We start from the raw sequence: 142,730 nt of genomic DNA on the forward strand, positions 1-142,730 counted from the left end.
GACATTGAGTATAGGAACGGTATTTCAGACAGAGGGAGCATCAAGTTGTATGCATAGAGGTTGTGTGATAAGGGGACTCAGGTTCCTTTAAAATTTCAGCTCCTCAGGAGGCAGAGGCAGTAGGATCACAATTTCAAGCAAGGCCTGCCTAAGCTGCAATGTGAGGCTGAGGCCAGCTTGGGCAATTTAGTGATGAAAGCCTCAAGTGTTCTCTTTTAAGGATTTATTCGTATTTTTAATGAGGTGTAAATGTGTGTATTTATGTTTACCAGTGAGTGTATATACGATTGGAGTTCAGAAGTGTTGGATCCCCTTGAGCTCAAGTTATAGGCTCTTGTGAACCATGTGACATGGATGCTGAGAACTGAACTTGGGTCCACTAGAAGAGCAGGAAGCTCTCTTAACCACTGAGCTATTTTCCTAGCCCCCACCTCAGAATTACAAAAATAAAAATAAAGCCAGGCATCGGTGGTTAACACCTTTAGTCCCAGGACTCAGGAGGTAGAGACAGGTGGATCTCTGAGTTTGAGGCCAGCCTTCTTTACCAGAACAACTACACAGAGAAACCCTGGGGGGGGAGGCTGGGGATGTAGATCAGTGGTAGAGTGCTTACTTAGCATGTGAGAGACTTTGGATTCAATCCTCAGTGCTATAAAAAACAAGCAAACAAGACCAGCTGCTGGATGGACAGACAGGGTTTGGGGATCAGAAATTCCATACTTAAAAAAAAAAACAAAACAAAGAATGGGCCAGGCGGTGGTGGTGCACACCTTTAGTCCCAGCCCTTGGGAGGCAGGCAGATCTCTGTGAGTTCGAGACCAGCTCGGTCTATAAGAGCTAGTTCGAGGGCAGGCTCCAAAGCTACACAGAGAAACCCTGTCTCAAAAACCCAAACCAAACCAAACAAACAAACAAACAAACAAAAATGAATGTATGCAAGTGGTACGCCTTTAATCCCAGCACTCAGGAGGCAGAAACAGGTGGATCTCTGTGAGTTCAAGGCCAGCCTGGTCTACAAAGAGAGTTCCAGGACAGCCTCCAAAACAATACAGGGAAACCCTGTCCGAAAAAAAAATCAAAGGAAAAAAAAACCCTCATAAGCATCAAAAAACCAGGAAAGGACTAGAAAAATGCTAGTAGAGCCAGGGATGCAGAGCCACCAAAAGACATGAGGATGGAGCTTTGAAAGCCTTATATATATATACATCCATATTTGACAGGAATAGTTGAAAATATCCAACTAGTAATAAGAACAAGTCTCCTAGGGCTGAATGCTCAGAGGTGTGCTGGTTGGTTTTTTGCCAATTTGACACAAACTTAGACACATCTGGGAAGGACTCTTAGTTGAGAAAACGCCTTCCTAATATTGACCTGTAGGCAAGCCTGTAGAATATTTTCTTGATTAATCATTGATATGGAAGGGCCTAGTTTATGGTGGGTAGTGACTTTCCTAGGCAGGTCCTGGATGATATAAGAAACTTGACTAAGCAAGATATGAGAAGCCAGCCAGCAAGCACAACTCCTCTGTGGCTTCTGACTTGTTCCCATCTCCAGGTTCCTTCGATGCGATGTCAAATACCCCTTTTCTTCCCAAGTTGCTGTTTTTTTCCAAGACAGGGTTTCTCTGTGTAACAGCCTTAGCTGTCCTGGGACTCACTTTGTAGACCAGGCTGAACTCGAACTCACAGGGATCCACCTGCCTCCTGAGTGCTGGGATCAAAGGCATATGCCGCCACTGTCCGGCACCAGGTTGCTTTTCATCATGGTATTTTTTTTTTTTTACAGCAATAGAAAGCAAACTAAGACCAGAGGTTAAGAGCTCATAATGCTGCTGAGTGAACCAAAATTTGGTTCCCTGCAGCCCTGTAGGGAGGCAAACAAGGACCTGTAATCGTAATTCCAGCTCCAGCCTCTGACCTCTGAGAGCACCTGAACTCATGTACACCTACCTCACCCCAAGCACATACACACAAATAAAATAAACCTAATTTAAAACAAACAAGGCTCTCATTTTCTATTTCCCTCCCCACAGTGGTTTATCTTTGTCTTTATAATTCACAGGGTTGGGAGGGAGGTGGGGTTGAGAGGAACTGAGCACTGCTCACCACTCCTGGGACTCTCAAGTGGTGGTCCTCAACACTGGGTATCCATGAGAATGCCCTGGGGAAGGGGCTGAGAAGACAGCTCAATGGGTACGAGCACTTGCTCTGAAAGTATGGTCTAAATTCAAATCCCTAATCCCAGCACTTGGGAGGCAGAGGCAGGCAGATCTCTGTGAGTTCAAGGCCAGCCTGGTGTACAGAGCGAGTTCCAGGACAGCCTCCCAAACAATACAGAGAAACCCTGTCTCGAAAAACCAAAAAAAAAAAAAAAAAAAAAAAGAACTTATCAGTCAGGCAGGCAAAGGTGGAGCATGCCTTTATCCTAGCACTCGGGAGGCCGTGGCAGGTGGATCTTTGTGAGTCCAAGTCCAGCCTGGTCTACAGAGCTAGTTCTAGGACAGCCACTGCTACACAGAGAAACTCTGTCTGAAAAAAAAAAAACAAAAAACAACAACAAAAAAGAATTGATAAACAGGATATAATTTCTGCCAACCATCTTTTATTTTTTTAAACCCTTTCTAATCTCAAATAGCCACATGCTTCAGAAAAACTGAAGATCTGATTTTTTTTTTTTTTTGGTTTTTTTCAAGACAGGGTTTCTCTGTATTGTTTTGGAGGCTGTCCTGGAACTCGCTTGGTAGACCAGGCTGGCCTCGAACTCACAGAGATCTGCCTGCCTCTGCCTCCCCAGTGCTGGGATTAAAGGCATGCGCCACCAACGCCCGGCCTGAAGATCTGATTTTTAAAGTGTATTTTATTTATTTATTTATTGTGCATGTGCATCTGTATACACACACTGTAATACACATGGAAGCCAGAGGACAACTTGCAGGTGTTGGTTCTCTCTCTTTTTTTAATGTTTTTTAAATTTAAATTAGAAACAAGCTTGCTTCACATGTCAATCCCAGCTCCCTGTCCCTCCCCTCCTCCTCTGTGCCCCCCCCATCCTCCCCAGCCCCCTACCCAATCCTCACTCCATTCCCCAGGGAAGATGAGGCCCTCCATGGGGGAATCTCCAGAGTCTGTCATTTCATCCAGGGCAGGGTCTAGGCCCTCCCCCCAAGTGTCCAGGCTGGGACAGCATCCTTCATTGTGGGATGGGCACCCAAAGTTCACTTGTATGCCAGGGATAAATACTGATCTACTACCCAAGGCCCCATAGATTGCCTATGCCTCCTTACTGACACCCACATTCAGGATCAGTCCCATGCTGACATCTCAGTCATCAGTCTGGGGTCCAAGAGCTCCCCCTTGTTCAGGTCAGCTGTTTCTGTGGGTTTCACCAGCCCAGTGTTGACCCTATGCTCATCACTCCTCCCTCTCTGTCACTGGGTTCCAGACACTTATTGCATCTGGTCACAGACACAGTAGAGGTCTTATCCAGAAAGTAGAGATATGGCAGGACCAGCTGCTGGGAGAACTAAGAAAGAGGAAGGAGCCGGGCGTTGGTGGCGCACGCCTTTAATCCCAGCACTTGGGAGGCAGAGGATCTCTGTGAGTTCGAGGCCAGCCTGGTCTACAAGAGCTAGTTCCAGGACAGCCTCCAAAACAATACAGAGAAACCCTGTCTCAAAAAACCAAAAATAAATAAATAAATAAATCGAATGCTATGGTTATTCTGCTATTAATTGATTTGGGAGTCTAATAATTGACACACTATACTCACTACATCACCATTTGCATCAACTACTTAAGACAGACAAAGAGTTTAATAGGGCATATTAGTTTAGGGGGTCCCAAAGAGAAAGAGGCAGGATCAATTCACCCAAAGCATAAAAAGCAAAGAATCTAAGAGAAAGGACTAGGGACATAGCTAAGTTGATAGAGTACTTGCCTAGTATGCATGAGATCTTGGGTTTGAACCCTAGTAACACATAAAATTGGTCCAGCATGGAACTCTAGCAAAAAAACAAAACAAACCAAAAGCTGGAAGGGACAACCCATTATCAGGACCCCTCCCTGCTGCAGGCAGCTGTTACTCTACTTCTCAACAAGCCTTGCTTGCCCTTAAGAGGAAAAAAACTGAGAGAAACAATCTAAAAACCAGAAATAGCATTGGATAAAAGGCATCTGCAGCCACACTGAGAGCCAGGCTGGCAGGGTAGGAGAGGAGACATGAGCAAATATAAGTATTCCAGACAGCTCTTTTAAAGGTCCAGCCCCTTAGTGCCTTCTGCCTAAGTTTCTTGAGGCCCGGGTGTTGATGGCTGTATATATTCTCATTATGTAGTCCTGGCTGGCCTGGAAGTCTCTGTATAAACTAGATTCGCCTTGAACTTACAGAAATCTCCCTGCATCTGCTCTGAGTGCTGGGCTTAAAGGCATGCTTTACCATACAGGGCTCAAGAACATGTACTGCTCTTACAGAGGACCTGAGTTTGATTCCCAGCATCCACACCAGGTGGCTCAAAACTGCCTATAACTCCAGTTCCAGGAGTCCTGGTATCCTCTTTTGGACTCAAAGGGTAGCTGTACTTATATGTGTTACCCACCACCCCCATAATTAAAAATAAAATAATAAAAAATACCAGACTATGTATTTATCATTGCTTGTGTAATTAAACATACATTACAAATAACAAGACAAGAATACCGTTTTGGCTGTAATCCCAGATTTCTAGAGGTTGATGCAGGAGAGGTGTGAGTTGCAGCCTAGCTGTGCTTTGTAATTTAAGCACCTGGTAGAACCCTTCTTTGTATTTACTCTTCAATGAGAAGGAAATGGGCATTTGTGAGGATACCCAGAGTAATTTCAGTGTGAAATGTGTGCACTTTGGGATTTATCTGTTCTGATGAAAGAATCTTATTGAAGTAATCATCATTATTATTTGTAGTGCTGGGGATTGAACCTGGCAGCCTCAAACATGGTAGTCGACTAAAATTCTCTAATACTGAACTCAGCTCCACTAAATTATTTATTCATTTATTTTTACAGTAGGTTGGTGACCAGGCTTGGGGATGGCCAATTCCTTGTGGAAATTTATGTGATGAGCCAAAGATCATCTTTTCAGAAGATCCTCCCCGCTTCTTCAATGATAGGCCAAGTGGCTGGCAGGGAGAGGAAGAGGGAGAGGAAGAGAGAGAGGAAGAAAATTCATTTGTCTTTTGGAGGGATCCTCTTTTAGTGAGGGGTTTGAGGGCATATTCGAGGACCAGAAGGTGGGAAAATGGAAGGGATATACTTATAGGAAGACAATCTTATAATTAAGTACTTTTAGTAATAATTTTCTTTTTGGGGGCGTGGGTGTGGTTAGGGTCTCAGGTTAGTCTGGAACTTACTATGTAGCGAAAGGTGATCCTGAGCAATTTCCTGTTTCTATTTCCTGAGTGTTGGGGTTACAGACAGGTCATCATGCTGTGTTTTTGGGATGCTGGGGAAGGAACTCAGTGCTTCATGCACACCATTGGTAACAAATTTTAATTACATAGGTAATGTATACTTGGAATGCAAAATGATGGCCTAGAACTTTAGGCAGAAAAAGGTTTAAATGCTTGCTTGATGAGCATCTGGATCACTTTTTAAGACGGGCCTGCGGCTAGGGAGATAGTTCTGTCGTTAAAGCGCTTGCCTTGCAAGCAGGAGACCCCACCAGAAAAAGTCAGATATGGTGCCACCGGTTGTAATACCAGCGTTAAGCAGCAGGTAGACAGGTCCCTGGGGCTTAGAAAGCCAGCCAATGAGGGTTCCAATGAGCGACCCTGTCTCAAAATACAAGGTAGCTGGAGGCTTAGGAGCAACACCCGAGGTTGCCTTTTGCACTCCACGTGTGTAGATACCGCACACAAAGAAGTATATCGCGTTCACACAATGTGCCCGACATTTCAGCGAATTCTCTCTGGAGTGTGTGGGTTACTAGCCTCTTTATGCTGGAAGGAACCAGAGGGTTACAAAGTACATACAGTTCACGTGGCAGGAAGCAGGAGTTGGTGGTCTTGGTTTTCATATTTGGAAAAAGGAAGAAGGTATCAGGACTGCATGACATTTCAGGTGCGGGCAGAAAAGATGTCGGTTTGGCTTGCTCTATTATTTTACTATTCTCATTTTTTTTTTCTCTAGGAGGATGGCAGGCAGGTGGGCGCATGCAAGCGGCAAGGGTATGTCTGTGTGGGCGCGAGAGTGCGCGGCTCGCAAGGGCACGCCCCACCTCTCGTCCTCCATTGGACGTCTTTTCACACCTGACCGCCCGTCCTCGAAGTGTATGGGAGAGCGTGTATGGCCCGGCGATGGAGATTCCCCTCTCCCATGATGCCCCGCGGCGGAGCCACAGCTGTCTCCACTATCCGCAGTCCCAGTCGCAACCCGAGACGCCCAGGGAAGTCGCTTTCGTCCCCGCGCCTCACGTAGTTCCCACCCAGTCTTCAAAGCCCCACCCCTTTCGGCTACGTGAGCAAAGCCCAGCCCAGATGCCTAAAGTCCCAAGGCTCTGACACCTCTCTATCAAGTTGCGCCTCTGGCTTTAACCCCTCCCCTCCCCAGGTTCAGCACAGACCCCGCCCCCAGAAGCTCCGCCCTTCCCCCCCTCAGGCTAGGAGAGCGCCGGCACCGCCCCTCGTAGGTGACCCTACCCCTGTCATAAGCTCCGCCCCGCCATAGTTTGCGAGCAATGGCCCCGCCCCTCGCCCTGCGCCCCGCCCCTCCCCGGACTCCAAGGGCGCCGGCACCGCCCCTTGCTCCCAGCATGCCGTGCGGCAGCGGCGGCGCGGCGGGCGGAGCCGGGAGGCGGGGAAGCTGTGGCCGTGTGAGCGTGAGGAGCCGCCGCCACCGCCTCCTCGCTGTCCTCGTCCTCCTGGGCCCCAGCGTCGCGGGCCGCGCGCTGCCCTGGAAGAGACGTCTCCTCGCCTGCCTCCGCCTCCCTCTCGCCGCGCCGCTCCCGCCTCCTGCTCCTGCGTTGCGGGCTCCAGCGGAACCCGGAACGGCCGTCCGCCTCCCCCGCCCTCCGCCGCCCCCTCCGCGGCTTCCTCCTCAGCCCCGGGCCAGAGTGCAGTGTCGGCGGCGGCCGGTTCAGGCGGCGACTCGCGCTTCTTCGGGCGGCGGCGCTTGGCCATGTCGTGTCGGGGAAGGTAATGAGCCGCAGAGCCCCGGGGTCTCGGCTGAGCAGCGGCGGCGGCGGCGGCACCAAGTACCCGCGGAGCTGGAATGACTGGCAACCCAGGTGGGTGACCGCGTCGAGCCTCGCCTGGAACTGGCTGAGGCCTAGGCCCGTGGGACTGGGAGGCGCGGCCTAGGCCCGCCGCCCGTGGAGCCGGGCGCGGCTTCCTGGGTGTCCTCCGGGTCCTGGCCGGGCAGGAAGGCCGCGGCCAGCCGAGGCCTCTGTGCCCGGCTGCCTACCTCTGCCCGAGGGCTGGAGCAGTGGCTCCGGGCTTGGGTCGTGGAGGGTGGTGGAGGAGGTTGTGCTGCCATCTCCCTCCGTTTTGAGATTTGAGGTCCAGGAACTCTCCCTGTTAGCCATTAACTTCCTCCGCTTCTTCTCGTCTAGTCCCCACGCGAAAAGACCACCTTAACTCTGCTCCTTTCTGCTCTCCCACGTGTTAATTAATGTGTTTCAAAAGCCCCGAACTCCAATCGAGGCCTTCCTCTGACTTTAGGCAGGACGTTAGTCAGCCAAAAGATGAGATTCTAGGACTGTGAATGGAATCGACCCAATCTAGCACTGGGGAATTTTAAGTTTTCCCCAACTGCGGAAAGTTACTCTGGTGAACAGCAATTTACCTAGACACTTGGAAGTGAATTTGGACACGCAGGAGTAAAGTTTTCTCTTGCATGGAGGAGTTGGGATCTGATTGGACTTTAAAATATTAGGAGCATTAGAGCTCGAAAGAAAGTTATTTCCAGTCAGGTCTTTCTGATTATGAACCGGTTGTGCTTCACTTAGGTTCTATTCTTTGCTGAATAAATACTTCCAAGTATTCAGTGACTATTTGAGTTTGAATACGGTGCCTAGAACTTCCTAAATGTTTAAGTCTGTATTTCGGTGGTGGTTGATGCATTCTTGGGAGTACACTCCATTGTAATTGTTCAGAAATTGGCCCCATGAATGGAAAGCACACACGTTTTAGGGGTTGGACTTGCTTACTAGAACGGTTTGGACATGAAGGATTTTTATGAGAGATTAGAATGTAACATTCTAAGAATTGGTAGAGAAATTAAAATGATCTTTGGTTAGTAGGGGTACACGTAGTTTTCTCTACTGTGCATTCCTAAACATTGTGTCTGTTGAGAACTGATGCTTGTGACTAATTGATTTTAAAAATGAATGCTTGCATCTGGAATTGAGATATGAAGCAGTTAAAAGTGTTTGCAAAATCATAGTTTTGTCTTGCCCTGTTTGAGAGTTTGTGCAGTGTGTTAAAATAAGTTGACTAATGCTTTGATATTTTTACTTATATTGAAATGTTTGAAAATTGTTTTAGGCTGCTAACATATTAGATGATAAATGAACTTTAACTTGATTTTTGATAGAGCTCTCATTTAAAAATGGATTGTATAGCTAAGCATGGTGGTACACTCCTTTAATCCCTGCAACTGGGAGGCAGAGGCAGGTGGGTTGCTTCAGTTTTGAGGCCAGTCTGGTCCACAAGAGTTTCAGGACAGCCAAGGCTGTTACACAGAGAAACCCTGTCTTAAAAAAAAATGTATTCTACGGTACATCATGACTTGTATATTTAAGAGGACTTAATAATTCTTTAGAAAGGGGCTGGAGAGATGGCTCAGAGGTTAAGAGCACTGACTCTTCCAGAGGTCTTGAGTTCAATTCCCAGCAACCACATGGTGGCTGACAACCATCTACAATTCAATCTGGTATATATGTAATAAATAAATCTTTAAAAAAATAATTCTTTAGAAGAATAAAATGCCCTTCTCAAATATAGCTTTTGGAAAATAACAGCTTACAGTTCTAAAGAAATAAATCAAAAAGTTACAGCTACATGATGGGGTCGCCTGACTCCTTAGCTTGACAGATGCAAAGCTGAATGGTTTATATAGTTAATGAATATGTAAATAGGTTTTTAATGTTGCCAATGTTTCAGGTGCACTTTTTTTTTTTTTTTGGCTGAGTGAGAGTGTATGGGGAAAGGGTGAAAACTTTATACGAGCTCTGATTGGGTAGGGGGTACTATGAGACGCACACTTGGCTCAATGGAGTAGCAGTTTATAAGGCTGGAAATGTTTTTGTTTTTGTTTTTGTTTTTCAAGACAGGGTTTCATGTGCAGCCCTGGCTGTCCTGGAACTTGCTCTGTAGACCAGACTGGCCTTGAACTCAGAGGTCTGCCTGCCTCTGCCTCATGAGTGCTAGGATTAAAGGTGTCACCGTGCCCGGGTGCTTTTCTTATAGAGAAAACAGGAATATAGACATACTCCATAACATAACTTGATTTATTAGTAAGATGGCCATGATTGAATTGTTAAATAGCCAGTGGGGGGGGAGCTCATGTTTCTAGGTTATAATTTTCATAGTAAAATTAGAGGTCATTCTCTTTCCTTTACAGAAAGATGGTGCAGCGACTAATGACACCATGGAGGTTATCTTCTCACGTGCCAAGTGGAAGATACTTAACCATATATTTTCTTTTCTGTCTTTTTTTTTTTTTTTCTTTTTTGGTTTTTCCAGACAGGATTTCTCTGTGGATTTAGAGGCTGTCCTGGAACTAGCTTTTGTAGACCATGCTGGTCTCGAACTCACAGAGATTTGCCTGCCTCTGCCTCCCGAGTGCTGGGTTAACCATGTATTTTTCAAGAGCAAAAAGACTGTAGTTCATTCAGTTAATTTTTTTGTGTGGGCATTTCTCTGCAATGAGTATATCAGTGAGTGGACATCAGGAGTCTGTTCTCCTTTTTGACCATGTGGATTTTGTTTATTTAACATACATCATCAAGGTTGGCAGCAAGTGCCTTTACTTGGGGAGGCATCTTGCTGGCCCTTGAATCTTAAAAAAATCACTTATTTTATGTGTATTTAGATGTGCCTGTGGTCTGTGCACCAGGAGAGCCAGGAGAAGTCAGATGAGGGAGTCAGATCCTCTGGACTGAAGTTTCAGGCAGTTATGAGTCATGTGGGTGCTGGGAACCAAACTCTGGTGCTCTACAAGATCAGCAAATGCTCATAGCTTCTGACTTCTCTCTTCAGCGACCATCCCCTCCCTAGGGTCTTCTGTAGCAGAGTATGACCTTGCACTCCTGATCCTGTTTCTACTTCCAGATGCTGGCATTATCGCCAGGTCTATTTTCATTCAAATAATTATCTTTTCTGTACCATTTTTTTTTCCTCTGATTTTTATGGAGGGCAGGTGAGGAGGATTCAGGCAGTTGAGAAAGCAATTCTTGGGTTGGGAATTTGGGAAGCAGCCCTGAGTTTGATCTCCAGCTACATAACCAGGGTGTGGCAATACATACCAGTAATTCCAGCAGTGATGTGGAGTTAGAAAGATCAGAAATTCAAGGTCATCTTGTGCTACATAGTGAGTTCCCGGCCGGTCTGAGTTACACATACTCTGCCTCAAAACAACAGAAAAAGAACAATTCTTGTCAGCTTCTTTTAGTATTAGCTTGCCCGTTTGTCCTGTCAGTCATAGTAAAAGTAACCCTTTACATATATTCACAGGAAGTGTCTCTGGTGGCTGAATAGGCTACTATGGTAAGGCAATAGAGCAAGTTTACCAAGACCACTGGAAGTAATTTTAAGAGTGTTTACTTAATGGCCTTGTAGTCCCTTCTATGGTCCCCTAACCCATCCCTCCAATAGGGTTTTTCTATGTAGCTCTGACAGTCCTTGCTCTGTAGACCAGGCCGACCTTGAACTCAGAGATCTGCTTGCCTCTGCCTCCTGAGTGCTGGGATTAAGGGCATGCTCCACCACTGCCTGGCTGTAGTCTTTTTATTTTTTTCGAGACAGAGTTTCTCTGTGGCTTTGGAGGCTGTCCTGGAACTCACTTTGTAGACCAGGCTGGCCTCGAACTCACAGAGATCCGCCTGCCTCTGCCTCCGGAGTGCTGGGATTAAAGGCGTGCGCCACCAACGCCCGACTTTTTTTTTTTTTTTAATTTACTCACTGTACTCGACATTTTAGAATGGTTAGGCAAGAGCTCTGTGCCACATATCTGTCTGAAATCTCAGTACTTGGGAGGGAGTGTTAGGAGGAGCATAAATTTTAGGATTATAGTTAGACTCTGTTTTTCAAAGAAAAATGAGTGGTGTTAGTCTTTTACTTACTTGCAACCTGTGAATATCTCAGACAAAAAGTTGGAAAGATTTTGGGATTTTCCTGGGTATCTTTTTTTTTTAACTCCACACAGAAAAACAGGAATAGTATTTTTTTTGCTGAAAAAAGACCTTTCATTGCCACTTGCCAGAATCTATCATTTTCTGGATTTTACCTATTTGGGAAATACCTAGCTGTACTCAAAGAGATCAGAATGCTTCAAAAGTTTTTTGAGCTGGGTATAGTGGTACACACTTTTAATCCTGGCACTCCAGAGCAGAGGCAGATGGATCTCTGTGAGTTCATGGCCAGCCAAGACTACATTGTGTGACTATGTCTCGAACAAACAAAATTTTCTTTTTTGGGAGGGGATGGGTCAGTGGGTAAGAAACACTTAGCATCAGCTCTGTGACCTGAGTTTGATATTCAGAAACTACATGGTGGAAAGTGAGAACCAACCCCTGTCCCTGTAGGCAACTTCCACATAAGCACAGAAGTGCACATGCACGCATGCACGCACGCACGCACACACACACACACACACACACACACACACACACACAGACACACAGACAGACACGTATGCATGCATGCATGCACGCACGCGCGTGTGCACACGGGGAGGAATAAATAATGTAAAAAATAGCTAAAATTTTTTTTGACATAGGGTCTCATGTAGCCTTTCTGACCCTGAGAACCAACCTTAAACCTCTTGTCTTCACTCCTTGAGGGCTAGGGGTTACAGGCATGTGCCTCATGTTCTGCCAGAATTCTTTGTTTTAAAGTTAAATGTGTAGTTAATTATTGTACTTTTTTTTTTTTTTTTTTTTTTTGGTTTTTCGAGGCAGGGTTTCTCTGTGGCTTTGGAGGCTGTCCTGGAACTAGCTATTGTAGACCAGGCTGGTCTTTTAACTCAGAGAGATCCGCCTGCCTCTGCCTCCCGAGTGCTGGGATTAAAGGTGTGCGCAATTATTGTACATTTTAATATTCTAGATTGACAGTGACTAATTTGACGTAGAAGTTAAACATAGGTTAACTCATTAAAAAAAAAAGTGGGCTGGAGAGATGGTTCATTGGTAAGAATGCTTCCTGTTCACTGATCCAGACCTCCTGAATGTGAGAGTCAGTGGAGGCCTGGGCAACCTATGGGGCCCTGAGCAGTGGATCAGTGTTTATCCCTGGAATACAAACAGACATCGTGTGTCCATAACACAAAGAGGGATGCTCTCTCAGCCTGGACTCTTAGGGGAGTGCCTGGACCCTACCCTGAGTGAAATGACAGACTCTAGATATCCCCTATGTGGAAGGAATTGCAATAGGGTGGGAGGATGGGGGGGATGATGGGGGGTGCGGGAGGAGGGGAGGGAGAGGGAACTGGGATTGACATGTAAAACAAGCTATTTAAAATTAAAATAATTTAAAAAAAAAGAAAAAAAAAGAATGCTTCCTGTTCTTTCACAGGGCCTTAAGATCAGTTCCCAACACTCAACTTTTTTTTCCCTCTCTGGTTTTTGAGGACAGGACAGGGTTTCTATTGTGTAGCCCTGCCTGTTCTTGAACTTGCTCTGTAGACCAGGCTGGCCTCAAACTCACAGAGATTTGCCTTCTTCTCCCTCCTGAGCCCAGCACTTACTTTTGGTAGTTCACAACTATCTGTAAATTTGGCTCCACTGGATCTGAACACACACATAATAAATAAAAAATACAATAAATATTGGAAAAAGAAGAATGCATGCAATGGATCTTATTCTAATACTTGGAAGTCAGTTTATTTAATACACACACACACACTCTCTTGTGTAACTTCAGGTGTTTCTCCCTCAACCTTGAGTAGTCGGAGTTACTGGTATGTGTCATATGACCCTTATATTTTTAGGCTTGTAAATGGGTAAAACAGTATTAGAAGTAGTTACCATTTTTAGTAGGCATATCAAAGTTCTCAGGAATACAAAACTCCCATGTGAAAGATAAAGATCAAAAGATAGAAATCAGCCGGGCAGTGGTAGCCCACACTTGGGAGGCAGAGACAGGCAGATCTGAGTTCGGAAAGCTAGTTCCAGGACAGGCTCCAAAGCTACAGAAAAACCCTGTCTCGAAAAACCAAAAAAAAAAAAAAAAAAAAGAAAAAAGAAAAAGAAAAAAGAAAAAAAAGTGAAAAGTGTTGTGAAATTAGAGTTAGATATTTATGTGTGATTAAAAATGGGTTTTAAGATGGGCAGTGATGCCTTTAACCCCAACTCTTGAGAGGCAGAGACAGACAGATCTGAGAATTTGAGGCCAGCCTGTTTTTTTTTTTCCTGAGACAGGGTTTCTCTGTGGCTTTGGGGGCTGTCCTGGAACTCGCTTGGTAGTCCAGGCTGGTCTCGAACTCTCAGAGATCCGCCTGCCTCTGCCTCCCGAGTGCTGGGATTAAAGGTGTGCGCCACCAACGCCAGGCTGAGGCCAGCCTGTTCTACAGAACTAGTTTCAGGACAGCTAGGGCTATACAAAGAAACTCTCAAAAAACAAAGCAAACAGAAGTTGGACTTTTACTTTGGAGACAGGGTTCTCACTATTATAGCCCAGGATGACCTTTTTTATTTCCTACCAAGACAGGTTTTTTTTTGTGTGTGTATAGTCCTGGTTGTCCTGGAACTCACTCTATAGACCAGATCCTCTGCCTCCTGAGTGCTGGGATTAAACATATGCTCCACCATAGATACCATCAACACTTGACTTCCCAGGCTGGTTTTAATGCTCCTTGCTCAGTCAGCTTTTGGAGTGCCAGGATTACAACACAGGTGGGCAGGGTCTCTGCATAGCCCTGGTTGGTCTCTGAATAACCCTGGTAGTCCTTTGTAGAATATACTAGTCTGCAATTCTGCCTGCCTCTGCCTCCTAAGTGCTGTGATTAAAGGCTAAAGGCATGTGCCAGCTAAACTGGTTTAGATAGGATTTTTGAGACCAGAGTTGTTTTTTTCTACTTTTTGTTAGTCGGTACTAAGTTTGGTGTTCATAGATACATACTGAAAAAAATCATGAAATTCTCAAAAAACAACAAAAAAAATCATGAAATTGAACAAAGCCACATATCTTATTGCTGTGAATGGGACTTTTAAGTAGAATTTAATAAGTATGTATGAATTTGTGTCTCAACTGTGTTGCCCTCAAGTTTTTGTATTGTCTGTATTGTTTACCAGGCTTAAGAGATCCTTCTGTCTCAGCCTCCAAGTATCAGGAAACACAGCTTCAGGCTACCATACCCCACTGATTATCATTTCTACCAGTTCTGTGTTGCAGATTTCTGAATGCATTGAGAGTTTCCAGCTAATTGTATGAGTGCCTTTTCAATGGAAGTTAATATTTTCATTACCAGATAATCTTTTTTTTTTTTAATTTTGGTTTTTCGGGACAGGGTTTCTCTGTATTGTTTTGGAGGCTGTCCTGGAACTTGCTCTGTAGACCAGGCTGGCTTCGAACTCACAGAGATCCGCCTGCTTCTGCCTCCCAAGTGCTGGGACTAAAGGTGTAAGCCACCAACGCCTGGCTTCAAATAAACCTTCTTTATAAAAAACACTTGACAATTATAACTTTAGTCATCAGGCTTGTTGGTAGCAAGTTCCTTAACCTATTGAACTTGTTGGTCCTTCATCTCTCTCTCTCTCTCTCTCTCTCTCTCTCTCTCTCTCTCTCTCTCTCTCTCTCTCTCTCTCTCTCTCTCTCTCTCTGTCTCTCTCTCTGTCTCTCTCTCTCTCTCTCTGTCTCTCTCTCTGTCTCTGTCTCTGTCTCTGTCTCTGTCTCTGTCTCTGTCTTTCTCTGCCTCTCTCTCTCTCTCTCTCTCTCTCTCTCTCTCTCTCTCTCTCTCTCTCTCTCTCTCTCTCTCTCTCTCTCTCTCGTTTTTAGACAGGGTTTTTTTTGGCTTTGGAGGCTCTCCTGGAACTAGCTCTTGTAGACCAGGCTGGTTTTGAACTCACAGAGATCCTCTTGCCTCTGCTTCCCAAGTGCTGGGACTAAAGGCATGCACCACCACTGCCAGGCTACCTTGTTGAACATTAATAATTAACGTATCATATCCTCCCCTCCCCCGCCCCAGCACACAGGGTTTCTCTTGGTTGTCCTGGAGCTCCCATAGATAAGACTGGCTTCGAACTCAAGAGACTCACCTGCCTTTGCCTACCAGGTGCTGGAATTAATCCACCATTTCCTGGATTAATATTTAAACTTATTTTTCTTAATTTTTATTTAAAAATGGGTATAGGTGCTTGCATGTTTGGGAAACGTGAAGGCAGTGTCCTCAGAGGCTAAAAGAGGGCATTGGATCCCTTGGGACTGTAGTTACAGATAATTGTGGGTCCTAGGAATTGAACCCGAGTCCTCTGCAAAAGCAGTCTTACTGCTGAGCCATCTTTCCAATCCCTACTTTAAATTTTTAGAGATAATAAGATAATTTTAACTGTGTGAAAATGTTCTCACCAGTACTTATTGATACTTTTTGGGGATATTTTTGACTTGCAAGTGAGAAATCATCAGAAAGGCCTTAAAATGGCAGCACACACTGTATGATAAGACCTTATCTACATGGGTTTGATCAGAAAAATTACTGAACTGTTCTTTAAGTAATGAAAAATGGCAAAGCATGTGGATTGACTGTTACAGTGTTAGTGTATCTATTTCTGTATTCGATTTGTGGAGTTTCAGACTTGGGGACTTACGATGGAAGACTATACAGTTGAGTGGAACATTCTGGCCTCTGATGACACTGCATGTATATCAGTGGTGTGATGAAATTGGTCTCTACAGTTTCCACAGTAAGCTTGGAGAAAATGTGAATCAGGCAGAAAGACTGCTGTAAAATTCAAGCTCTCCTGATGAATTCTCTCAGTTTAGTTAGAAGCAGGATGCCTGTGAGGAGTAAGACAAGTAAATGGTGAAGCTAAAGAGCTGGACTGGAACTGTACTGTTGGTTTTGGTCATAGTTCAAGTGTAATTGGAATGACTTGAGGAGCTGTTGAAATTTACCAACAGCAGAATGCCTTCATTTAGGAAGATTCAATCTGTTGGGAAGGCCTAGACATGAGGCTGCTGAGGACCTAAGTCATGTATTACATATTTTGTTTATAGTGCATGATTGAAGTTCAGACAAAACTGTTCCCAATATGTGGGAACTTGGGCTAGCAGAAACCCTTCATTTGTTGTCTTGTGTTGGTTAAGAGTGATCATTTAGCTGAGTCTTTCCCCTTTTCCATACTTGTCACCTTAGTAAACATGACATGTCATACCTATAAAACAGATGTGACCACAGTACCTTTTTAAGGAACATTCTCACATTGATAAGGGTTTTCTATTTTCCCTATCCTAATTACCAAAACCAGATCTGTGGAGTTCCTGTCATTGAATTGTCCTTGATGGAGTCACGAAAACTGTTTCAGGTCATTTCACACTGTCATTATTTTGATTACTTGGAATTGGCTTCATTTTCACAGTACTTGTTGTATTTTGGGGACTACAAAATAAAATAGACTTTTTTTGTATAAAGACCTAAAAGCAGAATTTGTACGTTTTTAAAGATAGTTTAATTCCTATACACAATAGTCCAGCTTACTATATTTTGCTTTGTTTTGTTTTGTCTTTAGAGTGAAACCAACTTGCTTACTCAGAACTGTTTGGCTTTAGAAAGTTCTGCTCCCTTTTCTGTTTATTGAGTGAACATCCATCATATATGTATGGTTCTTTTTTCTTTTCTCTTTTTGGGGGGGTTGGAGGGTGAGAGATTGGGTTTCTCTGTGTAACAGTCCTGTCTTGTAACTTGCTTTGTAGACCAGGTTGGGCTTCACTCAGAGAGATTCACCTGCCACTGCTTCCCAAGAGTTGTGATCATAGGAGTGTGTGGCACCATGCCCAACTATGGTTCATTCTTGAGTTAGTGATTTTTTTTTTTATGGAAGTACATACCTCTGTAACTACCATTTCCAAAGAGACAGATTTTTCTGTTGGATTATCACCACCACCTGACCTTGCCAGCAGCAGCATATGGTGAGAGCATGAATTGAGTTTCTTTTTTTTTTTTTTTGTTTTTCGAGACAGGGTTTCTCTGTGGCTTTGGAGGCTGTGCTGGAACTCGCTCTGTAGACCAGGCTGGCCTCGAACTCACAGAGATCCGCCTGCCTCTGCCTCCCGAGTGCTGGGATTAATTGACTTTCTTAAAAAAACATTTTTAATTTCTGTGTGTGTGTGCGTGCGTGTGTACGTGTGTATACTTCATCTCAGTGTTGGAAGTCAAAAGACCCCTCTTTGAGACTGTCACATATGGCATTAAGTACCTTTACCAAATGTGCCATCTTTCTGGCCCTACTTTGAAATTTTTGCAGAGAGAACATCTTTATCTGTTGTGGCAGGATTTATTATCAGTTTAGTCTTTATTAGATTTTTGGACCTTACATATTCAATGTATTTGTTAATTATTGCTATAAACATTGCTTGTTTAATTGGCCTATCTAAAGTTTTGAAAAGTTTCAGGTGGTAGACCCATTTTCTGGTGTGTGAGTACTGGAAAGCATAGGAGGTCCTCATTTGGTTAGTCTTATTCTAGGAGCTTCAGATTCCTGGCCCTCTAGCCACACAAGATCTTGCTTTTTTCTTTTTCTTAGCTTCCTTTGACTCCTAACTTAGACCCTTCTGTCTCTGATCTGCCATCTTTCCAAAGTTTGTAGCTCGTCCAGTGAAAGCCAACACATGCTTATCACATCAATAACCTATTTTGTTATCCCTCCCTCTTGTAAACAGGATATCTGTAGCTTTGGGGACGGTCCTGGAACTTGCTCTGTGGAGCAGGCTGGCCTCACAGAAATCTGACTACTGCCTCTGCCTCCTGAGTGCCAGGATTAAAGGTGTGCACCACCACCGCTGTAATTAGTGTTCAGGTTGAAGAGAACAGATTCAGTACAAACCACCCCCATGTACATGCATGTCTGTATGTCTTATTTGCCTCGAGGCACTTCCTCATCCCAGCCCCTTGTTACCATAGGAAGTTTGCAGCTCTTGCTGCAAAGTGGTAGCTGCAGTCGCTGTGAATTTTTGAGACACGGTTTCTCTGTAGCTTTGGAGGTTGTCCTGGAACTCTCTCTTGTAGACCAGGCTGGCCTCGAAACTCTCAGAGATCCACCTGCCTCTGCCTCCGAGTGCTGGGATTAAAGGCGTGGGCCACCAGTGCCCAACTTGTTTCTATTTTTACATAGTTCCTGAATTTGTAAACCTGTTGTCCTAGGCAGCATTGGGAGGGGACTTGTTCCTCTTAAAGCAGGCAGTTAGCCTAAGGCAGCAAATTACACAGCTAATCAAGCAACTTTGAGGAGTCATTGTTTTAATGGTCTTTGGTAGCCAGGTCTTAAATAGAAGGAGGGATATGGTAATTAAGATTCTTAGGTCTTATTAGTCTTGATAAACACCTTGCTTATGTTTGGAAATTCTTTTACACATTGGCCTCTTACCCCACATCTGCTATATCTGTACATACTAGTTACTTAAACAGTCCATTTACTAAAATATTAAATACTGGGTTGAAGTTGCTGATGTCCCTTTAGAATGCCTGGGGGAATTTTAGTTCTGCACTTGAATTGGAGGAATAAAACCCTGATTTTCCAGAACCAGCAGTTCTGCATTCATTTTAATGTGTGTATCCTTTCAAAAAGTGAAATTGTATTCTGGTTAGAAATGATTTCTTGCAAGCTAGTATTTATGTTGTTGTTCAGCATATAGCTAGGACCTTTCCTTTTTTTTCTGACTAGAATACAGGTGTCACAGAATTAATACCAATATTTAGTTGAAAAGAAAGCATCCTAGAGTTGTAAAAAGATGAGTTGTATTTCTTGCCTGTCTTTACTGCTCTTAGGGTACCAGAAGAAAAATGAAAACTGAGTAGGCTCTCAGTATCATCAGGCCCATGGAAATTGAGACAAGAGTGCTTACTCAGAAGCTGGATTTAAATGGACCCACAGATAGTATTTTACTAAGAATAATTATGTCATTGTTTGGAATAGTAGCAGTGCCGTAATAGTATTGTGTTCCATTTTGAAAATACCGAAGTTATAAATGAACTTATGGATAGTAATTAAGGGTATGTGTAGTAACCATCTCACTGTAAAACCAAGTTCTCTCTCTCTCTCTCTCTCTCTCTCTCTCTCTCTCTCTCTCTCTCTCTCTCTCTCTCTCTCTCTCTCTCTCTCTCTCTCTCTCTCTCCCTCTCCCTCTCCCTCTCCCTCTCCCTCTCTCTCTCTCTCTCTCTCCTTCTCCCCCTCTCCCTCCCTCTATCTCTCTCTCCTTTCTTGTTTTTTTGAGACGGTATCTTTGTGTCCCAGAACTAGCTCTTGTAGACCAGGCTGGTCTTGAACTCTCGGAGATCCGCTTGTCTCTGCCTCCCAAGTTCTGGAATTAAAGGCCCAAGTTTTCTTTAAACTTTTTTTTTTAGTTTGTGTATGGGCATTCAGGTGTGCATATTGCAAACATGGGTGGAAGTGAGACCAATTTTGTGGAATTTGTTCTTCCACTTTTGTTCTCAGGATCAAATTCAGGTTTACATGGCAAGTGCTTTTGCCTATAGAGACGTCTTGGTGTCTAAGTGACTTGTCTTACATACGTTGCCTTTATTTCATTGTAAGTTATTGAGGACACAAAAATTGCACTAAAACTACTATTCTTGTTTTTTGAAAGGGATGTGTGTATTAAATGCAGGGCCAAGGACTTGGTAGTCATATGTTCTACCATTGAGTTACCTCCTCCCAGTCTGTTGATTGGTTGTTTCTTTGAGACAAGGTCTCACTATGCAGCCCTGATTGCCTTGGAACTTGTTATGTAGACCAAAACGACTTTGAACTCACAGAGATACACCAGCCTTTCCTAAGCTGCTGCTGCTCCTTTTTTTCTTTTCTTTCTTTATTTTTTTGGAGACCTGTTTCCCTATGTAGCATTGGCTGGCCTGGAACTCAGTTTGTAGACTAGACTGGCCTCAAACTCATAGAAGTCCACCTTCCTTTGCCTCCCAGATGCTGGGATTAAAGGTGTGCACCACCATCTACTGGTATCTGCTTTATTTATAATGGACACAGTTGTACATGTGTATGGGGTACAAAGTGATGTTTAGATAAATGTATATAATGTGTACAATGCTAATGGATTAAATCAAGCCAATTATTTTAACTTTTTTTGGAGTGGAGAATATCTATTTGAAAATGTACTTCTGTTTTTTTCTTTTTCACTATTTTTTGATCACTATGTAGCTTTGACTGGCTTCAAATCTGAAATCTTTCAGCTTCAGCTTCATATATGATAGTATTACAGGTTTGTACCTGTTTCCTTCCTTCTTCCTTCCTCCTTCCTCCCCCCCCATGTAGTTCAACTGTCCTAGAACTCATTCTGTAGACCACGCTGGTCTCAGACTCACAGAGATCCATCTGCCTCTGCCTCCCAAGTGCTGGGAGTCTTGAGTCTTCTAAATAGAGATAAGATCGATCGACGTAGTATATCGTATGGATATGTGTGCACTATTAGGCAGATTTTGTTCAGATTTTCAGTTGTATAAAATTATTTCAATCAGAAAATGATGCCTCTTCACAGGAGTGTCACGTCTAGAAATACTGTTATTTTTTTCTCTCATAAATTACTTATTTTAAATTAAATGATTAAATATAAGAAAAATGGAGTTTGTAGATTTTGTAAGTTTGAAATAACTTAGTAGGTGGGTTTAAGTTGTTTTCTAGTTTCCTTAGGTTTAAGCTAAATGTTGTTTGTCAGTATTTCTGGCGCCTGCTGAGTGCAGCTGGGGACCCGTCCCTGGCTGTGCTGCTGCTTCCTAGGTTTTAGTAGGTTCTGTGAAAACTCTTCAGTTAGTGAATATTGCTGTGGTAGAATAGTGTTTATTTTGTGTCTTTCCTTTATAGTTGATTTATGACATGCCTTCTGAGATTTCATGAGACCTTATTTCTATTAAAAAAGAGTTTTAAAAATGTGCACTCAGCAAGTATATGAGGATCAGTGGGAGTTGTTGCTTTTCCTTTACCAAGTGTGTTCTCAAAGGTGCATTGAACTTAGTTCTTAGTTCATCAGGTTTTGTTGCTATTTTTTTAGAAATTATTTTATGTGTATGTGTATTTTGCTGTGTGTTCTTTTGTAACAGTCAGTTTCTGAACCTAGCCCATGCCTCTTCATGGTTTAGAATGTTACAAGGATGTGGTTGGTTGTAAAGGGTGGTAAAATGCACATAAGTTGTACCATTTGTTGGCATCAAGGATGTTATACAGTCATTGAGCACTTTAGTTTTGGAATTTTCTCTATTATCTCAAGAAGGAAACTGCTATATTTGTCAAGCATTCGCTGCACATTCTCACTTTCATCCAGCCTCTGGCAACCACAGTCCTGCCATGTGAATCTGTGTAGTCCAGTGAATAGAATTGTGTAGTATGTTTCCTTTTGTGTCTAGCTCATATCACTTAGTCTGATGTTTTTCACATTCATCCAAGGTGTTAAATGTGCCAATGTTTTATTCATTCTTACTGCTGGATCATAACTATTTTCAGATTGTAAATTGTTTGTTATAGTTATTATAAATTTTCCTTATGATTTTGATTTGCTTTTCCTAATTATTGATGATATTGAGTGTTGTTTTCATGTGTTCCCTGAAACTTTGTCTCTCTCTTTTCTCTTCCTCTTTTATTTCTTATTTCTTGCTCTTGAGTCAGATTTGCTGTGGAGCCTGGGCTGCCTGGACATTGCGATCTTCCTGGCTCTCCTGCCACAGCCTTATGAGTACATGCTCTGTACACATGCTCCGCACCTAGTGTAGTTAGATCTTTAAACTAAAAATGTTAGACTTCCAGTCACCACCATCTTCCAGACTCTTCTCGTTCTTTCTTCTGACCTCTGTTCCATGCAGCAACACCTGCATTTGTTCTCCTTTCTGGAAGAATGTGTGGTGTAAGATAGTGCCTCCTGCCGTCAGTGTTAACATCTCAAACAAGGGAACAACTGAAACCAGCCTATAACTAATTGAGTGAGTGTGTGAGACTTTGAAGGAGTTTAATGGTGGGATTTCTTCTGAAATTACAGAATACTTTTATATCCTGTCTTAGTTACTGTTCTATTGCTGTGAAGAGACATCATGACCAAGGCAGCTCTTACAAGAAAAAGTATTTAATGGGACGCTTGATTACAGCTTCAGAGTTTTAGACCATTATCATGGTGAGGAACACCTTGGCAGGCAGGCATGGTGCTGGAAGAGTAGTAAAGAGGCTACATCCTGATCTACAGGCAGAGAAAGAGACTGAACTTGGTGTAAGCTTGGTGTGATTCTGAGCTGTCAGATATAGGTACTGGGTTCTCTGGAAAAATAGCACAGTAACCTTTTTTGGGGGGGGGGTTGAGACAGGGTTTCTCTGTGGCTTTGGAGGCTGTCCTGGAACTAGCTCTTGTAGACCAGGAGGGTCTCGAACTCAGAAATCTGCCTGCCTCTGCCTCCCAAGTGCTGGGATTAAAGGTGTGTGCCTCTACTACCCGGCTAACAGCATAGTAACTCTTAGCATAGCTGAATTGTCTCTCCAGCTCATAAGATTATTTAACATAGGGAGTTTTAATTTCTTCTTTACCTCATTCCTCTGGCACAACTCAGAATTCTTATTTGTAGTCCCATGAGAGCCTGAGAGGGTGAATAGACTTTGAGACCTGACAATAGATCTTGGATTTAAGCAACTGGAGGGCAGAGGCATGAGCACTAGTCAACATCAGGTGGGAGGGAGGGAGTTCAGCTGGGAGAGGTGAAGAAATGGGAGAGGACAGTGCAGACATCTTGGTTAGGTTGGTTATAGGGAGCAGATTATGTGGTAGAGGGACATGTTGACTTGATGGAGGTTTTTTGTTCGTTTATTTGTGTTTATTCTTACATTTTTTTAAAAATGAGAGACATTAAATTAGAAAACTTTACATTTAGGAAGAAAATTTAGCTGTGTTGGAGATTCTGTAAGAGAAAGTAGTGTCTGAAAAGCTCAGAGTGGTTGGAGGATTGAGTGCAGATATGTTATCTTTCTTGGTAAAGGTTAGACTCTGTGGGTTGGGGGTTAAGATGTTTTGGAAGCAGAAGAGAATGGGGAGGTTGGTTGGCAGTGTTATGCTTAGGGGTTAGGGTGTTGCCAACTTGGTGTGAAGAAAATCTTAAGCAAGATTAAGGGGATTGGCAAGGCTGTTATGTCACAGTGTAAGCTGGTTATGGGAGAAAGTGAGGTTATTTGGACTAGATGGAAGTACAGAGCCATTGCTGCTACAGCTACTTTGAAGAATCAAACCAGACAAGACAGCAGACAAAACAGCATTGAGAAGGAACATTTGGAAATTGAAAAATGCATGTGGGGCTTTAGCTATAAGAGTGAAATGAAGTCAGACGTGGTGATGTAGGTTGTATGTGTAGGTAGGAGGATGTATAGTCCCTAATACCAGTCTTACTTCTAATGCAGATTGCAAATGAAGTCTTTACATCAGGCTTAAAGGATACATAGGACAGAGTCCATGAAAGCTTGCGATTGTCTTTCTCTTGGAGAATTGCAGATGGTATGGCTTCCTGTTGGTATCTTTGTTTAGCAGTACCCAACTGGGGCGCTTGCTCTAGCATTTGTGAGAGTTTTTATTGAGGCTCTGTAGCTAATTGCCTTAATCTATCTTAGTTTTTTGTTTTTTTTTGTGTTTTTTTTTTTGGTTTTTCGAGACAGGGTTTCTCTGTGGCTTTGGAGGCTGTCCTGGAACTCGCTCTGTAGACCAGGCTGGCCTCGAACTCACAGAGATCCTCCTGCCTCTGCCTCCCGAGTGCTGGGATTAAAGGCGTGCGCCACCAACGCCCGGCTTCTATCTTAGTTGTTATTCAAAGGTTCAACCATACTCCACATTGTCCCAGAGCCCCCAGGTGAACAAAAAGAGCCTTCCTAGGTATGCCATCCCAGGATTTTAAAGATTACTGTCTAGAATCCACAGATAAAAGCCACAGCTTTTTTGGGTAAGATAAAAATCTTGTAGTTTCACATTTGTTAAATATATTTTTGTTTTAAATCAGTGTACAATTACTAGAGTTTGATTTACAATAAAAACAGGTAACAGAACTTACAAGTAATTAAAATTTGGTGTTCTAGTCACTTAATCCTTAGATAGCTAAGGAAAATTTACTAAGGAATTGTTTTAACTACATTTTAATATTGCAAAACTGATGCAAATTCATTTATAATTTTGAAGTGAAATGATGATACTGTTTTATTTTAACACAATTTTTTGAGAAGAATTTTTTTTAAACAAATCTCTGAGGGAGAGATGGTTAAGCGGTGAAGAACACTGGTTATTCTTGCAGAGGACCCCGGTTTGATTCCCAGCACTTACATGGGGGCTCACAACCATGTATGTAACTCTCTGGCTTCTGCAGGTACCAGATATGCATGGGGTTGTACATACATACTTGGAAGCTAAACGTTCCTACACACAGAATAAAAATAAAAGGGAAAGTGTCTGAGCCTTCCAAATGAGTGTTTCATCCCTTGACTTGCTCGTAGGACCATTGTTTCTAATGTGAGAATGATGTTCTTGAAGCCCTAGGCTTTTTTTGTCCTTTCTTCTTCATGAAAGCGTGCTTGAATCCAGGTGAGTAAGAGACTGTCCTGGTTAGTATGTGGTCAACTTGACCCAAGCTAGAGTCATTTGGGAAGAGGGAACCTCAATTGAGAAAATGGTCGTTATCAAACCTGTGGGGCATTTTCTTTAAGGACCCAGTTCACTGTGGGTAGGTAGTGCAACCCCTGGCCAGGTGGTCCTGAGTTGGATAAGCAAGTAGACTGAGGAAGCCATGGGAAGCAGCCATGGTTTCTGCTTCAGTTCTGCCTCCAGGTTCTTGCCTTGGGTTCTTATCCTGACTTATCTCAGTGTGACCTGAGAGTTGTAAGCGGAAACAACCCTCTTTCTTCCCCAGGTTGCTTTTGATTACGCCAATAGAAGAAACCCTAACTAAGACAGAAACATATGGGAATAGTACTGGATTTAAGCTTAAAAGGCACATCATTTTTAAGCAATATGATCCCGGCATCTCCTGTAGCTACCTTTTGAGTGCCATTGTTGCAAAGAGCATATATTGCTACCTCATTGCCTTAAGGGCCAATCTCATTTCCTGGTTTATGCCCATTACAAATTAGTTCTAACCATGGACCCATTACAAATTAGTTCTAACCATGGGAGTGAGATCTCTTCAGCCCAGGTTAAAAAAAGCTTAAAGTGATGATGCTTAATCCAGCGGCACCACTAGGTGTGTTGTTTGCATCAAGTCGTTTTAGGGTCCTTTATAGAAATGCTTCTTCATAAGGAAATTTCCTGACTTAACATTTTCTAGAGGTGGCTTTTTGAGGAAAGGAGAATTCTATGTAATGCTTATAGGAGCTGGACCACACGAGACTATTCAGAAGATACTGTTTTAACCAGTGGCAGATGTGTGAGGGCTGAAGATTTGAATCACCTGAAGTAAATAACCTAGATTTATTACATTTCTGGATTTTGAATATAGGTAAATAAAATGAGTGATAATGTATTCACATGGGATCTGTATGTTACAGTTAACATTTAAATTCTCTATGTACTCACGTTTTTTTTTTTTTTTTTGATTGCCACTTAAAGAATCTTTGTCCTCCAAGGCAAGAGTGGCTTTCTATCTGGGATTTTTGCTTCAGTATTTGAACCTGCAGTGGCCATAGTTAAAGAAAAAGCACCTAACCCAATGAGTGAGATTTGCTTCATGTTTGACCAAATGTTTTAACTCGCTGTCTTCACTAATACTGTAACTGCTGTCTTACAGATTTGACTTGATGCAAAACACCACAAAGGCTCCATATTACACAGTATGCGATTTTTGAGGTATGAGCTTTAGAAACTTACCTCTCATGTGGCATGTACATCAGGCTTAACTTCAGTTGGATCATTTTGGGGAAATTTATGCATTTCTCTTTTTTTTTCCTCTCCACATTTTTTCGAGTATTAAAGGGACCGTGGAAGTATTTTTGGATCCTTGCTAAGATTCTTAGTTTAACAGATATATTTCCTTTTTCCACTAAATTGAAGCACTAATTCTGGTAGACAGTCTTTTCAGCCCTTCTAACTTAGCTTACTTAACACTGATTCCTGCCTCCTGGAGTTGAAATCTGTATTTTCTGTTTTGTGCTTTGCTACATCTTAACAATCTGTTCTTAACAGTCTATTATTTGGACTGGGGTGGTCTTGTCATATTGGTGCTAACAGCCTAACATAGTTTCTGAGACATTAGCAGTTTAGATAATTGTAAAAGCTGTTTCATATAAATGTTCAGCTATTTTGTGCATTTTGCTTCAAAATACTTGTACTCAATGCTGGCCGGAAATATGAATTTGCTTTACAAGTGCTTGATCAGGAGGACATGTGGGACAGTTCTGATGTAGTGGTTCTGTGTAGTGAATTGTTGTTACTACATTTTTTTTCAAAACTAATTTTGTACTGAAAAGATTTTCAGTGTTCCTAACTCTTCGGAGTTAAAAACCTGTGTTTCTAATGAATTAGGAAATCACTCTTGATTTTGTAAGCATGAAATCGATTGAACCTAGTTAGTAACTTGTTGGTAACAGTAAACTCATTTTCTTCATTGACGAACATAAGATGCTTTTACAGTTAGTGTAAAAACTTTTGATTGCATTTACATGCTCATGAACTGCTTATATATGCTTTCAGCTTGGAAAACTCTTTGAATTATGGCTATAATAACTCTTAATGTGCTTTGCAAGTTATGAATTAAGAATTTGTTAGATAGGATAGGTATTAATCTATATTCTATACAAGAGAAAACAAAGGCCTGGAAACCAAAGGACTCTGTGCCTTTATAGCAATGGGGCTGGAGTCTTGGCCCAGATGTTTTTAACTTGCATGAATTGTAATCTCATGTTACTATAATTTTTTTAAAAACCAGAAAGCTCTACAGCTAGTATGATTTAGGTGACATGTGAGCATAATGAGAATAGGAAATGCCAGCATGTATAAATATTGGTAGGTGAGTTTTGCACATCAGAATTAGTAATGTGCTTATCTGACTTGTACATTTACTAGGTTATTTTATTCCAGGTTGAAGTAGGTGAAAACTCTCCTTCCCCTTTCTCCTGGCGCTGCCAGGAAGCCCATAAGCTCTCTTTTCCTTCAATGGTTTTTAAAAAAGTAATGCATTAGTTGATTATAGGTGCACAGGTAACAGTGCTATTCTTGGAGATACAAAGGACTATTTTTTCATTTGTTTAAAAATTTTTTTTTATATTGAGTGTTCTTACTGACTTGTACTTACAAAGTGTCTGTATATATCTCTCCCCCCTGGAGGTATTTCATGGATTTTATTTTTCTGCATTAGAAGAATTGGCTTTGTCTTATAGACACAAACTTATAGGCTCAAACCGCATGTTTGAATAAGACAGTCCACCTTTAGTGGTTTTTAGGTTGCTAGGTTATGTTATGGAGTCAGACTTTCTGGTTAGGAGTTCAAGTTTAATTGAACCTGATCTGCATTCTGTATCATCAGGAATTGTATTAAGTACAGACCAAGGTGTGCCCAGTTGGTCGGGGCAAGGGCAGAATTATAAAGTAAAAAAGGAGCATGCACGCAAAATCCTGCTGCCCTTTCTCATATAAGAGAGAGGAGCACAGGCTCATTCTGTTTTTGTCAGTACCCTAAGCTTTTCCAAAATGATCATGAGTTCAGGTATCATTTTGTTTGTTCTGTGGTACTGAGTACTAAACCTAGACCCTCTCCTTGTTTGTAGTAGGCAAGGAGCTCTAAACTGCCCTCTACCCCCCACCAGATTTTTATGAGGTAGGGTGTCACTAAATTGTCCAGGGTTGGTGGTGAGCTTGTGATCTTGCTGTATCAGCTTCTGAGTAGCTGAAATTGAAGGCCTTCATCACAAAGTCTGTTTTTTTTTATTTATTTTTTTTATTTAAATTAGAAACAAGCTTGTTTCACATGTCAATCCCAGCTCCTTCTCCCTCTCCTCCTCCCCTGTCCTCCCCACCAGGCCCCCCACTCAATCTCCACTTCGATCCCCAGGGCAGAAGACACTTGTAATGAATAGAGAAATTAATGCTGTTACTCTTTTTTTTTTTAATGAATTTCTTTTTTTTCCTGGAAAAATCAAGAAAATAAGTTATTTGTATTTTTCATATGCTTAAATAAAATATTTGATTTTCTTTTTTCTTAACAGTTTATGATTGATACCAAGAAAAATAAGACTCATAAAAATCTTGTAGCTTGCCTTGGCTTTTTATTTCACTGAGGAAATTGAGGCATAGAGCTAATAAGAGCTGATAGTTGGATAAAGATGCTGGTTTTGTCTTGGGCTTCATCACTTGTTTGTTAATATCCAGGTGCCAGCTATTATTCTGACAGTACTTGCATTACTGGCCCCAGCCCTCAGATTCAGCATGACTGGAATTCTGAGAAATTGCCTTTTCTTAACATTTTGTTTGCTGGGCTGGTGAGATGACTCAGTATGCAAGTGCTTTTGTTTGTCAAGCCTGATAACCTCAGTTCAGTCCTTAGGAACTACATGGTAGAAGGAGAGAACTGATTGCCACAAACTCATTTTTGACCTTTATATGTTTGCTGTGGTACTTGTGGACACACACACCTCTCCTGAGAGATACGCTCACAATAAATAATTAAATGTAATATTTAACTTTATTCCTTGCTTTTTAAATAAGTTTAATTGGTATTCTTTTCAGTGACAGCATTAGAATAGCTAAGCATAAGCACAATCTTTTAGTTTGTGTGTTCTTATAGCCTACTTGCTTTTCAAATACCATTGTGTATTTTCCTACCAGATATGAAGATTCAGTTCAGAGTTCAGTACACGTCAGGAAGTTCTAACTTTACACAGAATTTGGGAATTCTAGTCTCTTTGACATGCTAACAGTATTTTTTATTTATAACTGGGAAGACTGACTGATAAGGTTTTCGGGAAGGAGAGTGTAGGAAGAATTACTTTTTAGAATCACATCATGGGAGCAACAGTGACCAGTTAATTAAGTTTTCCTGGGGCAGGAGAGAATACCATACAAAACAGTAAAGTCCTGGGGCTGGGGAGGTGACTCAGTCCATAAAATGCTTGTTTGCCTAAGCATGAGGCCCTAAATTGGAACTCCAGTATCCCTATAAAAAGTTGGGTGCAGTAGCTGTGTTTCTAATCCCAGTTGAGGGAAAGCAGAGATAGGCGTATTCATGGAGCTCCCCATCCAGCCAGGTTGATTGACAGATGTGCGTCAGGACCCAGCAAAGCAAAGTGAACAGCTTCTAAGGAATGACACCAGTGCTTGACCTTGACCTGTTAAGTCTCCACATACATCTGCATGCATATTCTCTTCTCCTAAAAAAGTAAATTAACATGAGTTGGTACTGTAATCCAGGAGACTCTTAAGTAGGAGAGCATGAGCCCCAGGCAGTTCATCTGTTGACAATTTCTTCCCAGTTGATTTACTAGACAGTGGAGTGCTTGATAGAGTTGTGGCTGAACATAAAGGTTAGAGGGGAGAGATGCTGTATAGCTTTGGCTATTAAAATGTTTGCTTAAAACTCTAATACTAATTTTTCTTTTTCTTTTCTTCTTTTTTTTCCCCTCCAGAACTGATAGTGCATCAGCCGACTCAGATACTTTAAAATACTCCTCATCCAGAGATAGGGGTGTTTCTTCCTCTTATGGACTGCAACCTTCAAATTCAGCTGTGGTGTCTCGGCAAAGGCACGATGATACCAGAGGCCATGTTGACATACAGAATGACGAAAAGGGTATATATATGTGTATATATATATACATACATACATACACACACACATACAGATTTTCTATTGCTGAAGCATGCTATTGTTTTAGATTGAGTTCTCTTTTTTAAATCCCTCTGCCAGGTGTCCGTCTGTCTTGTCACTCTTCCTCCTTCCTTCCTTCTGTTCATTTTCTAATGTATTGAAAAGATAGGTACCAGATATTATTTTTGAAAACTTCAAAAGTTTGCCCTTTTAAAGGATTTTTAAAAATGCATATAGTTTTAATGTATTGTCCACTTGTAACATCTGAGGTTCTCTGGTTATTGTCTCTTGTGTACTCATCTAAGATGTGCTTAAGCAGAGCGTAAAATCTGTCTGAATTTAATGCTTGTTTCTCTACTTACCTTCCAATGAAGGAATCAAATGGTTTGAAGTCAAATAGTACAGGGGAGGTGGGGGAGAAGCAAAGGCTGTAAATGGGTAAGATCCTGAACTGTTAGTTGAGGGAATGAAACAAGGACCCTGTTAAGATACTGTACACATTGCTTTTTTTCAGGTGGCTACAGTGTCAATGGAGGATCTGGGGAAAATACTTATGGTCGGAAGTCGTTGGGGCAAGAGCTGAGGGTTAACAATGTGACCAACCCTGAGTTTACCAGTGTTCAGCATGGCAGTCGTGCGTTAGCCACCAAAGACATGAGGAAATCACAGGGTAAGACTTGCAAACTGGGGTTGACCACATTCAGCTCTCGTGGCCATAAGCAGATAAGTGCAGCTCTGAATTGCAAAGCATGCAAGTGGCAACACTTTACACTATTTTCTGTGAACTGCTAGCTTATAAAGAAGTGTTACAAGTCTGGGTAAGATCTTAAAGGTTTTCTGCATGGGTTGTAGATACTGCAAGTCCTATATATAGAGTGAACCCTTTTTTAAAGTTAAGTATAACTATACTTTGCCTCTGTTGCAAAATTTCCAGTGTAAATGGAGTGCGTTCAGCATTCAGGGTAGTAAAGATAATGTGTATTCCAGCAAGGTAGGGTGGTACATCCCTTTAATCCCAGCAATTGGAAGGTAGAGGCAGGTGGATCTGTGAGTTCAAGTCCACTATGGTTGGTCTACATAGTTTATTCTAGGACAACCAGAGCTATGTAATATATGTAATGTATATTTCTTTCATTAAAGGGAAGTAAAATTTTATTGATAAAACTGCATACAAAGTTGAGGTTTCTGATTTAAATGGTTTGTTTCATATAATTGCTTTTTGCACAATGTAGTTTTATGTATATTGTAGTGAACATTTTGTGTGTATTACAAACATACACAAAGGGTGTTTAACAAGCTGGATGGTGCTGGTGCCTACCTTGAATCCCAGCATTTGGGAAGTAGAGGCAGGCAGATCTCTATGTATTTGAGGCCATCTTGGTCTACAGAGCAATTTCCAGGACAGCCAGGGTTACATAGTGAAACCCTGTCTCAAAAAACAAAACAACAAAATAAATGCATTTAGCTTTTAAAAAACTGCTTTCTTGGATTGGAGAGGATGGTGCAGTAGTTAGGAGCGATTGTTGCTTTTATACTTGGGTTTGATTTCTAACACCCACATAGTAGTTCACAACCATAACCATCCAGAGCTCCACCTTCAGGAGATCTGATGCCCTCTTCTGACTCCTGTGGGCACCAAGAATGCAAGAATGTACATAGTGCACATGTGCATATGCAGGCAAATACACATAAAATGAATACCTCCTTTCTCCCTCCTTTCCTTCCTCCCCTCCCTTTCCTGCCAGGGACCTCTCTTCCATGAGAAATAAAAGCATGACCTTTTTTGTCTATAGAGACACCATCAGCCCTGTTTTGTAGTCATTGCCCATTCCTGCTTTCTTTCTTGGTTTTTGCATTTTGTTTTTCTTGAGGTGATTTCCTTGTTTTGCCCAAGTTAATCTAAAAAAAACTTGTGGACTCAGAATTGTTAGGAGTAGCTGGGACTGCAGGTACTTGCTACCATGCCTTTTCTTTTTACCTAGATTTTGAAAATAGCTTGGAATGGAACTGAAAAAAAGTTCCTACCCATTTCTTTTTTCTTTTTTCTTTTTCTTTCTCAGCTGGTCTTCAATGAAGTGCTCAGTTTGCAGAGGGTTTTTCATTCATTTTTTTCTTTGATGAGAGTTTGGAGTTTGTAGAACTGTGACCAGGCATTCTTCTATAGATACAAAGAGAGCTGAACAGAAGAGAGATCAGTATACTGGATTTTGATGTACTTCAGAATGCCTAAACAATATGCTTCATACTTTTAGTGTACTAGGTGACCATGAAATGTTTATATTCACAGAGCGATCGATGTCGTACTCGGATGAGTCTCGACTGTCGAATCTTCTTCGGAGGATCACCCGGGAAGATGACAGAGACCGAAGACTGGCTACTGTAAAGCAGCTGAAGGAGTTTATTCAGCAGCCAGAAAATAAACTGGTGAGTAAATGTGCTTGTAGTTGCTGAGGATCTCAGTGTTCTCAAAGTACACAAGGTGGTTCTGTGTTGGGAGGTTTCAGCAAGAAATTGTTTGTTTCTAGGAAGAAAGAAGTTTCCTTAACTCTGTACTTGACCTATGTTAGGGTGCCCTGGAATGATATTCCCCTAATGTGTCATTTATGGTGGCTGTTGTTGGCATCACTTTGGTGTCTTCTTTCATAAAGCACATTTAAATTTTTTAACATAATTTAGCTTATGGATAACCCTGCTGTCCATAGACATTTTCTTTGACAGGACTATATATATATATATTCATATGTGAATTGGAAGTATGAGGTGTGTGCTATATGTATGTAAGTCTGGTCTAGTGATCAGGGCTAAAGAAATGGAAAAGTTGGGGCTTGATAGATGGCTCTGAGGTTAAGGGTGTCTACTGCTTTTGCAGGGGTCTTCAGTTTGGTTCCCAGCATTCATGTTGGGCAGCTCACAATTGCCTGTAACTCCAGTTCCAGAACACTTCTGGCCTCTGAGAGCACTTTGCATGTACACATTCACCCCCCCCCCCTCTCTCTCTCTGGAAAGAAATGGAAAAGCTCTTTAAAAGACAGTCTTTAGAAGCAGTTAGAAAATATTTCTCACCAGCCGTGGTGGTGCATGCTTTTAATCCTGGCACTTGGGAGGCAGAGGTGGATAAATCTTGTGAGTTTGAGGACAGCCAGGGATACACAGAGAAACCCTGTCTCACCAAGAGAAAAAAGTATTTTTTCACTTTTTTTTTTTTTTTTTTTTTTTTAGTTTTTCAAGATAGGGTTTCTCTGTAGCTTTGGAGCCTGTCCTGAAACTTGCTTTGTAGACCAGACTGTCCTCAAATTCACAGAGCTCTGCCTGTCTATGCTGTCTGAGACCTGGGATTAAAGGCATGTGCCACCACTGCCTGGCTTATTTCTTTACTCTTAAGAGCAGGAGAAAATTAGTAAGAATGATATAAGGCAGAAAGCAAGCTCCTCCCCTGAAAATTTATTATGAAAAAATTTGAATGTACAGCAAGTAGAAGTACAGCGAAGCTCATGCTGCCACCCCTAGATTATGTCATTGGTATGTCACTGTATTCCTTTATTACCTCTAAGTCACCTTATCATTCCATGTAAATGCTCTTTTCAGAGCTTTTCAATTAAAATGAGCTTGAATGTGTCTTGCTGACGATTTCAACTCTTGTTTCCTATAAGTCTTTTTTATAGGGAAACATGTCATCCTCATGTGATTAGGATTGGCAATAACAAGTAGACTGAGATGCTGTATAATCATAATCTGAATGGAAAGATAAAGTATACAATGCTGTTTTTAAGTAGGAATCTGAAGTTTTTATAATTTTTTTTAAGGTACTAGTTAAACAGTTGGATAATATCTTGGCTGCTGTGCATGATGTGCTTAATGAAAGGTAAGTAACTAATAATGGTCACATTTAGGTGACTTTGAAGGTAATTGTAGAAACTATTAAAATATATATGATGTACCCTGAGCCTTATTTATTTTTGGTTGTGAGCTGAGCCTTTGACGGCTGAGCCATCTCTCCAGCCCCCGAGCCTTATTTATAAACGTCACTATAATATATTCTTTTTTTCCCCCCCAAGCCAGGGTTTCTCTGGCTTTGGAGGTTGTCCTAGAACTAGCTTTTGTAGACCAGGCTGGTCTCGAACTCACATCCACCTGCCTCTGCCTCCCGAGTGCTGGGATTAAAGGCGTGCCCCACCAATGCCTGGCTCCTTTTTTAAAAAACATTTTAAAATAATTTATTTAATTTTATTTTGTGTTCATTGGTGTTTTGCCTGCTTGTAAGTCTGTTTGAGGGCAGTGGATCCTGGAGTTACAGACAGCTGTGAGCGGCCATGTAGGTGCTGGGGATTGAACCTGGGTCCTCTGGAAAAGCAGTCAGTGTTCTTAACCACTGAGCCATGTCTCCAGCCCCCCTTCATACTATTCTTAACCTGTTACTTACTTATTATTAATTTTTGTTGAATACAAATGGAATATATTTGGAAGAGAATCCTCTTCTTTCCTAATCATTGGCTTGAAGAAAACCATGAGCTAATGTTAGCTAGCATGCATGAAAGTTATTGTTTCTGGAGTTTTAGAAATGCTTAGAGAGCAGCCGAAAAGGTGATTCTCATTCTTTAAATCATCTCTAGGCTTCTCAAAGATGTTCAGTGATTCCAAAGGATTGCATTATTAGAATTAGCAGGTCACTGATGGTTGTATTTTACATAATTTTTTTTTTGAGACAGGGTTTCTCTATTTTGCTTTGGAGGTTATCCTAGACTTGCTCTGTAGACCAGGCTGGCCTCGAATTCACAGAGATCTGCCTGCCTCTGCCTACCAAGTGCTGGGACTAGAGGCATGGGCCAACAACACCCGGCTAATTTCTTAATGTTATTCTTAGTTCTAGCTGTTATCCCTTTAAGTTTGTGTGGTTTAGCCACTAAACATTTCCTACATCACAATCGTTACATGTTGGGTGTTATTAGAAATGCTTTGCATTTCCTAATAATTTCCTGCCACCTCTTTCTGTGAGTCAGAAGTGGAACTTGAAGCCTGGATTTTTAGCACTTCTTAGATTTTTTAGTGTTTCTCAGTAAATGCTTTTGTAAAGAAATTCAATGTCTGATAAAGGGACTTATGAACATTATAGAATATAGAGATGCAGATACAGAATGGATAAAATTCTACCTTTTAATTTAGTTTGAGCTTTGAAAAGTCATTTAGGAATCCTTTAATACATGGGAGACATTGTTTTGTAAGAAGTGTTAATACTTTTCCTCCTTGAAAACTAATGCCTTTTGTGTGTGTTTTGTTTGATTTGCATTAAAATAAACACAGTAGCAAGTTGCTTCAGGAGTTGAGGCAGGAGGGAGCTTGCTGTCTTGGACTTCTCTGTGCTTCTCTGAGCTACGAGGCTGAGAAGATCTTCAAGTGGATTTTTAGCAAATTTAGCTCATCTGCTAAAGATGAAGTCAAGTTGCTCTACCTGTGCGCCACCTACAGAGCACTGGAGACTGTTGGGGAGAAGAAGGCCTTTTCCTCGGTGATGCAGGTGAGAGCCAGGGACCCATAATGGAGTGGAGTGAGGTAGAGGACCAAGTGGAGGACAGGGCTTACCTGCCTACTTGGACACAGCACTGTGCAAATGAAGTGCATTTTGAGTTTGAGTAAAGTTTTAAAGTAATTTTTGTTGTTGTTTTCTTCGAGACAGGGTTTCTCTGTGGCTTTGGAGGCTGTCCTGGAGCTAGCTCTTGTAGACCAGGCTGGTCTCGAATTCACAGAGATCCGCCTGCTTCTGCCTCCCGAGTGCTGTGACTAAAGGCTTGCACCACCACTGCCCAGCCAGGTTTTAAAGTAATTTAATTTCAAGCATTTGTCTTTTCGTTTTTTAGAAGTTTCCCTTTGAAGTTGCTTAATAGAGTGACTTGCAGATTAAAAGTAGGAACTCTACTCAAAGAGTTGGACTGGAGGACCCCTTACAGTTTTTTAGACAAAAGCTAAATATCACAATTAATTTCTAAATCTTCTCCCCCTTTCCCTAAGTTTTAGGTTTGATGCCAAAAATTATTAATCTAAATAATGGAAACACTAATTTATGAATGTACTTCCGCTTCTGTTTAGTTCTGCTTCACTTCTGAATGTCTAGATACATGGAAAAACTCATTCCCAAATTAGGGTTTCGTTTGGCTAGGGTTTTTTGAGATAGGGTCTTACTGTAAACTGCCATCCAATGTCTCACCTATTCTGCCTTAGCCCCTTGAGTGCCAGGACTACATGCTGTATCTGACTTTCCAGTTTAATCTGAGTAACATTTATGTGATGTTTTTGTTGAGGGAATGTTTGAAAAAAAGGTAGTGCCTAGACTATCTGGTATCTTTATTTATTTTTGAGAGGCAGAGTTTTACTATGTAGGCCTGGCTGGCATGGAACACAGAGATCCATTTACCTCTGTCTTTTGACTACTGGGACTAGAGGTGTGTGTCACTATGCCTGGCTTTGTTTGCCTTTTTACAGCTCACAAACTGCTTCATTTTGAATAATGAAAAAAAATACATATGTATGTGTGAAATATCCTTATGTTTTTCCTTGACTGTAGAAATTTTTGGAAAGTTTCTGATAATTACTGTAAACAAAACAGTATAGCAACAAATTGCTCTTATTTTACACATAATTTTTATATAAGCATTTCCTAACTGTAGTTTGAAAGATTCCAAATCCACAGGACAATATATAGACCAGTTTGATAAGATTTCTGGTCTCGTGTATATTAAGAATGCTGCTGCTGTAGCCGGGCGTTGGTGGCACACGCCTTTAATCCCAGCACTCGGGAGGCAGAGGCAGGTGGATCTCTGTGAGTTGGAGGCCAGCCTGGTCTACTGAGTAAGTTCCAGGATAGCCTCCAAAATAATACGGAGAAACCCTGTCTCAAAAAACCAAAAAAAAAAAAAAAAAAAAAGAATGCTGCTGCTGCAGCCCCTGCCTAATCACATTTTTCTGTTTTACTTACTTTTTAAAATATGTGCAGTTTTCCTGTTTTTTTTTTTAACGGATTATTATGTATAGTGTTCTGCTGCATGCATACCTGCAGGCCAGAAGAGGGCATCAGATCTCATTATAGAGGGTTGTGAGCCACTATGTTGTTGCTAGGAATTGAACTCAGGATCTATGGAAGAGCAGCCAATGCTTTTTAACCTCTGAACCATCTCTCCAGTCTTACATTGTGGTTTTTAAGGCAGGGTCTCACTCAGCCCTGACTGGCCTGAAACTCATGATGATCCTCCTGAGTCAGCTTCCCAAATGCTGAAAGTACAAGGGTGTGCTACTGTATATGGCTTAGAGGTTTCTTTATCTTTTTGGTAGTTGAAATATGTGTGGTATGCATGTGTGTGGAGGCCAGAGGTCAGTGGTTTTTTACATTGCTCTCCACCTTAGTATTTTGAGACAGGGTCTCTCATTGGCTATCAGAAAACCTCAGTAACCTGCCTGTCTGCAGTTCCTCCTCCTTTGATAGTGCTTGAGTTAGATATGTACCACATTTGTCCTTTATTGGGTGCTAGTTATTGAACCCAGGTCTTAATGCTTGTATGACAGGCACTTTACCAACTGAACCATCTCCCTATCCCTTACAGTTGTTTTATTTTCACGTGAATACTTTTTGTGGAAATATTTGAAGGTAAATTAAATACATATGACAATTCACTGTTAGTTTATCTATCACTGAAGAATAAGCCTATTCCCTTCTATAGCAGCAATATACTAAAGAAAAGCATTTTATTGCCTACACAAACTATGTTCAAGTGTCTGTAATTGCCCTTAAGGTACTAAATCTATGGTTTCCCTGAGCCAGGATCCCATTCAAGATTCAAGTATTGCCTTTGGTCCTGTGCTTCTTAAATTTTGTTACAATGATAGTTTTCCATACTCCTCCTCTCCCCATGTTTTAAATGATTGTACTTTCCTGATTAGAAACAGTTTAAACATTTTTGAGCATGAATACTTGATGGGTTCATTACAGGTACCTGATGACAGATTGTCCCGTCCCTCTATTGGACTTGAAGAGTGCCCACTGGTTGATGGAATGATCATCAGATCTTACTATGAAGCTTTTTTCCTTTCAAATGAGCAGTCTGGGTCTGATGTCTTGATCTTTGGATGTCCTAGTGTTTTAGTAATTTTTCACTCAGTGATTTTAAGCATCTAGATGGTACCATTGGCTTCTGCAAAATGGTGACTTTAAGATTCTAGCTCTACCTTTTTAAAAGTTTCATTTATATTATGTTTTATGAGTGTTGTATGTGTAACCATGTGCTTGTGTGGTATCTGCACAGGGTATAGAAAGCCCATTAGTTCCACTGGAACTGGTGTTACACAGATAGTTGTGAGCTCTTCTGTGGGTGCTGAGAACTGAACCCAGGTACTCTTCAAGAACAGCAAATATTCTTAGCTGCTGAGACATCGCACCAGCATCCATGTGTACACATATATGTGCATGTAAAAAACGATCTTTTTTTTTTTTGGTCTGAGGAAAGTGGCTTTTAGCAACTGTGTGTAAGTGGTAGGTCTATTTTCATACACACACATACACTCAGTGGAAAGAAGCCTGAATGTCATCTATAGGGACCCCATCCTAATTACCTCTCTCCAGATCATTTTGATTCGAAACAAAATTTGCTTTTAAAGCATATTAATTGCCTAAGATTTACTTTGAAAACAACTTTTTTTTTAAACTTCTTTGGTGTTTTAAGAAAGGGCTTTACTTTGTAACCCGTCTTTTCTGATTTATTCTTCCTTAGCCTCTCAAGTGCTGGGGTTACAGGCCTGTGCCATAGCTCCTAGCTTTGAGGTGTTTAAAGAAATCAGTTTCCCAAGTATGTTTTATATTTTTGGGGGATATGTTGGTGGGTAGAGTTATGTGGGTATATTCCTGACCAGCCTCAAGCTTTCCCAGCTCCCAGATTAGCCTCCTGAGTGCTGGGAAAAGGCATGTGCCATGACATCTGGTTACATGCATCTTATTTTTGTACTTTTAAATTCAGTTACAGCCACAGAGTTACTATGAATAAGGTACAGAGGTATTAGTCACCACTAAAGTTAGTTGATAAAAAGGAATAATGTTAATAGAAATTAAAATAGAGCACGGTATTGGTTTTTAGCCTAACATAATGAATGAACACTTTTTTTAAAAAATTAAAGCAATAGAACTTGCTTTCTTTTGAAAACACTGAACTATTTATATAAAGTGGTAATATTTTGTGCTGTCTAGTTTTATATTTTATACATTATTGAAAACATTTTCTTTGGTCTCATAACCCGCTGTGAAATGAAACTCTTTATTTTCTCTATACATTGTCAAATGTTTATGATTGTAACTTGCTTTTCAGCTCGTGATGACCAGCTTACAATCCATTCTTGAGAATGTGGATACACCAGAATTACTTTGCAAATGTGTTAAGTGCATTCTTTTGGTAGCTCGATGCTACCCTCATATTTTCAGCACCAATTTTAGGGTGAGTTTCTTATTGCCATCCACCTTTCTCTGAGGGTGGGATTTTTGCGAAGAAGTGGGGCATCAAATGGTAAAGAAGCTTCTGACCATTTGAATATAATCAGTGATGTTTTGGAGGAAAGGGGTTGTTTGGTGCAGTAGTCTCACAACAATGGTGATCATGACAGTGTCGATAGTTTTTATAAAAGCTAACAACTCCATTTTTTCTCCTGTCATTAATACCTTTGGTATAGAAGAGAACTTAATTCCTCAGTGTTACCCCTCAACTCCAATATCAGGTAGATTGAACAGCTTTTTCCAGGGTCTTTTAATGTTATGTGATCTCACTAATGACGTATCAGTGAAACCTTAAAATGATTGGCCTCCTCTTTTTGTCTCCAAGGATACAGTTGATATATTAGTTGGATGGCATATAGATCATACTCAGAAACCCTCCCTCACACAGCAGGTGTCTGGTAAGTCTTAGCTTGTGTCTGTCCTGTAAATAGTGTGAAAAGAAGTGTCAGTCTAATCTAGCAAAAAGGGTTGCTTCAAGAAGATATATTAGCTGTTATAAGTGAGTGTCACTGAGTAGTTCTGTTGATCTTTTCAAAGCAAAATTATTTATGTAGTAAATAGTAGCTTGGAATACCTTGAAACCTAAAGTGGAAGATTGTGGTCTTTGTGTGTGCATTAAGTGTGCCATGGGTGTTGGGTCCCCTGGAACTAGAGTTATAGACAGTTGTGAACTGCCGTGTGCGTGCTGGGAATTAAACCTGGGTCCTCTGGAAGAGCAGTCTTAACTGCTAAACTATCTCTCCAATCCCCATTTGTTGTTTCTTTTATGGTCATTTTAAGTGTGCCACAAATAAGTGGAAGATTGTCATCTATGATAAAAAGCAAATGATAAACTCATTTGTATACACTTGCTTGTTTCAAATGGTACAGTGTCTCTCCTAAATCATTGATGTAATATTTGACAAGAATATGCCAGTTATAATGGATAGTATCAATTCTACTGTGAAGCCAAATGTATCTATTCATGACCTTGGGATTTAAAGCTTGGTTGATAATACATGGTGGCATTTTAAGTCGTGTGTGTGTATGCACACACATAGATTTTAAATCAGATAAAAATGATACAAAATTTACATACTGATTCCTGAAGGATGTTAATTTCTGTAACATTAAAAGAGGCTTGATTAATTCCCACATGCTTTTTAGTGGCAGTTCTAATGTTATTATGATACATGCATGTTTTAAGAATAGGTAGCTTGAAAGCATTAATTTTTTACTTTTGGTAATCCCTTCCATCCCCCCCCCCCTTTTTTTTTCCCTTTCTGTTGAAAATTTCCATGATGTCAAGGGTGGTTGCAGAGTTTGGAGCCATTTTGGGTAGCTGACCTTGCATTTTCTACCACTCTTCTTGGTCAATTTCTTGAAGACATGGAGGCATATGCTGAGGTAAGTTGTAGAAAGCCAGGTCATTCTCAAAGATTATAAACAGAATTAGATTTATTTTAAAATAATTAAGACTGGCATTTAAGCATAAGATCATTGAGATTAGTTTTTTAAATTTTATTTTTGCTATTTTTAAATAACCAGAGTTTTTATATTCAAACACAATAGACATACCCACTCCCCATTCCCACACACACTCACTCACCATATATACATGTATATATATGTCTTAATATTATGCAGAGTTCAAATGTTCTTGATAGCAGGTATTTTTCTTGAAGGCAGTTTTTTAAATCACCAAAAGGCTGATTTAAATGAAAAATACCCCTAAAGATGCTGTATTGGTGGAGATAATTTTCATAATCTACCTGGTTTTGTTTGGAATATTTTAATTAGAGAATTTTAGGAATACGGAGTCCTATGTTCCTCTTTTGGACTAAATTTTGAACTAAAATTTCTCATAATTGACAATCTTTTCTAGGGCTAGGTGCAGTTGAACATGCCTTTAATTCCAGGCACAGCTAGGCAGATCTGTGTGTGTTGGAGGCCAGCTTGGTCCACATATTGAGTTCCAGGCCAGTAGAAAGATACTGTTTTAAAAGGAAAAACAAAAACAAACAAAAAACCCACTAATGTTAAATGACTTAAAGAATTGGGAAACCAAAAAAAAAAAAAAAAAAAAAAAGGAAGGAAGAAAGAATTGAGAAGTTTACTTGGATACGCCTCTGCTACTCCAGAGGCTGACATAAGAGGAATGATGGAGCCCAGAAATCTTGGCAACTTAGTAGACTATCTCAAAATAAAGTGTTTGGGGCAGGGGAAGGAAATCTATAAAGAAATAGGGGCTGGAATGTAGCTCATTGCACAGCCCTTTCCTAGTATATGCAAGGGCTTGGGCTGGATTCCTGGCTACTAGCTTATATCAATAAAGCCAAAGCACACCTCTCATTGTACCGCTATTTCAATAAGAATGTTGTGTATTTACTTCTAGGACCTCAGCCATGTGGCCTCTGGGGAGTCAGTGGATGAAGATGTTCCTCCTCCATCAGTGTCATTACCAAAGCTGGCAGCACTTCTCCGAGTGTTCAGTACTGTAGTGAGGAGCATTGGGGAGCGCTTCAGCCCAATTCGGGGCCCACCGATTACTGAGGCGTATGTCACAGATGTAAGTGTCTTTTAAAAGCCACTTTATATTGTGAGGGCCTCTTGTATCCAGTGAACTAACCTTTCGTGTTAAATGTGTTTGTGTCTGGTTACTTCCTTATTCAGAAAAGTAGCGAAGTCTGCTTACCAACCTCCATCCTCACTCTCACCCCACCAAGAAAGGGCCACTCTGAATTCTTGCATACCTTTGATATTTCTCTAAGAAGTTCCTTCACAGATCCATGTATTTATTTTTATTTTCTTTGGTACTGGGGTTGAACCTTGCATAGGCTTTATTCTTACTTACACTTCATAAAGCACCATATTTTTTCCTCAACTTGTATTTACTATTTTTAATATACAATTTTAAAACTTTAAAAATACACAGAGAAACCTTGCCTCAAAAAACCAAATAAAAACTTTAAAAATATTAATTTTTCTTTAAATATTGAGCTCCTTTTAGTTTTCAGCACAATAAGAATAATAAAGCATAGAGAAAGCATCAGAAATCATTTTCTTTGGTTGATTGTGTAGTTTGTAGTAGAGCCTTTGCCTTGCCTGGAAACCCTGAATGCTAGCCCTACCACTGCAGTGAAAATAAAGTGATCATTTTTTTTGAAAATGACAAGGTGAAACTCAAGAGTCATATGTTTGATTTAAAAGATACTATTTTAAAATATCAGCCCGAAGCCAGGTATGAGAAGTGATCAGATTATCGCATGTGAGTGGTCAATGCGTGGTGTAGTTTAGGAGAGAGAAATGAGCCCAGAACACTGCTCTGGAGTGAGGAAGGAGATGCATATGTGACATCCAGGGAAGACGGTGTACATGACTGAAGTATGCTACTACTTAGGCACAGTGCTGGCCTTTTAGGAGCATGGCTTTGGATAAATTATTGTGTAACTCTTGGAAAGGTAGGTGTGTATTAGAGCCGAAGTATTAGGTTATACATATAACTAAGCCTGCATGTTGATAGTTGAAGTCTTCAAAATGGCTTAATTTCTTTCTTCCCTTTTTATGAAAAGGTTGTTGCTTGAAGAGTGACATAAAGACAGTTAAGTCAAATGTGAAACAAAAGGAAAGGAACATAAGGTTTCTCAGAATAGTTATATTTTAAATGTTATGAAGGCCTTCAGTTTTTGCTTTTGTGAACAGCATTAATGAAACTTACATACAGATTTTAAAGACAATCCACTGGGTATTACTGATTAGCGTAAACTTTTTTTAATTTTTTTTAAAAACTTAATGCCATGTGGTGGTGGTGTATGCCTTTAATCCCAGCACTCAGAAGGCAAATGCAGGTGGATCTCTGAGTTCAAAGCCAGCCTCGTCTACAAAAATAGTTCCAGGACAGGCTCAAAAGCTACAAAGAAAAAAACCTGTCTCAAAAAACAAAACAACAAAAATCGTTACTTATCATTTGAAATTTAGTACATAAATATTGTTATAGTTAATGATTTCTATGCATGTGTGCATGTATGTACATTGGAAATTATCTGGGTTTTATGGTTCTTAATAAGATGTGCACATCGGGGAAAGAACTTCCAGGACTCAGTGGTAGAATACTTCACTATCATGGTCATTGATACACAAACTTTAATATTAGCTTAAAGCAACCTTAGTATTTATTTTGGAAAGATTATTAAAAATTCAAGATCTAGCTGTGGGGAGGTGGTGTATTCCTTCAATTCCAGCTTGGGAGGTAGAGGCAGGCAGATCTGAGTTCAAGGCCAATCTCGTTTACATAGTGAGTCCAAAGACAGCCAGGACTGTTACACAGAGAAACCCTGTCTCAAAAAACCAAGAACAAACAAAACCAAAAACGACCAACCAAATAAAAACATTCAAGATCTCTGTTTAAGCAAATGTGAGCAGGACATTCCTCAGTTTTGGCGTGTTTGTAATTATAAAGATACTAAGCTTTAGCCATTTGATAATTTCTAGGAATAGGGGAAGATTATGAGTGAACTCAAGGGGGACAAATTGCATTTCTTGTCAACATTGTAATTTGGAATACTTTTAAGCCAAGATCTTTGATGCCTTTCTTAGCTATCATGAATTAGAGAATAAACTGTGAGCTATGTGGAAGTGCACATCAGTAAAGCCATCCGGGTTAGCCTTTGCTCCATCCCAGTCAAAAAGGAAAAAAAAATCCTCAAAACAAGACTGTTAACATGACACATACTTTTGAGTTGAAGCTGCATTAAATAGCAAATAGTGGTGTAGCTTGTGTTTAAAAAGGTGCTTGTTTTCCCCATTTGCAGGTTCTATACAGAGTAATGAGATGCGTGACGGCTGCAAACCAAGTGTTTTTTTCTGAGGCTGTGTTGACAGCTGCTAATGAGTGTGTTGGTGTTTTGCTCGGCAGCTTGGATCCTAGCATGACTATACATTGTGACATGGTCATTACATATGGATTAGACCAACTGGAGAATTGCCAGACTTGTGGTACCGATTATATCATCTCAGTCTTGAATTTGCTCACATTGGTATGTGAATTACTCCTTTTGTTGTTTTTAATTGTTGTATATGTAGGCTTATGTAGGTCTTTAAATTGATGTGGAAGAAATTAAAGAGCTTTGCTTCGTGTGTTTTAAGAAATGGTTTGCTTTTATCTTTGTAAGATTCCATTGATAACTCATTTTTCTAGTCCAGTATGCCTTTTTTCTAATATTAAGCTGCCTTTAGTGTTTGGTAGCTCACTTTAGTCTTCTTTTCTGACCTTGTGTTGCTGACATGTCCCCTTTTACTAGAGACTCACTAGTGCATCTAATAAGTGCTGTATGGGAGAAGGTATTTGACTACTTTAAAAAATATGCTTATATATTATTTCTTAGAAAAACCTTACCTAATTTCTTCTCCTTTAATTTATTAGTAGTATATAACTGCTCCCTTTAAAGTATAATGGACCTTAGTAATTAGCTCCTGTAATTAAAATGCATGTCCTATCTGGTTCGTGTAGGCTGTTGATTGCCTCCTCCTGATACTTTATCTGATTTTAGTATTTTAAAGAACTCCTGGTTCTTTTTCTATCTCCATTTTTTTTTTGCCTTTTTAAAGAATTTCCATCTATGTAGTCCTTTAATATTGACACTTTTTTCACCTTAGTAATGCTCATTTAAGGCTGTCCCTTGCCTTTTTGTAACTTATGTAAGCTTATTTTAAAATTTTGTTCTTTTAGATTGTTGAGCAGATAAATACAAAATTACCATCGTCGTTTGTAGAAAAACTTTTTATACCGTCATCTAAATTGCTATTTTTACGATACCATAAAGAAAAAGAGGTAAGTATTACATGGATAACAAGAAGTGGGACTTCTTTTGCTTAGCAGATTATGTCAGTATGAACTGATCCTTGATACTGAACATAAAGGGATTACAGTGACTGCTTTAGGTTAATACTTATCATACTAGTACCTTCATGAAGGGAGGTATCTAATAGCCTTTTCAGAGTACCCATAATTTACTTTATTAAATTGATTTTGGTAAATACTATAAAGGCAAAGAGGCAGATTTATTTCTAAAGTTATAAATTCAGAAATATTGAATGTAAACAAAAAAATAAAATAAAAGTAGTTCTTCTTGAGAAATTTCGCATTATCAGCTTTTAGAGCATTCTTTTGGAGGCTGTCCTGGAATTTGCTCTGTAGACCAGGCTGGCCTCGAACTCAGAGATCTACCTGCCTCTGCCTCGCAAGTGCTGGGATTAAAGGAGTTCACCACCAATGCCCTGCTAGAGCATTCTTTATTTACAATAAGTCTGTAGAGCTTTGTGAAAAGCCCACTAATACATAGGTTCCTTAAGGTTTGGTCTTATAAAGTGAAGCTTTTGGATATTATGGTCTGTGAGGTTCATGAGTCTTGCATAGCTATCTCCCTAACATACTGCATATGGTGATTTTTAATCACTTCCCTGAAATTTTTCCTTTCTAGGTTGTTGCTGTGGCCCATGCTGTTTATCAAGCAGTGCTCAGCTTGAAGAATATTCCTGTTCTGGAAACTGCCTATAAATTAATTTTGGGAGAAATGACTTGTGCACTAAACAATCTGCTACACAGTCTCCAGCTCCCTGATGCCTGTTCTGAGATTAAACATGAGGCTTTTCAGAATCATGTATTCAATGTTGACAATGCCAACTTTGTAGTTATATTTGATCTCAGTGCCCTGACTACAATTGGAAATGCCAAAAACTCCTTGATTGGGGTGAGTCTTTAATTGTAAAGACTTTGTTATTTATGCATTTTATGTTATTTCTGGTTTTGAGACAGGGTTCTGCTGTGTGGCCCAAGTGGGTCTTGAATTTATGTTCTTGTTTGGCCTTCTGAGCACTCACTGGGATTACTGGCATATACTCCCCTTCTGGCTATAAAGACTATCCATGATTAAGCCCTCTCTACCCTTTCCTATTTTGTCGTTATCATCATCTCCTCCTCCTCCTCCTTCTTTCCTTCCTTCTTCTCCTTCCTCCTCTTCCTCTTCATCCTCCTTCTCCTCCTCCCTCCCACTTTTTTTGTAGTAGAGTCAATATAGACCACATTAACCTTAGGTGCTGAGATTATAGCCACGTATCACTATGTCCTTTCATAAACCTTATATATTTTATTTGTGGGGTGGGAGCAGAGTTCAACATTTAGGACTTTTTAAAATTGCTCTCTATCTTATTGCTTGAGATAGGGTCTCTCATTGAACCTGGGCAACACTGATTCAGCTAGTTCGTCCCTCTCCCTCCCTCCTAAACACACACACACACACACACACACACACACACACACACACACACACACACACACGGGGGGGCTGTAATTCAGAATCTAGCTTCATATGCACTTGCACATACACATCATATTAAAAACACAATAAAAACAATTGGGAATTTTTTTCAGTACATGCTTATAGTCTGAGCACTTAGAGGGTGTAAACAGGAGGACTGCAAATTCTAGACCAGCCTGCAACTATTTATTAGTTCACACAGTGAGACTCTGTCAAAAAATGAAAATTTCTTTACTCTTCCCTCCAAATTTTTATTACAAAATTAATAGTTGGTGGGGGAGAGAGAGAGACTTTTTTGTGTGTGTCCTCTGGTAAGGTTCTCATGTTCCTATAAACAATACTAATAAATTTTGTTGGGTCTTCAGAAATAATGACAAAGTTTAGAGGGTTTGAGAAGAAAGGGATCAGTGGAAGTGTCTGTGGAGGGATTATAGGATAATGGAGGAGGCGAGATGAATGTAATCAAAATACATTATGTACATATATGAAAATGTCCTAATGAAAATATCTATATACACAGAAATGTACCGGGTGTGGGGGTAGGGAGAAGGTTGTGTATGTAACTAAGTGGCAAATTGCTTGTCCTTGGTTCAATCCCACTATCACAAAAAGTAAAATGATGTAATAATGAATTTGGAGTGGCACCACTTATATCCACCCCTCCCCCCTCTTTTGAGTTAGTTGGCTGATGTAAGTCCTAAAGAGATCTGTCTTTGCCTTCCAAGCACTACAATTAGTCAGTCATGTGCTAACACATCTGTCTACCTCCTTTTGATTTTATAATTGTTGCACCTAGTTATGTATTTATTCCTTCTATTGGACCATACAGAAACAATAATTTTTTAGGAGAGTGAAGTGTTCTGTATTAAATGATAACGTTTTCTGAGAAGACTTGATGCTTGTGCTTGCTTTCTCTAGCTTGTGTGCTCAAAGTACCACACTGTCCCATACATGCCCCTCCCTCTGTTACTTTCTCCTTACATATGGAGCCTGTGGGAAACTCCCTTCTTAATACACCTAAGTTTTATTTTTGAGGAATTATGTCCTATATAGATTGGAGACGGCTTATGTTGAGTAAATTGGCAATCTGAAAAGGCAATGAATGGGTGAGTCTGGTTGTCAGATGGAGCATTGTGTCTTAGGAGAAAAGGAATGGGTGGAAAAGGCTCAGAGAGGCAGGGTTGCTGGTTCTGTTTTTGAACAAGATACCTTGCCATTTGTAATGCTAAAAATTAAGGAAATGTAGGCTACTGTATCAAAGAATACCAAGGACTTTGCTTAAACCAGACAGACTCAGCAAAGTGACCCTTTGCCCCACCCAAATTTAGGTATTCACCTGCTTCTTGTTTTGTTTTGAATATCTATGGACTCTTTTGTAAAGGGAGCAGCCAGTTACCCCTTGTTATGGCTATGCCTCATGACAGTGGAAAGTTGAGGAATTGCTAGATTAAGCAGATGCCACTCAGCATAATTTGAGAGATTGTTGAAGACCCAAGATTGTATACTAGATAATTTCCAAGTTTCAGACAGTCATTTTAGGTTTTCAGTGTCTAAGCTTCACTTGATTCCTAAGGTAGATTGTGTAGGCTTGTATGTGTCTTGGGTGAGCCATAAATAACCTTTGTTTTTACCTTGGCAGATGTGGGCACTGTCTCCAACTGTGTTTGCACTGCTGAGTAAGAATCTGATGATTGTGCATAGCGACCTGGCTGTTCACTTTCCTGCCATTCAGTATGCAGTACTCTACACCCTGTATTCCCATTGTACCAGGTACTGTGCTCACAGGTCCTCAGAAGAAAAAAACCAGGAAATGTCTTGTTTCTTGAGTTTGTTGTCTTCGTTTAATGACAGCTGAAAAGATGGTCTCCACTTTGTCTTCCAGGCATGATCACTTCATATCCAGTAGTCTTAGCTCTTCATCCCCTTCTTTATTTGATGGTGCTGTGATTAGTACTGTAACTACCGCCACAAAGAAACATTTCTCAATTATATTAAATCTTTTGGGAATATTGCTAAAGAAAGATAATCTTAACCAGGACACAAGGTACCTAAGTATTTTTTAAAAATAATATTAAGTTCCTAAATGTATTAATTCTTTGTGATTTGAGGCTAAGAAATGTTGACTACAGCTTCATTGTGAAGCACCTGGCTTGATTCTGTTATTTGATTTATATGTAACTTGCTGGGCTCTACTTTGGGGAGTTTTTCTAGGGGCACCCTGTTGTTTTCAGAAACAGAATACCATGATGCAGAAACAAATTTCTCTAGGCTTAACTTTTTATTTATCGATTTATTTTGCTTTTAATTATGTATATTTTTGTGTATCTGTGAGTGCTCTTGGAGGCTTGTGGTATTAGATTCCCATGGTATCAGAAGTAACAGATTGTTGTGAGCTGACTGATTTGGGTGCTGGAAAATGAACTTCAGTTCTCTGCAAGGGTGGTGTGTACTCAACCACTGTGCAGTCTCTCCAGTGCTATCTTTTATTTTTTAGTACTTGTATTGTTTGAAAAAAAATCTAAAGAAAACAGAAGGAAGTGTTTGTGGTTTTTGTTTTGTTCTTTAAAGGTAAATGTTTATTTTATATTTCAGGAAATTATTAATGACATGGGCTTTGGAAGTTGCTGTTTTAATGAAGAAGTCTGAAACATACGCACCTTTATTCTCCCTTCCATCTTTTCATAAATTTTCCAAAGGACTTTTAGCCAACAGTAAGAGACTTATGTTTTACTTTTGTTTACCTTTAAAACAGAATATTGTTTAATGGGAGAAGGTAGTTACAGCAGCACTCTTGCTGCCTTGAAGCAGGTAGTCCTTATTTTAATGTCTTAATATGGTACTCTTGATTATTTTTCATTCTTACTGTTGGAAAAATAATTGAAATAATTGTCATAATTTCAACCTATGTTAGTTTATTCCATCAACTTGAAAGGTTCTTCTTAGAATAAAATTTATATGAAGAGTGGTTAACTTGAATTTTGTTGAGTATTAATTTCCCAAATAGTATGTGCTTCCTATTTGGTGGGTGGGTGAGTGAGTGAGTTCAGAACATTGTTATAGACTGGCATCACTTTGGGTGATGCAAACTGAAAATAACTTTTCCTTTTTAATAATAGCTCTTGTTGAAGATGTGAATATCTGCTTGCAAGCGTGCAGCAGTCTCCATGCTCTGTCCTCGTCATTGCCAGATGATCTGCTACAGAGGTATGGACTAGAGACCAAATCTTTTGACTCTGACTGTAATGCCGCAGGAATGCTACCACACCTGCTTTATTAATTAATTAATTAATTAATTAATCTATCTATTTCATAGGTGTGTTGATGTCTGCCGTGTTCAGCTTGTTCATAGTGGAACTCGTATTCGACAGGCCTTTGGAAAGCTGTTGAAATCAATTCCTTTAGATGTTGTACTAAGGTATAACTGTTTTGGCTCACTATGTTTTTACCACTTTGTAATTGTCTACTGTAAGAAAAGATTAATCACTGTGTTTACTATGTTTAGTACTTTTTTGTTGTTGTTGTTGTTTTTGGTTTCTCTTTGTTGCTTTGTTGACCAGACTGGCCTTGAGCTCACCGAGAACCACCTGCCTCTGCCTCCGCCTCCCAAGTGCCGGGATTAAAAGCATGTACCACCACCGCTGGGCTATGTTTTGTATCTGAGTGTTTTGTCTATGTGTATGTCTTTGTACCTACCATCATGTATATGCTTGATGCCTGCTGAGGTCAGGACAAAGTTGTTGGATCCTCTGGAACTTGAGTTCCACATAGTTTTGAGCTGCCTTGTGGGTACTGGAAACCAAACCTGGGTCCTCTGTAGAGCAGAGCCATCTCTTCAACCCCAGTAGTTTAGATATTTAAACTTTTATGGCTTTTGATTAAGTTGATTTCTGGAGCATTTGTTTTTGAGATAAGTTTTCAGTCATCACAAGCTACTTCCAACTTTTTTTTTTACAGCCAAGGAAAACCCTAAACTATCAATCCTCTTGCCTTCCTTCACAACGTGCTGGGATTACAGCTGTCTGTGAGCAAACCTAGGGCTTTGTATATGCTAGGCAAGCATTCTACTGACTGAGATACATCCTTAGTGCATACCCTCTTTCCTTTTCCTTTTTTATTTTGAGGCAACGTGTTGCTTTGTAGTCCAGGATAGTCTCAAGCTATTCTTGAACTCAGATTCTTCCTGCCTCACAAGTTCTGGAACAGGTATACGTTAGCAGTCTCTTCAAAAAAATTTTTTTCTCTTACTTTTTGTGTGTGAGTATGTCTATGTCCCTGTAGTTGGGTTCCTGGCTGTTGGAATTAAGGACATTTTGAGCCCCCTTTGTGGGTACTGGGAACTGAACTCAAGTCCTCTTGGAGAACACCAAGAGCATCAAGTACTCTTTTTTTTTTTTTTTTTTTTTTTTTGGTTTTTACGAGACAGGGTTTCTCTGTATTGTTTCGGAGGCTATCGGTCCAGCCCGGCCTCGAACTCACAGAGATCCGCCTGCCTCTGCCTCCCGAGTGCTGGGATTAAAGGCGTGCGCCACCACCGCCCGGCGCATCAAGTACTCTTAACATTGAGCATCCCTCCAGCCCCCTGCACCAACAATTTGAGAAGCTTTAATGTTGTAAAATTGTGGAATTATATCCCCCCCCCCCCAATAGGGTTTCTCTTTGTAGTCCTGGTTGTTTTGGAACTGCTCTGTAAACCATGTTGACCTTGAACTCAGACATCTGCCTGCCTTCGCCCCTTGAGTGATGGAATTAAAGACATTGGACAGCACTGCCCCCCCCCACCTTTGGGAAAAAGAAAGATACTCGTTACATAACCTTAGGTATATCTAGAATTTGCTATGTAGACCGTGCTTGCACTCAGGGATCTGCCTGATTGTGCTTCCTTAATATTGGTGTCCTCTATCCATTTTTAAACCTTGGTTTTATTTTTTCATACAATAAAGTTGTAGTACTCTGTTTATGGAATCCACTAGCCTTCCTCCTAAAACATCTTGCATGATAATGACTTTTCTGTTAACAGCAATAACAATCATACAGAGATTCAGGAGATTTCTCTAGCATTGAGAAGCCACATGAGTAAAGCACCAAGTAACACTTTCCACCCTCAAGACTTTTCTGATGTCATCAGTTTCATTTTGTATGGGAACTCTCACCGAACAGGGTAAGACTCTTTGATTCTTTCTGTAGAGAACAGTACTTGTAAGACTCTTCTGATAGTCACACCCAGATTTGAGAAAACATGCACCCAAGATGCTAGATTGGAAACTTAACATTCCTTGGTGGGTCATTTTGATTTTCATCAGCTTTGGAGTAATAGATATGGCTTTGAAGAGAAGATAGCATTTGTAGAAATAAAAATGGGCTGTGGCTTTCACTGGTGAATTGTGATTGACAGTTGACTGGTGACATGAATGCTTTCGTGGGAGGATTGGCGATGACAATATTGTAGAGATGCTCAGTTGTAGTGGTTGAAATTTAACCTGGCAGCCAAATTGTTTTGAGCCGTATACTCAGTGATTCATTCCCACCACACCCCTGCCTGTTCTTACAATGCAGTGTCTTTTTTTGGTACTCCCATTCCCTTTGTACTTGTTTTGATTATTAAGATGAAATTGTCATTGTTACATATGAAACTACTTTTCCTAGGAAGGACAATTGGTTAGAAAGATTGTTCTATAGCTGCCAGAGGCTGGATAAGCGTGACCAATCTACAATTCCTCGAAATCTTCTAAAGACAGATGCTGTCCTTTGGCAGTGGGCTATTTGGGAAGCTGCACAGTTTACTGTTCTTTCAAAGTTGCGAACCCCACTAGGCAGAGCTCAGGACACTTTCCAGACAATTGAAGGTAACTAGCAATTTGGCATTCTTCAAACTTTGTAGACGGGAGTTTCTAGGTCTTTTAACTTCAGAGATCATGACTTTACAATTGATAGAGACTTCAGAGTTTTTTGTTTTTTCCCTGTATTCTTTACTCAGTAATTTCTAGATATTTTGATTTTTAGAATAAGGTTTTATTAAATAATTGCATTTGCCATGTTTCTATTCAAAAGCTTAGGGGATTATATGGAACAAATAGTTGCCAAAGAAAATGAAAGATATCTAATCATTGATTTTTTTCTTTTATTTTAAATTGATGAGTATATAAACAGGATAATTGATAAATTGATTTATTGAGAGTTTGCTCTGATTCAGAGTCTCGCTGCCTTTGTTTTCAGGTATCATTAGAAGTCTTGCAGCCCACACACTAAATCCTGACCAGGATGTTAGTCAATGGACCACTGCAGATAATGACGAAGGTCATGGAAGCAATCAGCTTAGACTTGTCCTTCTGCTTCAGTATCTGGAGAACCTGGAGAAATTAATGTATAATGCCTATGAGGGATGTGCAAACGCGTTAACATCACCTCCCAAGGTTGGTGTCCATGCAATATAGTTGTGCTTTGTAACAGATTCATTGTGAAACTTGGTGGGATGTACAGGGCTGAGATCACAGTAACCATGTATATATGTATTTAGGGCATCTTCAACATAATTTGAACTGGTCCTGAGTTGTTCTTTCCCTTTTTCTAAAGGTCATTAGGACTTTTTTCTATACCAATCGACAGACTTGCCAAGACTGGCTTACTAGGATTCGCCTCTCCATCATGAGGGTCGGATTGTTGGCAGGTCAGCCTGCTGTGACAGTGAGGCATGGCTTTGACTTACTGACTGAAATGAAAACAAATAGTCTATCTCAGGTAAGGTGGTCCATGGGAATACATTTTAACTATAGAAATTTGGGTTTGGTCTCTTTGATGGAATTCAATCTACAGATAAGTTAGCTGCTTCTTTTTCAAGGTTTTTTATCCAATATCTTACAAAACTAATGACTTCCCCAGTCAGTTATTTATGGTTGCTACATAGAGCGTGCTAAAGAAATAAGAACTTTTGCTGAGTGATGGTGACGCACTTCTTTAATCCCAGCACTCGGGAGGCAGAGGCAGGTGGATCTCTGTGAGTTCGAGACCAACCTGGTCTACAAGAGCTAGTTCCAGGACAGCCTCAAAAGCCACAGAGAAACCCTGCCTCGAAAGCCTCAACTCCAAAAAAAAAAAAGGTGTGTGGGGGGGGAAGAAATAAGAACTTTTTATTCTTTTTTGTTTGTTTGTTTGTTATTGAGGTCAAAGAACTTTTTATTTTTAAAGCCTGAGGCTTTAGGAATAATTGTAATAAATTTGTCTGAGGAATACATTTTTAGAATGCTCATGAAAATTCTTAATTAGGTTCAGAATAAATAAATGGAGTGAAAAACAACAGGATTCTTACTCCTTAATGTTTTGTGAACATTTTTAAGCTCTTTAAGCTCATGTGAAAATAATTGTTAAATATATATAGATTGTGAACAGTAGTTATAAGCTCAGTAGAGGTTTGAATTTCAGTGGTATTGAGGTCTGTGACTAATCTTTCTGCCTGCTGTTTCCAGGGGAATGACTTGGAAGTAACCATCATGATGGTAGTAGAAGCACTGTGTGAGCTTCATTGTCCTGAAGCTATACAGGGAATTGCTGTCTGGTCATCTTCAGCTGTTGGTAAAAATCTTCTCTGGATTAACTCAGTGGCCCAGCAGGCTGAAGGGAGGTAAGTTAGAAGGAAAGAAATGAATGATAGGATGTTTATGTTCAAATCCTTTGTATTGTATAATGAAAACAACTTTGTCTATTTTGAAGCCTGCTGTAATCACTTCAGTAAGAGGCATCTTTCATTTGTTCAATTAGCAGGCATATGTGAGTGCCTTACTTAAGTAGGAGGTTATGAGAAATCATACTAGCAAGCAAGGTCTTTCAGTTTCATAAATGGTTTTAAACACAAGTTTTGATGGAAAACCTTTCACATTTGACTCTGGCATAATACTGTATTTAACTTGAGTATTTGCTCATAACTGTCAATTGCGTATGCATGCCTCATGTAAGTTTAAGTAATCTTAGGAATTTGGAGAGATAAATAACCACTTCAATTTGGAAAGATAAATAACCTGATACCTGTAGGGTTGGGTGTGTCTAAAGCTCCATTTTCTTCCTGTGCTGTAGAAAACAACAGTGTGTCTACAGAGCTGGATGGCATTTCTACTCACCAGCATTTTAAAAAATATTTTGCCATGTTAATAGACATATTACTTATTTATGTGAGTGTATGATAATTTGATATACTTTATTGGACATCAAAGTGTAGTTATCAGCAGTTTCCACTACTTGTTTTATTCTGTCTTGGTATGAGACAGAGATAGAATGTCCCCCTACAGATTACTGTTTGTCCAGGTGCAATTCATCAAGTAATTTCTTCTCTCACCATTAAATTTTTTTTTTTTAGAAAGAGATTCATTTGATTAGTTTTAAAAAATAAGAGTGCTTTCATTTGTATTTAAGGTTTGAAAAGGCCTCTGTGGAGTACCAGGAGCACCTTTGTGCCATGACAGGTGTTGATTGCTGCATCTCCAGCTTTGACAAGTCTGTTCTCACATTGGCCAATGCTGGACGTAACAGTGCCAGCCCCAAACACTCTTTAAATGGTGAGCATTCATTGTTTACATTAAAAATACCAAAGTTACAGTTCATTTGTGCAGGTAAACTTACTGTATGTGTCCAGGAGTCTGTGCTATATGAAATATTTACAATTGTCCATAATTTTTGTCTTCTTTCTTAATAAAATACCTTTCAGGTGAATCCAGGAAAACTGTGTTGTCTAAACCAACGGATTCTTCTCCTGAAGTTATCAATTACTTAGGAAATAAGGCGTGTGAGTGCTACATCTCTATTGCTGACTGGGCTGCTGTGCAGGAGTGGCAGAACGCAGTCCACGACCTGAAGAAGAACACCAGCAGCACATCACTCAATCTGAAAGCTGATTTCAACTATATAAAGTAATGGCTGCATCTAGTCAGCGTCCTCTGCCCTGTTGATAAGCAGTATTCCTCTCTGGTGGCAAATACTAAAGTTGGTCGTATTTATAACAGGGAAACAACAGCGGGGCAAGGAAGGAATCTGCTTAGAGGGAAGATAGAATCATTATACATAAAGAGGCTCTGCTTTAGAGAGGCTCACACACTACAGCTGTGTTTCTGGAGTACTGTTAAATAGTTAAAGAAAATTTGTTTTAATGGTGAGAGTTTGTGAACGTCTCTAAGTTACATTCTTGGTTCCTTTTTAATTATGCACCTCAAAATTGAGGGATTACTGCATTCCAGACACATGACTGAGAGGGCAAACCTCATTAGAGTTTGTTTGGTGTCCTTCCTGGTAACTGAACACATAATCTGTGGGAGGCATTGGATATAGTATAGCAGGACAAAACATAATGCTTCTAACTCTTTAAAATAGAAAGTGAAGAGATAGGAGAAAAAACCCTGATAAAGGGTTAGGTAGACTTGTCTTTTCTGTGTGCCTCAAGGAAAGCAGTTAGTTAGACATAGACAGTTTAGCGTAGATGGGGTAAGGACAGAAGAAATTGAAATATCAAGGTGTGTGTGTGTGTGTGTGTGTGTGTGTGTGTGTGTGTGTGTGTGTGTGTGTGTGTGTGTAGGGGATGTCTAGTCAGTAGTTAACGTATAGAACTGTGTAGAGCATAGTAGGGATATGGGGAACCTGCTACCAGAAAACCTAGGCTTTTTTAGTGGGATAGATAACACATGTTAGATGTGAACAGTTCATCAGCAACCAGTGCTTATCTCTAACCTGAGAAGCAACTGGTTATATTGGTGTGGTTGGAATGGAATGGGGTAAGCCAGCTGATGAGCATTTCCATCACTGCTTTCAGACCTAGTGCTAAGAGAAGGGACCCAGTGAAAAGGTCAGAACTAGGGTATTGGTGCAGGCAGCGATCTCAGCACTAGAAAGATATAAACAAGAGGATGTTCATCCTTAGTTTTGTTTGAATAAAGATAGAAAAGAGAGGTTCAGAAGATAAATCTTCCTGGTTGGGGAGTGTCTTTAGTAGAGATGGGTCAGAAGAGAGATGTGGAGCTAGTATGAGTGAGGCATCTCATCTTGGCATTGGAATGCCAGGGCTATAGGAAATGGCTTCAGATAAGGAAATGGTTGGAAATCTTTCAGGGAAGATAAATGAATTTTATAAAACAAAGGGCTGGGATATGTCTCACTATGAGTCAGGACTAAGGGATAAAGCTGAGACAATAGGAGACTTACAAGAAAGAGTATAGGCTTTCAGTGGGCCAAGAGGCCAGCTGGTGGGATTCAATGACTTGGAGAGAGAAGTGTTGATGACATATTGTAGGAACTGTTGCCAGTGTATTACACAGACCTACAGAAAGAGGAAGGAGACATAGCGGGGTGAGCAGAGTCAACTGGTAGTTATGACTAGGACTTTCCTGTTTACATACACTCCAGCTGTCGTGTTACTGAGATGGGAGCCACATCAAGATGAGATGGCACTTAGCCTCTAAAAACCATTTCTTTGGATAGCTGCTCCCATAGATAGCCCCCAGGTTACACAGGGCTGGTAAGGCCTAACACAAGTTGATGGGCATTTTAATTACAGGTCACTAAGCAGCTTCGAGTCTGGAGAGTTTGTTGAATGCACTGAGCAGTTGGAATTGCTACCAGGAGAAAATATTAATCTGCTTGCTGGAGGGTCAAAAGAAAAAATAGGTATTTAAGAACAGTTTTAATTTTTTTCATGACAAGTTTCTTAAAACTGCATAGTTTTTATTATACTAGGAAACCTGTAAGTTTCTATATATTTATTTGGAGTCCTATACAATTTGAAGCAACACATTTAGTTAGAGTTGTGTTTTAATAGTTGATGAAACAAATGAGAAATGACTCAGTTAAAATTAATCTGGGCGGTGATGGCTCACACCCTTAATCCCAGCACTTCAGAGGCAAAGGTAGACAGATCTCTGAATTCTTGATGTGACGCAGAGAAATCCTGTCTCAAAAACAACAAAAAACTAAACTGGCAAAAGGTGACATGGAGACTTTTAGATTGATGTAATTGAAAAAGCACAGTGTTTGGACTGCACAGTTTCCTTAATTTTCATCTTGATGAGCACACTGTACACTGCTGTTGTGGCATTCAGAGATCTGCTGTGCAGATCAAGGTTTGCCTCAGGGAGCATTCTCAGATACTTGTGTGGAGAGTGGTTAAAAACAAACCAGGTTCATTCTTGATGGGTGTATGACTAAAAAGGCTTTTACCACTGGCTTTTGTAAGTCAAGATGTGCAGTATTGTTTCTTTTCATTTACATTTTAGAAAATTGTGCAATTTTTTAAAGTGAAAGGCGGCAAGTCATTTATTTTAAAGCTAATTTTCCTTTCTGAAACCTTGATTTTGATTTTTGTATTCTTTTGTAATTCAATATATGAACTTGGCCTGAATTCATGAGATCTTCCTATGTCTGCCTTCTGAGTGTTGGGGTTAAAGACAGGCTCCACCATACCTGATGGTTTTGGTTTCTTACATAAGGTGCTTAATCTGTTGAAGTGTGCTTGTCTCTGAACTTAATTTCAAGTTTATAATAATAATGTTTGACTTATCTTAGATTTTTTTTCCTGGTATAAATAAGTTTGGCTACTTAGTTAAATATGTACCAATAAGCTTGAGATTGAGGAGCTAGCTCAGTCACTAAAATGCTTGTCACACAAGCATTAAGTAAATTCAATCCATAGCATCTATGTCAAAAAGCCATGTATGGTGGTATATGCTTGCAATCCCAGTGCTAGAATGGTAGAATAGGCTGACCATTGAGAGACTGAAAAGATGGATGGTACTAGAGGAACAATACCAGGGATTGGCCTGACCTCTATATGTACACACAGTGTACACCATTAAATACATAAAATTTAAATTTCATGAAGTAAAGTGGAGGAAAACCTCACTGAAATGGTTATATACTTTATAGAATCAAAATTTGAATGTAAAAAGAAGGGGGAAATTAGGTTTCTTAGCAATATTTGTACCTTAAGGGCAGGTGATTCTTACAGGCATGAGGTATAATTGTATGTTAAGTAATGCTGTTTACATAGCTGTCTGAAATGTCTACCTACCTAAACTTAATAAAGGGAAGGAGGTATTCATTAATGATAATTGCTTTATTAAGTATTACCAAAAGATATTAATAATTTTGTACATTAAGAACAAATTAACTTAATACAATATATCTAACTTTAGATATGAAAAAGCTGCTTCCTAACATGCTCAGTCCAGACCCACGGGAGCTTCAGAAATCCATTGAAGTCCAACTGTTGAGAAGCTCGGTATTTTTGGCAACTGCTTTAAACCATGTGGAACAAGATCAGAAATGGCAGTCCTTAACTGAGTGAGTCCCAGGTGTACATAGGCAAGCAGTGCAATGGGTGCTAAGATTGAAACTATAGATGTGTAGAAACCCCTAAAAGCAAACATTTTGTCTTAGTCATAATTTACTGTGGAGCAGGCTGCTTTCCTTTCAGTGACCCCTGATTTTCTGCTGCCCAATGGTAGTGCCTTAGCCACTTCATATTAGTGGCTACAAGCTGAAGAATTTTGTTAATCAATTGACAGCAAATATGTTCTTTCAGAAACGTGGTAAAGTACTTGAAGCAAACCTCACGCATAGCTATTGGACCGCTAAGACTGTCTACGCTAACAGTGTCACAATCTTTGCCAGTACTGAGTACCCTGCAGTTGTACTGCTCATCTGCTCTCGAGAACACCGTTTCTAATAGACTGTCAACAGAGGTGTGTAAACCTGTGTCTGTGTTTCTTTAAAATTTCTTTCTATTTAGTTTATGTATATGGATGTTTTGCCTGTATGTATTTGTGTACCATTTACATGTCTGGTGCCCTTAAAAGCCAGAAGACGTTAGATTGCCTACGACTGGAGTTACAGGTAGGTGTGAGCTACCATGTGGATGCTGGGAACTGAACCTGGGTCCTTTGAAAGAGCAATAAGTGTTCTTATTAACCACTGAGCCATCTCTCCAGCCCTGGTGTATATTTTTTGTAAGGATTTTCTATAAACATTAGTATGTTAGTATAGAACAAATTCCTCTTTTCTCAGTTTTTAAAGTAGAATTTTTATTTGGGTAAGCTGGTGAACTCAAATCTAAAATGTATTTCTATACAGATTTTCATTTGAGGTAGAACCTAAGATTTTGACTAATTGCTGGATCCCTCCCTCCTTCCCCTCTGTTTGCTTTGGAGCCTGTCCTGGAACTTGTTCTGTAGACCAGACTGGCCTTGAACTCACAGAGATCGCCCTACCTCTGCCTCCTGAGTGCTAGGATTAAAGAAGGCATGTACTACCACCACCTGGCTACCCTTCTTCTTTCTTAATAGAGTAAAACTTCAACCAAAAAAAAGAACCTTTGCAAAAGACTTGAAATCTTTTAAGAATTATAGAATCAATGACTTAATGCTTCTGCAATTTGGGTTCATAGTAAATATATGCTTTTATGAATGCACTTTATTAGTAAATATGCTGACAAAATTGTACTTAATATAGTAAAACAAAGGTTTCCTTTTTTGGGGTATGTCTTAGTGTCTTTTTATTGCTCTGATGACATAACGTTACCAAGGAAGTTTATAATAGAAAGTTTGATTTGGGGCTTATAGTTTCAAAGGGTTAGAGTTCAGGATGGCAGACCAATGGCATTGCAATTGAGACTTTTGTTTTGATCCCCAAGTTGGAGGCAAAGAGAGACAGAGAGACACTGGGTGTCTTTTGCAACCTCAGAGCCTGCCCCTATTGACTGTATTCCTTCAGCAAGGCTACATCCTCCTAATCCTTCCCAGTACCAACTGGGGACCAAGTATTCAAATACTTTGGAGACCATTCTCATTTACTCCATCACAGGTTGGAAGAGACATGGTAGAAGGCTGTAGGGAAGTTGGAGTAGATTTAAATCTAAAGGCTAGTCTATCTTGAGCTTATTAGGAGAGACTATTTTACACAAGTCTTTGTCTCTCTGCTGCCAGGACTGTCTTATCCCACTCTTCAGTGATGCCCTTCGCTCATGTAAACAGCATGATGTACGGCCGTGGATGCAGGCATTGAGATACACCATGTACCAGAATCAGCTGCTAGAGAAAATTAAAGGTAACTCTCTTTTTCTCTTTCATTCTTTACATAACCACAGCTGTCCTAGAATTTACTGTGTAGACCAGACTGGCCTCGAACTCAGAGATCCACCTACTTCTTCCTCTCAAGTGTTGGGATTAAAAGCATGTGCCACTTCTTGGCCCCATTTTCTTTTTCTTAAAGTTAGCTTTCCTGAGATTTAAATTATATATGTAAGTATGCAGCTTGGCTTGTTTTCTCCCATCTAACTCTGTATCCACCAGTGCAGGCAGGATTCAGAACATTTCTCTCAGCCTAGAAAGTCCCGAGTCTCTCTGTTTAGGTTATTAGTATTGGACTGTCACTGTATTCATGTTGAACACTTCAGATCTTACGGCTGTGTTTCTCTTGAATTAAAGCTTATGAGTGAGATTGTTGAGTTGTTGGGTTCAACTTTGTAAATAGTTAAATGTTTCTTGAAAGTGGTTATGCCTTTGATGTTCCTTTATGAAAGTTCTGGTTCTTTTTTTAATCCCTGGAGTGGGTATAATTTTAGCTCAGAGTTTTAGTTTTTATTTCCCTGGTGATTAGTCCAGTTGTTCAACATCTCATTGACATAGAGGCTGTTGTGTATTTTATATTTCAGATGTCTCCTAACATGTTTTGCCTACTTTAGTCTCTGTAGCCTCAGCTGACCTTGAACTCACAGGTGTTTGCCTGCTTTTGCCTCCTGAATGCTGGGATTATAGATATAACTAGCATGCTTGAAGTTTTTGTTCACTTTAGACTTTTATTTATTTTTGACAGGGTCTCATTATGTAGCTTTGGGTGTCCTTGAACTCAGAAGTCTACAAGGTTGGCCTACAAGCTCAGAGATCCAATGCTTGAAGTAAATGTGTATGGCACCTTGTCTGGCATCTTTTTTTTTTTTGTTTTTTTGTTTTTTTGTTTTTTTTTGGTTTTTACGAGACAGGGTTTCTCTGTATTGTTTTGGAGGCTGTCGGTCCAGCCCAGCCTCGAACTCACAGAGATCCACCTGCCACTGCCTCCCGAATGCTGGGATTAAAGGCGTGCGCCACCAGCGCCCGGCTTATGTGTCTCATTTTTAAAGAAAAAAAAAATGTATGTTCTGTGAAGGGTTTTTTTACTGCCATAGAGTAGTATCTTGCCTGAATTCTATAGTTTAGTTGAATGAATATATGGTGACCAAGGTTAATACATAAAATTTAATGTGCTAAATGTCAAGTAAGCCTGCTTGCAAGATAGGCCTTGTACTAGTCACTGGCACCTGCCTAAAATAGCTTGCTCACTGGGTTCGGAACACTAGGCCAGCATTTGTGAAGGCCCTTAGGATGAAACATTTCAGAGCTGTTTTTTTTTTTTTAATTGGTGTGAGAATTACCCCACTCTGAAATGAAGTAGATAAAAAGTCTTAGCACACCGGGCATTGGTGGCGCACGCCTTTAATCCCAGCACTCGGGAGGCAGAGGCAGGCGGATCTCTGTGAGTTTGAGGCCAGCCTGGTCTACAGAGCTAGTTCCAGGTCAGCCTCCAAAACAATACAGAGAAACCCTGTCTCGAAAAACACCTAAATAAATAAACAAACAAACAAACAAACAAATAAATAAATAAATAATCTTGGCACATAATGAGGCATAAACAGGGTTGCAGATTCTACCATCTTTTTTCCTTCCTATAATGTAACATGTATTCAGAGATACCACTCCATTTCTCATCAGTATTATTAATCAGAGAGAATCTAAAACAAGTAGTTTGTGCTATGTACGGTGATTAATGTTGACTGATAATGGCAAGCAAAGCTGGGCTTGTTTTTTCATTCTTAGAACTGGGGATATTTTAGAGTACAGAAGGGAAAACTGATACTGGACAATGAACAGCACAATACTATATTGAGTGAAAGAACATACACAGGAAGCTAAAAAGCATGTAACAGGGATCCCTGATTTGACTCTAGGAATTAGTAGAAGACTTGAAGAAGAAGAAGTTGTATTTAAATTTAAATTTGAGGGTAGAAATGAGAAGGATGGTGGTGACTGCATTAGACAGGCTGGGTGTAAAGGTTAGAGATAGTAAAAACCTATTCTTCAGTTGCCTGAAAGAGAGATAAAGCTGTGTAAGATTGCAGTGGGAGGTCAGTGTAAGGCATCAGTAGAAACTCATTTAGAAGGGCAATGGGAATGTATCAGAGGGTTTTCAAGGAAAGTAAAGTTCCATGTTTACTTGTGCGTGATCACCTCAGGTGCAGGTTTGATTGTGGATTAGAGGAGGCTAGGGAAGAGGCAAAGGAACCAGCTTACTACTGCTAAGCAAGGTACTTAGGGATGGCAACAAGGAGAGGAAAAAAGCAAAGTATCAGAAAGTTGAAGGTAATAGTGTAATTGCTAAGCACCTGCTCAGGTGGGGGGGGCCTTTCTTTGAGAAAGAATAAACAGAAGAAGGGAGCAGCTTTAAAGAGTGATAGGAAATTCCAGGAGTGTAGGTTTTCAATTGGCAGTAGGACTCAGCTCTCTGGTTTGGGCTTCAAGTTTAGGAATCATCAGTATTTTATGGCTTTGAAACCACAGGATGAATGTCTTATCCAGGGGCAGTGGAAGAGAACTTGCTAGAGAAGAAGGGTCTTTGGCTTTTTTGGCCTTTATTCTCTTTTCCTACTGTTTGACCTAGGCTCTTTTTTCTTTTTCTTTTTTGTGTACTGGGCTCACCATTTTTATTTTATTTATTTTTTTAAAGATTTATTTATTACATATTCAGTGTTCTGCCTGCATATCAGAAGAGGGCACCAGATCTCATTACAGATGGTTGTGAGCCACCATGTGGTTGCTGGGAATTGAACTCAGGACCTTTGGAAGAGCAGCCAGTGCTCTTAACCTCTGAGCCATCTCTCCAGCCCTGGGCTCACCATTTTTAAAAGATTTATTTTTATTTTATGCATATGAGTTTGCCTGCATTTGTGTATGTGAACCACATGTGTACCTAGAGGACAGAAGAGGGTGCTATATTCTCTCGAACTGGGGTTACAGGTAGTTATGAGCCATAGTGTGGGTGCTGAAAACGGAACCCTCCTCTGCAAGAGTAGTAGCAAGTACTCTAAATTGATGAGTTCTTTCTCCAGCCTCTGACTGAGGCTCTTTTCTAACAATTCAGATGTTACAAGGTTAATTTCTTCTAGAGAATGATTTTCAATTTGTTCTCCTTGGTTGTGTCCCTTCACTTAAACACTGTTATAAGCCACGCACTGTGTTAGTTGTTGGGGTTTCAGGATTAGCTAGCTCCCTTTGGGGTGGTGGTAAGGAACAATCTAGAGTTAGGTGAGATGGGAATTAATGAAATGTTTTCTTATTTTCAGAACAAACAGTACCAATTAGAAGTCATCTCATGGAATTAGGACTGACAGCAGCAAAATTTGCTAGAAAACGGGGCAACGTGTCACTGGCAACAAGACTGCTGGCACAATGCAGTGAGGTTCAGCTGGGAAAGACAACCACTGCCCAGGACTTAGTCCAGCATTTTAAAAAACTGTCCACTCAAGGTCAAGTGGATGAGAAATGGGGGCCTGAGCTTGATATTGAAAAAACCAAGTTGTTATACACAGCAGGTTAGTAAAAACATGAGGAAAACTATATGTATGTTTCTGTGTGTGTGGTGTAAAAAGTATTTTAGAGAAAAAAATTATTTTAAGATTTTGTGGATCATTGAGCACTGATTATCCCTGGATTCACCCCCCCCCCCTTTCTTTTTTGGGAGTATTGTGTGCGTCCTTATTTGTATGTGTGGTACATGTGAGTGCATGGTTCCTGTGTGTGCATATGTTTTTAGGCCAGAGGTTGACAGTGGGTGTCCTTAATTGGTATCAATTTTATATACCGAGGCAGGGTTTTTCAGTTGAACCAAAGCTCACTTGGTTAGGGTAGTCTTACTAGCCAGCTTGGCTCTGTGTATTCCCCTCTACCTCTAATCCCTGCTGGAGTTACACACAGTATGTCATTGACCACCCCACGTTTTTGTGGATTCTGGGGATTCAAACTATAATCCTCATTGTTTACATGACAAACATTTAACCCAGTGATTCATTTTCCCAGCTCCTGAATATTTTATTATTATTGTTATTATGACAAAGGCTAACTCTCTTTGATGACCTGAAACTCACTAGGTCAACCAGGCTGGCTTCTGCCTCCTAAGTGTTGAGATTAAAGGCATGTGTCATCACTTTTGCCTGACTTTATTGTACTTTATTTATTTTATCTTCGTTTTTGTTTTTAATGTGTGACTGCCTACATGTACATATATGTATCACATATGTGACTGGTACCCACAGGGGCCAGAATGGGGTGTTGGATACCCTGGAACTAGAGTTGCAAGAAGGTTGTAAGCCGTCTGATCTGGGAAGTGGGAGATGAACCTTGCTTTCTACAATAGCAACGAGCGCAAACAAACAAATAAACAGATAAATAAATAAATGCTTCATCTTGAAATAATTTATTTTACTATTAAGGATAAATTATTGGTTTTGTATGTGTTTTTGTTTTTTTGTTTTTTTTTTTTCTATAGGCCAGTCAACACACGCAATGGAAATGTTGAGTTCTTGTGCCATATCTTTTTGCAAGTCTGCAAAAGCTGAGTATGCTGTGGCTAAGTCAATTCTGACTCTAGCTAAATGGGTCCAGGCAGAATGGAAAGAGATTTCAGGACAGCTGAGACAGGTGTACAGAGCTCAGCAGCAGCAGAACCTCCCAGGCCTTTCTACTTTGTCTAGGAATATACTTGCTCTAATAGAGCTGCCATCTGCTAATATGGTGGGAGAAGAACACCCTCGAATTGAGAGTGAATCTACAGGTATGATCTTATTCTTTTGTTAGCTTTAAAAATACTAATTTTATGAGCGTAAAATAAGTGTTATGCTAACTGTAATTTGCCACAAAAAATTCAACTGCAAAAATAATAGTACATTGGCAGTAATTAGTACTTAATGTCATATATCAAGCTTTTCAGATTTAAGTTTCTTTCCTGACTTAGAGGGGTATTTTTGCCTTGATTCATGAAAGAGTAAATGTCAAGAGCAGCAGATATTGTATCTGCTTGTATTACCCTTGGTTATTGGAGCACAGACTCAGTTTTCTTACTATGTCTGATACTAGCAAAGTTAATTAGCCCAAAATGGTTGGTTGATTAATCTAACATAATTGCTTTTCTTTCCTTGTTTTTTTGAGTACGGGAGGGTGCTAGAGATTGAATCCAGTTTCTTGGGCATGCTAATGCTAGCCAGGTGTTACACCACTAAGCTACACCTCCACTTTCTGTTTTTTTCTTTCTTTCTTTCTTTCTTTTTTTCCCCTTTTTTGAGACAGAGTCTGGCTCTAGAACTTGGTATGTAGGGCCAGGCTGGCCTCAAGCCTCCAGAGATCTTCCTATTTCTGATGCCCAACTGCTGGGGTGTATTGAATTCTGAGTTATAGGCAGGTGGCACTCTGTGTGTGTGTGTGTGTGTGTGTGTGTGTGTGTGTGTGTGTGTGTGTGTGTTTTGCTGGGTATAGACTCCATGCCTCTTGCATGCTATGCAAACATTCTTTTACTGACCTACATCCTAATCAGTTCTGGAGAAAACTAATCTGACAGGGGAGAATACACCTCCATTTTGTTGTGCAGAAGCTTGGGGTTTAAATTACTTAAAATATATTTTGTTTACATTGGTTTTTAAAAAATAATTCTAGTGTATCTGTTAACCAGGTCTTGCTATTCCCAAAAGATAGGTCTTAAAACCATAGCATATGAAGTCATTAAACCAGGCAGCTTTCTCTCTGTAAAATGGAAGTAAAGATCTCTGTCTGCCCTGATAGTCTCTATGGTATGTTTATCATCTGTGCATTGTTTTTGCCAAATGCTTAAAATTTTTTCTAGTCATGAGGGAATAGCCACTCAAAAGCAGGGTGTAAGACATTCTACAGCATGTCTGACACCTAAACTATTGCTAAAGATAGTGTCATTAAAGGCATGGAAGTATCCCTAGATACTAACATAAGCTGATACCTTGCACATTGCAGTTAAATATACAAATTTGAACCATAACATATTATGTACACTGATAATATTAGGCTTATTGCTTGCTTACAAATAATAAAGAATTAACAGGTCAATGAGAATTCTCCTAGAAGTTATGAATGTAACACTAAGCTCTTATTTTTTCTGTCATGGCAGTGCATATTGGAGTTGGAGAACCTGACTTCATTTTGGGACAGTTATATCACCTGTCTTCAGTGCAAGCACCAGAAGTTGCCAAATCTTGGGCAGCATTGGCTAGTTGGGCTTATAGGTGGGGCAGAAAGGTGGTTGACAATGCCAGGTATGTATGTTTCATTGTGCAGTTGATATAACACACTACAAAATGGAGATATAAAATGATGATTTGGGAAAGTTTTGGATCCTGAAATACTTGATGACTTGTTTATTTTTATAGTCAGGGAGAAGGTGTTCGTCTGTTGCCTAGAGAAAAATCTGAAGTTCAAAATCTGCTTCCAGATACTATAACTGAAGAAGAGAAAGAGAGAATATATGGTATTCTTGGACAAGCAGTATGTCGGCCAGCAGGAATTCAGGCAAGGAAAACATGATATAGTGGTATTGGGGGGAGTAGTGCCAATATTCCTGTTGCCACCCAGTGTTTTTTTTTGAGGAGGGGGAAATTGGCAACTTCTTTGGTTTTTTTTGTTTGTTTGTTTTTGTTTTGTTTTGTTTTTGAGACAAGATTTCTCTGTGTGGCCTTGGCTTTTTCTGAATCTTGCTCTGTAGACCAGGCTGGCCTCAAACTCACAGAGATCTATCTGCCTCTGCTGGGATCAAAGGTGTGGGCCACCACCACTGGGCTCGATAATTGGCTCCTTTAAGTGAATGATGTTTAGGTTGTTTGTGTTGCAAATAAAAATCTCTCAAGTTTTAATACATATAGTTTTCTTTTTCCTAAGATCATAATTTCTTCAGAAATCAACTGATTTCATTATGGTTCTGATAAATATAAGTGAAGTTCATTTTGTATAAATTAATTTTCTCTTAATTACTCTTTCCATCTGAAGTTAGGTTTTGGGCTGGTGTGTAGTCCTAGAGAGTGTGGGTTTAATCCCTAGAGCTCGGAAAATGTAAGTCTTTACAAGACTACTGGGAACTTTTAAAGCAAGGCATTGCATGGGGGTCAAGCCCTCCTCCCCCCAGATTTGTATACACTGGCTGGATGCTTGTCTTGTGGGTATGGTATTTGGGTGAACCTAGTGCTTTGCATGTGCTAATAGGTGAGAGTTCCAATATTTTCTACCCCTGGTGATTGTCGTAAATTAAAGTGGGAAGCAGTGGACTAGGTGAATGGCAGTGTTTCCCCCTCCTGTAAGTGAGTGTCCTGTAACTTCTGTAGTTCTGTAGCTCTTGAATGTATAGATGCAGTATTCAAGTTGACTGAGATTTCTAAAAATTTTACCCGTGAGTCTCTGTTGAAGTTGTTGTGATGTATATTTGCAATATTGTAAGTAGAGTAGTGTTTCTTGTTCATGTTCTGTTCTGCTTTGTCACATCTTTTGGATAGATTATTTTTCTTCAGGCAGAATATTATATTGAAGTTTAGAAGAATTTAAAATACAGAAAACCCAAAAGTCTTCGATCTTTGCCTAAGTGCTCATAACCTTATTGGCTGCATTAGTAAGCATGTCATAATGAGACACTTATTAATAGATTTAGTGTGTCATACATGAGAAAAATGTTTGCATGTAGTAATTGGATAGTTATCTTTATTCCTTTTCACCTGAAGTAGTCTATGTCCACATTTTCTTTAGGATGAAGATATAACACTTCAGATAACAGAAAGTGAAGATAATGAGGAAGATGACATGGTTGATGTTATCTGGCGGCAGTTAATATCAAGTTGTCCATGGCTTTCTGAACTTGATGAAAATGCAACCGAAGGTGTTATTAAAGTGTGGAGGAAAGTTGTAGATAGAATCTTCAGCTTGTACAAACTATCTTGCAGTGCATATTTTACTTTCCTTAAGCTCAACGCTGGGCAAGTAGGTACCACAATCTTCTAAGGAAAATTATTTGGAATTTTTTTCCCTTTAGACAAAAAGAGTGATAACAATTGTTTTTTATTCCCTTAATTGTTCACTTAGATTCTGTTAGATGAGGATGACCCCAGGCTCCATTTAAGTCACAGAGCAGAGCAGAGCACTGATGATGTGATTGTGATGGCTACCCTGCGACTGCTCAGATTGCTGGTGAAGCATGCTGGTGAACTCCGGCAGTATCTGGAACATGGCTTGGAGACAACCCCTACTGCTCCATGGAGAGGTAATGGCTTAAATAAAATGCCCTCCTTAGTTAATCTGTTTGAGTGGGATTGAAATAGTTACTCTATGTTTTTTATTTGAAAATGTTAGAGAGCAGCCATGCTAGTTCATAGGATATCCTGGACTGTTTGATGTCTCATGAAAATCTCTCCTCCTACCTTTTAGAGAACTGAGAGGCTAGAAGGCAGAAGCTTTTCATCATCAAAAATCAGTTTTAGAGAGGGTGGTAAAAATACGTGTATAGGATTTAGTAACTTTGTCACAGTTACTTCATCTGCCTTCTTTGAGGCATATGCTAAGGATATCATTCGATGTTTTGATTGCTCTGGACTGTGATTACAATTCTATCCTAAACAGACTTGCAATCAAGAATGATTTTGTATGGGTCTTTGTTACCACAGAAAGAACTTTGGCACCCTTAAGATGTGTGCTGATGCTGACATATAGATAGGATTTTATCTTTTTGCATTCCCAAGATTCATAAGTTTTAAATCACTTTTCTTCTCTTGAAGGAATTATTCCACAGCTTTTCTCACGCTTAAACCACCCTGAAGTGTATGTGCGCCAGAGTATTTGTAACCTCCTTTGTCGTGTGGCCCAAGATTCCCCACACCTCATATTGTATCCTGCAATAGTAGGAACCATATCACTTAGCAGTGAATCCCAGGCCTCAGGTATACATCAAAATACATGTATTTATTTGTTTGTTTGTTTAAGAGAGTCTTACTGTTTCACTCTTAGTGACCTGGTACTCACTATGTAATACAGACTGCTCACAGAGTGCTGGGTGGGGGCACTCCCTTGCCCGGCTAAAATATTGCTGCTTTATTTTACCAGTAAATTGCAAGTTTTGTTTTTGGGTGATGTGTTCTCAAGTTAAGGGTGTATAGTATTTTATTAATAATGGTTCTGACTTATTGAAGAAGTAACTACTTCTGACTTACTGAAGAAGTGTGTCTATAATATGTGTTTTGTATGTTATTGTTACTCCTTACAATATACCAGGAATTTGACATAGAGCTGTTTAAGGTAAACCCTGCTCTACACTCTGTCTGGGGAGGGTTTCTTATTTGCTTACCATCTTCCTCCAGCTTTCCTCCATTAGTTTACAGTATTTATAAACATGTGAAAAGCTCAGCTTATAAATGTGCAGAACACCATCAACTTTAGCTTCATGCACAGTACTGTGAAATACATTGCCTTTGTTTTCCGTACCCAGTGTGTGCCTGTATCCCTGTTGCATCCCACTGTAGGAAATAAGTTTTCCTCTGCAATCCCTACTTTACTTGGAAATATTCAAGGAGAAGAACTGCTGGTGTCTGAATGTGAAGGAGGAAGTCCTCCTGCTTCTCAGGATAGCAACAAAGATGAACCTAAAAGTGGTTTAAATGAAGACCAGGCCATGATGCAGGATTGCTACAGCAAAATTGTAGATAAACTGTCCTCTGCCAACCCAACAATGGTTTTACAGGTACAAGAAAACTAATTTGTTTGTTTTAAAGTAGTATTAATTATAACCTCTCCCCCCCCCCAATCCTAAATCTAATATCTCAGGAGAATCATGTCAGAGAACCAAAGCTTTAAGAATAATCAGAATCAGTCTCATGAATGTATACTGATAGACTATGATGAATTTTCTGTGAAATGAGCATTACCCATATCTGATTTGATGCTGCTATGTGAGCATGTTGATGTGTTGTGTCTGCAGGTCCAAATGCTTGTGGCAGAGCTACGTAGGGTCACTGTGCTCTGGGATGAACTCTGGCTGGGAGTTTTGTTACAGCAGCATATGTATGTTCTGAGACGAATTCAGCAGCTGGAGGATGAGGTGAAGAGAGTCCAGAACAACAACACCTTGCGCAAGTATGTCTTCACTCCTTCACTGGGAGGATGGGGCTACTGCCTTTGTCTTCTAAAGTCACTCATTCTATGTATGTGAATGTTTACCTGTGGGTATGTTTGTATGCCGTGTGTGTCCTGGTGTTCACTCAAGTCTGGAGAGAGCATTGGATCCCCTGAAACTAGAGTTAAGGATGGTTGTGAGCTGCTATCTGGGTGCTGGGAACTGAGTCTGGATTCTCTGTAAGAGCAGCCAGTGCTCTTAACTGTTAAGCCATCTTTCCATTGCTCTCTCTACTTTTTTCTTTATACTGTGTTAATCAGCACAACAAAATTCATAGTCTTCACTATGAATTTAGTTGTACAACTGAGTGACATTAAAGTATACTCTCAAAGTAAGTACTGTGCCTTCATCACCACTACCCTCTGCTAGAATCATCCCCAATCCCAGATAGGTTATATTTGTTCCAGTTTCACCCGTGTTTACCTCCAGTTCTTATTTCTTGCTTTATGAACTATTCTGCTGTAGGTGTCTCATGGGTGGAATCAGAGTATTGCCTTTTGTAACTTTGATTTAGCATTATGTTTTCAAGGTTTACTTTACTACAGCATGATTAGTGAGTAATACTGCACTGTATGGATTAGAACACTTACCATTTATATTCCAAATGGGTCTTGGAGATAAAATTTTGGGTTTTCAAGTTTAGCAGCAAATGCCCTTTAACTGGTTGAGCCATTGTGTTAGCCCTCCTGAACCAGGTTTTACTGTTTGATTCATCTGTTAGTAGAAACTTGTTTTTAGCTATGTGAACAAAGCTGCTCTGAACATTGGTGTGTAATACCTTACTGAATCCTTGCTTTGGATTATTTTGTTTGAGATAAGGTATATTTGCTGGCCAATGTGATTATCTTGTTAAATCTAGGAGTTTTTCCCACAATGATCATACCATTTTATGTTCCAACTTTCATTGCATGAGGATTCTGGTTTTCACCTTTCCTTGTCAACATTTAATTGTATGTGTGTATGTATATATGATGCATGGTGTGTGTGCATGCATGCCATGGCCTTTCTGTAGAGGTCAGAGGGGACTACCTTAGGTGTTGGGCCTCTTTTTGCACCTGTATGTAAGGCATAATCTCTACTTTTTTGTTTTGTCTTTTTAAATTTCCTTTTGCTATGTGCATGAGGCTACTTAACCCATAACTTCTGGAGACTCTCCTTTCTCTGCCTTGCATCTTTCTGTCATGTGTTGTGATTACAACACTTTTATCACTTCTCTGTCTTTTACATGACTTCTGAGGATTTTTGTTTTGTTTTTATTTATTTATTTAATTTTTTTATTTTTAAATTTAAAGTAGAAACAAGGTTGCTTCTCATGGCAATTCCAGGTCCCTCTCCATTTCCCTCCCCTCCTCCCGTGCCCTCCCACCAACCCCTCCAATGTCTCATTTCCCCAGGGAGGGTGAGGCCCTCCATGAGGGTGTCCATAGTAACTTCTGAGGATTTTAATTCAGCTCCGCACTGCTTATGTGGCAGATTTTTACCTACTGAGCCATTTACTTAGCTTACACTTGGCAGTTTCCCGGGAGTTTTGTTCATAATTCTCATGGATACTAAGTTGTACCTCATTGCATAGTTTAATTTGTGTTTTCCTTAACAACTAATAATGTGTAGCTTCTTTTTGTGTTTAATTGATGAGTGTATATCTTTGCAGAATGTTGAATTTAAGTTTTGTGGTTGAGATGTAGGATTTTTTTTTTTTTAGAAAAACATTCTGGGAATTGGTAGATAATTTGCAAACTTTTGTCATCAGTTTGAATTGTCAGTTTAGTCTATATGGTGCTTTATTCAATTAAATCTAGTGTAAGGAGCCCTTTCCCTTATGTTTTCTATCAGAAGTTTGGTAGTCTTCACTTCTGCATCTGGGTATCTGATCCATTTTGTGTTGTTTTTGTTTACGAATAGGGTCCGGATCCCATTCCCCAACACAATTGAAAAGCAAAGCCACTTCTTATTTATTGAATTTTCTTTACATTGTTACATAAGCTATTTTCCTGTTGTTGGATATTATTTACTCAACACTTGATACATTTAAATTGTCTCCTGTTTATATAAAACTTTAATAATAAAGTTTTCGAATGAAAATGTCTTTGGTTAGAGAAGAGAAAATTGCCATCATGCGAGAGAAGCACACAGCGTTGATGAAGCCTATTGTGTTTGCTTTGGAGCATGTTCGGAGCATCACTGCTGCACCAGCAGAAACACCTCATGAAAAGTGGTTTCAGGATAACTATGGTGATGCCATTGACAATGCCCTAGAAAAACTAAAGACCCCATCAAATCCTGCCAAACCTGGAAGCAGCTGGATTCCATTTAAAGAGGTACAGAGCAGTTGTAAAAGTGCTATTAGCATGGAAAGTTTCCTCTGAGACACAAACTTAAAATAGTTGCACTCACTGTGGAATATGAGGAAAGGCTTTATAATAAGCTTCATAAAGGTATCTTGTGATTATTTGCTGATAAGGACAGTGGAGAAAATGTTTTTTACTCATTTTAAGAATTTGGAGACTGGAAGGCAAGGGAAGCTGGCAAATACTATCTATGTCTGTATGTACCAGATATATACTGTAAATCTACCTGTTGTTTTGCATTTTTTTTAATTTTAAGAATTTGGAGACTGGAAGGCAAGGGAAGCTGGCAAATACTATCTATGTCTGTATGTACCAGATATATACTGTAAATCTACCTGTTGTTTTGCATTTTTTTTAATTTTAAGAATTTGGAGACTGGAAGGCAAGGGAAGCTGGCAAATACTATCTATGTCTGTATGTACCAGATATATACTGTAAATCTACCTGTTGTTTTGCATTTTTTTAAAGATTGATTTATTATGCATACAGTATCCTGTCTGCCTGTATGTCTGCTGCAGGTCAGAAGAGGGCACCAGATCTCATAATAGATGGTTGTGAGCCACCATGTGGTTGCTGGGAATTGAACTCAGGACCTTTGGAAGAGCAGTCAATGCTCTTAACCTCTGAGCCATCTCTCCAGCCCTGTTTTGTATTCTTATTGGAGATTAGGAGATTGATCTTTCTTGACTGTAGTTTTTAAGGGAAGAAGTAGGCATTCCTAATATTTTCAGTCCAGCATCTCTAATCTGAAATGCTACAAACTCAAAGCTTTTGGAGTAATGCTCAGATTTTTTCAATTAGTGGATTACTATTAGATTAATGCTGATAATTCTAAAATCATTGGAACTTTGAAGTCAACACCCTGAGTGATTAAAATGGATTTAATACTTATTTGATTTCTTTTGTAATCAGTATAGCAATGTAATTTGTTGTTTGGAATGATTTGTAGATTCAGATATTTGGGCATCTTTTTCTTGCTCTCCTTGATTCTGTTTTTTCTCTGATCTTTCCCTTTCATAGCAGTGGTACCATCAGTCATGAGACTTCTTTGTGTCATACTTTTTCTTGCTTTTCCTTGTTCTTAACTTTTCTGACACTTACTGTTTAACTGGTTTCTTTGTTGAGCTTTACTAACGTGAACAACAAAAGACACAAATCTAAACAGACTAGGAACAAAGGTACATACAGCTTCAGTAAATGAAAACTGCTAACTCACTAGGAGCGGTGGTATTCTCCTTAATCCCAGCATTTGGGAGGCAGAGGCAGGCAGGATCTTGAGTGAGGCCAACCTGCTCCACACAGTGAGCTCCAGTTCCAGGACAGCCAGCACTACATAGAGAGAGCCTGTCTGAAAAACCAAAAAGAGAAAGGAAAACTTCTAACTCTTGAGGAAGTGTCCTAAAGTACTAGACAAGACAGTTAATACAAACTACGGTGTTTCACCAGATTTCTGTGGTTCAAGACTGATTTTTTTGTTGTTGTTGAATAAAAATTTAAAAAACCCTCAGATGATGCAGTACCTTTAAAGTTGATATGTATGAAATAAATCACTGACAAAAAATTTTTTTTGAGATGATAATTTGGTTTTTGTGGCCTTGGCTGTCAAACCCTGTATGCTAGGTGAGCACTCTACATTGCTGAATCTCCATAATTTCCATCCACACTCCGTGTTTGGCTGAACAGTGGTTCTGTTTATGTCCAGTTTATCTGTTGTTGTGACTTGATAATGGGAGATTTTCCAATTTCTTTAATTTTATAAACAAAACTTATTGGACATTACTGTTAAAGTTTATATATTAATATAATTTGTTGATCCAGATATACATTAGCTCCAAACCCTTGTAGAGCTATGCTTGATACTTTGTTCCATGGGGAATAGAACTGTGCATGATACATTCCTTGCTCCCTGTGGTTATTAGCAATGTTGCGTCTGAGTTTTTGCATATTTCAAGGGGTCAAAGTTCTAAACTGTTACTTCTGTTAAAATGTCTATTGTGTGTTTTGTTTAGTTTTGCACAGCATCTTAGAAACTGGCTTCATGATTGAGCTATATTTTTTCTTTTAACTTCACGTCAGTAATTTTGCAGGTGGTATCCCAAGGCTTTATACTATGGCAAGGACTGATTGATTTGTTCTGGACTTGCTGAGGCGCAACTCAACAGCAACATAGTGATCCTCTGTGGGAATTTTTCCCATCTCCTCTGATTCTCTTGCTTTACTTGGCAGAAAAGTAGTAACCATATACAACATAATTAGCACAATACTACTTGTTTCAAGGGTGGCCCACATCCCTAGCATCAAATTAAACATAGGGACTAGAACATCGGGTATTTATGGTGTGTTTGGGTTTAACTTTATGTGAAATGCAATATGTTCTACCAGAATGCAGACTTGTTTTTCTACCTTATGAATATAGATAATGCTGAGTTTGCAGCAGAGAGCACAGAAACGTGCAAGCTACATCTTGCGTCTTGATGAGATCAGTCCTTGGTTGGCTGCCATGACTAACACTGAAATTGCACTTCCTGGTGAAGTCTCAGCCAGAGATACTGTAACGATTCACAGTGTGGGTGGAACCATCACCATCTTACCAACTAAAACCAAGCCCAAGAAGCTCCTCTTTCTCGGTTCAGATGGGAAGAGCTATCCTTACCTTTTCAAAGGTAAAGTTAGAACTAACTCATGTTTTTAAGACAAACGTGATTGTTAATTGCATGTGTATGTATGTGGCTTGTATGTGTCTATGTGAGTTTGCCTGCACATTAGGATAAGCCTGTTGTAGCTGAAATTCTGTATTTCCTATGTCCTGTGTGATTTTGAATGACAGTGGTTAGCTGCATGTATTTCACCCTCTGCACCTTGTTTATAAACTTATATAAGCAAACCAACTTGAGTACAAATCATTGTCAATAACTAGTGCTAATACCACTCAGTAGAATTTGTTGATGTTCTTAGGTCTGCCTTACTGTATTTATTCCTAACTAAAAATGCAGGAAGTCGTGTACTTCAGACCCATTTGTTACTCATTCTGCTAATTTTGATTTTGTTTTCATAGGACTAGAGGATTTACACCTGGATGAGAGAATCATGCAGTTTTTATCTATAGTAAACACCATGTTTGCTACAATTAATCGACAGGAAACACCCCGCTTCCATGCACGGCACTATTCTGTAACACCACTGGGAACGAGATCAGGGCTGATCCAGTGGGTGGATGGAGCCACACCATTGTTTGGTCTTTACAAACGATGGCAACAGCGGGAAGCTGCCTTACAAGCACAAAAGGTTGGGTAAAATTCAAGTGCACCTGTATTCTTACTGGACTATATATGAACAAGTGTGTATCAGCATTCTTGGTGACTATGTGAAGTCAAGTGTGTTTGCAAGTAGTGGTGGGGCACCTAGTGAACAGTAAAGTTTTAAGGCGTGTAGTTGCTAGTTGCTCAGAAATTTAATGTTTCATATTTTATTCTCTTATAAGCTTCTAACTTAAACTTGTAAATAATTAGCTTTGAAACCCAGATTATTTTCAGTATTTAAATAAAAAAGTTTTAACATGGACTTATTTGGTCACTAATGTCCTATTTTGTACCTGTGAATTTTATCGTTTGATTCAGACAAAGAGTTTTAATTTCTTAGACAAGTACCTGAGTAGTTTATATGCCAAGCAGCAGAACTGAGTGGGGTCCCCGTTAATCAAGAACACTGTTCAAAGCCGGACGCTGGTGGCGCACACCTTTAATCCCAGCACTTGGGAGGGGGAGGCAGAGGCAGGTGGATCTCTGTGAGTTTGAGGCCAACCTGGTCTACAGAGCAAGTTCCAGGACAGCTTCCAAAGCAATACAGAGAAACCCTGTATTGCGGGGGGGGGGGGGTGAAGAACACTGTTCAAGCAGCTATTAAGAGCTGTTGGAGCAGGAAGGAGTCATGCCTGCTTTTCTTCATTTTTATTTATTTATTTTTGTGTTTCCTCTAATTCTATGGTCCCAGGAATGCTAACTCCACCTGTTCCTTTAGCCTGGGAAATCAAGTTTTAAAAATAAGCACAGATCTGTAATACAGTTATTGAAGAGTAAGCCAAAGATAGGAACTAGAGGGGCTGTCTGAACTTTGGAACATGTTTCTTAATAACTATGTTTATTTCATATTGGGACATGTTTCTTAATAACTGTTTATTTCATATTGAGTAAGTCATTGGTGAAGACTGAAAATATGCATGGATGGATTATGCCTTTAAAATGAATTGTGTTATAAAAAGTATAGATTGAATTTTAAGTCTAACTTTTTAAAAATGCTTTATAATTTTTGTCTTTCCTCAAGTAAAATTAATCTTTTCTTTAAAAAACATTTTTAAGGCACAAGATTCCTACCAAACTCCTCAGAATCCCAGCATTGTACCTCGTCCTAGTGAACTTTACTATAGTAAAATTGGCCCTGCTTTGAAAATAGTTGGCCTTAGCCTGGATGTGTCAAGGAGAGATTGGCCCCTGCATGTGATGAAGGCAGTGTTGGAGGAGTTAATGGAGGCCACACCCCCAAACCTTCTGGCCAAAGAGCTCTGGTCATCTTGCACTACTCCTGATGAGTGGTGGAGAGTCACACAGGTACATGGCACTTGGGGTTAGGCGTTACCATTGTTACTCTGGCTTTGATCTGATTGATCCTCTTTGTCAGTCTTTCTGGTCTTTTCTGTTTCTTCCAGACTTTATAGTCAAGTCCTGTACTTGAGTATTACTTGAGAGTTATAAAAGTGTGGCTATGACTGTGAGGGAAGGGTGGAAGGGATGATGGATGAAATTAAAAGGTGAATATTGAAAAAGCAAAAATTCTTTACTTGAAATGGGGCTTGACATGGGCGTAGACTCCAGTACTCAAGAGACAGAGGCAGGCCCATAATCTGTATGTTCATGGTCAGACTGGTCTGCATAGAGAGTTCCAGGCCAACCATGGCTATATAGTGAGACCTTGTCTTGGGAAAACAAAAAACCCCCACAGCATTCCTGGGGCTGGTGATGGGGCATAGTGGCTAGGATTATATATTGCTCTTTCAGGGGACCCATCACCCATGTCAAGGTGTTCACAACTGCCTGTTATTCTGACTCTGAGGGTTTTGATGCTCTTGTATGGCGTTCTCTGGTCTGCACTAATATGCACACCCACACACATAGACATAATTGCAAATTGAACTAAATCTTTAAAAACAACAGCTTCCCTCCCAAGCATGCTTCTCATAGTATAGAACCTGGGCAACCATGTGCAGCAGTCTTGAGGAGTACTTTGTGGTCATTGGTTTAGTGTAGAAGCAGGCTGTAAGATTATGGAGTTATGTTGATTTTAGATTATCTAGTCACTGTTGCAGGAAGATTGGCTCATGATATTTACCTGCTCCCTTCTCTTTAGTCCTATGCAAGATCTACTGCTGTCATGTCTATGGTTGGCTATATAATTGGCCTTGGAGACAGACATCTGGATAATGTCCTCATAGATATGACAACTGGAGAAGTAGTTCACATAGATTATAATGTTTGCTTTGAAAAAGGTAAGATAAAATAAGCATTTGTATTTATTTGAAGGTCAGATTTTTTTTTTTTTGGATGTTAAGGGCAAAAATATAATGACTTATCTTTTCAAGGTAAAAGCCTTAGAGTTCCTGAGAAAGTGCCTTTCCGAATGACACAAAACATTGAAACAGCACTGGGTGTAACTGGAGTAGAAGGTGTTTTTAGGCTTTCCTGTGAGCAGGTATGCCTTTTCTCTTTTGCTTTGTAGTATAACTGTTTAATGAGCAACATTTTCATGTTGAAATTTATGTTGAGCTTACTGAAAATATTTCTAAAAATAGGTTCTCCATATCATGCGGCGAGGTCGAGAGACTCTGCTGACACTCTTGGAGGCTTTTGTGTATGACCCCCTGGTGGATTGGACAGCTGGCGGTGAGGCCGGGTTTGCAGGTGCTGTCTATGGTGGAGGTGGCCAGCAGGCTGAGAGCAAGCAGAGCAAGCGAGAGATGGAACGTGAGATTACCCGCAGCCTCTTTTCTTCCAGAGTCGCTGAGATTAAGGTGAAGCCCAGGGATGTAATATCACTGTCAGCTTTTTAACAGAGCAAATGTACGTTAGGGCTTCTCTGAGGATGAGGATTCTGTGTCATCTCTGTTAGGCTATCCTCTCACATAGGCACACTTACATTCCTTAGAGTTAGGGTAATATGTTTCAGCAACAAACACTTTGTTCCTAATTGAATAATTGAATAGCTTTCCTTCCCTTTCAGTAGTCACAGATCTCAGGCTTATTTTCTGTGGCCTGTGAATCTGTCCACTTACAATTAGGTAAATGTGAATGTATCAATTATCTTTGTAAAATGGGGGCATTGGCACAAACTCAGTTCCTAGTTGGGATATTATTAGGTAAAACAAACAGCCAGGTATAGCAACCTTCACAGTTCATCTAACAGGTGACACAGTGGAGCCTCTGACAGTTCTTCATTTTTTCCTGATCACAACCCTCTTTCCAGGTGAACTGGTTTAAGAATCGGGATGAGATGCTGGTTGTGCTTCCCAAGCTGGACAGCAGCTTAGATGAATACCTGAGCCTGCAGGAGCAGCTGACAGATGTTGAAAAACTGCAGGGCAAACTGCTGGAGGAAATAGAATTTCTAGAAGGAGCTGAAGGAGTGGACCATCCATCTCGTACTCTGCAACACAGGTTTAAAATAATTGATTTGTACTTCTCAATATATGCTGCTAATGGAGAATTTTTGTATTTGTGTAAATATTTGTGTAGTGGCAGTTATTTCATCTGATTTTTTTGAGCTTAACAAAAGCATACAGGAACTAGAGCAATGATTCAGCAGTTAAGAGCACTGCTGATCTTACTGAGGACCTGGGTTCAGTTCCCAACACCTCCATGGTGTCTCACATAAGTCCAGTTCTAGGTGATTCAGTCCTCTCCTTACGTCCAAGGGCTTTTGAACATAAACTTCATGCAGACACACATGTGAAAGTAGTAAGTATATAAGTCCTTAAAAAGCATACAAACTAGAGTGATCCAAGTGAATGAACCTCAGCAGGTACCCTCAGTAGTTGAATGTGCAAGTGCCTAGCATCGCCAGAAGCTCTCAGACTACAAAGATCCGGCAATTTTCCTTTAAGTAATCTCAAACTTTTGGCATGTGTGTTGGAGTCTATTTAAAATGTGTTGTGAGCGTAGTTGAGGAAATGGCAGGCTTGGAGCAAAGCAGAAGAGGCAGGGGACATTTGAATAAGGCCCCTTGAGATTTCAAAGGTGCTAGCCAGGTGGTGGTGGTGCATGCACTCAAGAGGCAGAGACAGGAGGATCTCCGAGTTGAAGGGTAGCCTGGTTTACATAGTGAGTCTCGGGACAGTCAGGGCTACACAGAGAAAACATGTCTCAAGAAACCCCCTCTCTCTCCCCCATTAACTAGACTGAGTTTTCAAAAAGTCCAGCCTTTACTAGATAAAAGAAAGAGCTGCAAATTATCTTTGGCTTTTGTTTCCTGATTAGATATTCTGAGCATACTCAACTACAGACTCAGCAAAGAGCTGTTCAGGAAGCAATCCAGGTGAAGCTGAATGAGTTTGAACAATGGATAACACATTATCAAGCTGCATTCAATAATTTAGAAGCAACCCAGCTTGCAAGTTTACTTCAGGAGATAAGCACACAAATGGATCTTGGTATGTGAGCACATGGGTTCTGTCATTGTATGTTGAGAGGATGGGATTCTAATCAGTGACTACTGACTTTTAAAGTGGTTTCTTCCTGACTATCTTACTACAAGGTCCCCCAAGCTATGTACCAGCAACAGCCTTTCTACAGAATGCTGGCCAGGCCCACCTCATCAGCCAGTGTGAGCAGCTGGAGGGGGAAGTTGGTGCTCTTCTGCAGCAGAGGCGTTCTGTGCTCCGGGGCTGCCTGGAACAGTTGCATCACTATGCAACCGTCGCTCTGCAGTATCCAAAAGCCATATTTCAGAAACATCGAATTGAACAGTGGAAGGCCTGGATGGAAGAGCTCATCTGCAACACCACAGTAGAACGTTGCCAAGAACTCTATAGGAAGTAAGGCATCTCATTCTTTTCGTTTCACACTGAGGGAAACAGGGTTATGTTGTAAGTTGCAGTCTTAGTTAGGGCTTCTTTCTCTTGCTATGATAAAGACTATAACCAAAAGCAGCTTGGGGAAGCTTAAAGACCAGCATGAAGCAAAGTGAGGGTAGGAATTGAAGGCAGAAAACCTGGAGGCAGAAGATACAGAGACTATGGAGGAAGATTGTTTACTGCTTTTCTTGCTCAGCCTGCTTTCTTTAAAAGTCATCCACCTGCCACATTAATCATTAATCATTTAGCAAGAAAATGCTTTACAGACTTGCTTACAGGCAGTATAGTAGGGGCATTTTCTCAATGGAGGTTTGCTCTTCCCAAATACGTCTAGGTTTATATCAAGTTGATAAAAACCAACCAGCACAGTTGCATTTTTTTCTTAAAAAAAAAAAAAAAAGGTTAGTAAATCTGAGTGATGTTCCTTTTGTTTTTGCTTTTTAAAGCCCCTTTCTTTGAGACAGTTTGTCCTATGTCAGCCTTCCAAGTAGCTGAGATTACAGGTTCATGCTATCACCCCCAGGTATTTTGTTTAAGAGGATGCTTATTGCAAGTCTGAGGCCAGCTTGGTCCATAAGGGCAGACTGACTCAAACTACTAAGGGCTTGAATGTGATTCAGTTTATAAATACAGCAAGCGCAAGACTTTGGATTCCATTCCTACAGTACACAGAGAGATAAAGAGGGTATTAATGCCGGGCGTTGGTGGCGCACGCCTTTAATCCCAGCACTCGGGAGGCAGAGGCAGGCGGATCTCTGTGAGTTCGAGACCAGCCTGGACTACCAAGCGAGTTCCAGGACAGCCTCCAAAACCACAGAGAAACCCTGTCTCGAAAAAAAAAAAAAAAAAGAGGGTATTAATGTGAGCTCACTCAGGGTTTCTTTTGCAAGACAATTAGTATATACAAGTATTAGCATGGTAGGATTGTGTAAGGAAGTTGAATGTCATAGATTGTATCACTAAACCATCTTATAAAAATAGCTTATGTTCTTGAGAGTTTATCTGAAATGCAATTAATAATTTCTAATTTTTGAGGATAGAATGCAATTTTCTCATTTATTTTGCTGTGTGAATGTTATTTCCAAGTAGGAGAATATTAATTAAGCACATACCTGCTTCATTTTTATAGATATGAAATACAGTATGCTCCTCAGCCTCCTCCAACAGTGTGTCAGTTTATCACTGCCACTGAAATGACCCTTCAGCGGTATGCAGCAGACATAAACAGCAGACTGATAAGACAAGTGGAACGCTTGAAACAAGAAGCTGTCACCGTGCCAGTTTGTGAAGATCAGTTGAAAGAAATTGAGCGTTGCATTAAAGTTTTCCTTCATGAGAATGGAGAAGAAGGATCTCTGAGTCTAGCAAGTGTCATTATTTCTGCCCTTTGTACTCTTACAAGGTGAGCTAGCATGCTTCATTTATGTTAGTTTTGGCCTGTGTTGTCACTTTCTTTCAGATTTTAGCTCTTCTGTATTCTATAACAATCAGATCTGTTTTCATTGCTCACATAGGCGCAATCTTATGATGGAAGGTGCAGCCTCAAGTGCTGGGGAGCAGCTGGTTGATCTGACATCCCGGGATGGAGCCTGGTTCCTGGAGGAGCTGTGTAGTATGAGTGGAAATGTCACCTGCTTGGTACAGTTATTGAAGCAGTGCCACCTGGTACCACAGGACTTGGATATTCCTAACCCAGTGGAAGCATCTGAGGCTGTTCATTTAGCCAATGGAGTATATACATCCCTGCAGGTGAACACTTTTGAGTTGGGAACATAGTTCAGTTGGTAGAGTGCTTACTTAACATTTGTGAAATGCTGGTTTTCATTTGTAGAACCATATAATTTAGAGTGGTGGCACATGCCTGTAATCCCAGTCAGTATTCAGGAAGTAGAGGCAGGAAGATCAGAAAGTTAAGGTCGTCCTTAACTTTGAGACTAGGTCTTAAAATAACAACTTCAACAAACAACCCAGCAGCAAAACAGATCATAGGGAAAGACAAGGCCCTGAGTTTCTAAGTTGAGGTTAGATAGTAAACATTATGTGCTTAAGTCTCTTAATCCAGAAGAGCAATTTGATTGAATGTTGCTTAAGCAGTTATTTAAAATGTTGCTATGGCTACATGTGTGCACACAAAGCAGGGCATAGGGGCGGTTTGTGGTTAATTGAAGGGTTCAGTGTTGCTTAAGCACCCATTTAAAATAAGAATCAGGGTGTTGTTTTATATAAATAGTTTTTTTTGTTGTTGTTTTGTTTTTTTTTTGTGAGACAGGGTCGCATGCAACTCTGGCAGGCCTAGACCTCACCATGTAGCCCATGCTGGTCTAGAACTCCTGCCTCTGTTTCCTAGTCCCAAGGGCTAGGATTAAAGGTGTGTACCACCATACCCAGCCTAACAATTTTTTGTTTGTTTGTTTTTAATTTTGGGCTTTTTGGAGGCAGGGTCTCTCTTTGTAGCCCTGGTTAGTTTAAACTTGCTATGTAGTCTATCTCAAATTTATGACAACCCTCAAACTTGCAGCAATCCCTCTGACTCTGCTTCCTGAGTGCTAAGATTACAGGTGTGTGCCACAATGCCCTGTATGAGTTGGCTTTAATTTCTGGGATTGCATTATTAAATGTATAATTTACCTAAGGTTAGGAGAATCATTAAAATGTATATCCCCTCTTTATAGGAGTTAAATTCGAATTTCCGACAAATCATATTCCCAGAGGCACTTAGATGTTTAATGAAGGGGGAGTGCACATTAGAAAGTATGCTCCATGAGCTAGACAGTCTCATTGAGCAGACGACTGACGGAGTTCCTCTACAGACTCTAGTTGAGTCTCTTCAAGCCTACTTACGAAACACAGCGATGGGACTTGAAGAAGAAACTCATGCTCATTATATCGATGTGGCCAGGTAAGTGTGCTAGCCAACTGGCAGGTCAGTGGTGACACATGCCTGAAATACCAGGGCTTTGGTGACTAAAGCAAGAACATGGCCAGTTTGAGTCATATGGTCATATAAAAAGAGAGGTGTATAGGAGGTAGTCAGGTAATGAGATTCTGAGCTCTAACCTAATTAAATGTACTTTTAATTTTTAGGGCAAATCTGATTACTGATACATCCAAGTTTATTACTTTATAATAATTAAAGATTTATTAGATTGTCTGCAGTCCTGTGCAAGCTCATCTCTTGCCTGTCCTTACTTGCATGCTTGTAGTAAAATGTCAGTGTCATGAAATGGGCAGTGGGAAAGTCATGGAACATGCTTGTCTTTCACTCGTTAGTAACATACATACTCATTTTAGTGTCTCTGTCCTTTAGTAAACTTCACACAGCTCTTTGTTGTGCACGTAACGTCCCTTTTGTTATTATGGTTACATATATGTGCATAAAGTTAAGTGTGTGTATTGGATTATTTTTTATCGTTTCTTCGTGTGGTGATATTAGTGGGGGTGGAGAGCTCATGGCACATGCGAGAGTCAGAGAGCAAATTTATAGAGTCAGTTCACCTTTGCATGGGTTCTGGGAATCTAACTCAGGTTGCCAGGCTTATATATATGGCAAGTACCTTTACCCACTGATCCCTCTTGCCAGCTTTCGGTGTGAGATTTTTTTTTTAAGACATGGAAGCATTGTATAGCTTTCCAGATTTACATTGTAACTGTGAATGAGCCCTATGCTCCCTTGTTAGTCTAGAGACTCAGGATCTCTTGGCATTTTGACATTGAATTCACTGCAGAAAATGGGGGGTGCAGAAATACTGCCCACCTGATTTCCTTAGATGGGAAATTGCAAGTAGAAAGGAGGGATTGAAGGATTTGTTTCCTTATTCTGGTTTACATTTTTTTTTTTTGGTTTGTTTATTTAGTTTAATTTTCATTATGTATGGGGAGGGTACTTATGCCACTGTGCACAGAGAATTGCCTTGTGGAGTTGTATGTCTCCATCTTTATGAGGGTCCTGTGGATTGAACTCAGATCATTAGGCTTGTATAATCTGAAAGTAACTGCCTGTATTCGTTGAGCCATTTTAACAGCCTTACCTTAGTTATTTTGAAGTAGTATTTTTTCCCAACAATTTTCCTTAAATATTTAGGAAACATGAAATATGGACATATCTTTCACAAACTTTGTCATTCTTTTGACATTCAACAAAAGGGGAGCAACAGTGCCTTTGTATCAGTGCTGCATTTAGAAATCCTCTGCTGTTTTTCCCCCCCACCTGTTACTTTTGTTGCATTTAGAAAGCCTGTTTTTGTTTTTTTTTCTGTAACTTTTTAGCTGTAGCTGCATAAGTGTATAACTAATAGCGTAAACAGGCACCAGCTAAAAGTGTTTTAAACTATTCGCATTACAGCAGTAACATCATTTCAAGCAATGGTTAAAAAGTTGAATTAGAGCTGGCGGTGGTGGCACATGCCCTTAATCCCAGCACTTGGGAGGCAGAGACAGGTGGATCTCTGTGAGTTCGAGACCAGCTTGGTCTACAGAGTTAGTTCCAGGACAGCCTCCAAAGCTGTCTGGAAACCATGTCTCGAAAAACCAAAAAAATTGAATTAGAACCCCCCCCGGGTGTGTGTGTGTGTGTGTGTGTTGTGTCGTGTCCATCCGTCCATCCAGGTACTTGTGTCCATGTCTGTACATGTAGAGGCCAGAGGTTGATGTCAAATATCTTGGACTATTGCTCTGCTTTTTTTTTTTTTTTTTTTTTTTTTAATTTCAAGAGCCACTGAGTCTGGAGCTCACTTGATTGCCTGTATTTCCAGGATCCTGTTGCTGGGTTCATAGGCATGCAATAGCATGCCTTGCTGTTTACAAAAGTTATCATCTGACATACTCAAAATCACTTGAATTTTAAAAAAAGTTTTGAAATGCACATAATTCATAACTGTGTATACTCCAAGTGTTAGGTACTTCCATTACTGTTTAAAGTAGGATCCAGTTACATGGCTATAGTGCCACTGCACCTGACAGTTTCATAGGTCTACACTTTAGAAATACGTTATTCTTGACAGTGTCATAAATTAATGTAGTAATTTTTAAGGTATAATTCACATTTGCATAAAATTTAGATCACACAAAAAGTTATTACTCATTATTAAAACTGAGTTGAAATTGTTGGTTTTATAATGGAATTGGCACTAAATAGTTTTCTCATAGCAGTTCCTATAATGCTAGCATGTTTCTGTAGTCTTTGCACAGCAGCTCTGAGATTCACAGGCTTTTGTGTTACCCCAAACAAATTCTCCTTCAGGTAACAAGAGTTTTAACACCCTTTGCTTTTTCTCTAGAATGCTGCACGCTCAATATGGTGAATTAATCCAACCAAGAAATGGTTCAGTTGATGAAACACCAAAAATGTCAGCTGGCCAGATGCTTTTGGTAGCATTTGATGGCATGTTTGCCCAAGTTGAAACCGCTTTTGGCTTATTAGTTGAAAAGGTAAACATTAACTTTGTTTTATGAAAGGTACGGTAGTCATTTACAGAGTGAGCATTCATTCTTTTCCTTTTCCATAGTTAAACAAGATGGAAATTCCTGTAGCTTGGAGGAAGATCGACATTATTCGGGAAGCCAGAAGTACTCAGGTCAATTTTTTTGATGATGACAATCACCGTCAGGTGCTAGAAGAGATTTTCTTTTTAAAAAGACTACAGACAATAAAGGAGTTCTTCAGGCTCTGTGGTACCTTTTCTAAAACATTGTCAGGTAATGTTAGCATACTGGGTTAGGTTGTCTTCTTAGTACTCTTTAGAAGGGATGATGATGGAATAGGCTTATTTTAATTGTGCACTCGTGAATTCTCAGTACTTCAAATAAGAAGTTTTATCAAATCTTATCGTTCAGGACCTATTTTAACTTGATTTTTTTTTTTTAAGGATCAAGTTCACTTGAAGATCAGAATACTGTGAACGGACCTGTACAGATTGTCAATGTGAAAACCCTCTTTAGAAACTCTTGCTTTAGTGAAGACCAAATGGCCAAGCCTATCAAGGCCTTTACAGCTGACTTCGTGAGGCAGCTCTTGATAGGACTTCCAAACCAAGCCCTTGGACTCACACTGTGTAGTTTTATCAGTGCCCTGGGTGTAGACATCATTGCCCAGGTAGAGGCAAAGGATTTTGGTGCTGAAAGTAAAGTTTCTGTAGATGATTTGTGTAAGAAAGCTGTAGAGCACAACATCCAGGTAGGGAAGTTCTCACAGTTAGTAATGAACAGGGCTACTGTGTTAGCTAGCTCCTATGACACAGCGTGGAAGAAGCATGACCTGGTCCGCAGGCTGGAAACCAGCATTTCTTCCTGTAAGACAAGCCTGCAGCGGGTGCAACTGCACATCGCCATGTTCCAGGTGAGCAGTTTGCTGTTTAGTGTGGTTTTCCCTACACATAGTTCCTGTATGCCAATATAAAGAAAAAGATGTAAGTTGACTCAACTGTGCCAAACCAAAGAAAACACCTTTGGGGTTTTTATATTTTCTTTGCAATTAATGTGTTAGTTAACTGTGAGTATTGGTCATGAATATAATTTGTAGTGATTGTATTTATTCATGATGTATGGCGGTCTGCGTCCTGTATTAATTGAATTTATGATTATATTTATCTTTAAATAGGTTTCATTTAACACTCCTAAAAATACAATGCATAGCTTTGGGTCTAAGCCTTTCTTTTGGAAACTGCTTATAGAAGAAGTCTGTTTTTATCATATTAGCACCAAAGCTAGTTCTGACATCCTGCCTATAAATTGAGGATGGTATCCGTTATGGATGATGACTTCTGAGGATTAGGCAACTATCTATGAAGATGGTATGCACAGTGTGATTCAGGGATGACTTTCTTATTCTTTGATAAATGTATGCTCCAACATTGTCAGTAGCATCAAAAAAGTTAAAGACATGTTAGTTTTTGGACTCTGTTTTGGCATAACCAGTGGTCATTTTGTTTGTTTCACTTTGGTCAGTGGAACCATGTTTCCTTCTGTTAGAGGTTTTAATCATCACTAGCTAATTTCTTACGTCATAAGTTAGGAAAAGAAGCATATTCAGCCCTAATCATACTAGTAGTGTATTAATAGTCCTGCTGTCACACATTGTGGGTGTGAGATTGGGAGTTATGCTTTACGAGTTCTGAAAATCTTTTATGCTTTAAAATAGCACACATTTTGGATTTTATTCTCTTAAAAATGATGAGTGCTGGGGTTGGGAATGTAGCTCACTGGTAGTTGGCAGTGCATTCACAAGGTCCAGCACTGCATAAGCTGAATTTGGTGGTACACACTTGGTTGAGTAGGAGGATCAAAAGGTCATCCTTAGCTATATAGCAAGTTTGAGGCCTTCCTTAGCTACATGAGACCCTGTCTAAAATAATAGTAATAATAATTTTAAAATACCAAAAATTTTAAATTGACAGTTAATGTTAAGGGAAACCTGTTAGAAATGCTTTACACTTTTAAGTTGTAAGCATAATGTATACCTATTGGATTATCATTTACTGTTTACTGATGCTAGGAATCAAATCTCAGGCCTTACATATCGCGTTAAGTACATCACTAAACTTATACCCCCATCTCCTGTGTAAGTTGTAGCCCAAGTGACTGTCAGAACAGTAAAAAAAAAAAATGGTTTGGTAAGTGTGTGGGGAGTTCTTTTTCTGTCTAGTTTCCTTGCTAGATAATCATGCCAGATCCAAAAACTAATTTTCACTGTATCTGCTTGTCTAGAGATTGACACATCACAAAGACAAGATTTTTTTGTTTGTTTTGTTTTTAAATGTAGCTTAAGTTGGTCTAGAACTTGTTATCCTCCTGTCTCAGGCTTTTCAAGTGCTGGCATTACAGGGTTATGCCACTAGAGCTGGAAAGGTTGTCTTTGGGGCATGCCTACCAAATGTAAGATTTATCAGATGTTTTAAGAATTCCTGTTTGAATGCCATGAAGTTCACCAGCCATCCTCCATGTCAGGGAAGTTTTCAGTTGGATCTGATACTTCTTTCCCATCTGATTGTCCCTTTGTTGCAGCTCAGTATTCTGTCTTCTTCCAGTTTTAACCACATGCTGCCCTCCCCTTATTTATCTGAAGTTTTGTGCTACTGGTGCTATATTCCTTTTTTCTTTGAATAGTGGCAACATGAAGACCTCCTCATCAACAGACCACAAGCCATGTCAGTCACTCCGCCTCGGTCTGCAATCCTGACCAGCATAAAGAAGAAACTGCATGCTCTCAGCCAGATTGAGACTTCGATTGGAACTGTTCAGGTGTGTTTGATTGTCTTCCTATTGGCACATTCTGATTTGCAAAGTAACTAGTGACATTGATTATATCTTTGCCTATCTTTGGCTTCTAATCCCCTTTTACTTTTCATTTTTTAAATTTTGTTTTTATTGAGAATGAAGTGCTTTTCATAGAATATATTCTGATCAGTTTCCCCTCCCCCATCTCTTCCCAGAGCCTCAACCCATTACAATACCATACTTTCTTTTTCTCTTAAGAAAACAAGCAGGTTTTACTCTCCAAGGCCAGGGACTCTTACAGTAATGATTTCACCTGGTCTTCTATGAAGTTTGGTTACTTTGTATTTCCGTTCTGTAGATAAAGGGTTTAATATGTTCAAGGCAGCAGAACATGTTTCTTAATGATTGTTATTGGTTGTATGCTTCCAGCTCTATGTTGAAAGTTTAAGTATTTAAATTACTTTTTTAAAAAACAAAACAGAGAGAGCGCGCTTCCTAATTCAGATACTTAGTGACATTCTTTTCTCATTATATAATTTAGTAGTATAATATGAAACTCAATAATAATGTAGTACTTTTAATTTTTTTGTTTGTTTGCTTTGAGACTGGGTTTCTCTGTATATAGCCCTGGCTGTCCTGGAACTTTCTCTGTATATCAGGCTGACCTTGAACTCAGAGACCCGTCAGCTTTTGCCTCCCAAGTATTAAAACTTTGAAGTGAAACTTTTTGATCTTAGTGCTTTGAAGTTGGCCAGCAGTCTGCCAATTGAGCTATGTCTCTAACCATGTTTTCTTTCTTCTTCTTTCCCCCTCCCCCTTAATTTTTAAACTTATTATTTTTTGTGTGTGTATGTGGTAAGAATTGAACATAGAGCCTCATGCTTCCTAGGCAAGTGTTCTACCACTCAGCTTCATATGTCTCCAGCAATGTTTGGACCCCCCCCCCCCCCACACACACATTTTGGCATTAAAAAAAAAATAGGTTCTTTTCCCTGTGTAACCCAAGCTGTCCTGGAACTGGCCATTGGTATTCCCAGTGCTGGGATTGATTACAGGTGTGCTACCATCATGTTGAATCTGTATTAGTTTTTTAAAAACTGCTTTAAAAGAATGACCATCACACACACTGAAAAAAAAAAAAGGCAGAACATGAAAGTGTTACAGATTTTAAGAAAGTGAAAAATCAATCCTTTTCCCCCAGACATTTTTGGCCTTTAAATACTCAAAAGATGAACAGGCTGGAGAGATGAGCACTGACTGCTCTTCCGGAGGACCTTGGTTCAATTCCCAGCATCCACATGTCACGCCAAGATCTGACAGGCAAACACAAATGCACATAAAATAAAAATTTTAAAAAGAAAAATCAAGATGAACTCCAAAACAAAGGTGTTTGAGATATTTTCTAAATTAAGGATGTCCACCCACGCTTCTTCTGAATCTCTCTGATCATAAAATGCTTAACAGGGAGTGGAGAGTGTGGTAAGGGCTCAGGAATTCTGCTGACTTTTACAGGAGAAACTAGCAGCCCTTGAAGCAAGCATTGAGCAGCGGCTGAAGTGGGCAGGTGGTGCTAACCCTGCACTGGCACCAGTACTACAAGATTTTGAAGCAACAATAGCTGAAAGAAGAAATCTTGTTCTCAAAGAGAGCCAGAGAGCAAACCAGGTACTGTGTTCTGCACCTAACATGATGCTGTTTCAAGATTATGAAAGTGCCAGGTGTTGGTGATACACGCCTTTAATTCCAGTACTCGGGAGGCAGAGGCGGGCCTGGTCTACAGAGTGAGTTCCAGGACAACCTCCAAAACAATACAGAGAAACCCTGTCTCGAAAAACCCAAAAAAAAAAAAATTATGAAAGCATTTCAATTTTGTTTTTAGGTGCTTTTGGCTATTTCAGTTGTGGTAATACTGACAAAGTTTGTAGAGCTTTTGTAAATATTTGGTATGCTTTCACGATGAGTCTTATGTTCCTAGGACCAGTTCTCATTTAGAATGGAGTAGGTAGTAAGTGCTGCTGTTTCTCACATCATCACTCTCCTTCTCCACCCTGTGTGCATTCTCTCTTCACAGGTCACTTTCCTCTGCAGCAACATCATTCATTTTGAAAGTCTACGAACAAGAACTGCAGAAGCCTTAAGTCTAGATGCTGCCTTATTTGAACTAATCAAACGATGTCAGCAGATGTGCTCATTTGCATCACAGTTCAACAGTTCAGTCTCTGAGTTAGAGCTTCGTTTATTACAGAGAGTGGTGAGTCCTGTGGGTATAACTAACTGTGGTAGTGTTCAAAATAATAAGACTAGTGACCCAAATTAAAGTTACAGTTATCAAAGACTAAATAATATAACAAGTTGTTACATTATTCTGTTTAAGGACACGACTCTTGAACATCCGATTGGCAGTTCTGAGTGGCTCTTATCAGCACATAAACAGTTGACCCAGGATATGTCCACCCAGAGGGCTGTTCAGACAGAGAAGGAGCAACAAATAGAGACTGTCTGTGAGACCATCCAGAGCCTAGTTGACAGCGTAAAGACTGTGCTCACAGGTCACAACCGGCAACTTGGAGATGTCAAACATCTCCTGAAAGCCATGGCTAAGGTATGCTCACTGGCATCATAGGTTGCTTTGTGGAAAGATGTGACACTTTGTAAACAAAATTAACTTCTCAATTTACATCTTGCAACTTGTTTGCGACTAGGTCAGTGTTTTTTCATCAACCAATTTTTAAATTTTATTTTATTTATTTTTTTGTTTTGTTTTGGTTTTCGAGTCAGGGTTTCTCTGTATTGTTTTGGAGGCTGTCCTGGAAGTAGCTCTGTAGACCAGGCTGGCCTCGAACTCACAGAGATCCGCCTGCCTCTGCCTCCCGAGTGCTGGGTTTAAAGGTGTGCGTCACCAATGCACGGCCCAACCTTTTTTTTTTTTTTTTGGTTTTTCGAGACAGGGTTTCTCTGTATTGTTTTGGAGGCTGTCCTGGAACTCGCTTTGTAGACCAGACTGGCCTCGAACTCACAGAGATCTGCCTGTCTCTGCCTCCCAAGTGCTGGGATTAAAGGCGTGCGCCACCAACACCCGGCCCATTTTAAAAGTAGGCTCAAGGCTTAAATTGATTAGCTTAGTGTGTGGCAGAGTAGCTATTTTGGTTTTTGGTGTCTCTTCTTCCCTACTTGTATTTCCAATCAAATGTAGCTTTCTTTCAAAGTGAATGATGTACCATCTCTTCCCTCCAGTAACCAACTCAGTGTAATTAATAAGGAAATACATTCCCTGAAAAGGCTAAATGAAGTACTTCATCAGTATAAAATAGGGACAGTCATTCTGATACTTTTTTATTTGGTACTGGAAACAAAGGTGCTGTTTAAAAAAAAAAAAGCCTGACATAATGAGCAGATCAAATGCAGTGACATTTAGATGATTTGTTACCTTTTTTAATTTAAGTGATTTATTACTTTTTGATCACAAGGTGAGGAATTGCTGAAACACACAAGTCTGTTACTAATATATTGTGCATTGGTGGCAGGATGAAGAGGCTGCTCTGGCAGATGCTGAAGATATCCCCTATGAGAGCAGTGTCAGGCAGTTCCTGGCTGAATATAAATCATGGCAAGACAACATTCAGACAGTTTTATTCACATTAGTCCAGGCCATGGGTCAGGTTCGAAGTCAAGAACACGTTGAAATGCTGCAGGAAATCACTCCCACCTTGAAAGACCTGAAGACACAAAGCCAGAGGTAAGGATGCTTTCTGGCCAACTCTCATGACATAGAAGCAAAGCATGAAAAGTTTTGCTCATGTGTTTGTAAATAGTTATCTGACAGAAACATTCCATAAATAAATATTTCATAAATTTTGTATTTCAGTATCTATAATAATTTAGTGAGTTTTGCATCACCCTTAGTCACCGACGCAGCAAACGAATGTTCAAGTCCAACATCATCTGCTACTTACCAGCCATCATTTGCTGCAGGTATGAAAGAGGCCAAATTTTGATGTGTTGACAGTTTATATATATACAGGTTTAGGTGCGCAGTTATGGGTAAAGGTCTATTGTGTTTATAGTCCATTATCTTTCAAAGGTTTTTTTTGTTTTATTTTTTTAATGCTGTCACATACCAACCTCAGTAATTATCATTAAAAAACTTAATAATATAGCAGAAATACCTGTATTGAAACACTTGTTAAAAGTTTATCTTAGCTGGATGATGGTGTTACTCACCTAATTCCAGCACTGAAAGTAGAGGCAGGGATCTCTGAATTTGTGGCCAGCAAAGAGAGTTCCATCCTGGACAGCCAGGGCTACACAGAGAAGCCTTGTCTTGAAAAAAGAAAAAAAGTTTATTTTATAAGCCAGGCCTGGGGAGGTTGAGGTAAGAGGATTGTGAGTTTAAGGCCAGCTTGGCCTTAATAGTAAGACTCTGTCTCAAAAAACAAAGGACCAGAGAGATGTTTAAGAGTGCTTGCTGCAGCCGGGCATTGGTGGTGCAGCCTTTAATCCCAGCACTCGGGAGGCAGAGGCAGGCGGATCTCTGTGAGTTCAAGGCCAGCCTGGTCTACAGACTGAGTTCCAGGACAGCCTCCAAAACAATACAGAGAAACCCTGTCTCCAACCCCCTCCCCACCCCCACCCAAAAAAAAAGAGTGCCTGCTGCTTTTGAAGATGATGGGAGTTCCTAACTCAAAATTTCCTGTTAACTCCAGCTCCAAGGGATCTGATGTCCAGTGTTCCCTCTTTGATTGATTGTGCCTTTGCGCACACCCTTGCTCCCCACTGCAGATAATGTTTTAATCTTTAATCTTTAAAACATTATTAAGAGGGCTGGAGAGATGGCTCAGAGGTTAAGAGCACTGACTGCTCTTCCAGAGGTCCTGAGTTCTATTCCCAGCAACAACATGGTGGCTCACAACCATCTACAATTTAATCTGGTGCTCTCTTCTGGCCTTCAGGCATACACGCAGACAGAATACTGTTTACGTAACAAATAAATAAATAAATAACACAAAATCTTTGCAAATAAACCAAACTGAAAAAGAAAGCAATCAGCAAATTAAATAGGATTAAATACTGTTCTATATTAAAATGAATGGATTAATTTCCTTTATAAAGAATAACTAAAGTCAAGCATGGCAGTGCATATCTATAATCCTAGTACTTGGGAGACTAAAGCAGGAGGCTTGCAAATCTGGGGTTTATATGAGCTTAGACTTCTATTTGCTTATTTACTTACTTATTCACTTGTTGCCACATTGCTGTGGCTGTCCTGGAACTTGCTATGTAGACCAGGCTGGCCTTGTACTCAGAGAGATCCATCTGCCTCTGCCTCATGAGTGCTGGGATTGAAGGTGTCTACTGCCTGGCTTCAGATTTTTAATTTTATGATCTAAATATTTTTTCTTTCAAGATAGGGTTTCTCAGTGTAGTTTTGTAGACCAGACTGGCCTTGAACTCACAGAGATCTGCCAAGTTCTGGATTTAAAGGCATACATCACCACTGCCCTGTGATGCTATTTTTAAAAGAAATACTGCTAAACCCTGGTTGGCCTAGAACACAGATTCACCTTTCTCTGAGAGCTGGATTCAAGATGTGGCCACCAGCTTCTCTTTTCTTTCTTGTGCTCTTGTTGCTGCTGCTTCTCCAGTATATACCAGATTCCTTCCCTCCCTTGTATTTTTTTCTTTAAAAAAAAAAACAAGTAAACAAGGCAGGTGGTGACGGCACATGATTTTAATCCCAACACCCAGGAGGCAGAGATTTGAGGCCAGTCTGGTTTACAGGGTTCCAGGACAGCCAGGGCTGCATGGAGAAATCCTATCTTGAAAACAAACAAACAAAACACACAAGACCAAAGGAAATAATCTGAATGGTCTGTTGTATCAGCCCTCTCGTGTCTGTAAATTGCTGGTTCCTTGGAGTCATCCACCACCTCTGGCTTTTACAAACTTTCTGCCTCCTCTTCTACATATATATCCTTGAGTCTTGAAGGGTGTGATAACAGATATCCCACTTAGAGTCGAGTTCTCTAAAGTTTCTCACTCTCTTGATATTGTCCACTTGTGGGTCTCTATTAAATAACCATCTACTGCAAGAAGTTGTTTTGCACCAGGCGTTGATGGCACACGCCTTTAAACCCAGCACTTGGGAGGCAGAGGCAGGCGGATCTCTGTGAGTTCGAAGCCAGCCTGGTCTACAAAGCGAGTTCCAGGACAGCTTCCAAAACAATACAGAGAAACCCTGTCTTGGAAAACCAAAAAAAAAGTTTTTTTTTTTTTGCTGATGAGGTTGAGTGATGCACTAATATGGGTCCCAGTTATGTGTAGGGCTATGGCATCCCTGGTTACAGAGCCATTCTGTAGTTGGCAGGGAGTTGCAGAGGAATTGAGATTGTCTGAGATCAGTGGTTTAGGAGGGTAATGAAGAAGCTTTTTTTCTACCTTTTTAAGATTTTTAAATTTAATGTATGACTGTTTTGCCTGCATTGTGCACCATACAGGTGCCTGTGCCCTCAGGTCAGAAGAGAGTGTCAGATATGCTGGAGCTCCATTTACCAATAGCTGATTGTGAGTTGAACCAGAATATATAATAGCAGCAAATACTCTAAACTCATGAGCTTTATCTTCTAGCCCCAATTATCAAGGAACAATTTTTGTGGATGGTTGGTATGTGTACACATTGGGTGCCATCCACCTTGGGCTCCCCTCCCCCCTTTCATTCATTCATTCTTATTTGTTTGCTTACTTTTGGGGGGGGCAGGGTTTCTTTGTAGCTTTGGAGCCTGTCCTGGAACTTGCTTTGTAGACCAGGCTGGTCTCGAACTCACAGAGACCCTCCTATCTCTGCCTCCAGAGTGCTGGGACTAAATAAGTGTACTTCCACTGCCTGGCCTTTTTGTTTTTTAAGATTATATTTTTGAGTGTTTGTCGCCTACAGTGCCCATGGAGGCAAGAAGAAGGTATTGGATCCTCTGGAACTAGAGTTCCAGACAGTTGTGAGCTGCTATGTGGGTGCTGGGGATTGAACTAGGGTCCTCTGAAAAATCAGCCAGTGTTTTTTAACTGGTGAGCCTTCTCTCCAACCCCCTACTTTGTTTTTTGAGACAAGGTCTTGAACTGACACACCTTACCTGGGCTCACACATTGGCTGGCCAGTGAGTCCTAGAGAGATCCACTTGTCTTAGCCTCCCTTGTTCTGGAATTACAAGTGCACTCTGGCTTTTTATGCCCTAATTGAGGTGTTGCCTGCCACTGTTTATTATTCATAGTGAAGATGGTTATGTTGTACAGATTCATATATTGAGAGTCCCACTGTTGAGGCTATATTTTTAGGAACATAATTGCTGATCAAGGAATAAGGACTTTTACCATTATAATATTAAGTTCATTTTCAAGGTTGAGTACTGTGGAGTACTTGCTACCAGCCATTCCTTGCCTGTATGCCACCCCCATGCCCATTTCTGTTTGCATGCAAATTGAGCCACTAATTCTTTGTCTGTAGCGGTCCGGAGTAACACTGGCCAGAAGACTCAACCTGATGTCATGTCTCAGAATGCTAAAAAGTTGATTCAGAAAAATCTGGCTACATCAGCAGATACTCCACCAAGCACCATCCCAGGAACTGGCAAGAGCATTGCTTGTAGTCCCAAAAAGGCTGTCAGAGATCCTAAAACAGGGAAAGGTAAATAGCTAGAATATGAATGCCTTATAATTCTATAATACATAAAGGTTGGTTTGACTGACATGTGTCATTGCTTTATAGCTGTGCAAGAGAGAAACTCCTATGCAGTGAGTGTGTGGAAGAGAGTGAAAGCCAAGCTAGAGGGCCGAGATGTTGATCCAAACAGGAGGATGTCAGTTGCTGAGCAGGTGACTATTTTTTAAGCTTAAGCAAGCTTTGTTTTAGTACTACTGATAAGTTCAAGGATCTCGTTTACCCATTTTGTTATTTCAAGAAGAAAAAGGTCATTTGCAGCAAAAGCTTGACAACTTTAAGTTCAATCCTTTGGTTTTACATGGTGGAATAAAGAAAGCCATCTTACTCAAGTTGTCCCTCTGCCCTCCGTATGTCTTCCGATTTTCTGTCCTCTTTCCTCTCTCAACACAAAGAGCAATCATCCCCTAAACCTACATTCAGAAGTCAGAAGGTTATTAGTAGCATTTCTCTGGAGTTGTCAGATGATCACGACTTGACTGTTTTCTACATAGGACTTTTCTTTTAGGCCGTGTTTTCTATAGAAATTTAAGATGTATGACTGCTCTAACCATCTACCACACTCACTTTAAAGATTCTGAAAGTTTTAGATGAAGGGAGGATGACCGTTTTGGGAGTGTGTATACTCTTTAGTTCCATGAATACCATATGTTTTTATCCAAAAATTTTCCGTTACTATAGGTGTGTGTGTCTGTATAGCACACCCCCACTCCTTCGGATGCTGGGGATTGAACATAGGTCTTTTCAGGTGCTAGGCAGGTACTTTACCACTGGGCTATTCAAAGACTTCCAGCTATTTATTAAATATATACAAGGTTACAGAAAAGTTGTAGGGCTGTCAGACTTTTTACCTAGACTAATCATTTCTTGCACACGCTTTTGTAACTCTTTGTTCTAAGTATACCATTTTGTGGCATAACCATGAAAGCAAATAGTGGTGGGATGATGATGATTCTTATGGTTTTAAGGGTCTGACTTTTCCTAAGATACTTAGGCTGTGTATCCTCTGTAGTCATGGAAAGTATCACCTCTTATTACCAGATCTCAACCCAATCTTCCTTTGGGTGATTGGGTTGACTACAGCTTATTTAGGAGACAATTCATGGAATTTGTATATACTGTGATCTTGCAAGTTCTTGGTGGTTTTCAATTTTGTCCTATCTATGTTCGCAGGTTGACTATGTCATTAAGGAAGCAACTAATCTAGATAACTTGGCTCAGCTGTATGAAGGATGGACAGCCTGGGTGTGAATGGCAACACAGTAGATGAGTCTGGTTAAGCGAGGTCAGACATCCACCAGAATCAACTGAGCCTCAGGCATCCAAAGCCACATCAGTCGGTGGTGATGCAACTGGGGGCTTACTCTGAGGAAACCTAGGAAATCTCGGTGTACTAGGAAGTGAATCCTGCAGGACAGCTGCACTCAGGGATACGCCCAACACCATGGCCAGGGTCAAAGGTGAAGAAAGCAAGCTCACTGCCTGCACACGGAGATTGTCTTTCTGCCACAGAACAGCTGCAAACGTGTCAGGAGGTTAGCTGAGAAAGAAATCGGGATGCTGCGGAGCACAGAGTGACTTGGAACTCAATTCCACCTGACCCTGTGTGTACAATCCAGGAAAACAAACCCCGCTCAGAAACAGAGAAAACTGGGGCCCGCGAAGAACTCACAGCTACGGAAGAGTTGATGCATTCAGATTCTTGAGAAACACTTGTTGCTTGGCAACAGTACTGGTTGGGTTGACCAGTAAGTACCAAAAGACTATGCTGTATGAATTTCAGAAATGGACTGAAAAAATGGAGAGCAGTGTAACAGACACTACATTGGAAGAACTGACTTCTGAAATGAAGGGAAAAGCACCCATGGATCCCACTCCTCCCCATCTTACCTGTTCCCCGGCTCCCCATTGACCCGCTCTGGTAGATTAGCCAGCTGTCAGACTCGCTTTTATTTCAATCCTTACTCTTCATAAACTGTTGTCTCCATGCTGTTACCATAGTTGGAGACGGAAACAGGAGCTTCTCCAAATCCAATGAAAACATGGAAAATTCAAGGATTGTTTAAAGGTCTGATCATCACCTACAAGATGTAACTCTGGTTATTTCGGTCATATCTGTGACTGTTATCATGTACAGTTTCCAGAATTGTCACTGTGCATCCAAATGTAATGAGTCTAACAGACACTGATTTCATGTGCACTCCCCTCTGCTTACAGTGTGCATTTTTTGGAGGTCATTCAAATTTTCCCTCTTCTGTGATTGCTGTAGTTTCTTTCATAGAAAGTAGCTGATCTGATGTAATCTTTTACCTTTTAAACAGCCAGGATAGAGAACCTATTGGAGTTTGCATTGTTGACAGGTTCACAATAAAGTGATGTTCTGGTGGAGGTAGAGTGAAATGTTTTTTAATTTAGTTTTCTCATTTGATACTTTAAATTTACAAGGTGTAATTTTCTTTTACGTTTTAAGGTGAAAATTAATACCTGGCATTTGGGGGCATGCACAGTGATTCCCACCAGCACCTTTAATTTCGGCTGGTGGTCTGTGAGGGGCTCTATTTACTTTCTGCATCATTTTATAGCTTACTGTTGAGTGACTAGTGAGTCACGATCAAGGCATCCTTCAGTTTAGCGTTTTCAGTACTCACTGCTGATCCTTGAAGTCCAGACTAGAATAGAGCTAAAAATCACGTATCAGCACAGAATAGCACACAGTATTTTGTTTATTTTCCCAACATTTTAGCAACTAGTTCAGTGACCACTTAATTTGCTAGCCTCTACGTAGGCACAAGCCCGAAAGGTCCTATGGAAACACTCCATGTGGCTCTGGGCTCTTCTCCGATTGCTCTGAGTTTAATTCTAATCCTCACAGGATAGATGTCAGTGTCAGCACTTTCTTAATTATGAGTATTAGAAGACGCTGTTTTGAGTCTCCATGTGTCCAATGACAAGGAACCTTATACTGCATTTGATTTTATTCTTGATTTTAAGCCTTATTTTCACAAAACAGCCTAGCTGGAATATTGATGCCATACTGTATTTTGCATGCTGCTTTCTCCCCTAGATGCATTGAGGGCAGCTGTGCTTGGTAACTTTTGCTCTCTTCAAGATTTGTCATTTTCAGCCATTCTTCATGCCCATGCCAGGAAGAGCTTCGATCATAATAAAGCCAGCTCATACTTATTTGTCCCTGTAGGTGGTGGTAGTAGTCGGAAATGACTTCAGGCATCCATCAGTTTTAGGCATCAGAAGTACCTGGCACCTTAATCCAAGCAAAAATATGACAGCTTAAAAAAAAAAAACAACCAAAAAAATAAAATAAAATGTGCCTCTGTTGAATTATCCATCCTTTCTATTTTAAACTGGTCCCTGAAAGAAGAGTTACAGGACAGAGCATCCAAGGACTTCAAAGCTTGCTGCTCACTGCACTCTGGACAAAACCCTCAACTGTATGGTTTGGCTTCCTGTCCCATTAGCCTTGCCAGGTTGAGCTTTTGTAAGAAGCCTCAAGTGGAAAAAAATAGGGCCATTGGGGGGAATGTCTTAAGAAATCATGTAGAGTGCTGTAGTTTTGAAGTCATACATTTTTTTTAATGACAAAATACCTGTGGAAAACCAGGGATATTTTCTTCCTCCAACCCTTCCTCTCCTTACTCCCTATTCCTATTCCTCTACTCTGTACTTCCTATCTTCCTTCTCTCCACTCTTTGATTCAGGGGGTACAGAACAACATTACATACAACCTCTTCTAATTCAGAGTACCCTTGAGAATTGAGATGTATTGTGTTTTGTCTTTAATAGCTAGAATCTGTTTTCAGTTGATTTCTCTACCATGCTATGGAAGCCTAGTACTTATGAAACCGTTTCTTCCTTTACCAAAGTGTCTGGTAGTTTCTGTCTAGTCATGAGCTGATCACGAAGTTGGCTAGATAATTTCTTTTGACACTGGTGGTGTTTTTTGTTTTGTTTTGTTTTGTTTTGTTTTGAGGTGTGAGGTTTTTGTGTGAAACTGGTTGGTCTTGATCTACTTTCTAAGATCACTGATTCAGAGATCAAATTCCAAGTTCAGGGTGAGAGTTTATATAATACAAAGGAAAAACTCCCCTCACTTTGCCCTTAACACTTGCCTGTTACCTAATCTTAGTTTTCTTAATATTGTCCAACGTTGGTGTTATCTACATTGTTTTTTGTTTAATTGTGGTTTTTTGATGTGTGAAATTTAAGGAAAGAGCCATTTAATAAATGCCAAGCAGGGCAATGCAAGTACAGCCAAATATTAGAGTTGATGTGCAGTCTTAGGTCCTTTTTAATCTGGGGTGTTATAGGCAGTACTTTAAATCAGAGTCTTCCTGGCCTATTTCCCTCCACCTTTTTGTAGTTACTCGGGGCCTACTTGTGCAGTACTAAAATTAAAGGAGCTGGTTCTTCTTTTTTCCCAATTGTTGTTAGTAATGAGCACACCTACAACTAGCCTGCCACTCCTATTCATACACAGCAGATATCAGTGCTGTGCTGCTATTAGCTGGATTTCCTGCAACGCAGGGATGGAACCTTGCACATGCTGGCAAGTGCTCTGCCCCTGAACTATACACATCCTAGCCCTTACAACTAGCACATGGAAGCATCTTTGTTTCACTTGTGTTCAGATGAGTACAAAAACTAACATTGTTTATATCTTCTTGAATTTATGTAAGTAATTTAGACACCCCCCCCAAAATCAAGGAGGCAAAAATTAATGCACTAGTCACTGAAGTCTTCATCTTCAGTTAACTGGGTAGGATAGGAAGATTTCTTCTTCTAAGAGGTTCTAGTGAGCATTGCAATGCAACACTTTGATAAGATTCAAGAGAAGGCAGTTCACTGTTCTTTACTGCTTGGGGGCCTGGATAACACCATTATGTACAAAAAGCAAATTGAGCTTAAGTTCAAAAGAGCTACTGTAGAAAATCCTTGAGACTTGGGGCTCACTGGGAAATTCTAGTGCTAATGTTAAAAACTCTAAATCAGCTGGGTATTTGAAGATGGTAAAGATTTGGATATTGTTCTGAAACATTTTTCCCCCTCAAACAAGCTGATTAACAGTGGTTGTTTCCTTTTCCTGATGTTTGATTCAGCTCCTGTTTCAGGTTACTGTGTTGCTTATTTTTCCAGTTTTACATGTCCCTTATGTTTCCACCTGGAATGTCAGGTGGCAATGATATCACATTTCATGTGATTTTTTTTAAACCCTTATTTACAAGCAAATTGAGTTGAACCGAATCTTCCTTGTCCTACTAACATTGTACAAATAGTGGCTTTTTTTTTATGTTGTAATGCCTCCTAATGGATATAATTTCATGCTTGTATTTAAGATTAAAAGTTGAATAGATCACACCAGCTTCCTGAAAATGTCCATAATGCATCTTTTGGAAAACAAAAAACATGCCTACTTTGCATTAACATGATAAAGATTGTATGAAATACCTGTTTTTCAAAAAATAAAAGTTCAAGTCTTTAAAAATACAATATTTAAGTCCTGAATTTATTGAAGTAGATTGAGACAGTTTGTTTTGGAACACAGAGTTTTGTGGCTTTTTTTTTCTATTATCTCTCCAAATTAGAAAAATTCTCAAAATTATTTTACTCATTTTTGAAGTGAAAATTTTAATAAGAACATTCCTAGATAAGAATCAATGCCTTTAATCTAGGGGAGGGAAATGTTATTGATCTCTCAGTTTGAGGCCAGCCTGGTCTGCAGAGCAAATTCCAGGTCAGCTGGGGCTACAAAGAGAAACCCTCTCTTGAAAAACAAAAGGCAATGTATGAAGCTTAATTTTGGCAATATTAAAAACTGGCAGACCATTATTGGGAGTAGGAAGTATCTGGCAGAGTTCATTTGCTGTGCCAAGGTTCTGAGGAAGATTTATGATAAGGGCTTCATCTGGTACATTTCAAGAGATCACTTCTCGTGGTGCAAAATCATATGGAAGGTTAGAGCTGAGTTCGTACCTGGGTCTGTAAACAGTCCAAAACAAAAGTGCTCTCAAGAAACTGCTGTTGGACTTCTTTCATCTACCTCAGCCTGAGCAGCTGGCCTTTACATCCAAGCGTTCTGAAGCAAAAGCCAAGTTCCCAAGGTAGAAATGATGGATTTTAAGCCTGTTAGTACTCCTGGGCTACTAGCAAGATGGACACCTCGCTTAGCCTGTTTAGCAGCTGAGGTCTTTTTGTCCTCAATACTGAGATGAAGGAGGAAATCCTGTGGGTTTTAAATATTCACTGGTAAGGTTTCTCTATCAACCCAGTCATAATATCACCTCTTCCCCAACACACATCCTCGAATTAGCACTTCACCTGAGCTTCCTAGCCAAAACTATGTTGTGTTAGTACCTTATCCAAGTACTCTCCACATGGTCTGTGACAAACTGTATTCCCCTTTATAGAACCATCATGCTCCAGGTAGGGCCAGGCTTATTCAGGAGCACTGTGTGGTCTTCAAAGTTTCCTAAAAATCTCCCAGTACTTTAAAGAACCTGGTAATTACTTAAAGAACGAAATGTTTTTAAAAAATAATTTAAATGTGAAATATTTGAGGCCAATATTTAGCGTGGCTTCCCCCCACACCCATTAATCTGTATCAATCTGATGCACTTCATCATTTGAATTACTCATCCACCTATCCATCTGAAGCGCTCCAGTAGCTATCTAAAGTGTGCATAGTTTTATCAATTAAGTGAAGCGCGCCACAAACGATTCCTCCAAAGACTGGCTGCAAAAGAAGCACCATATGAGTCGGTGCATCTTCCTTCCGTGTTCTCGTAGGACCTGTTACTGCTGGCGAGATGGCTGCAGCAGCTTTCATGCTGGGGCCCGCCATTCTTGCAGTCATAAATCTTAGCAGGTGCCACCGGAGTCTACAGCGTCCTCCGCCCTTCTATCCTACAATGGATGGCAAGGCACTGCGCATCCTCCACTCCGCCAGGCTGACCCCCAGAGGTCTTGAGATCCAGTCGGGCGAGAGACTTGGGACGGCGGTTGAACCGCTCCCTTTCGCTCCGCCTCCAGCGGGCCACACCCCTGTACTCTGATTGGCCGAAGTCCTTCCGCTCCGCGCAGTTTCCCTTTCCTTTGACCTGGATTTCAAGTCATGCGCTGGCTGCCGGTTGGCTTGGCTTCCCAGAAGCTGGAGTGCCATCTACCCAATGAGGAGCGAGCTTCACGAGGGCTGTCGGGAAGGGCAGCCAGCCTACATAAGCAGCCTGCGGGGCGTTCCCTCGCGCTCCGGTCGGCGAGCGGGTGCTGGTGGAGGTGTATTCTGCTCGTTGAGACTACGCATCCGTAACGATGGCGGAGGGAGATAACCGCAGCAGCAACCTGCTGGTGAGTCGCGGTCGTCGGCTTGTCCCCGGCGCTTTCCGTTAGGCCTCCTGGCCTCGGTGACTCCTGGGGCTGGCAGGCCTGATCCTGCTGCTCCCTGCACAGCTAGCTCCACGGTGTCGGTCCCTACTGCCCATCCCCAACGTTCTCCGGGGAGCGTGCTTTACGAGGCAATGACCGCGCGTGAGGAAGTGTGAGAAGAGGTCCCTTGGCGAGAAGGAACCTGGGTGGCAGGTTAGGGCACTCGGCCGCCAGGGGCCTTGTCTAGCTCCCGGGGCTCAGGCCGGAGACCTGCCTGTTCCGCCCTCTTTGATTTTTATCTCATGTTCGGTAGATTGTTTGTGTGGTTCTCCCCCGCCCCCTAACTTGGGCGAGGGTTGAGGGTCAAAGGGCTGCTTCAGAGAATTAGTTATCGCTGACACAGAATTTGTTGTAGCTGGCTGAGAGTTCACCGCAGGAAGCTGAAAAGTGGGCTCAGCGGAAAGGGGAGTCCTGGCACTTGTCTGGGAGCTGGCAAGGGGGCTCACGGGACTGGACGGATGCAACTTTAAAATGATTAGAAGGAACCGCATGCGGTGGTATCAGACGAGAAAACATTTGCTTCGTTACAGGTTTTTGGTTTGTTTTTTTTTTTTTTTTTGAGACCAGGATTTCATGTAGCCAAGCTGGCCCTGACCCATGTATCGAGGTTAACCCTGCGTTTGTCATTCTCCTGTCACAGTTGTGCATCACCAGGCCTTGCTAGTTTTACAAATTCAACTGTATTATCTAGGCAAGAATGAGAGATCCTTTTATTTCCTCTGTTCCCATTCCCCAGGGAAAGACAGGCCATATCAGAAATGAAAAGACCAACCTGCTTTTAAGTTCTGCTTTTGCACTTCTAAGAGCATAAATGCTAGCAAGTATCTACAGAACTGTAGTCACTGCAGGATTGTGCAAGATTTTCACTTTGCTTTCCCTGGCCCCTTAAATACTATCCCCTACACATACCTACACACCCTGCCACACACACCAGCAAACAATCCAATAGAGATACTTGCCCTACACAACACACACACACACACACCAGCAAACAACCCAGTAAGAGGATTAATTAATGTAAAAGGAAATTGTCACAGGAGAGAGAGGGCCTGATCACAAACTTAACTATTTTCATCAATGCAATATCACTTTAAGGAGAGCAAGGCCATTAATCTTATATTTACTGGATTTAAATATATTAACCTCTTTTTTGTCTCAGTTTCCTCATCTTAAATAGAGGCTGAAAAAAATACCTTTCCCAGTTTTGAGGAATGTCAATTGAAGTATAGAATGTAAACTGCTGAGAATTTCTAGTTTGGGGTAGTATCAAAATTAAGCATGTAATAGAAGTACTGTGACAGATTTCATCTTTACTAAAATTAGTCTGGACTGTCCTATCATTTACATATTCCTTTGTGAAAAGCTTATGGTGTCACTTGACCATTGTGTGTATGTGGTTCCTGGGTGTTGAATCCAGGGATCTACACAGACTCAGCAACTTCTTGTTTTAATTTTCTTCCTTTGCCAGAGTCCCTGAAAGATTTAGGCCACAATAGCTTATCCTAAAGGTATGCTTTTGCCTAGTCGTCAAATTGCAGAGAAATTTGAAATTTAGCCAAAGTTACATCATCAACGACGAGGAGCCATTATGGAGGACTTGAAGTGCTTCACTTATTTAGTTCAAGTAGTTTTCTTTAATTCCACTGAGACTGCCACCACTGGAGCAATTCCATTATAAAAGAGCTATTTTAGAGATTGTATGTACTGATTGTGTTTTCCTGATGGATTTAGAAGGGCTTAAATCAATAAAATAACCAATTAACAGATGGATGCCAACCACCTGAAATGAGCAAACGTAGAGTGTCCAACTGAGTAATATTCTGAGCACTGCCTCATGACTCTGGGTGAATTTGGGGATATTAGTTAACCATATTAAGCTCACTTGTACTAATATTGAAATACTTATCTCCATATTGTGAAACTTTGGAAGTATTATGTTACATCATGGACATATGGCCCAGTGCTAAAGTGACCATTGAGGATGTGCTTTCGCCGGGCGTTGGTGGCGCACACCTTTAAACCCAGCACTCGGGAGGCAGAGGCAGGCGGATCTCTGTGAGTTCGAGGCCAGCCTGATCTACAAAGTGAGTGCCAGGACAGCCTCCAAAGCCACAGAGAAACCCTGTCTCGAAAAACCAAAAAAAAAAAAAAAAAAAAAAAAGGATGTGCTTTCTCTCACCCACCTATACATTTTCATCTTTGGTGACAAAATTGCGGTTTTTCATGACTCAGCTTGTTTAAGATAACGGTTTGATGCCTTAGACTTTTACTCTCTGAGTGTTGAAATTGGTAGAGTAACAAACTCTTACTGTTGGTCACGTGTAGGCAGTGGAGACGGCGGGTCTGGAAGAGCAGCTGCAAGGCTGGGGAGAAGTGATGCTCATGGCTGATAAAGTCCTTCGGTGGGAAAGAGCCTGGTTTCCACCTGCCATCATGGGTGTTGTTTCCCTGCTCTTCCTGTAAGTGACGGATTCTATTGCTGAGTGCTCAGATGGTTCAAAGCCTGTGCTTAGAGAAGCTTTTGTAATACATAATCCAAATGGAATGCCTTTCTTACAAGCAACTTGCCCAGTTTCTAGACTTTGTATTCCTTATGTAAAGTTGTAATCTGATACACTTTAGTAAACCCTGCACACTCAAACTTTAGTGTTTCAACACCTTTCCTTTTTGTTCTTTCCTAATAAAGATTGAGGACCCTAGAATTTTTTACTGTTTCTGTTTACATTAACCACGATAGCTATGACAATATCATGCCATGATATCTCTAGAAAATCACTTGTGAGGAAATTAGAAAGGAAACACCACCATCTTTGAGAAGCTATGGGCTAGGGAGTAAATAAACACCTTTGGTCAGGAACAATGACAAGTGGTTTTCTAACTTTGGTTAATTTTCTTTGTTTTTAACAGGATTATCTATTATCTTGATCCATCTGTGCTGTCCGGTGTTTCCTGTTTTGTTATGTTTTTGTGCCTGGCTGACTACCTTGTTCCCATTCTAGCACCAAGGATTTTTGGCTCTAATAAATGGTAGGTGTCTATGTATGATTAATGTACTATGATATTAGGTGAAGACTGTTTTATAACTATCAGACACCTCATTGCTCTTATGTGAAAAATCTTACCAGAATTCAAATGAGTCAAGGATTTTCAGTACTTATATCTCTGTATTTCACTTTGGTTAAAAACTTGTGGTTTTTTTTTTGTTGTTGTTTATTCAATTTTACTTCTACACTTGAAATAAGGGTTTTTTTGTTATTGTTTTATTTTATTGGTTTTTCGAGACAGGGTTTCTCTGTGGCTTTGGAGGCTGACCTGGAACTCTCTTGGTAGTCCAGGCTGGCCTCGAACTCACAGAGATCTGTCTGTCTCTGCCCCCCCCAGTGCTGGGATTACTGCCCGCTAAGTAAGGGTGTTTTCTAAAGTTGATGTTTTAAATAATAATTACAGCCGGGCGTTGGTGGCGCACGCCTTTAATCCCAGCACTCGGGAGGCAGAGGCGGGCGGATCTCTGTGAGTTCGAGGCCAGCCTGGTCTACAGAGCGAGTTCCAGGACAGCTTCCAAAGCCACAGAGAAACCCTGTCTCGAAAAACCAAAAAAAAAAAAAATAATAATAATAATAATTACAGAACTCTTCTAATTCTTTTTTTTAAATTACGTTTGTTTATTTATTTGGGCGTGAGGGTGCATGTACCACATAACACGCATGTGGAGATCAGAGGGCAACTTCTCAGAGTTCTTTCCTACCATGTGTGACAGATCTTGGGGATTGAACTCAAGTTCTGCAAATGTACCTTTGCCTACTAAGCCAGCCCCTTAAAGGACCATGAACTTGGTTTGTCTAAATGTGTCTCTTTGATATGTATGAGTCCTCATCTGTGAGGGTACACACACGAGGATAATCAACCTTGTGTCAAGGTCAGTGGCTGGTTCTCTTGTTCAGTGTCTTACACTGTCCAGTCACAAACTTTCCTCAAACAGAAGTATTAGGTCAGTTTGAAGGACACCCAGGGGTCAGTTCTTATCTTTCTATCCCAGCACTTGGGAGGCAGAGGCAGTAGGATCTCTGAGTTCAAGAACAGCCTGGGCTACACAGAGAACTCTTTCAAAAAAACAAAACTCTTTTGGTTTTTTGAGACAAGGTTTCTCTGTATTGTTTTGGAGGCTGTCGGTCCAGCCTGGCCTCGAACTCACAGAGATCCGCCTGTCTCTGCTTCCCGAGTGCTGGGATTAAAGGCGTGCGCCACCACCGCCCAGCCAAAAAAAAAAACAAAACTCTTAATTGTTAGAATTGATCTTTTTTTTTTTTTTTTTTTTTGGAGGGGGGTGTTCGAGATAGGGTTTCTCTGTGGCTTTGTAGGCTGCCCTGGAACTATCTCTTGTAGACCAGTCTGGTCTGGAACTCAGAGATCCGCCTGTCTCTGCTTCCTGAGTGCTAGGATTAAATGTGTATGCCGCCACTGCTGCCACCACCAGCAGCAGAGTTGACCTTTTAAGCTGTGTGGGTTGGTGCACACCTCTAATCTCAGTACTCTGGATGACAGACATTGTGATATGAGGCCAGAGTGAGCTTCATATACATAGCAAGCTGTGGGCCTGTCTGTCTTGGTTACACAGATACCCAATGTTCCCCTACATTCCCCAAAACAAGAGGGATGTTGTGTTTAAGGCTGAGTGAGGTAGTGCCTTGAGGCAGTGCAGGGGTAGTTGATCAAGTGCATTCTGAGTAGATAAGAGTAAGTTCTAAGCTGCATATTGGTGGCCCACCCCTTTAATCCCAGCACTTGGGAGGCAGAGGCAGGCAGATCTTTGTGAATTCGGGCCAGCCTGGTCTACAGAGGAGTTCCAGGAAAGCCTCCAAAACAATAGAGAGAAACCTTGTCTCAAAAAACAAAACAAAAACAACAAAAGAATAGATTCTACTGTTTGATACACGTGAGCTGTTGATCTCATTTTTATTGTTATTTGAATGGTTGCTTATGACTTCTAAGATAATAGTTAAATGGTAAGTAAATACATTAACTATTTGAAATTCTAGTGGAATGTTGGATTTCTCAGAGCTCAGTATTAAGAGTGATTGCTTTTCCAGAACACATTGTGCCCTGAGTTCTGTTCTCCACTGGAGTAAGGAAAGAACACACATAATGACAGAACTAGATATTGAAATAGATTTTTCTGTTAGCTGACATTTTCAATTGATTAGTGTTCTGCCTTTGCCCTTCATTTTTTTTGTTTGTTTGTTTTCAAATGACAGCAAGTTACATAATCTGTAAAAATGAGAGCCTTTACTGTGTACTTTCTGGATCTGTAAGAACAAATTCACAGAATCTGGGGAGTTAATTTAAACTGTGGGTTAAGTAAGCACATTTCCTTAAAGACTAATGGGTCAGTGTTAGGACTTGTTACTCACTTCTCTTCCTTTTTCATGAGGAGTTTAATGCTGTTCTGTTTGGGGAAATTTATGGTCTTGACATTATCCAGACAGCAGTTGACTAACTCATAATCCTGGAGGAAAGTCTTCAGAGAGAAACAGATGTTTGGTGGTAATAGCATCCACTGGGCAAGTTTTATGTTTTAATTATCTGGGATGTTGTGGGAAAAAAGGAACACTATAGCCACAGCATAGCCTTGACCATGATCTGAGAAATCCTCCCACACCTTTGCCAGGCTAACACTACAGGAGAGAGGGCAGCATAGTCCTCAGGCTGATCCTTTTTAGTGCTGGACCTATGCCATAAAATAGCAGAGGGACAGATTAGAAATGAGAAAAATAGGCCAGGCGTTGGTGGCACACGCCTTTAATCCGAGCACTCAGGAGGCAGAGGCAGGTGGATCTCTGTGAGCTTGAGACCAAGCCTGGTCTACCGAGCGAGTTCCAGGACAGGCTCCAAAACAATACAGAGAAACCCTGTCTCGAAAAACCAAAAAAAAAAAAAAAAAAAAAGAAAGACATAGAAATATATGGCTTTCTTTCTTAGAGAGGCCTATCAGTTTTGTTGCTGCTTGCATTTTCTCTCACTGGAATTGAGTTCGTAAGGAATTTGGATTGGGCTCCAATTTTTTAAAAGTAAGTTGTGTACCTGTGTGAGTGAGTGCAGGCGTGCATGTGCTCAAGTGTGTGTTTGCCACCTACATGTACCCACCCACGTGCACACATACCATGGCACATGTGGAAGTCATCAACTTTCCAGAGTGTGTTCAGTCCAATGTGGGTTCTGGGGATTGAACTCAGGTCACCAGGCATGGCAGCATGCATCTTTATCCTCTGACCATCCTGTTGACCTGGTATAGAAGTTACTCTACTACAGATACTCAGATGCAGCTGCTTGGAGCATTGATGATGAGCACAATGCAAAATTTACTTGGAGCTGAAAAATAAACTGAAATAGAGAAACCAAATTTGTACCATGGACACAGTTCATAGAAGAAATGATTCCTGTTATTACTGTAGTTAGTCAAATGTGGCTTTAGAACTGTACCATTATTCTACTAGAAATATGTGCACAAGGGCTGGTAAAGGTGCCTATCACTAAGCCTGATTACCTGAGCTGGAAACCTGAGGCCCATATGGTGGAAGGAGAGAAATCACTCCCGTAGGCTTTCCTCTCACTTCCTCATACACTGGTGCTGCGCACTCATAAAATGTATGCACACTTCCACATAAAATAAATAAAATGTATAGAAAAAATATGTGCATGGCATACTTATGTAAAAATGTTTCTGGCCTGTGAAATCTGTCTTAAAATGTAGTTACTCTGGGGTCTGGAAAGTTCCCAAAGGTTAAAAGCTCTTGCCCCCTTTAGAGGACGGACCTGAGTTTGATTCCCAGTATAACCCTACTTCTACGGGATCTAACACCCTTCTGGCCTCTGTAGGCACCAGGCACTTCATCTGTGTATACAAACAAACATGTAGGCAACACACACATAAAACACAAGTAACACAGCCGGGCGTTGGTGGCCCACGCCTTTAATCCCAGCACTCGGGAGGCAGAGGCAGGCAGATCTCTGTGAGTTCGAGGCCAGCCTGGTCTACAGAGCGAGTTCCAGGACAGCCTCCAAAGCCATAGAGAAACCCTGTCTCGAAAAACCAAAAAAAAAAAAAAAAAAAAAAACACACACACACACACAAGTAACACAATTTTTAAAAAGTGCAATCAATGGCGATTCATTGTTTGCTTTTACTTTGTTTTAGAAGATAACTCTTGGGCTGGAGAGATGGCTCAGAGGTTAAGAGCACTGACTGTTCTTCCAGAGGTCCTGAGTTCAGTTCCCAGCAACCACATGGTGGCTCACAACCATCTATAATGAGATCTGGTGCCCTCTTCTGTCATGCAAGCATACATGCAGACAGAACACTGTATACATAATAAATAAAATTAAAAAAAAAAAAAAAAGAAGATAACTCTTGCCACATGTGGAGGCACCCACCTATGTTCTAAGCATTTGGAAGATAGAAGCAGATAGATCAGGAGTTTAACTCTTCTAGGCATTGTGGCTAGTGCCTATAATCATAGCACTTGACAGTACAGAGGCAGAAGGATCACGAGTTCAGGGACAGCCAGAGTAAGATTCTTTCTCAAAAAAGTTAAATAACTAAACTGTAATGTAGTTGCTTTCTTATAACAAAAATAAAACTCTTTTTTTCTAGGACTACTGAACAACAGCAAAGATTTCATGAAATCTGCAGTAATCTAGTAAAAACTCGACGCAGGGCTGTGGGCTGGTGGAAACGCCTCTTTTCTCTAAAGGAAGAGAAGCCTAAAATGGTATTTTGTTATTTATTTATTTTACTTACTGGAATGTGAAGCAAAGTACTGAAGTAAAAGACACATAAAAAACATTCTCAAGCCAGATGGTGGTGGCACGTGCCTTTAATCCCAGCACTCAGGAGGTAGAGGTAGGTGGGTTTGAAGCCAGCCTGGTCTACAGAGAAAGTTACAGGACAGCTAAGGCTGTTATACAGAGAAACCCTGCCTCAAAAAACCAAAAAGAAAACAACAAAAAACTATGTTATTATATTGTAGCTTTGATTTTGCTAACTGGAAAGGTAACATAGTTTATATTTTAAAGAGGAAATATATATACTTTCTATAAAAGAAAGGTAATTCCCAGCCTTTAAAAGAAAAGTGGTGGCCGGGCATTGGTGGCACACGCCTTTAAACCCAGCCCTTGGGAGGCAGAGGCAGATGGATCTCTGAGTTCGAGGTCAGCCTGGTCTACAGAGCGAGTTCCAGAACAGCCTCCAAAATAATACGGAGAAACCCTGTCTCGAAAAACAGAAAAAAGAAGTGGTTAAGCCCACAAGTGAAGCTGTATGTGTGTGGAGTACATCATGATGCTTTGGTCCTCTGTAGTGGTGAGATAAGCCTTCGTGCTCTGGTCACCTGTGCACAGTGTAGAGAGTGGTGAAGCAAACCTTCAGAGCTGCCCTCGTTAGTCTGCTGCTTAGAGCTGACAAGTTCTTGTTCTTTTCCTTAACAGTACTTCATGACCATGATCGTTTCTCTTGCTGCGGTTGCTTGGGTGGGACAGCAAGTTCACAACCTGCTTCTCACCTACCTGATTGGTAAGTCATTGAGGAACATCACACATGAGTCTTAACAGGGAAATCTGTAGTGTAGTCTATAAATAGATAAGTGAGTATTCATAGGACCTGTGGAAGAGTAGCAAGGTGAAGACTGAAGACTCCAGCCTGTGCTGGGGACATATCTCAGTTGGTAGAGTTCTTGCTCTGTGTGTTCCGAGCCCTAGATTTGATACCCAGTATTAGACAAAACTAATCCCAGAACTAAGGACTTAGATGCAGAAGGAGCACAAGTTCAAGATCATCCCTGGCTATGTGCCACATGTCACATTGACAATCAGCCTGGGCTACACGAGATTTCCCCCCTCCTTCTATCTCTCTCTATCTGTCTCTCCTCTCTATCTGTTCTCTCTCTCCTCACCCCCGCCCCCTCTTTGGCTTTTTCTCTCTGTTTCTTTCCAGCTTTGGAGGCTGTCCTGGAACTCACTTTGTAGACCACACTGACCTTAAACTCACAGAGATCCGCCTGTCTCTGTGTCCCAAATGCTGGGATTAAAAGCGTGCACTACAGCTGCCCTGCTGAGCTCTTTTCTCAAGGGCAAAAAGATTTCAAGTCAGGACTTAAGACTTCATGGCTAAAAGCACTTGTTTTTATTCTATGTCCAGCACTCACATGCTGGCTCACAACAGCCTATAACTCCAGTCTTAGGGAAATCACTTGTATACACATAAAATTAAAATAGCTTAAAGAGGTCTGACCCTTGATCTCAGAGACTTTATTAAAGCCTGTAGGAAGTAAAGACAAGGATGGTAAGATAGAAAGCATAGTGCATGGGCATGAATGCACAGGCCGCAGAAAGGCATGGTGGGGACTGAATCCTGATGGAACAGTGCATTTCATGTTGCTTCCCCCAGAGTCTACCTGCTTTTGTCTGTGACTTAAGTACTGCTTCCTCAACTTCATTTCTTTATTTCAAGTGACTTTTGCGCTGTTGCTTCCTGGACTAAACCAACACGGGATCATTTTGAAGTACATTGGAATGGCCAAAAGAGAGATAAACAAACTTCTCAAGCAAAAAGAAAAGAAAAATGATTAATGCAACTTGAGTGGAGTGTGCCCTGCCCCTGGGAACAGTTGCACAGTGCTGTCTGGATACTAAAATGTTACAGTGGCTCTTTCTTCCCTCACTCTGCCCTTGTTAATAGAGATTCACACAGGCTAGGCTTTGTGCCCTGTCTACTGCCAGGTGTAGCTGGGTATATTCCCGTCAGTATAACTTGTTTTATTGAACTTTTATTCTTATCAACTTCCTTTAAAATACTAAAGTGGTGAACTTTGCTCTTTTGTACAGTGAACTGTGACTTTGGGTAGTTGTTGATATTGGCTTTAGCTATATTCAAGGTAGTGGTCTGTGGCTACAGGAAGCTGGTTCTACTGTCTGCTTCCACAGTCTGCTTAACAAATCGTCTATCTCTGTGAGTACAGAGACCAGGTTTACCACTTTGAGACCACTTAAGATTCATTCCTGATTTCCCACTGTGGGAGAATGCCCATGGGATAGTATAAAAATCCACACCCTAGTTAGTGTGTGAGTTCCTCTCTTGTATGGAATATAGCAGCTTTAGGAAGCATTGCTCCTTTGTTCTCATGAGGAATCTGTCAGTTTAGACTGACCTCTCATTCCCTTTGCACTGCTTCAAGTTGTCCTTTAAACAGCTTTTGAACAACAAACTTCCAGAAGATTGTACTTGGAAATTTTAGCACTCTCTTTGTTCCAGATTTTCAGCTGACTTAAAATGTCTGGGACTTTACTCCTAGGCCAGCCAGGCATATAAATGTCCTCTTTGTTCTCTCTGAAAACTAGAACATCTATTAATTTTTAAGAGCAGGTGGGGGAGGGACCCTTTAAAAGTAAGCCCGGAAATTCTCATATATTCCCTCCCCCACTCCCCCACCCCACCTCCGCCCAGTAATGCTGGCTCTATTTCAGTGGCGCTCTGGGTTTACACGTGGGAGCAGTGTCTACACTGGTGTTTGACTTTCCCTCTGCAGGGTTGTAGCTGAGAGCAGACTGCTGATGGGTGACTGTTCTGTGTAGCGTCTGTAACTCCTTAAGTTTACTGTGATCACATGCCCTTTCAGTGGGTAGACTTTTAGAGCAGTTGAAGTCTGCAGGACTCAACCTCTGAGGGCCAAAATAGGACACATTGGGAACAACTCTTTAGCCCATGGACTGGCTGTAACAGAGTTTGTGGATCCGTTGCACTGATGCTGTGAAGCTGCACCTTGTGCATCTGTCTGCCTCTGTTTTGTCACCTCCCCTGCACTGTAAACAGTGGCACCTGTTGTAGCATGTGTGTGGTTTTGTTTCGTGACATCCACCTTCATTTTACATGTTTTCTTGTAAATAAGCCTGTCTTCCTACCTGGAGTTTTGTGTGTGTGTATGTGTGAATAATACATGTTCTACCAATTAACTACTTTGGCAGTTTTAATCATTTCTTCTACTTTGTTTTGTGTAAAAGGGGAAATAAAATAAAAAAAAAAGCTGGAACCTCTTTGTCTCAATTTTGTTGTTGACTGTTGAAATTTATGAATCTGATTAGTAACCTCCCTGTTGTCACTATAAGTCCTTGCCCTCTAAGGTACTCTTAAAAGGAACACCTGGACACGGTACTAGACAGAAAGGAAAACACTGAGACTCCAAGGTCTGAGGGGAGGGATCAGCAGGGACAGAAGAGGCTCAAAGAGCTTGTACTTTTTCCTTCCAACACAGGTGGTTGATGATCAATAAATGACTTGCTGCCTTTTGAAATTACACCTCAAGTTGGATGCCATAACTTGGGGTCTCAAGCTAAGGTCATCACTCTTGTGGTTGTCTGAGACTTTGAAATTGCTACCTTGTAATCTCAAGCCCAGCCTTGACTACATAGGAAGACTTGATTCAAAATCATAAAAAGAAACACTGGTCTTTAACCATGCATCTGTGGCAACTGCTCAGGTTAGCTATATGTGACTGAAACCATAGCCATCCTTTGTTACCTCCGGCCATAGCGTAAGTTCCCTTTTGAAGACTGGTCTGAGTGCTCTTGGGAGGGTCTATCTTTCCAAGGCTCATGTGGAGACATTTGGAAGGAAAGAGTGGTCTTTGGTGTATTTAGACAGTCTCAGAAGGCCCAGGCTGGCCTCAGATCTTCCTGCCTTCACCTCTCACGTGTGAGGATTCCAGTCCTGTGTCACTCCACCCATCCTAGTATTTAAAGGGTAGTTAAATGCTTATTTTCCACCAGATTCTATAGTTTCCCTCCAACAAATCAAGGATGTATGTCCGTTTCTGCAGGATTTTGTTCCACTTTCCTTCTGCCCAGCATCCTGAGTTTTCTTACCCATTTCTACACAAGTTCCCTCCTCTAGGAGCTCCTCATCAGTGTGGTGCCATCCAGATGCTTTGACTCACCAAGCCTACATAGCAAGAAGCCTGTGGGCTCAAGTAGGGAAGTCCTCACCAAGGAATCTAACTAGTATCCTCCCACCCTGCTGCCCGCCTCCACTTTGAATTCAAGTTTTCTTTTCTTTTGCAGCCTGTCCTGGAACTCGATCTGTAGACCAGACTGGTCTCAAACTCACAGAGATCCACCTGCCTCTGCCTCCTGAGTGCTGGGATTAAAGGCGTGCACCACCGATGCCCAGCTTCCTTAAATTTTCTTACCAGGTTCATTTAAGATGACAGTTATCTTACCTGTGAAATGGAGATAACATCACAGATCTCAGCATTTGTTAGGAGCTCAGCTTATGGAAGCAATTCCTTTAGGAAAGCTGTGGCAGGTAGCCTTCATCCTCTGCCTGTGTGGCTGTGGTCCTGTCTTGATTAGCTGTCTGTCTCTGGCTACAATTGGAGTTTCCTAAGGATTGGAGCTACAGTTGGCACATGCTTGGTACTCAGATGTCTGCTGAGTAAAAGGGAGATGCAGTATTCAGAAAGTGTACATTCTATGTCCTTCCTATGGAAAGAAAGCCCTTGGAAATAAGAGATGTTGGGACTGGAGAGATGGCTCAACTGTTAAGAGACTTGGTTGCTCTCTTCCAGAGGTCCTGAACTCAATTCCCAGCAACCACATGGTAGCTCACAGCCATCTATAATGTGATCTGATGCCCTCTTTTGGCATGTAGTCATATATGAAGACAGCACTCATACACATAAAATACATAAATCTTTGCCAGGTGGTGGCAGCAGGGCACACCTTTAATCCCAGCACTCTGCCCAGGAAGCAGAGATGAATCTCCATGAGTTCTGAGCCAGCCTGGTCTCCAGAGTGAGTTCTAGGACAGTTGGGGCTACACAAAGAAACCCTGTCCGGAAGAAAACAATGGCGACAACAAAACCCCTGAAAATAAGAGATGTTTCCCTAATTCTAGCCTTCTGCCAAGGCACTAAAGGGAAGCAAACTGCACATTTCTAGGAAACAGAGCAAGGCACGTGTACGAGGAGATAGTATGTCAAGAGAATTGGGGAGGATGATGAGTTCGAGACCAGTCTGTACTCCATAGCCATACCTGTGTTTAAAATCCTAATAAACCTTGGGGGAAAAAGCCATATGGTCCTTGTGTTTTGAGCGATATGATAGGCAATGAAGATTCCCATGAGATGAGAGACTCTGCTGGGACGCTGAGGCAATGCTCACTGCTCAAAGCAACTCAAGTGGTTGGTGGTATCATCTCTATTTTAATGATGGGAAACTGACTTGTCTATCAGCTATGTATTGAGGGCCTAGTGTGTGGCAGATGCCTTTATACACTTTGTGCCCACAGCAATGAACAAATCTTTGTTTGTTTGTTTTGGTTTTTCGAGACAGGGTTTCTCTGTATTGTTTTGGAGGCTGTCCTGGAACTCGCTCCGTAGACCAGGCGGACCTCGAACTCACCGAGATTTGCCTGCCTCTGCCTCCGGAGTCCTGGGATTAAAGGTGGAATAAAGTTTATTAAACCTCTGTTGGCCAGGCGTTGGTGACGCACGCCTTTAATCCCAGCACTCGGGAGGCAGAGGCAGGCGGATCTCTGTGAGTTCGAGACCAGCCTGGACTACCAAGCGAGTTCCAGGACAGCCTCCAAAGCCACAGAGAAACCCTGTCTCGAAAAACCAAAAAAAATAAAAATAAAAAATAAAAAAAAAACAAAATAAACCTCTGTTGGCTTGAAACTTAATAGTCCAGGCTAGGAGACAATCGATTCGTTTCTGGTGTAACCCCAGTTTCCAGGCAGGTGAGGTAGAGGGATCACTAATCTGAGGCCAACTCGGGCTACATAATAAAAGACTAAAGAATGGGAGAAGAAAAAGTGTACCATGGTAGTAATCCCACTTGCGATGCTGAGTCAGGACTACATGAATCTGGGGACAGCCTGGAGCATGCTGGTGAGTTCCAGCCTCCAAAGGGCAAACGCCATTCAAACCAAAACCGCCGGGTACTGTGGTGCAGGCCGTTAATCCCAGAACTAGGAAGCAGAGCCAGGTGGATCAGGCAGGTAGAAATCAGCCTGGTCCAGACAGATCCAGCACAGTCGTAGCTACCTAGTGAGTTTAATTATCTCAAACAAAAAAAAAAAAAACCAAGGAAATGCCCGCCGTGGTGTTAATGCCAGGACCCTAACTGAGGCAGAAGGACTGCAGCGATTTCCAAACTAACCTGAGCTACAGCGCAAGACCTAAACAGTTAAGAATTCAGTCCTCCCATTCGAAACCTCCCCGCCCTCGCATCGATCGTCCTATAAGAAATCACCCACACTATTTTTTTTTTGGGTGTGTGACCATGAAGTCTCGCGATAGCATTTCCGCTTCCCATAACTCCGTGCGTTCGGCCGTCCCAGCCTCTTTCCGCCATCTTTCCGCGCCGGTGAGTTCATCTCTGTGAAGCTCCGTGTTCATCCACCGGCATCCGCGCTATCCTTGTGCCCGGGGCTCGGCTTCGGAGTCCCGCAGGCACTCTGAGCCCTGCCGTGGTCGCAGCCTCCGCCTGTCGGGTCGGGAACGCCATGAGCCGCGCCCTGTGGGAGCTGGCCGACGGCTGCAGGCAGAGTTCCCCTCTGCCCGGGCCGGCTGGGACGGTGGCCGGCGTGGGCCTTGCGGCTTCTCGTGTCTGCGGGCGCCCTGGAGTTCCGGGCATCCCGCGTAGCCGTGGCCAATATTGGCATTGGGGTTTCTGCCCAGCCATTCACAGCTAAGTTAGGGAGTCAAGTCGGGGTTTACGGTTGGCACGTGAAACATGCCTTGGCTGCGTCTCTACGAGCGGTGAGAGCAGCCCTGCCTTCCAGGAAGCCGTTTGGGTATCACGTAAAGCTGCTCCTGGGAGGGGTTTTGTCGGAAGTGTGTTAAGTGGTTACCTGAAAATGAGTTGGTTATTGGCAAACGTTGTTGAGACTTCTGAACTAGTGACAGTCTCCCCTTTCCGTTTGGCTGTTAAGTCCCATTGTTTCTCAGGTTATCTTTGTAATGTGCCTTTGTGTGTGTCGTTTTCTCCAGCTGTTGTGCTGGGAGGTGTGAACGTGAATGTCTTGAATGAATAGATTATGAGTGCGGGAGAAGAGTCAGCAAGTCGTAATGAACTTTTCCTGGGTGTTGGGAATGTTGCTTAGACCTAAGGAAATTTATTGGTGGGAATGGTGGGAGTAGGACAAATTTCAGAGGCATGATTGGATGTTGATACAAGCAAACCCTATCATTCCCTCAGTCACCATGGTGCGTATGAATGTCCTGGCTGATGCTCTGAAGAGCATCAACAATGCTGAGAAGAGAGGCAAACGCCAGGTCCTCATCAGGCCCTGCTCCAAAGTTATCGTTCGGTTCCTGACTGTGATGATGAAGCATGGTGAGTATTGGCGTCTTGACTTTTTGACAGTAAGGAAGTTGTCCTATGGGTTCCCATGGCAGAGTATGGACTTAATGTCACAGGTCACTGCAAGCCAGTTGGGCAGGAGAGGTGATCCTAGTGACTGGCCATTGGGAGTGTACCACTGAACACTGGGGAGGGTGGGGGAGATGGTCATGCTAGAAATGGTTTTCAGTGTCAACTCCTAAATTCTTACGTGTTGTGGAGTTTTAAGAATTATCTGCAGAATCAGGTGCAAGGGAGAAAAATGGAGGCAAGAAGTGGTGTTTGGGCATGCAGCTTAGGGCTAGTGCCTTTGGTTTGATACTAGTCACTTGGTTTTCAGGTTACATTGGTGAATTTGAAATCATTGATGACCACAGAGCTGGGAAAATAGTGGTGAACCTCACAGGCAGGTTGAACAAGGTAAGACTTGCTTGTCTCTTTAAAGACGCTTATCCTCACTTTGCATTTGTCTGCAAGTTACATGTATTGCTGTCAACCTTGCTTCACTCCCAGATTTAAGGGATTGACTAAGATGGCTTTTTAAATACTACATGTCAATTGTTGCTTGCTCAAGTTTCTGGTTAGTTTGGTGTAAGATAGAGCTAGGCCTTGGTAATCCAGCTGACTTACTGATTACAGTAGCTTCATGTTTAGTATGTAAACAATTTGTTAGTACTGGTGGTGTGCTGGGTCTGTCTTGTTTTCAGGATGGGGTCTCAATATGGCCTTTTACGAATCTCAACCTCCAGAGCATCACTGAAGTCTAAGCCCCAGGGTTGATGGCTGCTCTGGGTTTGTCAGTGTGCATTAGTTGTGTCTGATATCTGGACTGCCTGTTAGTTTTGTCATCAGCAAAGCAAAACAGACTATTGGATCCTGTCTTTTGACTTAATGGTTTAATAGATAGCTGGTGGTTGGGACAGTAACTGATGGTGTGACTGAGGCAGATCGCTTTCTTATCTACAAAGAGTTTGAGAACCTCTAGTCCAGCACTTCTCAATCTGTGGATCTCAACCCCTTTGGGGATTGAACTACCTTTTCACAGGGGTTGCTTGCGACCATTGGAAAACTGCCTGCTTCTGCCTCCCCAGTGCTGGGATTAAAGGTGTGGACCACCACGCCCCTTGGTAAACGTATTTATTTATTTACAGCATCGAAATTACAGGTACAAAGTAGCAACAAAAAATGATTTTATGGGCCGGGCGTTGATGGTTCCCGCCTTTAATCCCAGCACTCAGGAGGCAAAGGCAGGTGGATCTCCTGAGTTCAAGGCCAGAGCGAATTCCAGGACAATCTCCAAAGCAATAGAGAAACCGTCTCGAAAAACCAAAAAAAATGATTTTATGGTTGGGGGTCACTAAAATATAATCACAGCATTAGGAAGGTTGAAAAGCACTGGTCTAGAACCATGCAGTAAAATACATGGCCAGTGGCAGTGGTGAGGTCATCCTGACCTGAAGGTTTTTGTTTCAAAAAATTTCTTCTCAATATTTATAGCTTATCACTACTGCTTCTGAGGTCTTGGAAAGGTGAAGCAACGGCAAGGCTAGTTTTGAGTCATTTGTTGCAGTGGCAACACACGCCAGGTGTGCTTTTGAAGTGGATATATCTGTCGTGTTTTCCCTGATTTTAGGAAACATTAATCAGGCTCATGTCTCTAGCCAGTTACTTAGCCTGGAGGAAGAGGGAGCTGGTGTAGGTAGAGCAGCATGTGGTGTGGTGCTTACTGGAGATTGTGTAGGTTATTTTCTCTGAGCTTTACTTGCCCTGTACAAGAGAATACCTGCATATAAGGTGTTAGAAGACTGTAGAAGAGAGACCTGGCCTTCATATTTTATCCTTTCTTGCTCTTGGCTGTGCTGGTTCCTCCTCTGGAGAGGTTTTCACAGCTGGAGTAAAGATTTGAGGGCTGTAGTCCATGACAGCCAGCAGACAGAAGAAAGATGGAGCCAAGGAAGGATAAGGTCGACAGTCTTATCTTCGGGGAGATAGAACTTAAGCTATTGGAAGGCCTTTGCCAAGTTCCATCTTTCATAGTTGGTGTGTGACTGTCAATTCTTGCATGGATGTCCTGTGGCATCCTGAGTTAAGAGGAAGGGGTAATTTGAGTCACACAGGGCTGTTAAATGTAACAGTGGGAGCCTTTCTGCCTCTGTACTTGAGGATTTGCAGTCAGTGATTGAGGTGAGGAGCTCTTTTAAATTTATAGGTTTTTAAAAATGGATTTTAGTTCTGTACGCATGCATCTTTGTGCTTGGCAAGCTACTATTGAGCTTGCAGCCCTCTTGAACTGTAAAAATGAGATTACTTGGGTCTCAGTTTCTGTATGAGATGATTTGTTGTGGGGCAGTTCTCCAGGTACTACCATATGACCTAAGTCATTTGGTCTTACTTGACATGGCTCTTTCCTGCAGGCAGGAGTGTACAGTCCATACATGTGGGGATGGTGTTTCTGGGGCAGGATTACCCTGTGTGGCCATGGCTGTCCTAGAACTCAGCCTTTCCACCTCTGGAGCACCAGGGCTCTTGGATGTATGCTGCTACACCATGCTCTTTACTGTTTGAATGGCATTTATAGAACAAAGGTGTGCACAGAGTAGGTACCTGTAATGTGGGTGATTGGTTTTGAATCATTGACTACAGCAGGTATGAAAGCCATTTTGTTTTAGGTTTTTGGTAAAGTGTAAAGAATTTAATCCTTGGTTTACTTTTACAGTGTGGAGTGATCAGCCCTAGATTTGATGTGCAGCTCAAAGACCTAGAAAAATGGCAGAACAATCTGCTCCCATCCCGTCAGTTTGGGTGAGTCGATTTTCTACAATTAAAGGTTGATTTTTTTTTTTTTTTTTTTTTTTTTTGGTTTGGTTTTTCGAGACAGGGTTTCTCTGTAGCTTTGGAGGCTGTCCTGGAACTCGCTTGGTAGTCCAGGCTGGCCTCGAACTCACAGAGATCCGCCTGCCTCTGCCTCCCGAGTGCTGGGATTAAAGGCGTGCGCCACCAACGCCCGGCTCAAGGTTGATGCTTTAAATGTTGGGATATGGCTGGGTTTGAACTGAAGTTTCTTCGTTTAAGTTCTCTAGCATATGGGTTCAGGCATGACAGCAAGCACCGTTACCCTCCAAGACATTTCATTGGCCTTTTGTTTTAGATAGGGTCTCACTGATATGAAATGCAAATTGCCTGTTTCTTCCTTCAAAGTCTGGGATTTAAGGGCCTGTGCAACCATGCCCAGCTTAGCTTCATCTTTGTTTTCTGTCAGGGCGGTGTGCATCTGGGTCTCTTGATTTTGTCTTTTGTTCCAGGATTCATTTGATCGGCACTAGAGTGCTCTGCTAGGCAGTGGTACACCAGCCTTCCTAGGCAGCATCAGTCTCTTGTCTGCTAGGGAGGGTGGCTTGAGCATTGTTGAAGGTGGTGTGAGTGATGCATGGTGGAATGTTTACACTCAACCAACACTGTTTCTTTCCTCTATAGCTTCATTGTACTGACAACCTCAGCTGGCATCATGGACCATGAAGAAGCAAGACGAAAACACACAGGAGGGAAAATCCTGGGATTCTTTTTCTAGAGATGTAAAACACATAAATAAAAAGCTTCCATAGACTCTTCAGCATCAGTCCTTTTGAACCTTTACAGCCGAATATCAAACGGCTGTCCTGACTGGCATGCCCTTACTGGAGTTGTCCAGCCAGGATGGTTGCCTCTGGGTTGTGATCCAGTGGTGCTCAGCTGTGGGACTTGACATTGTGAAAACATGACCATTGTCTTGTAAAGTTGCCATAAGTCGGTCCCTTGTACCACTCTTTTTGGTTTTTCGAGACAGGGTTTCTCTGTATTTTGGAGATCCGCCTGTTTCTGTTAGGATTAAAGGTGTGCACCACCCCTTTAATCCCAGCACTTGGGAGGCAGAGGCAGGTGGATCTCTGTGAGTCGAGGCCAGCCTGGTCTACAGAGGGAGCTCCAAGGCAACCTCCAAAGCTACAGAGAAACCCTGTCTCGAAAAACCAAAAAGTGTGCACCACCAACGCCCAACATTGTTTTTGTTTTGTTTTAGGAGACAGTTTCTCTGTGTAGCCTTGGCTGTCCTGGAACATGTTCTACAGATCAAGACCAAGTTGGCCTCGAACTCAGATCCACTTGGCTCTGCCTCTAGAGAGCCTGGCTTCAGCTAGCTTCATGCTTGGCATTGCTTGTCTATCCACCCACCTATACCTCCAAACGTGTTACAAGCTCATCTGGCCTTAAATATTATATTCTGGTTGCCAAGAGTCCCAGCATAGTGCCTACCCATATCCCTAGGAAGACCTAGAAAAGGAGGCTATGCACATTCTGGGTTCCTAGCTAAAGGGTAGAAGTCAGTAGTCATGGAAATTTAAAACTTGTCTGTCTCAGCATCCTTGTTACCGTCCCCTAAGGATGGCAATATCTAGAGTTCCTTCTTGGTTTATCTTAGAAATCTGAACAAGAGGGAGAGCCCAAGCTACCTTATGCATCTACTGTTGGTGTGGGATATCCCCGAGACTGTCAATTTGAGAGATGTCTCAGGTGTCAAACCCACGGCCTATTTTTCTTCCTCTCTTTTCCCTCACATCCTCAGGATTGCACAGCAAGTACTCTGACCCTCAGCCACCTCACCTCCCCAGTCCCACTTAGAATTTGTTTTAAGATCTATTTTATGTGTGCAGCACTCGAGGAGGCCAGAAGAGGGTGTTGGATCACCTTGGAACTAGAGCAACAAAGTGTTTTAGCCCCAAGTGGGTGCTGGGACTCAACTCCCATCCTCAAAGAGCAGCCAGTCAGTGCCTTTGTGTCATCTCCAGCCCCATCCAGCTCTGTTTTTAAAGCTGAGTCTGGTCGGTGGCCTAGTCCAGCTTAAAGAATGTAATCCCATGGTGCCAGCCCACTGAGGTGCTGCTGGCTCTGCAGTTTTCACTATGGTGCAGCATCCCTTAAACTGAAGGGATTCTCTCAACTTTAAGACAAGCTTTGCTTTAGATTGATTTTGCCTATAGTATGCTAGTCTCATAAGTGTTCTCAGTAGGTCAGGATGAGCCATGGCCAACCTCAGTTTATTTTATGTTAAACTATTTGCTAGTGTGTGCATACACAAACATTTGGGTAGTGATGAGAGAACAGTTTGTAGGAATTGCTTCTCCATTGTGGATCCTGGGGGTCAAGTCATCTACAAGAAGATGTGAATTTTCCATGGGTCCTTCATAGCCCTAGTTTTTGGATTTTGCACATGGCAGCCTCATTGCCCCCCACCTCCCAACAGTGTGTTACTGCTCTTAGGTTGGGCATCCACTCTTGTCGGATAGGACACAAGGACAAGAGCAAGAGTCAGTATTTGGGGCCTGAAGGAGAAGGAAGTTTTATGTAGAAGAAACCTTGAGTCAGCAGCAGCTCTGTTGAACAGGAGCTGTGAGTCAGAAATGAGAGGTGATAGTAAAAGTCACAATCAGCGAATGGAGGGGGCTAGGTTCTTAAAGTCTGGAGCAATGGCTAGGCAATTAAGAGCTCTTCAAAGCCAGGTGTTGGTGGCGCACGCCTAATCCCAGCAGAGGCAAGCGGATCTGAGTTCGAGGCCAGCCTGGTCTACAAAGTGAGTTCCAGGACAGCATCCAAAACTACAGAGAAACCCTGTCTCGAAAAACCAAAAAAAAAAGACCTTCAGAGGATCCATGTGTGGCGTAGCATGTGCCACTGCTACTCAGCTCCAGGGAACCTGATGCACTTCTGATTTTTTTTTGTTTGTTTTTACGAGACAGGGTTTCTCTGTATTTCTGAGGCTATCGGTCCATCACGGCCTCAAACTCACAAGAGATCCGCCTGCCTCTGCCTCCCGAGTGCTGGGATTAAAGGCGTACGCCACCACCACCCGGCCAACCCCCCCCCCCGATCTTATGTGCATGTATACACAAAACTGAAATAAAACGTACAAATTTTTAAGTATTAAGTATAGTCACATTATCCCCTTCCTGGTCTTTCATGCGACCTCTCCCAGGGGCCCTCCCCTTGTGCTTTCTCTCTTAAATTCATGGCCTCTTTTTGTTGGTTGTTAAAAAGATTAATGTCTGTGGGTGCTTTGCCTGCACACCTGAAGAGGGCATCAGACTCTTATATTATGAGCTGCATATGGGTGCTGGGAATTGAACTCAGGACCTCTGGAAGAACAATCAGTACTCAACCTTTGAGCCATGTCTCCAGCCCCCACTTTTTTAATTGGCAGGTGTGTATTCCTAAATATATAAACACAACCTGCCCAGTCTGCATGTTACTTGTATGTTAATGGCTTTAGGGACTTCATATGTTTAAGTGTGTAAAAATAAAAGCCTTTAAAAACAGACTTCAAAGGAAGCTTGAGGACAATTAAGAGTTTAAGAGAAAAACACTGCTGTAAATCTCAGCAGCTGCCAGGCAAGGGAAAAGAAAGTCAAGCCCTTTGAGGCCAACATGTTAGACAAACAGCCATATGGGGAGGGGAGAGGGTGCTTCACAGACTGACAGCCTGGAAAGGCATGCTTAGCCTTTGGCCAGTATTTGGAAAAGGGAATAAAGAGGAGAAAGAAATTATACTTTCCTGAGTTCTAACCTAGAAAAATGGGCAGGCTGAATGACAGACGCTCACAGTACAGCCTCATCTACCCCAAGGAGAGGCTTTTGGGGAAGGAAAAGCAAGCTAGTTCATTAAGGGGATAATTATTCCTCCAACCTCCTTAGGTGAATCAGCCTTCCCGAAAGGTGGTTGACAGGCCCAGAGGCATTAGCTATCTATTCTGGGTAGATTGGGTCACTTAGATTCCAAGCAATGATATAGCTGGTGTTAACATTGCTTGTGTTGGAAAATGAATGGGAGGTGAGATCCAAAGTTTCCGTAGCCCTAGGGTGGCACCTTGCATGATAGGGTCATCTGAGGGTGTCCCCACTGGGTTACAAAGTTGCTTGTGGGGGGCCCCCACTGGGTGATGCATTAAGGATTTTTTTTTTGTCACCCATTACTTAAGAGTTAGGCCATTAGCAAGAGAACCTGACAGATACCTACCCTCAAGCCTGCTCAGCCATGTAATGTGTGCCTAAACAGTGACAGGAATAGTCAGAGGAAATGATCTTGGGTGAGAGGACTGGAAAATCTGATGTTATCAGAGTTAAGAATTGGAGTCTGGCCGGGTGGTGGTGGCACACGCCTTTAATCCCAGCACTCGGGAGGCAGAGGCAGGCGGATCTCTGTGAGTTCTAGACCAAGCCTGGTCTACCGAGCGAGTTCCAGGACAGGCTCCAAAAAACAATACAGAGAAACCCTGTCTTGAAAAAACCAAAAAAAAAAAAAAAAAAAATGGAGTCTGTGACCCTGTAAGTCCCAACAAGCCATATTTGTCTGCTACTCTTTAATAAACCAATTAAAAGAATCAAATTACTGATGAAAAACAGCAAGGGAGATTTATTCAACATGGCCATTGGTAGAGAGACAACCACTCAAAGTTCACCTACAGTGTCCTAGCTAAGCAGTCCTGGCCAAGGTGTGATCTTGGGTCACTGGCCTATCACCCTCCAGTCTCCTACAGGACGCCTGACAAGTTATTGGCACAGCATGGAATCTCTCTGGGGATGAGCTCCCCTGTTGGGTTGGTTGGCACCACGCTTAAGCCTTTTCTCCCCATGAGATACTGGGAGAGACTCCAGTTCCTGGGAGTACCTCCTTTCAAGAACCCAGATAAGTAAGAGTGAGGGTGACTCTTTAGAAGGTCCTTATTCCTTCCAGACACCAGTGCTAGGACAATGACAGATAACTTGTGTCCTGTGACCCACTTGCTGTGAGAAGGCACCAGAACCCTGTGTAACCCTGTAGTAGCCTGTCTTTATGTATGGCACCTGTCTTTATAGCCCGTGTTTGTGCCTGAGAGGGGGATTGTGGATTGAGAAATGGCAGGTAAAGATGCTAAGGAAAAGACAGAGAGATACAGAATAGAGTCAGGAGGGCAATTCAGTGAATACTGAACACCCCAAGTTTATTCTTCAGCATTCTTTTTTTTTTTTTTTTTTTTTTTTTTGGTTTTTCGAGACAGGGTTTCTCTGTGGCTTTGGAGGCTGTCCTGGAACTCGCTCTGTAGACCAGGCTGGCCTCGAACTCACAGAGATCCGCCTGCCTCTGCCTCCCGAGTGCTGGGATTAAAGGCGTGCGCCACCAACGCCCGGCTCTTCAGCATTCTTAAATACCCCAACCAAAAAGGGGAAAATGGCAAAGACTTCTTTATCAAGATACAAATAAAGAAACAGACTTTCTTCCTTAATTCTCCAAATATTTGGTAACCATGCCTTAGACTACTAAGTCTCTTGTTATCTGGCCTTAAGGGTTTAGAGTAACCACACTAAAGACCAAGTCTCTTATTATTAAGGTAAGACATCCTTGCCTAAGACCAAACATCCTACAGTAGCCATGCCTTAGATCTTTAGGTCTTACGACTTTGGAAGAATAAGGATAGTTTTGAACTCTCTGACCTTAAACAAGATGAAGCAAAACCATTTTTATGGGCCCCGACATAACCCTCGCATTAATTTCCTAGCTACAGTGTGAGACCTCCTCCTACCCCAAAAAAGATGGTTTTTCAAATAAAGTCACCTTCCTTTTGAATAAACTCTTTGCCTGGTTTCTCTACTTAGACTGCTGTGTGGTGAGTAGTTGCACTTGTAACAGTAAGAGGTTCGTTTCCCCAGTCCTAAGATGGAAGCTGCTTTGAGAATGTGCTTTGCCCTGTGGGTTTGTTACCTTGCCTAACTGCTACTTAAAGTCACACACACACACACACACACACACACACACACACACACCCATTGGGTCACATAGTCCACGGGAGGCCCACCATCAGACCCTCTGATGCAGCAATTCGATTTTGGGACAGGTTGCTGGAAACCTTGAGAGAGCCTCAATTTCTCTCCACCTGGGCTCTTCTAAGCTGTTCTGTTCTAGTATTCTCCAAGACCAGTTTCTTCATTCTGAAAGTTTCCTAATAACTTCCTACAGATGTCTTTTTCTTGCTTAAGTAATAATCCTGTGTGATGAAATAAGCTAAGGTACATGAGAAGGCCTTGTGTGTGGTTGAACTTTCTGGCATGGGCCATAGTTGCACATTGTGAAGTCTAGAGAGGGAAGGGGAAGCCATGGATGGGTGGTGAGTGGGGTCTCAAACTCCCAAATGGAGGTTTCTGGTGGCTCCCTTTTTCCTCCTTGGCTTAACTAGATATGCATTCATTGCTCACTTACTCCAAGGTCTGTGTATCTGAATTAGCATACTACTTTCATCCTTTCAAAGAAAGATTTCATACCAGTTTATTAATCCATCACGAGCCTTGCTAAATTCTTGCGTGCTGTGAGCATTGTCTCTGCAGTGTCAAAATTTCCACTAGGTGACAGCACAGGACCGCAAGTGTCTCTTCCAGGAGTTTGCTCACTTTAACCCAGGTCTGGACTAGAGACCTTGTGAGAAGAGGTAGATTATTTATGACCACAGAGAGAAGGTGCAGAAGGAGGGAGGATGAGTAGTTATGCCATTGGCCTTGAGGCTAAAGAGAGTTTGTCTTTGTTATTTTACTACAGCTGTGATAAAGCTCCAAGACAACTTATAAAACAAAGGGTTTTTTTTTTTTTTGTTTTTTTGTTTTTGTTTTTTGAGACAGGGTTTCTCTGTATTGTTTTGGAGGCTGTCCTGGAACTCGCTCTGTAGACAAGGCTGGCTTTGAACTCACAGAGATCCGTCCACCTCTGCCTCCCGAGTGCTGGGATTAAAGGCGTGCGCCACCATCGCCCAGCAAAACAAAGGGTTTAACTGAGGCTTGCTTACATTTTTTCAGAGGGTTGGGTCCATGACTATCATGACTGGGAACATGACGGCAGGCAGGTATGATAGTTGAGCAGCTTCCGTGTTGAGAAAACAGAGAGAGAGAGAGAGAGAGAGAGAGAGAGAGAGAGAGAGAGAGAGAGAGAGAGAGAGAGAGCACTAATCTCCCAGCCTGTTCCTAGTGACACACTTCCTTTATAAGGCCACATTCCTAATCCTTCCCAAACAGTTCCATCAACTGGGGTTCATTCTCAGGGTTATTCTGAAGGCTGGAGGTAGGTTGTGTTCAACCACCCATTCACTCATCCATCTAGTTACCTGTTTACCTATTCACTTGTCTACTTACTCACCCGCCCACCCTCTCATCTACATGTGTACTCTCCCCCATCCTATCCACCGACTCACCCGTTCATCCACCCACCTATTCCCTTTCATCCAGAAAATGTTTGTGAGTACGCATGCACACATGTACACACACATATATTTATATCCATATATGTGTATATGCATATGTACAAAGCACATGCTAATATGCATCATGCCAGACACACAGAGCACAACTCATCTCCTTTCCTCTTACCCTCCCTTTTTTTTTTAAAGATTTATTTATTTATTTATTATGAATACAACATCCTGCCTCCATGTCTGTCTGCAAGCCAGAAGAGGACACCAGATCTCACTATAGGTGGCTGTGAGCCACCATGTGGTTGCAGGGAATTGAACTCAGGACCTCTGGAAGAGCAGTCAGTGCTCTTAACCTCTGAGACATCTCTCCAGCCCTTACCCTCCCTTTCTTATGAGGGTCTTGCTATACAGTACAGGCTGCCCTTGAATTTGTGATTCTCCTTCTTCAGACAACTGAGTGCTGGCGTTACTGATGTGTGCCACCATGCCCAGCTCTGACATCACCTTTTATTGAATGTACAGGTTTCTTTGGTTCACTCTGTTGCCAGGGCTGGCCTGGAACTTACCATCCTCCTGTGAGTGCTAGACTACAGGTGTGCCTCCGTGCGCCCCACTGCGCCTGGCGGTGATGGCTGCTTTCCCCCAGTTAATGGCTACACTGTTGAACCACTCTGTGCTGTGCATCCTTTGCCTCCCAGTTTTAACATAACTCTCTCTGCTGCTGCACTTTTAATATAAACCAGATAATTGTCTGGAGGAACTTTTGCCCCTTGTGATCCCAATAAAGTTTCCCCAAATGCTTCTTCCTGCCCACTCTTACTCCCATCCCTAAGGGAGAACCAAGGCTACTCCGATTTCTGCTAACTCCTAGCTTTTCTAGCTTCAGGGCTGTTTCCTTAGAGGGACGCTGGGACATGTAGATTTAGTTTTTTTTTTTATTTAAATTTTAAAAATTGTGGTGTTAGGGTAAATAAATTAATATTTTGATAGCAATAACAACCAGAGCACAGTCTGGGCAGTCTCTGAAGAGGTACATAGGGACGTCATCACGTTTTAGGTTCTCATGTCTCATCTACCTAATCCCTCCTTCCCAAAGGGCTCGAGTCACTCAGCTATGCGAGGGGAGGGCTGGACATTGTTTTGGAAGTTGGTAGTCCAACTTCCAGCTGAAAACTCACACAGGGTCAGTCAGCACATGGGAGTAAAGATCAGGTGTCTGAGGTGACAAAAAGGGATAGAAAGCATGGTTTGGGTCACACTGAGTTTGTGGTGTTGTAGTGACCAGTCCCCCATTTTAGCAGCCATTACAGGCTAACATGTGCTTGCATGACCTTGCTGCCCCTGTCCTGGTCACTAAGGTCAGATGCCCTCCTCGTGGCAAGGAACCAATCAGACATTAGCTGGCAGGGCTGTGCTTTACGGCTCTGGGTGTGCTTTACAGACAGTGCATAACAGTGACATGCAGAACATAGCAACCGCCCTGGGAGGGCCTATGGGCCATAACAACCAGTTGACCAATCAACACGGGCGGGTCACCCAAACCTAGAAGCGCACCAATCCTGAGACTGTTTCATACCCCTAGACACACCCCTCATGCTGCCCTTTAAGGTCCCTGCCTGGAGGTTGCTTGGGGTCTTTCTCCAGCCATTCGACATGGTAACGTGGTGAAGGGCCTGAGCTAATGGGGTTAGCTCATTAAACATCTACAATAAAAGACTCTTTGCTTTTGCATCGAAATGGGCCTCTTGGTGATTTTGGGGTTCAGAACTTGGGCACAACAGTGTCCAGTTATACATGTCAGGTAGAGACCTGACACTGGACAAGCACGGGGTACAGGTTTAAGGACTCATCAGCACTCCATCTGTATGGAAACCAGGGTCCTCGTTGACCTGGGCTAGCAACTTATTCTTCAGTGACAGATTCCTAAGCGGAAGGGATGACCAGGAGATGAGAAGACAAAGAAGAAAAGAAGATAGGAAGCTGAGCCGGGCGTTGGTGGCGCACGCCTTTAATCCCAGTACTCGGGAGGCAGAGGCAGGCGGATCTCTGTGAGTTCCAGGCCAGCCTGGTCTACAGAGTTCCAGGACAGCCTCCAAAACAATACAGAGAAACCCTGTCTCGGAAAAACAAACAAACAAACAAACAAAAAAAGCTACAGCATCTTATTTACTATTTGCAGGGGAGACAGTGAGGCAGAGTTAGCAGAATGCTGTCATACAGTCGGACATGTCATCAGGAGGCTAACCATGCAATGTTGAGCAGAGGTGAGGTAACAGGGATGTCTCAAATACTTCAGAGACTGAGCAAGCACACAGTGGCCTTGGGGCTATAACTCCAGTCTCTTCAGGGGGGGAAAGCCTAGTTCTCAGAACCAAAGCTCTAAGTCCTTTGAGGCTCGGGCCACAGACCCAGACAGGCCTTGCAAAGTCTGCCCCTGGGGAAGGTCATGGAACTATTATTCCCTTTGTCCTTTCTTCAGGGTCTCTGAGAAAGCCTTGGATAGGCCTGGCTCTCAGCACTCTAGGGCTCTATTGTAGCTGCTTCCTCCCATTGCTTGGTGAACTCCTAGACCCTAGGGCTATGATCTCAGGGAAATGGGCATGCTTGCTATTCCTTTATCTCCCCACCAACACTTCCTTCCGGCAGGATTTTCCTGTGTAGCCCAGGCTGGCCTCTTGCCTTGCCTTCTGAGTGCTGAGGTTATAGACTGGGCCACTTCGCTGGGCTTGTCAGCTCTGAGGCAGGCTAGTGGAGACCAGTGCATTTGAATAATGATGCTCTCATTTCTCTCCTTCCCTAGGAATCAGTTTAGAACCCTTTGGAAGGACCTGCCCACAGGGCCTGAACCTTTAGCAATCCTCTTCAACAAGGCAGAGGGGACTGGGATGATGATGTAGCCCCCTTCATTGGCCATGTAAAATCTAGATAGTTTGGGAATTTTGTTTGACTTGGCAGTGAGTGAGCTTTCATGACAGAAGAGGATTAACAGCTCAGAGAGGGGGAGAGGTTTTCCTGAGACCACACAGCAAACTGGGTCATAGCTGAGGCTTGAACAAAGTTTGATCCACTGCCTGGGCTCATCTCTGAACAGGATTCATGCAGCCCACACCCCATTCAAAAAGAAGGGAGGTTACAGATGAAGTACATAGTGGGGCCATGGGCTGGTGCTGGACCCCATGGTTTTTTGGGGGTGAGGAGGTCACAGGGTCCATCTATACTCCAAGACACTGGCCCAAGTCTGTCAGCAGCAGAGGTGTCCCTGGTCAAGGGCACTCATCTAACTTTTTTAAAGGAACAGGTGGGGTGGGGAGGGGAGGGGCGGGGGTGAGTGGAAGGTGGGAGAAGGGATGTGAGTCTGAAGACCACAGGAAGTGGCCGGGGTCAAAGGCTTCTATCATTACTCCTGCCCCTGCCCCCCTTTGATAGAGTTTATCTTTTGACAGGACCTATAAATGGGAGTTCATTCCATCTTGCCATGAGTTCAGAGAGCTCAAATCACTCCTATTGTCCTTAAGACATTAGCAGGGTGTCCTGGCCTTGGTGGTGAATGTCTCCTGTCTAAATAACAATAAACTTGGGCGTTTTTTTCCCCCACTTAGGAAGGGACCTGGGCCTGCTCACCTGTTCTCAACTGCAGCCCCAAAAACACAGCTCACGACATTCTTTGTAGCTCAGGCTGGTTTAAATTCACAATCCTTTCAGTTCCAACCTCCTAAGTGCTGGGATTACAGACACACACACTGGCTGGGATGATTATAGACACATACACACTGTCTGGGATTATGGCCACACACACTGGCTGGGACGGATTATAGGCACACATTTGTACAGAAAGAAAATGTCTTCTTGAATGAAGGATAAAGGTTCAGTTTGGGAGCTATAGGACCCATACTTGAAAACTCTGGCTTTGTGGGTCCCCGAGGCCTTAGGCAGGACACTAGGCTCTAAGCAGAAGAGGGAAGCCATACTAGCAGGCCAGGGCCCTGACTCCCAAGCTAACTCCATCCTGTGGCAATCAAGTGTGATTCATCACCAGCAGGCGACTGACCCTTCTTCCTCACTCACTGATGAAAATAGCTTGGTCCCTGTAAATAAACAGCTCACAATTTATTCAGTGGGAAGAAAGAAGTATAAGTGAGGAAGCCTTCATGGCGGGGCTGTTAAGATGTTAAAGCTGTGTTATGCAGAGGACCCAATCGGGACATTCCATGCTTGGGTCTGCATGCATAGCTGTAGACTTTCACCTTCAGTGTCACTGGGGCCGCAACTGGAGACTGAATTTTCAGGTGTAGGCAGTCTGGATGGTGAGGGCTGGGGGTGTTGTTTAGACCTTGGCTTGAGATATGATGCATCTCGGAGTGAGCAGGAAGCTGCCACCACCACTGCCACCTTCTCCCCCCCACCATTCTTCCCCCCCCCTCCTTTTCTTCTTTTGAGACTGGGTCTCTTGTAGCTTAGGGTGACTTTGAACTCACTGTGCACCTGAGGATGAATGGCCTTCAACCTTTGATCTGCCTCCTCATGCCTCCACTTACAAAGTTCCGGTCTGGGATTACAGGAGTGTGACACCACGCCTTACTGAAAGCTGCCTTCTGTATCCAGAATCCCATAGATCCTGAAGCTTCTGGATCAGGAAGAGTCTGAAAGGATGCAGGTCTGGGCTGATGTCAGCAGGGTATACATACCGGTGGTGATACATGGATCTGAGTATTAGAAATGCTTACGTGGGTGCGCTTGTTGGCATGTGCCTTTAATCTCAGTACTTGGGAGGTGGAGACAGGGTAGGGCTATGAGTTTGAGGTCATCTTGGTCTATGTAGTGAGACCCAGCTTGATCAGTGGAGTGAGACTCTATCTAAAGAGTGAGAAAGGAAGGGAGGGATGGAGGGAGTGGGGGATGGAGAGATGACTTACTGGTTAAGGGTACCGATTACTCTTTTTGAGGATGGGGGTTAATTCCCAGCACCCACACTACACTGGGTAGCTTGTAACTGCCTGTAACTCCAGCTCTAGGGGAATCCAACATCCTTTTCTGGTCTCTTTGGGCACCCACATACAGGAGCACATATGTGTACAGACACACACAGATACATATGGATAAAAACAAATGTAAATCTAAAAAGAGAGATGAGCCTGGATGAAGGGATGTTCTTCAGATTTCTGACCCCTCACCTTGCGCTTGTCCTGAATTGGATCTGTTTTGACCCCAAGCCTTCTCCTCTCTGTCCTCTTCCTTCGCCACCTACCCTTCCGTTTTCAGTGGTCATTTGGTAACCACTAAAACTATACAGCTGCTTCCTTCCACCATCCTTCCTCAGGGAAGGCACACAAGTTTCTCACTCAATATATTTCAGTGACTCCCATTGCTTTGAGGACCAAGACCAAAGCCTAACACACTTAAGAGAGGCCACTGTCCTCTGGCCCGTGCCTGCTTCTCAACTCCGTTTCCTTCATCTCCTCACCTCTTCCCTCTACTCTTCCTCCTCCATCACCCCCACGCCCCCTATCTGGGCCTCTATCTGTCCCAGCTATGCCACACGCCCTCCCCTCTCACTCTAGGACTTTGTTCTAGAGAGCAGGGAATGACCAAGTACTGCATAGAATGACCTTCCCTGCCCATTTCCAAGTTAACTCTTAGTCTTCCTCTAAGTGTCAGCTTAAACACCACTTTTCCCAAAGAGCCCCACTTTTTGCCCATAAGGGACAGGTGCCACAGACAGTATTTCTAAAGTGACAACAGTAACAATTCCCATCCCACAAACTCTTCTTGAAAGTTGGCTGACACATTTCCCCACTGAAAGCCAGGGCCGGCGTTCCGTCCACTTGAATGTGAGTATAGCTTTGTTGCAGGTTCTATCCAGAGTACCCCAGAAGAGATACTATGGAGTAAGGAGGCTCAGTCACCCCCAACTTTTTAACTTCACAGCTGAAGCCAAAGCTCTTGGAAATAACCCTGTCATGCCTTTTACAGCCTGCCTGAATTCCTGACCCAGAGAGCTCAAAACAAACAAACAAGCAAAAAACACCACCCCTCCCAAACAAAACAAAACAAAACAAATTCCCAAAAAACCAAAGGGCTGCTTTCTGCCATCAAAGGTTGGGGAGACTTGTGTAAAGAGAAGCTTTTTCCTTGAGAGAAGCCTTCCCGCCAGCCTGGTTCCCGAGCCGCATCAGTCCCAAATAAACACACAGGAGGCTATATTAATTATGAAGCTGTTGGCCTTGCTTGTTTCTTACTGGCTAGCTCTGACTTAAGTAATTACCCCATAATTGTTAATCTAAGTATTTCTCTTACCGGAGAACTTTCCAGGCTTCCTACCCCATGGCGTTACATCTTGACTTCCTGTGTTTCTCCTTCCCAGAGTCCTTCTGGACTCCTAGTCCCATCTATCTTGGTTCCTTATTGGCCAACAACGCTTTATTGACATATTGACAGGGCTTCCCCCCAACATCTCCTCTTTTCTGTCTAAACAAAAAGAAAGGTCTTAACTTTAACATAGTCAAATTATATATAACAGAACAGTTATCAAGTAAGAACACAGTTACAATATTTTGTCTATCAGCATTCAGCAAGATTTAAAGAAAATATCATCCATCCCATCCTTGTGAGTCCAAAGTTCTATATGTAGCTTATCTTTTATCATAACTAAGGAAATCTATAATTATCTGTCTTCAACTCCATCAAAGACCACAGAAGGATAATATATAAACAGTAGGATTGACAGAGACATCTCGCTTCCTGGACAGTCACCTGCAGTTCCTCTGTAATGTTGGGGCATCCATCTTCAGCCCAAAGGCCACACTGTGTCCAGAAGATTTCTTAGCAAAGCAGGAAATTTCAAAACTGTCCATCTGCATTGGCAGTCTGTCAGTCATTTCTCTGTGTCCTGCAGAAAGTCTTGTAGACTCTTCCATGAAGCAGGAACCCTGAAGGATTGTTTGAGTTCAGCAGTCACTTTCCTGTGGGTTCTGCATGTCCAGTTTATACAGCAACAGTCAAGCAGTCTAGGCAAGAGCAGTTTCTTGCCCAAATGGCTAATCTTGCCATGTTGAAAGTAAACTCCATAATGAGTTTCTTCGATGCCCATCTTCCTCTCAGACGTAATTGGTGATACCAGGAGCAGACATTTCCCATTGTCAAGAAAAACCCTAAACCATTTTAAATGCCATTTTCTGAAGGTCTTTGAGAGGTTTGAAGACTGTTTATCTATCTCAAATATATTTCTGTATATCTAGAAAACCTAACTTACCTAACTATAAGTTCTATTATAAGTAACTATCTATAGTCTGTATTCAATTATGCATTATGTTTTGAAAGATCAGTATAAGCACAATACTTAATCAAGAGGAGAAATATACACATCACAAAATTGACCTTGAATTTGTATCAATAAATGAAAAAACCATACCCATACCATAATTCCCCTTTTTACCATTAAAAAGAGATTGGTTGTGATCATTAACCAATTATAAACAACCCCATTTAAATGAAAACAAAGATTTATAAACAAGATGGGAATTAGGACGTCACTCATTCCAAATTGCTTCGTGCTGGAAGGGGGCGCTGTTCATACTATGGGGATCATGACAAAACTCAGAAACCTGAATAAGTCCGTATTTTTGGGGTCTGTAAGACTGCATCATCTTAGCTGTTTCAGTTGTTGGAACACGTGGTCCACTGCTTCCGGGGGTCTTGGTTCATCAAACCACAGAAGCCTGGAAGGAATCCTCAGCTTTTCATTTTCTGTAGAAACATAAATAAAAACTCCTTTCCCAAGTAACATATGCTTATACTTAAATTTTGAAGTCAAGGAATTTTCAAAAGATATAAGTTGGATTAATTCAGCAGCATTTATAATCAAGTGTACTGTAGTAGTTGTTCCTTCCTGAGCAATCAAAAAACTGAAAAACACAATAGCGTACAGTATCCAGACTCTCTGTGTATTTTCCATCTTTACGTGGCTTATTTATTGATCTATTATTACTCTATTTCTTTTACTTTGATTTATTTATTTTTCTCTGAGACAGGGTTTCTCTTTGGAAATCCGCCTGCCTCTGCCTCTGGAGTAAATCCTACTGGCGTGCGCCACATGCCATTTGTTTTTCTCTCTCAATCTCACGTGTATTTTTAAACACACTGTAAACCTTTAGAGGTTTTTCTTTATCCAAGTCTGACTTTACTGTAAATCTTTATGTTTTTCTGGCCACGTGTCTTATTTGTTAAAACTGCGGCCGTTTAAACTGCCGTTTTTCCAAGATAGTGGGCGTAAGCGTGACTCCAGCTGCTGGCTTGGAGATGTGGTCACTGCCACTGCCAGCTGTGCTTACACACCTTTTAATTGTTAGCAGAGCCTCTTAAAAGAACCTTGCTGATTTTTTTGTTGTTGTTGTTTTGTTTTTTTTTAATGCTGAGTCAGATAGACTCGAAGACTCCCTTAAGCGAGTCACGTGAGCCTCTGTTGGGGAAGTCCTGTGTATATGTCAGACTTGTTACTCAGCAGTCTCTGACCAGTACACTCAGGAGCTGCTTCTTGGGTCTTCCCCAGCTCTTCCCCTGACACAAAGCTGAGGACACTGTGTCCTGGCGGCCTTCGTTATTCTCCCTTTCTATGTTATAACTTGTGCAAATTCTCTCATTCTGGCTTGTTTATCCTAAGCCCACTGTGAATATAGGTTCATTATTTTCTTTCTTTTTTTCGAGACAGGGTTTCTCTGTATTGTTTTGGAGGCTGTCCTGGAACTCACTCTGTAGACCAGGCTGGCCTCGAACTCACAGAGATCTGCCTGCCTCTGCCTCCCGAGTGCTGGATTAAAGGCATGCGCCACCACCGCCAGACTGAGACCACATCTTAAAACCAAAACAATAAGACCAAAAACCACAAGCCTAATCAAACAATTCAAAAACAAACAAAAACAATAAAAAAAATGGAAGCCCTTCAGCTGTAACCCTGATGATGAATGCACCTCCTCTTTTTGTTTATCTCTGTTAGTTTCAGGTGATGTTTCACTATGTAGCTCAGTCTGACCTGGACCTCATTATGTAGGATGTCTCTGAACTTGTGTTCTTCTCCCCTCTATCTCCCAAATACTGGAATTACAGGCCTGTATCATCACATCTGCCTGGGGTATCCTTGGGGACATTAAAATGCTTTCTCCTACATCTGTACATACCATTGGTGTTATTCTAAACCCTGAAGTCTGACATGCTAGAGGTGGAATTTAAAACTTAATTTCTTCACTCATCATTGTGCTTCTGAGTCTGGTCCATGCAGATCCATGCAGAGTTGACCTCTTGGGCCTCCTATGTTACACCTCATCATGCTATCTATTGTCTTTTGTCTTCCGTCCATCTCTGTGTTGATGGGTGTCCACACTGTGACTGTGGTCTGTTGGTGGTCACAGAACTTCTGGGAGCGTGTGACTTTAGATATCTTCTTACTATGGGGAGTGTTTTGTGGGCTAGCCGTTCTCAACTTGACTGCAGATAGAATCTTCTGGAAGCTTTTGCAGTCATCTGTGTCTGTCCTCCAGAGTGCTCAGTAGTTTCAGAAGCTCCATGGTGACTTGAGTGTGCTTCTGAGGTTGAGCCCACTGTCCTGGGACTTATGCTGGGTATGTTAGTGGCGGAGTGACTGGACTAAAGAGGTACGACCTTGTTTTTACCTGTTCTGACCTGACCTGAACCCTCTCTGGCAGTGTGCAAGTGAATAACTGTTCTGTGTGAATGAAACTGCTGAGCCAGAACCCTTGTCCAAAGCACAAATCATCTCCAGTGCCCTGTCACTGAGCCACAGCCCACAAAATGCAGTGGGGAATGCCTTGTGTCCTTATGTGGCAGCACAGCACAGCTGAAACAGTGCCTAGCTGTCAGCAGGACAGCCGGTTTCCAGTTCAGGCCGGACTCTATTTTGTCATGTGTCCTAGCAAGACACGTGCCCTGGCAGGGCTCCTTACAACTGGAATGGAGAAAAGCTGGAATCTGCCCAGGTTTGTCTTGAGAGCCACCTTCAGTGTGGATTGTCATCTGCTGACAGCCAACTGGACCTAACCAGGAGGCTGTAGAGTTCAGGTGCCTTTCTGCCCAGTAGCCCCCTTGGCCACATGTGGAGGGGCTCAAATATGAATTTCATAGAATCACAAAGTCAGTCGGTCAATGATATGGAAATAGAGTTATTCATTCAAATATTGTAATGCCTGAGACCTGTCTCAAACAGGCCAAAATGAAATGAAAAAACAATTACTTAGGGGCTGGTATTGTAGCTTAGTTGATAGAGAGCTTGCCTAGCATGGATGAGACCTGGCTTTTGATCCCTACCACTGCATAAGGAGGTGTGGTAGTCCATGCCTGTAATCTCAGCACTTCAGAAGGGGAGGCAGGCTCACAAGAAGGGCACAGTGAGTTCAAAGTCAGCTCGGGCTATGTAAGACCCTGCTTCAAATGAATAAACTAACAAACATTGTAGAGTCAGCCTGGGGTGTGTGAGACCCTGCTTCAAACGAATAAACTAACAAACATTGCAGAGTCAGCCTGGGGTGTGTGAAACCCTGCTTCAAACAAATAAACATTACAGAGTCTACCGTGTAAAGCAATACCCTTTCCTCTTTATTAACAGGCAGTATAATAAGATCTGGAGGTATGGGTTGGGAGTGTTATTATGATAGTTTCAAGGCATTGATGAGTTTAAATTATATTGCAAAGTCTCCATATAATAGTGTCTGTGATTGCTGTTGGTGACAAAGTTACATGTTCTGGGGAAGGAAGCTACAGCAGCTTGTTGTCATCCCTCATGCCAGAAGAAAATGCACCATGTCATTAACATTAAGAAATAGTCTAGCCGGGCGTTGGTGGCACATGCCTTTAATCCCAGCACTGGGGAGGCAGAGGCAGGCGGATCTCTGTGAGTTCGAGGCCAGCCTGGTCTACAGAAGGAGTTCCAGGCCAGCCTCCAAAACAATACAGAGAAACCCTGTTTCGAAAAATCAAAAAAAAAAAAAAAAAAACCAAAAAACTCCAAGAAACAGTCTAGTGTGTATGTGTGAGTACAGGTGCCCAAGGAGGCCAGAAGACGGTCTCGGGTCCACTGGAGCTGGACTTACAGGTTGTTATGAGCTACTCAACACGGGTGCTGGGAAGTTTCTGCTCCTAATATGTGAGTCCCGATTACCACTTCTTGGGAAGGTTGAGTGTCTTTCTTTCTCAGCAGTGCTTGGCTCTGAGTCGCCTTTCCAACAGGTCTGGGGCGGTGGCTTTGCTACTTAGTATGTGAGTCCATGGGTGCTCAGCAGCAGCAACCCTGATAACGACATGAAGAACCTCAGGTCCCTCCCTAGACCTTTTAACAAGGTCTCTGGGAGATTCCAGTGCACAGGAGCGTGTGGGAAGTGCTCAGGCAGAGTGTACATATGATCCTGACGAGACAAAGCCCACGGTTGCCAGTGTGCAGACCTTATTTAAATTCTGAACGAGAAAGTCTGTTTAGGAGGCAATAGAAACGAAGGTGCTCATGGGGTATGTGCTGGCATGAAGGCGCAAGTCAAGTTTCAGGAGGTGGGAAGGCTTTGTGTTTAAAATGAACCCCGTCTTTTAGAGTTACCCCTTCTGATACAGATGAGATGACGTCACGTCTGGGCATTTGTCTCCAAGTACTGGTTGGCGATAGAGCCTGGAGTGCATGCAGACAGGGCAGGACTGGCCGTGGGTTGGTGGTTTGGAGACTACAGAATATGAAGATGTGTGATACTGATTGTGTGTGTGAATGTGAGTGTACCTATGACATATGTATATTCATGTGTCACACAGCATTTTTGTTTATGTGTGTATGTACACCCAGGGTTATATGTTGTTGTTTTTTATTGTTTTGGGAGCCCACCACCCAGCTCCTAAATAAATGTATGGAGGCCCATTACTTATGAATGCCCGGCTTTATGCTTGCCTTGTTTCTTGCCAGCTTTTCTTAACTTAAATTATCCCATATGCCTTTTGCCTCTGGGCTTTTATTTTTGTCTATTTCTACATACCTTTCTTTACTTCTTACTCCG

General features: G+C 41.5%; 3 protein-coding genes across 5 annotated transcripts; all 3 read left to right on the forward strand.

Annotated features, from left to right (window-relative positions):
- Positions 1-6,818: 6,818 nt before the first annotated feature.
- On the forward strand, positions 6,819-103,129 carry Smg1 (SMG1 nonsense mediated mRNA decay associated PI3K related kinase). 3 transcript variants are annotated; one of them, XM_040755838.1, is made up of 64 exons: positions 6,819-7,255; positions 26,137-26,195; positions 29,966-30,129; positions 30,662-30,817; positions 32,435-32,571; positions 33,951-34,009; positions 35,446-35,659; positions 39,489-39,614; positions 39,996-40,068; positions 40,959-41,056; positions 42,045-42,218; positions 44,461-44,685; positions 45,378-45,479; positions 46,129-46,398; positions 48,605-48,735; positions 48,848-49,009; positions 49,558-49,676; positions 50,082-50,169; positions 50,279-50,380; positions 51,983-52,123; positions 52,609-52,808; positions 53,179-53,375; positions 53,536-53,700; positions 54,426-54,580; positions 55,366-55,508; positions 55,658-55,859; positions 57,494-57,603; positions 59,127-59,274; positions 59,516-59,675; positions 60,915-61,035; positions 64,364-64,612; positions 65,566-65,850; positions 67,210-67,354; positions 67,469-67,607; positions 68,829-69,059; positions 69,162-69,339; positions 69,851-70,012; positions 70,592-70,809; positions 71,047-71,201; positions 73,337-73,559; positions 76,006-76,252; positions 76,645-76,874; positions 77,945-78,193; positions 78,990-79,128; positions 79,222-79,331; positions 79,432-79,650; positions 80,103-80,293; positions 81,113-81,285; positions 81,390-81,669; positions 82,838-83,110; positions 83,223-83,457; positions 84,381-84,607; positions 86,985-87,135; positions 87,213-87,402; positions 87,573-88,042; positions 89,809-89,943; positions 91,432-91,584; positions 91,991-92,170; positions 92,294-92,521; positions 93,444-93,655; positions 93,785-93,891; positions 97,415-97,594; positions 97,676-97,782; positions 98,801-103,129. In XM_040755838.1, the coding sequence occupies exons 2-64, from the start codon at positions 26,182-26,184 to the stop codon at positions 98,876-98,878; spliced, it is 10,905 nt and encodes a 3,634-aa protein (XP_040611772.1). In that variant the 5' UTR covers positions 6,819-7,255; positions 26,137-26,181; the 3' UTR covers positions 98,879-103,129. The 3 variants fall into 3 exon arrangements, with proteins under 3 accessions (XP_040611772.1, XP_040611771.1, XP_040611773.1); XM_040755837.1 differs by lacking the exon at positions 26,137-26,195; XM_040755839.1 differs by lacking the exons at positions 6,819-7,255; positions 26,137-26,195; positions 29,966-30,129; ... (5 more) ...; positions 39,996-40,068; positions 40,959-41,056 and having other exon boundaries at positions 42,082-42,218; positions 44,565-44,685.
- Positions 103,130-104,828: 1,699 nt separating this feature from the next.
- On the forward strand, positions 104,829-116,142 carry Arl6ip1 (ADP ribosylation factor like GTPase 6 interacting protein 1). The gene is made up of 6 exons (XM_005075626.4): positions 104,829-104,986; positions 107,390-107,523; positions 107,972-108,091; positions 112,713-112,830; positions 113,546-113,630; positions 114,567-116,142. Exons 1-6 carry the CDS (start codon positions 104,951-104,953, stop codon positions 114,683-114,685), a joined length of 612 nt encoding a protein of 203 aa, XP_005075683.1. The 5' UTR covers positions 104,829-104,950; the 3' UTR covers positions 114,686-116,142.
- Positions 116,143-119,386: 3,244 nt separating this feature from the next.
- On the forward strand, positions 119,387-124,057 carry Rps15a (ribosomal protein S15a). The gene is made up of 5 exons (XM_005075627.4): positions 119,387-119,476; positions 120,311-120,448; positions 120,795-120,874; positions 123,171-123,256; positions 123,929-124,057. The coding sequence occupies exons 2-5, from the start codon at positions 120,316-120,318 to the stop codon at positions 124,020-124,022; spliced, it is 393 nt and encodes a 130-aa protein (XP_005075684.1). The 5' UTR covers positions 119,387-119,476; positions 120,311-120,315; the 3' UTR covers positions 124,023-124,057.
- The last annotated feature ends 18,673 nt before the right edge of the window (positions 124,058-142,730 follow it).

The sequence above is a fragment of the Mesocricetus auratus genome, unplaced genomic scaffold (genome assembly GCF_017639785.1).
Source record: "Mesocricetus auratus isolate SY011 unplaced genomic scaffold, BCM_Maur_2.0 Super-Scaffold_4256, whole genome shotgun sequence".
Taxonomy (NCBI): domain Eukaryota; kingdom Metazoa; phylum Chordata; class Mammalia; order Rodentia; family Cricetidae; genus Mesocricetus; species Mesocricetus auratus.

Excerpts from the sequence above, each read along its gene's own strand:
- Smg1 (XM_040755837.1), top strand. The coding sequence starts at position 7,167 with ATGAGCCGCAGAGCCCCGGGGTCTCGGCTGAGCAGCGGCGGCGGCGGC. Across the intron at positions 49,677-50,081 it reads CAAAGGACTTTTAGCCAACA|CTCTTGTTGAAGATGTGAAT; the intron begins GTAAGAGACTTA and ends TTTTAATAATAG. Across the intron at positions 67,608-68,828 it reads GTCGGCCAGCAGGAATTCAG|GATGAAGATATAACACTTCA; the intron begins GCAAGGAAAACA and ends CATTTTCTTTAG.
- Arl6ip1 (XM_005075626.4), top strand. The coding sequence starts at position 104,951 with ATGGCGGAGGGAGATAACCGCAGCAGCAACCTGCTG. Across the intron at positions 104,987-107,389 it reads ACCGCAGCAGCAACCTGCTG|GCAGTGGAGACGGCGGGTCT; the intron begins GTGAGTCGCGGT and ends GGTCACGTGTAG. Across the intron at positions 108,092-112,712 it reads ATTTTTGGCTCTAATAAATG|GACTACTGAACAACAGCAAA; the intron begins GTAGGTGTCTAT and ends CTTTTTTTCTAG.
- Rps15a (XM_005075627.4), top strand. The coding sequence starts at position 120,316 with ATGGTGCGTATGAATGTCCTGGCTGATGCTCTGAAGAGCATCAACAAT. Across the intron at positions 120,449-120,794 it reads GACTGTGATGATGAAGCATG|GTTACATTGGTGAATTTGAA; the intron begins GTGAGTATTGGC and ends CTTGGTTTTCAG. Across the intron at positions 123,257-123,928 it reads CTCCCATCCCGTCAGTTTGG|CTTCATTGTACTGACAACCT; the intron begins GTGAGTCGATTT and ends TTTCCTCTATAG.